This window comes from Vigna umbellata, chromosome 3 (assembly GCF_029865625.1).
Source record: "Vigna umbellata cultivar VRB3 chromosome 3, Vumbellata_1.0, whole genome shotgun sequence".
In the NCBI taxonomy this organism is placed as follows: domain Eukaryota; kingdom Viridiplantae; phylum Streptophyta; class Magnoliopsida; order Fabales; family Fabaceae; genus Vigna; species Vigna umbellata.
Window position 1 is genome coordinate 14,301,145 of NC_142167.1, and position 122,995 is coordinate 14,424,139.

At 32.8% G+C, this 122,995-nt stretch overlaps 9 protein-coding genes and 2 pseudogenes across 15 annotated transcripts; 4 read left to right on the plus strand and 7 right to left on the minus strand.

The window, feature by feature from the left end:
• Window positions 1-8,178: 8,178 nt before the first annotated feature.
• On the minus strand, window positions 8,179-10,510 carry LOC124839672 (pheophorbide a oxygenase, chloroplastic-like). Its single transcript, XM_047315567.2, has 4 exons — window positions 10,424-10,510; window positions 9,887-10,046; window positions 8,892-9,167; window positions 8,179-8,706 (listed from the first exon to the last, which is right to left on the minus strand). The coding sequence occupies exons 1-4, from the start codon at window positions 10,429-10,431 to the stop codon at window positions 8,452-8,454; spliced, it is 699 nt and encodes a 232-aa protein (XP_047171523.2). The 5' UTR covers window positions 10,432-10,510; the 3' UTR covers window positions 8,179-8,451.
• A 17,785-nt stretch (window positions 10,511-28,295) lies between these two features.
• On the plus strand, window positions 28,296-38,797 carry LOC124828008 (sec23/sec24 transport family protein). The gene is made up of 14 exons (XM_047301206.2): window positions 28,296-28,761; window positions 28,866-28,931; window positions 29,720-29,773; window positions 29,861-30,033; window positions 30,152-30,338; window positions 30,458-30,603; window positions 30,677-30,831; window positions 31,284-31,365; window positions 31,452-31,567; window positions 34,466-34,564; window positions 36,746-36,869; window positions 37,128-37,405; window positions 38,068-38,282; window positions 38,370-38,797. Exons 1-14 carry the CDS (start codon window positions 28,431-28,433, stop codon window positions 38,579-38,581), a joined length of 2,238 nt encoding a protein of 745 aa, XP_047157162.1. The 5' UTR covers window positions 28,296-28,430; the 3' UTR covers window positions 38,582-38,797.
• A 1,600-nt stretch (window positions 38,798-40,397) lies between these two features.
• On the plus strand, window positions 40,398-45,792 carry LOC124828007 (heterogeneous nuclear ribonucleoprotein Q-like). Of its 4 annotated transcripts, none has more exons than XM_088108226.1 (10): window positions 40,398-40,620; window positions 40,817-41,815; window positions 41,897-42,013; window positions 42,166-42,306; window positions 42,533-42,706; window positions 44,416-44,623; window positions 44,698-44,876; window positions 45,181-45,266; window positions 45,398-45,559; window positions 45,605-45,792. In XM_088108226.1, exons 2-9 carry the CDS (start codon window positions 41,348-41,350, stop codon window positions 45,549-45,551), a joined length of 1,527 nt encoding a protein of 508 aa, XP_087964352.1. In that variant the 5' UTR covers window positions 40,398-40,620; window positions 40,817-41,347; the 3' UTR covers window positions 45,552-45,559; window positions 45,605-45,792. The 4 variants fall into 4 exon arrangements, with proteins under 4 accessions (XP_087964352.1, XP_047157161.1, XP_047157158.1 ...); XM_047301205.2 differs by having other exon boundaries at window positions 40,817-40,832; window positions 41,339-41,815; window positions 45,398-45,792; XM_047301202.2 differs by having other exon boundaries at window positions 41,282-41,815; window positions 45,398-45,792.
• An 831-nt stretch (window positions 45,793-46,623) lies between these two features.
• Window positions 46,624-48,453, minus strand: NF-YB11 (nuclear factor Y, subunit B11). Its single transcript, XM_047301200.2, has 3 exons — window positions 48,188-48,453; window positions 47,818-47,936; window positions 46,624-46,955 (listed from the first exon to the last, which is right to left on the minus strand). The coding sequence occupies exons 1-3, from the start codon at window positions 48,439-48,441 to the stop codon at window positions 46,774-46,776; spliced, it is 555 nt and encodes a 184-aa protein (XP_047157156.2). The 5' UTR covers window positions 48,442-48,453; the 3' UTR covers window positions 46,624-46,773.
• A 4,496-nt stretch (window positions 48,454-52,949) lies between these two features.
• On the minus strand, window positions 52,950-56,926 carry LOC124828004 (glucan endo-1,3-beta-glucosidase 14). 2 transcript variants are annotated; one of them, XM_088108227.1, is made up of 4 exons: window positions 56,563-56,926; window positions 55,125-56,152; window positions 54,852-54,994; window positions 52,950-53,194 (listed from the first exon to the last, which is right to left on the minus strand). In XM_088108227.1, exons 1-3 carry the CDS (start codon window positions 56,588-56,590, stop codon window positions 54,923-54,925), a joined length of 1,128 nt encoding a protein of 375 aa, XP_087964353.1. In that variant the 5' UTR covers window positions 56,591-56,926; the 3' UTR covers window positions 52,950-53,194; window positions 54,852-54,922. The 2 variants fall into 2 exon arrangements, with proteins under 2 accessions (XP_087964353.1, XP_047157155.2); XM_047301199.2 differs by having other exon boundaries at window positions 56,515-56,925.
• Window positions 56,927-63,256: 6,330 nt separating this feature from the next.
• On the minus strand, window positions 63,257-65,499 carry FD3 (ferredoxin 3). Its single transcript, XM_047301198.2, has 2 exons — window positions 65,372-65,499; window positions 63,257-63,919 (listed from the first exon to the last, which is right to left on the minus strand). Exon 2 carries the CDS (start codon window positions 63,910-63,912, stop codon window positions 63,448-63,450), a length of 465 nt encoding a protein of 154 aa, XP_047157154.1. The 5' UTR covers window positions 63,913-63,919; window positions 65,372-65,499; the 3' UTR covers window positions 63,257-63,447.
• Window positions 65,500-72,749: 7,250 nt separating this feature from the next.
• On the plus strand, window positions 72,750-73,397 carry LOC148201700 (uncharacterized). The gene has a single exon (XM_088109030.1). It carries the CDS (start codon window positions 72,750-72,752, stop codon window positions 73,395-73,397), a length of 648 nt encoding a protein of 215 aa, XP_087965156.1.
• A 5,185-nt stretch (window positions 73,398-78,582) lies between these two features.
• On the minus strand, window positions 78,583-81,070 carry LOC124828002 (myb-related protein 2-like). Of its 2 annotated transcripts, none has more exons than XM_088110959.1 (7): window positions 80,859-81,070; window positions 80,575-80,791; window positions 80,386-80,462; window positions 80,003-80,060; window positions 79,827-79,920; window positions 79,650-79,719; window positions 78,583-79,498 (listed from the first exon to the last, which is right to left on the minus strand). In XM_088110959.1, exons 2-7 carry the CDS (start codon window positions 80,732-80,734, stop codon window positions 78,827-78,829), a joined length of 1,131 nt encoding a protein of 376 aa, XP_087967085.1. In that variant the 5' UTR covers window positions 80,735-80,791; window positions 80,859-81,070; the 3' UTR covers window positions 78,583-78,826. The 2 variants fall into 2 exon arrangements, with proteins under 2 accessions (XP_087967085.1, XP_047157153.1); XM_047301197.2 differs by having other exon boundaries at window positions 80,875-81,069.
• Window positions 81,071-99,189: 18,119 nt separating this feature from the next.
• Window positions 99,190-100,685, minus strand: LOC148201701 (uncharacterized; annotated as a pseudogene).
• A 6,799-nt stretch (window positions 100,686-107,484) lies between these two features.
• LOC124828001 (uncharacterized) lies at window positions 107,485-110,509 on the plus strand (annotated as a pseudogene). Its single transcript, XR_015784799.1, has 6 exons — window positions 107,485-107,644; window positions 107,729-107,779; window positions 107,955-108,006; window positions 108,603-108,661; window positions 109,762-109,807; window positions 110,152-110,509. The product of XR_015784799.1 is annotated as an uncharacterized LOC124828001 (transcript).
• Window positions 110,510-111,660: 1,151 nt separating this feature from the next.
• LOC124828000 (Endomembrane protein 70 protein family) lies at window positions 111,661-114,895 on the minus strand. Its single transcript, XM_047301196.2, has 7 exons — window positions 114,651-114,895; window positions 114,529-114,569; window positions 113,812-114,400; window positions 113,577-113,705; window positions 113,076-113,232; window positions 112,485-112,969; window positions 111,661-112,148 (listed from the first exon to the last, which is right to left on the minus strand). Exons 1-7 carry the CDS (start codon window positions 114,791-114,793, stop codon window positions 111,932-111,934), a joined length of 1,761 nt encoding a protein of 586 aa, XP_047157152.1. The 5' UTR covers window positions 114,794-114,895; the 3' UTR covers window positions 111,661-111,931.
• Between the last annotated feature and the right edge of the window lie 8,100 nt (window positions 114,896-122,995).

Here is a 122,995-nt window from a genome sequence, read left to right on the forward strand (position 1 = left end):
AGAGAAATCAAGTTCTTACACAGTGGTTTAACATCTTTTCAAAAGTATATCAAGAAAGTTTTGTGGATCAAGATGAAAGAAGTTCAACATTCCTATGAAAGATTAGTGTTTTGCTTATGAAGGTTTACTCAGATGATATTCTAAACTTTTTCTTTTGCATGGTGGGTTTGTAAATCTTTCAGACGGGATGTGTTAAAGTGTATAACTCATGTTAGATTTTCATAAGTGAATTTGAAACTGTTCTTTTGGGGTTCAAGAAACTTTCGTGGTTAAACTTTCTATCTAAGTTTGCATGTGAAGTGTGTTTATAAACTTTTTCTTTACCCTTAATCAATTGATTGAAAGACTAGATGGGTTAAAAGTGAACCAGTATACAAATCTCGTTATGTTACTCTCTCTTTACCCCTTGAACTCATAAGTTTGGGGCATATGACATGTTTTCTAAAAAATGTGAAGATTTTTAAACCTGATACAGCAATAGCTGAAAGTGCGTATTGATTTGAAGACCTCGTCGTACCTTACAATCTTATAAAAGAGAAGTTCTTCGTTTATCATTGAAACCATTTGACTCAAAGCAAATAATTCTCAGTAAATTTCAAACCCAATTGAGTTCAACCCCCTCCTCCTCTTGCTGGACCATTTTTCTAACACTACTCAAATTGATATATTTGGAAACTTTGCACTAATCAAATTTTGCCCCAAAAGACATATTTCTTTATTCACTGATTAGGAAATCATTGATCAAGTGAAAATAGCAGTAGGCCTTTGTTTGGACAAGAACTTACATAGGATTAGATTTATAATTCAGTTTGGACATCATAATGAACTACGATAAGGCAATTTTTTATTCTTCACCCTGTAATTCTTCTCGAAGCTTGATTTCAAGAATGATGCTTACAAACATTATATGTTTCACATAAAATAATTGTACTGATTGCTGCAGACCAGAAAAATGAAATTTGAGAATCACTGGGAAACCAAAGAAATTTCATGTTAAAGAATAAGTGTACATCTGAAGAAGGTTAGACTAGATCCAAGCGCAGAAAAATCACAGAAACTTACCCACAAGAGACCACACTATCAGAAAGCATGCACCCAGTTGAACTGCCCTGCGGCTTCCCATTTTAGTCACAGCAATTTTGTGAACATTTTCAGTTAAAGTTATAGATCCGGTTCCAGTTCCCCACAGACCAGCCAAGACACTAGAAAGACCTTCAACGCCAATTCCTCGACTAAGAACTCTTGTAGTCGGCGGTCTGAATGCAACCAATAACGAAGATGCATGGTATGTGCCAACCTGCAAAGATTAAAGTAAACAAATATCAATGACACGGTACAATGATTTCTTATTATTTTAAAAGTCCTATTATCAAGGAGATATTTTAGTTTTTCGGTTTAGGGGCTGATTTTAATTTTTTATTTGAAGTTCTGTAAGTGGCTATTTAATAGCCTTTATCTCAATCAATGAAGTAGCACATATTTTACACAGAAAATATATTTTTGTGCGTGAGGTTATTTTAACAACAAGGTGGTATCAAAACTTCATGCTCTGAGTATCAAGAGAAGAGAGGGAGAGAGTCAAACACCGTGAGGGAAAAAGTGAGTGTTTGTTTTTTTTTATGAGAGATGGCAAAGGTAGTCAACGGAATGAGTGTGCCACAATTGTCGGAGAAGATCAATTACGACAATTGATCTTTGCATATGAAGGTTTTTCTTGGATCCCAAGATGTCTGGGACATAGTGGAGGACGGGTACAATGAACCCGTGGATGATGAGCATCAGACAGTGAACCAGATTGGTGCATTGAAAAAGACACGAGTGAAAGACGGATCGACTTTGTACTTTCTGTATAATGCAGTGGATGAATATGGATTCGAGAAAATAGCTAATGCAAAGTCAGCAAAAGAAGCATGAGAAATTTTGAAGGTGGCATACAAAGGAGATACTCGCGTGAAGAAGGTTCGAGTTCAAGCCCTCAGAAGAGAGTTTGAACGTATGGAGATGGATGAAAAGGAAGGAGTTGTCGAGTTTATAGCTCGAGTGCAGAAGATGGCCAGCCAACTCGGAATGAACGAAGAAGAGGTGCCTCCTAACCGGGTTGCGGAAAAGATCTTGAGAAATCTGACAGATGATTTTGAAAGTATCGTGGTCACTATTGAAGAGACAAAACATTTGTCAACTCTCACTGTGGAGGAGTTAGTTGGGTCATTAAAGGCCCACGAATTGAGGAAGAAGAAAAAAAAGAAGGAACCCGATGATCAAGCACTACAAGCAAAGTTTGACTCGAATGGAGCTCGGAATACTCAAAGCGAAGGTCCTGGAGGCAGAGAACGAGGAGGCCGAGGACAAGGACGAGGTGGACGTGGTAGAGACAATGAAGAGAGAACCGGTCAACAGTATTGGCATTACCGAGGAGATCGGTCAGAAGTGGAATGTTTTAAGTGTGGCAAGCATGGCCATTATGGATATGAATGTAGATCAATGAAGTGCTACAATTGTGGTAAGCTCGGTCACATTGTTAAATATCGTCGAGCCGAGAAGAAAAGTGAGAGAAACCTTCTTACAAAAGAAGATGACGAAGAAGAGATGGGGGTTCTGTTAAGCGCCGAATTTTCAAAGAACTCGACAATGTTGATGAAGTGCTCAGAAACGAAGTTGGAGAACTCGGATTTGGACCATGCTTGAAATCAAAGTCTGAGGAGATTTCTACCAACTCGGTATGATATTTAGATACTAGAGCAAGTAACCACATGTGTGGAAACGAGAGTTTCTTTGATAAACTCACCAAGGCGGAGGCCGAATTTGTGTCTTTCGGAGATGACTCCAAGGTGGCCGTGAAGGGGCGTGGAACAATCCGACATATGCAGAAGGATGGACGAGTTGGAGAGATTAGGAACGTTTACTATGTTCCCGAGTTAAAGACCAATATTTTAAGCATGGGTCAGATAATTGAAAAAGGTAGTTCTATTTTTATTAAAGACCAGGTATTGTATTTAAAGGATAAGCATGGTCGTCTAGCAGCCAAAGTAAAAGCAAAGAAAAATTGGTTGTATGAACTGCAACTGAAGATCTTGCAGAAAAGGTGTTTGAAGCAAGATATGACTAGCAAGAGCTCAGATAACTCCACTGAAAAGGTAAATATAACATGTTTGTTAACAGGTTCAGAAGATATAAAATTTGAAGAAGCTATGCTAGATGAAAGATAGAAGAAAGTTGTGGATGAGGAGATCAACTCAATTGAAAAAAATGAAACGTGGGAGCTGACAGATTTACCCACAGGTGTTCGGCCAATTGGTGTAAAGTGGGTATATAAAAAGAAAATTAAAGCAGAAGGAAAGGTGGAGCGCTATAAAGCCCGACTTGTGGTGAAGGGCTACAAACAACATAAGGGGATTGACTATGATGAAGTATTCGCTCCACTGACAAGGATGGAAACAATCTGGCTACTATTTTCACTAGCCGCTCAACAAGGATGGAAGATTAAGCAGATGGACGTGAAGTCTACATTTTTAAATGATTTTCTTGAAGAGGAGGTATATGTAGAGCAACCTCTCGGTTACATGAGAAGGGGTGAAGAAAAGAAGGTGTTAAAGCTGAAGAAGGCGTTGTATGGTCTGAAGCAAGCTCCTCGAGCATGGAATGAAAGATTTGATACATATTTCAAGAAGAATGGTTATGAGCAATGTCCGCATGAACATGCTCTATACCTAAAGAAGCACAAAACATGTATGTTGATTGTTGCTCTCTATGTAGATGATTTGATTTTCATGGGAAGTAAAACTGAGTTGGTTGAAGAATTTAAAGAAGTGATGAAGAGGGAGTTCGAAATGAAAGATCTAGGCATGATGAAATATTTTTTGGGTCTAGAGGTCAATCAAAGCTCAACGGCGATTTTTGTGTCTCTGAAAAGGTATGTTGAAGATATACTGAAAAAGGCAAAGATGATCAAGTGCAATTCGGTTTCTACTCCAATGGAACCTGGCACTAAGTTATCAAAAAATGGAGAAGGGGATTGTGTTGATGCAAGTAGATATCAAAGCTTGATTGGGAGTCTCAGGTACTTAACAATCACAAGGCCAGACCTTATGTTGAGTGTGGGAGTCACAAGTCGTTTTATGGAAGAGCCAAGATATTCTCATTGAAAAGCATTGAAGTGGATATTAAGGTATGTAAAGGGAACTATGTCTTTCGAATTATGGTATACTAAGTCAGATAATTACCGACTTAGTAGGTATTCAGATAGTGACTGGTGCGGAGATGTGGATGACCGAAAGAGTACAGCTGGCTATGTCTTCTTTATGGGAGATACAACATTTACTTGGCTTTCAAAGAAACAACCTATTGTTACACTATCAACGTGTGAGGCTGAATATGTTGCAGCATCTTGGAGTGTACGACACGCAATCTGGCTAAGAAACCTGTTGAAGAATTTGGAAATAATGCAAGAAGAAAAAGTGTTGATCCGAGTAGATAATAGATCAGCAATTGAATTGGCAAAGAATCCAGTCAATCACGAGAAGAGCAAACATATTGATGTTCGTTTTCATTTCATCTGGGAAAAGGTGAAGGAAGGGAGCGTGGAACTTGAACACGTTGAAAGCAAAAAGAAAATAGTTGATATATTCACAAAGCCATTACCTATAGCGTCATTTCAGGAATTAAGAAAGTTGATCAGGATGGAAGAAGAAAAAAATTTAAGTTTATGAGGGGGTTTTGTTAAATAAACTTAAATTAAAAAAATGGTTTTATTTGTTTAGGTTCGGTTGTAGTATTAACCAGGTAGCAGATTTATTATTTTAAAAGTCCTATTATTAGGGAGATATTTTAGTTTTTCGGTTTAGGGGCTGATTTTAATTTAGGTTTAATGTCACTTTAGGTCCTTATTTTTGTCCCAGAATTTCAAATAGGTCCATTTCTTTTTCGACGTCTCAATTGGGTCCTTATTTTTGTAAAATTGAATCAAATAAAGACTTTCCGTCAAATTTATCAAACGCCGTTAAGGAGGGTGTTAAGTGGCATGCTGACATTATACATGTGTAAGGGAACTTGACATGCTGGCGTGGCATGCTGACAGCCTGGTGGTCGGCCACTCGGTCTGGTGGTCGGCCTGGTGCATATGACCGTTCGGCCTGTAAAGGAAGTGCTCATGGCCGTTCGGATTGTGAAGGAATGGCTTATGACCATTCGGCTTATGAAGGAATGACTCATGACCGTTCGGCTTGTGAAGGAATGGTGGTCGGCCTGGTGGTCGGCCACTCAGTCTGGTGGTCGCCCTGATGGCTTGTTCCTTAACAAGACATTGATGACCGTTCGACTTGTTTAAAAGACTGTTCGGTTTGTTCCTAGCAAGACATTGATGACATTGACATCGTTCGACTTGTGTTAAAGACCGTTCGGTTTCTGTTCGATCAGTCCCAATACCACTAGGCTGAGTGGCTGACCACCAGACCACCAAGCCGACCACCAGGCCGACCACCGGGCCGAGTGGCCAACCATCAGGCCGACCACCAAACCGAGTGACCGACCACCAGGCCGACCACTAGAGTGTCAGCATGCCACGTCAGCATGCCAAAACTCGTTTTTAATGCCACGTGTGATTAATAAGTACACTGACCATGCCAGGTAACCCAAACTTAAACGACCGTTTGTCCAATTTGACGGAAAACCTTTATTTGATTCAATTTTACAAAAATAAGGATCCAATTGAGATGCCGAAAAAGAAAGAAACCTATTTGAGATTCTGGACGAAAATAAAAACCTAAAGAGAAATTAAATCTTTAATTTTTTATTTGACGCGTGGCTATTTAATAGCCTTTATCTCAATCAATGAAGTAACACATTTTACAGAGAAAATATATTTTGGTGCGTGAGGTTATATTAACAATTACAAGAGCCATTTTCCAATGGAAGACAGGGGTACCCCATTGTAATGGATAAGGAAACCTAAACCATGGAGAGGATAACAATGCTTGAGATGTATCAACCCGACAACACCTCATCCTTGAAAAATGTTTTCTGCAATGCTCTGAAACCATATTTGAGGCAGGTATATTTATATCGCACCCTTTGTAGCTGTAAGCTCCGGCTTCAGTCAGCAAGAAAGCAAATGCCCATGTAATTGCCAGTCCCAGAGGAACCTGGCATGTCAGTGTAGTGTCTGGTCTAAATTAAATCATATAACTAATAACCAGTCAAATAAAAAAAAAAAAAACTGGTCAAAACTCCGAAAGATTGATTTATAGTGGGTTATTGAAAATGCTTGATCTGAGGCTATTTTTATTTTAGTTTTTCATTAAAAGGTGGGGAGAAAAACAAAAGAAAAAAAATTGTATTTCCCTTTTTATTTTACACGTAAACCTGCTATTTGTTAATGAACATTGTTGTGTACTTGTGTTTGTTAAAACTTAAATCTAAGTACGACTTTATACTTTTGAATGTTATTAAACTATAGAATGATATTTTCTTTGTATTTTTGGTGTTATAAGTTGTGATATTATATTTCTTTAATACTATTTTACATATTACTTTGTTAATAGTGGTTCGATTATGAGTGAACAATTGAACCTTGAACTAGTGTCATGAGCAATTCAATGAATGGCCCACTTTTAAAAACATTCATACAGTCATAAATATTCATGTATGAAGTCCATATGTAATATGGTCAATTGGAATTTCTTCTATATGTTTTTAACCCATTAAATATAATTAGGAGTGACAAACTTGATAAATCAGATAAAACTAAATTATTAACTTATTTTTAATTTATTTAAAAAAATCTAATTCATTCCTTAGCAATTTTCTCATGAATGGATATCCAATTCATCCACACAAATAATGGTTTATATAAGAAACAAATACTTATTTCATTATATCAGACAAACAAAAGTAGTTAAAGTGGTTAGTTTTAAGGGTTAAATATGTTTTTAGTCCCTAAACTATTAAGCGATTTTGTTTTTAGTACTTCTTTCAAACTAAGGTACTTTTTGGTACTTCACCTTTAGGAAAACATAATTTTTCGTCCTCAAAAACCAATGGCGTTAAAAAGAAGCTGAGTTGGCTAACGGTGGAGTGTCATGTCATCTTTTTTCTAACACTGAGTCAATCTGACCCTCACCGTTCGGTCACCATCACCATTCGGTCACCATCACCATTCGGTCACCATCATCATTCAGTCATCATAACCATTCGGCCACCATCAATATCGTTCGATCACCACCAATATTGTTCGGTCATTTAGTCATCATAACCATTTGACCAGTACCAATACCGTTCGGTCACCACCAATATCGTTCAGTCATTCAGTCATCATAAACATTCGGTCATTACCAATACCGTTCGGCCATTAACAATAACGTTCGGTCATTTCCGTACGGTCAGAGACAGATTGACTCAGTGTCAGAAAAAAAATGATGTGGCACTCCCTGTTAGCCAGCTCAGCTTCTTTTTAACGTCGTTGGTTTTTGAGGACGAAAATTTATGGTTTCCTAAAGGTGAAGGACCAAAAAGTACCTTAGTTTAAAAGAGGGACTAAACACAAAATCGCGTGATAGTTTAGAAATTAAAAACATATTTAATCCTAGTTTTAATTAATAATAATGTCACGATTTTAATTTTATTTCAGAAATATTCATAAAATTAAAAGTTTTAAGGGGTGATTGATCTAACTACTCATACTCAACTCAATGAACTCAATGAATTGTTTTTCAAAATGACTTATGTTATTCATGATCAATAATGCATTTGTTTTCATTAAAGGGAATGGGTGGATGTCCCATTGATATAGTTCACAATAAATTGAGTATAAATGGTCCATTATATTTTGAAAAATAATAGATGAATCATTAGCCATTCATAAAATTAAATGGATCCATCCATTTTTTTTATTTTCATATTGTATATTGTATTGATTGAATTTACCTATGAATGAATTGGATGGATAAATGAATTGATTTGTCACCCTTAAACATAATTAAAAAAAAAAACTAAGAAATGAAATCTTATGCGATAATATTTTTGATCCTCCATAACTATACTTTTGTCTAAATTCCACTGCAACTTTTACGATTCGGGTAACGTGAATTTCTCAACTTTTAGCACACCACTTGCATTAATGCACAATTATTCAGTTTGGTAAAAAGTTTAATTGTGTATATGTAAAATCAAATAAAAGCAACCCAGTAAAGAAAATCTCAAAATCATACTTTACTATAAGTGACATAAGTCCAGTATATCCAAGTAAAGCTTGAAAAGCTGAACCAATAATTACTATAAGTGACATAAGTCCAGTATATCCAAGTTAAGATCTTGTTACCTATTCACAAGACCACGCTCAAGATCCGGATATAAACAGGGTAAACCAAGGTTGTGTAGATTTTAGCTCCTTCATCAAAATAGTATGAATACATGTAATCTTTCTTCAGCTCTATTTACAATTAACGTGGACATCAGTGTTTATTCGATTTCTGCATGCACGTAATCGACAAATTCAAAATTCTTTTGGAGCTGGTTTAGGGTAAAAGCTAAGGCAGCGCTGACAATTGCAAGTCCTGCCAAAAGAACACGAAAATGGACATCTGCTGGAATCCCTGATGTTGCACAAAACATAACCGTTGCACCAATTAGGACTTTCTGCCATATTTGGAATCCCTCATAAGCTCCTTTACATGATGAACACTTCAGAGTATGCTGTTCAAATCTATCCAACATCTGCACAACCAAAAAGAAAATGATTCATTTAGTCTGTGTGATTAACAACACACTGAATGCAGGTCTTATTCCTGATTTTGTAGTTGTAGTGAATTTTATAGGAGTGTTAAAATGAGTGTTGTAATAGTGTTTTCTTAACATTTCTCATTGTTGAAACTGAAAATCTTGGATCATGTTTATTGTACCTCACGTTTGGATAAAACTGTTGATGGCAATGGCAGGTTGCTGATGTTGGCAAACCATTCTGGTTGGCCATTGCCATGTCGCCTCAGCCAGTCTCGAAATGCCAAGACAAAGCGATCTGCCTGTGTTGGTGTGAAGGTGACGCTGGTGTACTGTTTGTTAATGTCGCCTCCTTCCTTCGTTTGTGAAAGGAAGATTTTCTCTTGCCCTTGAAGGACTATCATGTCCCCATCATATACCTTGTTCGAAGTCCAATGCTCATACCATCTAGGAACTACCTGAGACATTGTAAAGCCAAAACTCAGACCTAAGTTACATTAAGCATTCATGAAATTGAATGCAGAAACCATGATTACTCAGAAGAGAACTATAGAGATACAGAAACAACATGGTAGGGTAAGTCAGAGTATTGTGTTCAGAAATATTCCAATGAATACTTCACTCACAAATGACATGATATAAAAAAATATATACTATTGGTTTTGTAAAAAGGAATGATACTAGCTAATGTATTAAAGTCACAATGATTTTAAATTCTCAACATTTTCCGTGTCAACATAAAAAGTAAAATTATTCATCTTCTACTGTTCACCTTTGGCACAATTTCAGAGGTAAGAAAAAGTAAACCATTTCCCACACTATTGAGATCAATCTCAGTTGTCACAATAAACCAACATTGTTATGTCAACTTCTAATGTATCTGAAGCATGTAATAATATTGTGGGTCCTAAGAGGAAAGCTTAGGGTGTTTTTTCAGACACTGGAACCTTTTGCCTAACAAAGAAATGTTCAATAGTGTTCTTAGTTCGGGCATACTTCAAAATAGACAAATTCTTTCACCTTTCCTCGATGATTTAGAATTTGCTACAACAAAAACATCAGGGCAGAACATGTTCTCCAGATAAACTAGTAAAAGATCATTGAATTTAAGCGAACTGGAACATTTATTTTTAATTAAACAGAACAAAAATGACAGCATAGGCCATAGAAATCTTACTTGCCACCAGGCAGGCCCTGGCACTGTGAACTGGAAGAAGTTTCGAGCACTGCAAACTATGGAGCGAGTCTTACCAGGTGCCATGGGGACATTGAAGGAACATATCCATACAACCCATTTCTGGTTACCAACTACAGCGAGTTTGGTATCAATCTCAATCCTGCAATAATAATAATGCCAAGTGTATTGGGCTTCAGTAGCAACAATTGATGAAGAGAGCAACAGTGCCTAGGATGAAAAGTAATAGTTATCTGAAATGCATCTTTAATATGCATATAAACACTTAAAAAAAATGCAGTAAGGCATACATACCACCACCATCATTCACTCTTATATCAAATTGACTATCCTCAACAAGAACCTCACATACTACATAGTGAAGGTACGGGTATGCCTCACCTTAAACAGCAGATGATGTGTTAAGATTTAATAAGAAAGTTATACATTTTGGCCCTAAACACTAAAAATTCTTATAGTTTCCAGTGTTAATACTGGAACTAAATGCACACGAGAACAACGCAAAAGTCATTGGCTTACTTGTTCATATAATAACAAGGTGCAACAAATTTAGCACTGATTTTAGGGTTCCTTCATTCACCCAGAAAAGCCTCACAAACCACGAGCTTGTTAGGATAAACTTAAATTTTAGAGATTTATTAAAATCTTATAACTTAAATTTTATAAATTCATTAAAATCTTATTTTATTAGTTTTGGATTTAGTAATATTTGGTTTGATTTTGATAGAGATAAATTAAATATAGATAGTTTTAATTTTAAGTTAGTTGATATTTTATTGTCAGATTTTATTATTTATATTTGGTTCAAGACCCTATTTGCATCTGTTTAAAGGTTGTGAAGGTTTAATATTGAACCTGGCTGAGGTTCTATGTTCCAATCTCCTCTTTCTCCATATTTGCTTTTTTCGTGCAGCCTTTACCTACATGTTCGTAACAATGAACAATTTTTGACTTATAAGGTAAGGTTGGACATTATATAATAGTTTGATCATATATATAGCCAATGTGTGATCTTCAAAGCACTCTCTCATGCCGGATTAGACATATCAAGCATGAGCAAGATATTTGTGAGTTGTCTCTTAGTGAGTGACGTAACAAGATCAATAAATCTTACTAGAATATACTTTGATATCATCTCAGAAAATGAATTTCGGCCTCATTGATTTGTAACGTGAGATTTGTACTTATAATTTAACATTATTTCTAATTGAGGTGATATCACAACAATCTGTGGCTTCCTTGACTCAATTTTGCAATTCGGCTCAAATCACGCTCTGCAACATAGTGATATCAGTTTGACCCAACTTTCCTAAACATGAGCCTCGCCTGTGGCTTTCTCATGGAAATCAGTTTGGTCTCTCAGCTTTACTAAAAGTGGATTTGGTCTCCTGACTTTGCTAGAGACATCAACCTGCCTTTGTTTTCCATAAGATGCTCTTGGCCGCTTATATCCCAGAGAATCTTTTTAATCCCTTTATTCCACTGACTCAACTCTTAAATTATATGTTTTATTTTTCATGTTACCATAACTTAGGTTATCATATAGAATTAATGTCTCTAGTACATTAAACGCCTATACATTGTAATACATCTCACTTGATACCAGTTCAGCATTTCATTATATTTTATCTTTCTTCCTCTCTTTATACTTATAATCCCTTAATTCCAACAATCAGAATGACAAAATTGTTAATAAGGTTATATGATGCACAAATATGGTATGTGTATTGAATACAATGATATGCTCTTTTTGAAAATAACATGATACAATTCGTGATAAATGTACATTTAAATTGTATAAAAATTCTTAAAACATAATAAATATATAATTGCAATTGTGCGGATTCAAATTAAAATCACATTTGTTAGGCATTGTCAAAATAAAAAATTATAAATTATTGTCATTCTAAAAGTATTAGTATTTCATAGATCGGATGCTTCATCCTACACATGACACAAATTGAAGTATCAATGCGTAAAGAGATTTACTTTAGTTTTCTCTTAAACAAGTAAATCCTAGAGTATGATAGGCATGCAAAAGCCAGAAGGAGGAAAAGACTAAACCTCCAGATATTTGGCCTAGGACTACGGTGAATTGCCTTAAATATCTAAATAAGCTTTACTCTACATACAAAACGAATGCTTCATCTTTGATTACGTGGTTTAGTTTAGACAGGACAAATATATATCGTTGTTAGGTTGAGTATGAATGCAAAACACAATTTTTGAAGCTAAGAGTAGCTGAATTAATTTTTATATTAAATAATATAGCTTCTATAACTTGGTATTATTTCTGTCACAAGGTAGTTGTGCCTTTTGTCCGATGCATTTCCTGTTTTGATAATCTGATTAAGGTTTACTGTTGCTTCTTCATTTTGGCAGAACTAAATCAGATGTTCCTACGATTCAGATTGCATTTCAGTACTCAGTTGTAGTTCCTCCTCAGGAACTTTCTAATTCAGGAGGGGTTTCTACAAATAGGTATGGTAATAAGCAGAATTAGATTGACTGTACGCATGTTCTTCTGTTGTTGATGTATGTATGGATGTTTTCAATATTTCTATGTCAGGTGAAGTCCAATTCATTAATTTGAACAGGTTGACTATTATTTTTATTTAGTTTTACCTATTTTTTATGAACGGGCATAAAGTATGTCTCTTCCAAATTTGATAGCTTGTTCTTTGACCCTGGTTTTTCTTGTGCCACTGGAGTTTCTGTTTATTCTCTGATTTCAAATTCTAAGACTATATCCATGCTGGTTTCTAAAATATTCCAAGACAATTAGTGCATGGGAGATGTGTCCTGATGTCTAGCATCTCCAACAGCCCAACAGAAATTATTGATGAGTTTTGTACCACTTTTTTCTGTCAGCTAGTATAAGTGGCATTATCTGTTGGTTTTACCAGTCATGGAACTTTGTTCATTATTTCTTGGTTTTATTGAGAATATATCCTCATTTTAGTCTCCAATATTGTAATTTGTAACTTGTAAGCATCAATTGCTTTGGTAATTATTTTACAAAATTCTCAATTTAGTCATTGATTTTACAAATGATATTCTCTTTAAAGCTTTTCGTGCAAAACTAGTGGAAAAGCATTACAATGAATGATTTTTTGACAAAGCCAGGGACTAAAGTAAATATTTTGTGAATATTTCTTACCTTTGCCTGCTACTCTTTGCTTAGGACTCCTTCCATACTGATCTTTATCAATTATGTGATATCTTTAGAGGTTGCATTGGTGCATAAAGAAATTTATATCTTGAATAAAGAGTATCAGTGTTTCAGTGGTAGAATATCGAGGGTTTATAGAAGGAGAAAGAAGAATTTGTAGGGAGGTTCGACACACACATATACATATAGATCTCCACACTGGTAAGATATTGTCCACTTTGGGCAAGCCCTCACGGATTTGCTTTTGGTACCACTCCAAAAGGCCTCTTACCAATGGAGGTATCTTATTTTATCTGATGTGAAACTTTTTTTGTACCCAACAATCCTCCCTCAAACAAAGGACTATGGTTTTCCACCTATGCTCTCCACCTCTCATGATTCATCTGGCTATTTGCCACTGACCACCTATCAGGCTTCACCTGATCATGGAGGGACGTACTCGTCTGAGCCCCGTTCACCAGACCTAAACCATGGGCTCTGATACCATGTTAGAAGTGGACTTTAAGCCTAACTCAACCCCATAAAGAGACACCAACAATTTTTAACATGGAAAACCCTTCCATGCAAGAGTAAAAACCACGAGTCGTCCAGACCAAAGAAAAAATCCATTATGATCAATAATAGGATACAGAAGAGTCTCCAATAATAACACCAAATGGTGTTTTCAATAAGCCAATTTAATTAAGTACAAATGCTTACAAATGAGAACAAAGAAGATGAAAATTCTCCAAAACAAGGCTACTGGTTCGGGACTGATTTCTCCCAAACTAGACCTCCAATTGACGATCCAAACAATCAGAATGAAGAACCATATGTCTGGAACCCACTGTCCAAAAACCAGCTCGATCCAACGGTGAAGGACTTCACAGCGACGAAAACACCAGTGCAGGGTCAGGGTTATGCAGGAATGGCTTTCTCTCTTTCTTTTTCTCTCACTTAGCTTTTGCCTCTCTTCAAATGACTCTCATGTGTCCTACTAATCTGACCCATCTCAATTTAACCTAGTGAGACATAATGGTCCATATTATTTGGGCCTATTCTCCACATAGGAAGGGAGTCCAACAACCCAACAAATCTCCCCCTCACGACTATGTGGAGATATCCGCCAAACCTGCGATCTCACGACGAACTTCAAACTTTCCTCTTGGCAATGCCTTGGTCATCATATCAGCACCCTTATCATCTGTATGAACTTTAGCCAATTCCAACAACTTAGCATCTAGGGATGGCAAAAAAATTCGAGCTCGTGCATATCTGCGGATAAAATCCGCAATGGATAGTTGGTACCCACGGATATTTACTACTCGCGGGTAGCGGGTATTTTAATACCCGCTTATAAACGGGTCGGGTACGGATATTATACTATCCGTACCCGCTACCCGCAAAAAATAAAAATAAATATTTAATTTATATTTTATTAAATTAAATTTAAATAAAATTAACATTAATTTATATTTTATAAGGTTAAATTTAATTAAAATTAAATATTAATTCATATTTAATAATTTATAAAAATATATTTTTTTAGATATTTGTGGGTATCCAATGGGTATCCGTGGGTTTTAAAATATTCACGGATATTTTTTAAGCAAGTATCAGTGCGGGTAGCGGGTCGGGTAGCAGGTGGATTTTTTTTATCGAATCGGGTTGCGGGTAGGCACTATCCATACCCGACCCGACCCGTTGTCATCCCTATTAGCATCCAAAACATCACGTATCCAATGATACCTCACATCAATATGTTTGGATTTAGAATGAAAAGTTGGATTCTTACCAAGATGAATCACATTTTGACTGTCACAATACAACAAGTATTTACCTTGCACAAAACCAAGCTCCTCCATGAATTTCTTCACCCATAACAACTCCTTACATGCTTCAGTAAGTGCAATGAATTCTTCCTCAGTAGTAGACAACGCTACACACTTTTGCAACTTTGATTGCCAAGCCAAGGCTCCCCTGCAATTGAATCAAATAGCTTGAAGTGGACTTTCTAGAATCAATGTGTCCAGCCATATCTGAATCTGAGTAACCCACCAAAGTAGGCTTATCACCTCCAAAACAAAGTCTCAAACCACTAGTACCACGAAGATACCTCAAAATCCATTTCACAACATTTCAATGCTTTCTACCTGGAATTGAAGAAATCTACTAACTATACCAACAGCATGTGCAATATCAGGCCTTGTACATACCATTACATACATCAAACTACCCACCATAGAAGCATAAGGAACTTTGCTCATATCTATCTTCTCAAATTCATTTGAAGGACTTTGTTTAACACTCTACTTAAAATGAGTAGCAAGAGGAATACTTACAACTTTAGCATTTTCCATTTGGAATTTTTGCAACACCTTCTGAATGTAGTGCTCTTGTGATAGTCAAAGTTTCTTCTCTTTTTTATCACGAGTGATACTTATACCAAGAATCTTCTTAGCTGCTCCCATGTCTTTCATGGAAAATGACTTGCCTAGTTGCTTCTTCAACCTGTCAATTTTGGAAACATCTTTCCCAACAATAAGCATGTCATCAACATATAACAATAGTATAATGAAATCATTCTCAAATTTTTTTTTGACAAAAACACAATGGTCAGAAGTAGTCTTCTTGTAGCCTTGCTCACACATAACAGACTCAAACTTCTTATATCACTGCCTCGGAGCTTGTTTCAAACCATATAGGCTTTTTCGTAGCCTACACACATAGTCTTCCTTGCCTTCAACAAGAAAACCATCTGGTTACTTCATGTAAATATCTTCCTCCAAATCACCGTGAAGGAAAGTTATATCTGCTCAACCTCTAAATCTAGAGTAGTAGCTAAACTTAACACAATTCTGATGGATGTAATCCTCACCACTGGTGAGAAAATCTCATTGAAGTCAACACCCTTTCTTTGTCTGAAGCCTTTCACCACTAACCTGGCTTTGTATCTGGTAGATGTAGAATTGCTCTCTTGCTTCACCCTGAAAATCCACCTATTCTCTAAGGCTCTCTTACCCTTAGACAACTTCACCAAGTCATAAGTGTGATTATCATGCAAAGATTTCATCTCATCCTGCATTGCATTCAACCACTTTTGCTTTCAATGGCCTCCTCATAACATTCAGGTTCTCCCTCATCAGTCAACATCACATACTCATTGGTAGAGTACTTCTTAGAAGGTTGTTTTGGCCTGTCAGATCTTCTGGGTTGAGCTTCAGGTAGCTCACGTACATCACCAAGACTCTCATCTTGTGACACATCATGTTCCTCTTCATCAACATTATCAATAGGAACATCCAAGTTATCTCCAACCTATTGATTATCAATATCGCCATGTTGTTCATCATCATGAACATCAATATCCAAATCATTAATAGACAACCGAATTGGGTCAACATCAGCCACATTACCATCTTCCTTAGGTGTAGAATTCTCCACCTTATCAATATCTTCAATGATCTGATCTTTCATGAATTGCACATCATGGCTTCTAACAACTTTATTTTCAACGGTGTTATACAACTTGTAGTCAAATTCGTCCTTACCAAAATCAATGAAGATGCATTGTCTTGTCTTCACATCCAACTTGAATTTTTCATCCTTTGGAACATGAACAAAAGCTTTACAACCGAAAACACGCAAATGATCATAAGTAACATTCTTGCCAAACCAAATGTCTGGCACCTCATAGTTTAAAGATTAATAACATGATTACTATAAATAACGTTTCACCCCAGAAATGCTTAAACAATATTGCTTCAGAAAGCATACACCTAATTCTTTGAAAAATAATAGATGAATCATTAGCCATTCATAAAATTATGGATCCATCCATTTTTTTATTTGTCAGTAGACTTTCTGGGAGACGGCGTACGATTATATCAGGGGATGCATTTATTTTCGGAGGTGCATTCTTTCTCTCGGGTGCGTTCTTTTTCCCAAGTGCTAAATTAAATGGTTTTGCAAAACCTGTTTGGGTGCTAATTCTCAGCCACGTCTTATTTGGTTTAGGAATTGGATCTACTCATCAGGTAACACTATCTATATATTTTTATATAAACTTTTATTCAGTTTTTCATATATTATAATTAATGACATACTATGATTATTAAAAACTGGTTTAAGATTTTTTTCTTATAATTAAATATTGTTTAATAATGTTTTAGAATTCAAATAATTTAAAATAAATATTGACACTATATTTTTAAAATTACTAAACTTAATAGAAAAAATAAGTGTTGAGGTCATTACATACCCTTTATAAAAAAACAAATTAATTGTAACTTTTATATACCGAGTTCTTATATTTTCTTCATAAAACATATTACTTAAATAAAATAGGTTTAATGTCTCCGTAGGTCCCTATTTTGGTCATGAATTTCAAATAGGTCCTCTTCATTTTCGGCGTATCAATTGAGTCCTTGTTTTTGTAAAATTGAATCAAATACAGGCCTGCCGTTAAATTGGACAAACGGCCGTTACAGTATTGGTTACGTGGCATTTAAAACGATTTTTGTATTAAATAATTGGTGTGCAGAGCTGTATATTCAGTTTTGGGTAAGGACAAAGTAGGAAATTTGAACATCAAATTGAATCCCAACTACACCTCAATCTTCATCCATTTCCTCTTCGACATCTAACGCCCACGGCCTCCAACACCCATCATCTTCATTCGCTCATTTTTTTTTCCAAGCCTCTGCCCACTATAACCAACAAAAACCCTCAACCTTTGACTACTCTCCACCCCTCGTAATTCCTCACCAAACCAGACTCAACCTCCAGAATCACTGCCCATTCAAATTTATCTGCATCGACTGCCTTCATTCCAGGGGAATCAGCAGCCACTTCTTCATCAACAGAAAAACCCGACTCTAAAGGGCAAGCATGGTGTAGCCGTCACCTGCAAAGGAGGGAGGCTTCGATGGGGGCGGCGGCCGTGAGCATAAACTAGCAGAAGCAAACCCCTCCCTGGGTTACCATTTTCGAAGCAAGAAGAGGGAGAAAGGGTAGTGACGCCGTGGCCGGTGGTGGCTCTGACGGAGGAGGCGGCGACCGGTCTGGCAGGGGAGATTTGATTGTGTTTGTGGGAGATGGAAGAATGAAGAGAAGGCTGGCAGAACCCCTAATCTTTCTGCTAAAAAACATGGTGAAATGGAAGTGTAGTTGGGATTCAATTTGATGTTCAAATTTCCTACTTTGCCCTTACCCAAAACTGAATATACAGCTCTGCACACCAATTATTTAATACAAAAATCGTTTTAAATGCCACGTAACCAATACTGTAACGGCCGTTTGTCCAATTTAACGGCAGGCCTGTATTTGATTCAATTTTACAAAAACAAGGACTCAATTGATACGCCGAAAATGAAGAGGACCTATTTGAAATTCATGACCAAAATAGGGACCTAGGGAGACATTAAACCAATAAAATATTATGATTTGATGTAGTATTTTCTTCTCCAAACATAATGAACAGATTACATATTTTTTAAATTGACAAACTTAGAAGGTAAATTATATGTTAAAAAGTGATTTTTAATTAGTTAGCTTACATATGAAAAAAAGAAATATTTTAATTTTCATTATATTAAATATTACTTAATTTTTAATTATTACTTTTAAAATTTAAATTATATATATATATATATATATATATATATATATATATATATGAGGTTGTTCCATATCAACATAAAAGAGTTCTTAATATGATGTTCCAATTGGCAATTACTACTGACATTTGTAATGCCTCAATTTAGGGTGTCACAAATCATATTTAGAAGAAAATGTTGAAAAACCTCTTAAAGCGGAAAACAATACTAATTAAAAATTTCAATATTTAAGCCTTGTGGAATTTAAAACCAAGTACTAACCTTAACAACAATATAATCCAATTACAAACTTATGAAACTGCTAAAATAACCAAGAAATAAATTCAGTCCATTTACAGTATTTCTAAAATGCTTAACTCAAAAATCTAAAATAACCCAAAGTTGATCTCCACTCGCATCTCTATCAGACCTTTGGAGCATCTGCAACATCCTATGCTCCCGTATAATCAAGGATCATACGATCATCGCAAGACATACACAAATCACAAACACAAACAAATATGGGTAAGCTACCATAGCATAACCAATAACCATATAACAATATACATGGCAAGTAAGCACAATTCACTAACAATCATTCATCTAAGGTGTTACCCTTACTCACCTAATCATTTTTATACCATGATCATCGTCAACATTCTCATTAACTAATCATTTCCAAACACTATAACCACGAATCAGCAAACACTCAGATACAACTCCAACACTCACTCATTCCACTCATCAGTCAAAGTTCATCATATACCTAAGTACAACAACCAATCTCATTCTTTGTCTAACACTATTCATTCATCATTATCTAAAGTTCATTCAAAACTCAATATATTCAATAGTGCTGTCAAAATGGGTTACAACCCACGGGCCAACCCGACTCACCATGGGTTCGGGTCGGGTTGGGTTTGAAAAAAATGTACTTTTTTATGCGGATCAATTTTCAACCTAGCTCATTCGGTTTGAACCCGTGGTGAGTCGGACTGAGTCACCAACCCTCCTAATTTTATTTTATTAATTTGTTATCTTATGAAACACTGAAAAATACTATCTGACTAATTATACGTGGATTGCATTGTACTTTTTTTATTATTATTTTGAATTGTCTTGAGTTTAACCTCATTTTGGGAGTAAAATTTATTTAGATTTAAATTACAAAAAGTTTGTAATTTTTTTTTTAAATTGTAATTAAGTGAGTTAGTGAGCAATCTCGTTTAACCCACCAGCGCACCCAGCAGCTCACCCAGCAGCGCACCCAGAAGCGCACAGTGAAGCGCACCCAGAAGCTCACCCGGAAGTGCACCCAGAAGCGCACCTTGAAACGCACCAAGAAGCTCACCCAGAAGCGCACCCAGAACCTCACCCGGAAGATCACCCAGAAGCTCACCTAGAAGAGCACCCAGATGCGCACCCAGAAGCTCACCCAGAAGCGCACCCAGAAGCGCACCCAAAAGCGCACAGTGAAGCGCACCTAGAAGCGCACCCAGAAGCTCACCCCGAAGCGCACCCAGAAGCATACCCAGAAGCGCACGCAGAACCTCACCCTGAAGCGCATCCAGAAACGTATCTAGAAGCGTACCCAGATGCTCACCCAGCAGCTCACTCAGCAGCGTACCCAGCAGCGCACGTAGAAGCGCATCTAGAAGTGCACACAGAAGCTCACCCAAAAGCACACCCAAAAGAGCACCCAAAAGCGCACGCAGAAGCGCACCCTGAAGCGCACCCAGAAGCGTACCCAGAAGCGCACCCAGAAGCGTACCCAGAAGCGCACCCAGATGCTCACCCCGAAGCTCACCCGGAAGCGTACCCAGAAGCGTACCCAGAAGCGCACCCTGAAGCGCACCCTGAAACGCACGCAGAAGCGCACCTAGAAGCCCACCCAGTAGCGTACCCAGAAGCGCACCCATAAGCAAACCCAGAAGCTCACCTAGAAACGCACCCAGAAGCGCACCAAGAAGTGCACCCAGAAGCGCAAATTATTCCAATTCAAGGATTTGAAATACAGAGTGCAACACCTCCAGAAACCCCCATCGCATTGATGTTCCACCCGAAAATGATGTTTCAACCGACCACAACCTCCAGCACTTTGCATCATACTATGGCAAGAATTTTTTAGAAATTTTGTTGTCGGATATACATTGATAGTTTTCAATTTTATGATTAATGTTAGAGTTGAAAAGTTGATTAAACCATCTTTGAGTAATATATTTATTGGGAGAATACTTGTCCCAGTAAATGGATTCATTCTTTATAGGATTAGATTGACGGAAAGGGAAAAAATTACATTACTAATCATAGTATCAACAGTGGGATACTTCTGCGGTGGTGGATTGGCTTTTGCGTATGCTTGTGTAATAAAAAACCCTGTAGCTAGTGTTAGATGTTAAGTTGTGTGTTTATGTTAATTAGGCTCAACTGATTCTATATTTAGGGTTTAACCCTTATCTTACATTATAAATAAACTACCCTATGTGTCTGGTAAATACATAAGGGAGATTTCTCCTAATCTTCTCTCATTTCTTCTTAAGCTTCCATTTCTTTCTTAATGGGTAATTTTCTAACCTATTATCAGTTTGTAGTAATTGAAGCCGATCAAGAAGATAGAAATCCACTACTTCATCCACTACTCCATGGAGCAGAAGCAGCGCAACAAAATGAAGCAGCAGCCCAACAAAATGAAACAACAGCACAAGCAGCAGCACAAGCAGCAGCTCAAGCAGCAGCGCACCCAGTAGCGAACCCAGAAGCGCATAGTGAAGCGCACACAGAAGCTAACCCAGAAGCTCACCCAGAAGCTCACGCAGAAGCTCATCTAAAAGCTCACCTGGAAGCGCACCCTGAAACGCACCCAGAATCTCACCCAGAAGCGCACCAAGAAGCGCACTTAGAAGCACACCCAAAAGGTCACCCAGAAGAGCACCCAGAAACGCACCCAGAAGCTCACCTAGAAGCGCACCAAGAAGCTCACCCCAGAAGCGCACCTAGAAGCGCACCCCGAAGCTCTCCCAGAAGCGCACCCAGAAGGGCACCAAGGAGCGCAAATTATTCCATTTCAAGGATTTGAAATATAGAGTGCAACACCTCCAGAAACCCCGCATCGCATTGATGTTCTACCCGAAAATGATGTTTCAACCCGACCACAACCTTTAGCACTTTGCATCATACTATGGCAAGAATTTTTTAGAAATTTTGTTGCCGGATATACACTGATAGTTTTCAGTTTTATGATTAATGTTATAGTTGAAAAGTTGATTAAACCAGCTTTGAGTAATATATTTATTGGGACAATTCTTGTCCCAGTAAATGGATTCATTCTTTATAGGCTTAGATTGACGGAAAGGGAAAAAATTACATTACTAATCATAGTATCAACAGCGCACCCAGCAGCTCACCTAGAAGCGCACCCAGAAGCGCACCCAGAAGCGCACCCAGAAGCTCACCCAGAAGCGCACCCAAAAGCGCTCCCAAAAGCGCAAAAGGAAGCGTCCCTAGAAGCTCACCCCGAAGCGCACCCAGAAGCTCACCCCGAAGCTCACCCTGAAGCGCACCCAGAATCATATCCAGAAGCTCACCCAGATGCTCACCCAGCAGCGCACCCAACAGCGCACCCAGCAGCACACCCAGAAGCGCACGTAGAAGCGCATCTAGAACTGCACCCAGAAGCTCACTCAAAAGCACACCCAAAAGAGTACCCAAAAGCGCACGCAGAAGCTCACCTTGAAGCGCATCCAGAAACGTACCCAAAATCGCACCCAGATGCTCACCCCGAAGTTCACCCAGAAGTGTACCCAGAAGCGCACCCTGAAGCGCACTCTGAAACGCACCCAGAAGCCCACCCAGTAGCGCACCCAGAAGCGCACCCAGAAGCGAACCCAGAACCTCACCTAGAAACGCACCTAGAAACGCACCCAGAAGCGCACCAAGAAGTGCACCCAGAAGCGCAACCAGAAGCGCAAATTATTCCAATTCAAGGATTTGAAATTCAGAGTGCAACACCTCCAGAAACCCTCATCCCATTGATGTTCCACCCGAAAATGATGTTTCAACCGACCACATCCTCCAGCACTTTGCATCATACTATGGCAAGAATTTTTTAGAAATTTTGTTGCCGGATATACATTGATAGTTTTCAATTTTATGATTAATGTTAGAGTTGAAAAGTTGATTAAACCATCTTTGAGTAATATATTTATTGGGACAATACTTGTCCCAGTAAATGGATTCATTCTTTATAGGCTTAGATTAACGCAAAGGAAAAAAATTACATTACTAATCATAGTATCAACAGTGGATACTTCTGCGCTGGTGGATTGGCTTTTGCGTATGCTTGTGTAATCAAAAACCCTATAGCTAGTGTTAGATGTTAAGTTGTGTGTTTATGTTAATTGGGCTCAGCTGATTCTATATTTAGGGTTTAACCCTTATCTTACATTATAAATAAACTACCCTATGTGTCTGGTAAATACATAAGGGAGATTTCTCCTAATCTTCTCCCATTTCTTCTTAACCTTTCATTTCTTTCTTAATGGGTAATTTTCTAACCTATTATCAGTTTGTAGTAATTGAAGCCGATCAAGAAGAAAGAAATCCACTACTCCATCCACTACTTCATGGAGGAGAAGCAGCGCAACAAAATGAAGCAGCAGCCCAACAAAATGAAACAACAGCACAAGCAGCAGCACAAGCAGCAGCGCACCCAGGAGCTCACCAGTAGCTCACCCAGCAGCGAACCCAGCAGCGCACCCAGAAGCGCATAGTGAAGCGCACCCAGAAGCTAACCCAGAAGCTCACCCAGAAGCTCACGCAGAAGCTCATCTAAAAGCTCACCCGGAAGCGCACCCTGAAACGCACTCAGAAGCTCACCCAGAAGCGCACCCAGAAGGTTGTGGACAACAAAGCTGATTCTGGTATTGTTTCTCCCACTTTTTTGTCTTTCAGGGTTTTATAATTGTCTCTGTTGCCTTTTAAACATTATCTTTTAAGAACACTATCTTTCATTTTTCAACAAAGTTATCTTTTAAGATTTTTCCTTTAATTTGCGTCTTCAGAGATACACCACTTACAAAAGAAAAATTATAGGCAATATTAATTCTGTTCTGCATAACACGTAACCAATAAAATTCAAACTGGTTTTACATTTGCTTATGCGAGTTTATTACTACTATTAATAAGAGACATGGATGGCTTTTATTTTAGTTATAGTGATTTCAGCGAATGGGCAATGCTACAAAAATCAGAGCTGTAAACCTATATTTATTCTCGTTCAAATTCACACCAACCTATTATATTCTTTTATATATATATATATATATTCTTTTATATATATATATATATATATATGATATTATTGATTTCGGTCTAATAATAGATGAATATTTATAACTTATTATCACATATAGATATTTAACATTTTAGGAAGAATTCCTTAAAGAAAATAAGTAATTGAATTTTTTTAGAGTTAAATATATTTTTAGTTTTTAATTTTATAAAAATTGAAATTTGTTTTTTTTGAAATTTTAGATCAATTTAATCCTTTATTTTTAAAATTTTGTGAATTTAATATTTTTAATTAAATTTTATTAAATTTATTTGATAAATAATATAAATAACTCAAAGACTATTATAAATATGTTTAAAATATTAGATAAATTTAATAAAATTTAGTTAAAAAAATTAAATTCACGTTAAGAGACTAAGTTAAATCAAAATTTTAAAGAAAGATTATTTTCACATTTTACCTTAAGAGATTTTTTAACCATTGAATATCCTAATTGAAAACATTATTTAAATTATTCATATATTTATCTATTTGGTAAGTAATTACTTTACTAGAATCTTCCACAATCTTTGGCTTTTATTTTAGGGTGTATTAAAGAGTGATTTGTCAAATTCATAGATCTGAATGATCCTAATTTATCACTGGAGAACTTAAGATTTCCTAAGTTCAACTCATAATATTGTTTTGAAGATCACTAAACTTAATTGTTAAGATACACCGTATATTATTTTAACTAATAATTTATATAAAAAATAAAAATAATAATTATATATTTAATTTAAATAAACGATTTAACAAAAATAATTTAAATAAAAAATAGACAGATATCACGAAAAAGAAATGAAGTAATAGACATATAAAAAAATAGAATAAAAGTGACCACATTTTATTTGTTATAAATTAAATAATAAAAAGTTACATAAATAAAGGATTATCGTATTAACAACTCAATTAGCAACTTTGCACTGCTAATTAAGTCGTTTAATAATTGATTATTAAAATCGATCAAAGAGCGCTGTTGAAATGTTGAAAGGAGCTTTACTAAGATATGGAACGAGGACAAATCGAAGTAGAACATGGAGGTAACTAAGATATTTGACATCAGCTAAACAATTTTAACACTGTTTCGGTAGGATTTAGAACCCTTATCCAAAACATTTAAATTTATTTGTTCCGAGGTCCAGTTATGCTGTCTTCTTTCTTTTTCTTGTCCAAGCTACGGGAGAGGGTGCCTGCAAAAGACACTCCGACGCTCAAGTTAGTGACTTTGCATAATAATCTTGTAATCAAGATCCAGTTATCAGAATTTAAAGTTCAGTCAAAAGTTACATGTTTTCTTTGTCACACAAATAGTTAACTGTCTTCTTTGTCACACAAATATTTATAAATTATAATAAGTTTACGGTTAGGTCTGACTCATTAATCATCCATAAATGAGATTATTAATTATCAATAAATGACAATTATTTTCATTAACTCCCCGACAGTTATTACTATTGATTACTCTTTTTATCGATCAGTTCACTGACCTGAGAGATATCATCGGTCAGCCACGAGCCCAAAATAACTTAGAGACTCTCTTGCACTTTTACCGTTCGGTCGGCTATAAGCCCATAGTAACAAACACAATTACTCTAATTTATATATTTTTCTTTTATTTTATTGTGTTAAGTGATTCTTAAAATAAAAAGAAAAATATAAATAAATAGATCAAATATAATGGGTCACAAACTATCGATACAATTTTAAACATTTTATGAAAATCGCGAATAGAAAGAAAGGAAAAATTAAATATTGATTGTAATAATTTGAGTAATGGCTTTTATTGATTTCTTTTATTAATTTTATTTTATCTTTGATAATTTATTTTAGTGTAATTTATATTCCTCTAAACCCTTCATCGCCATTCTCTTCTTCATATACCCTTCTTCTCCTTGGTTTTTTATTTTGATTCCTCCGTTGTCTCATCTTTAATAATAAAAATACCAAAAGAATATAAGTCTTGGAAAGAAATGCATGAATTGTTGATTCAGAGAGTCTAATAACTTAAAGATTTTGTGATTTTGGTCTACAATATAAGTGAATTATTTATAGAATTTATTATGAGAGGGGATGTATAACCACTCAAAGACTTAAAATTCAAATTTAAACATATTAAGTTCGTTAGTCCATTTTAAATAAAATCGTGTTAAGTAGACTGGATTTATTGAAATACATTGTGTAAATACCGAATTTTAATCTCCCAAAAACAAATTGACATACCTGATAGCACCACTTAGAATTACCATTCATAAAGGGTTAGAATTACCATTCATAAAGGGTTAGCTTTGAGAGAACAAGAGTATATGATAGTGTAGTGAAAATGGGCCACGTGTTTGAACCATGTTGAGTTTGAAACAAATATAATTTTTTTATGCGGGTTAGTTTTCAACCCGGCTTACTTAGAACGCGGCTCACCTTGGTTGAACCCGTGGTGAGTTGAGTTGGCTCATCAACCCACTTTATTTAATTTAATTATTTATTATTTTGTGTTTCAATATTATTAGTTAGCAGTTTTTTATTATATTGTAGATAAGGATAAAAAAAATATTTCAAGAGGGAAAAATATTATAGATTTATCTATTTAAGGCTCTAATATTATAAATGGATAAGTGATACAAAAATTATCAATATTAAAAACTTATTTGTTTGCTTTTGTGCTTGTTTTAGGATTACACTTGGATGATATGATATATTTTTTTATTTTGAATTATCTTTGGAGTTTAACATCATTTTATAGTGAAATTTATTTAGGAGCACGACCTTAAGGCTGTTGACAGGGTTCTGATGATGAACTTCTTGCCAATACCCTTCACCTGTTGTGCGGTCCGGTTGAACTGGTCCATGAAGTCCCTCAAGTCTTCATCTTTTCCCTGTTTGAGTTTAGTAAGTTCCATGTAGGTAAGGTCTTGTGTCTTACTAGAAGCGAACTGTCATTCAAACAGGCGTCTCAAAGTCGCAAAACTATCAATGGTTTTGGGACGGAGAGAGTGAAACCATTCCAAAGCTTCTCCTTTAACCGACAGGGGAAAAACCCTACACCAAACCCTTTCACTGGGTGAATAGATTGCCATGACGTCACAAATTTACCTCTTTGTTGTGCAAGTTTACCTACATGAGTCTCATTAAGCTAAAGGGGAATCGACTAAGTGAATCTGATATGGTTGAGTGGAAATACGAGGTTTCAATGGTTTTTATGATGTTTATTGAATGAAATATGATTTTAAAAGTTGGAATATAGTAAAATATAAAAGGATGATAATTCAAGGTAATGGTGAATGTTAAATTGCATAGAGATTAAGAGTTTTGTATTACATAACGTTGGATTCGAATGTGAAACAGAGAACCAGAAAAACGAGAGAGAAGAGAGAAAACACAGAGAGGAATTATCTAAATTTTACTTCACTGAAAAAATTACGGAAACCAAGACAAGCTACAATATATATATATATATATATATATATATATATATATATATATATATATATATATATATATATATATATATATATAGTCAATCCAAGAAAAGAACAGAAAGGCCGAATGCTAAAGAACAAACGCTAAAGTGGCCGATTGAGACCGAACAGTAAAAAAACAACCAGACGGTTAACAACAAGAAACCGAACGTTCAAGTAAAAGTTGAGTCTAACTAACACATAACCACGAGATTATTTGTGTTATTTTATGTTTGGACATCTGATATGGATGAAACGAGAAAAATGTGGTACCAATGGTGATAATGGTGATTTACTCATTCTAATTTGAGATTTGTGATTAAAAACTATAGTTAATTTGTATATTGTATGAATGTTGTTAATTCTAGAGAAAATTTTCAGTGTTGTTCAACTTAAGTATATAAATTTTATATTATATATATCTCTTTATTTAACAAAACTTTATATATATATCAAAATTTTAAAATATAATTCTAATAGGTTATAAATACATATTATATTCTTATAAACTTGTTTAATAATTAATTTGTAATATTTTAATTAATAAGATCATCTACTTAGTTTACATATCAATTTTGAATATTAAGTTAAGACTACAATATAATAACGTAAAAATGTAAAGAGAAGAAAAAAAGGAATTTGTTTTGTATTTAAAAGATTAATTATAAAGTAAAACTAAAACACTTAAAAATATGAATGCATTATTCAACTTCTTTCGCAATAAGATGTTTAACAAATTGAATGATCTTATTTAAATATTATTTTTAACTTATTTAATATAGTATATATATTCTAGGGAATTATAATTCACTGCTTTTCCCATATTTATTCTCCATTTCATAAATTTAACTAGTTTAGAGTTAAAATTCAAAGCACACCTGAGAAAAATAGAAGAGCAAACCAAAATCTTGAAACAAGTGCGGGAACGAGTCTAACTCGGTCTCCACACACTGATCTCAGAACACAACAGTGCGGCGAGGAAGAAGGAAGAAACATGGCGGTGCGGGCCACAGTGTCTCGTTTCCCAATGGACACGGATGCGCGCGAGGCCTCCGGCCTCCTCTGGGGAGTCGCCGTCACGCCTTTCGCCGCCGCCGACGAGAACAACCGCGCTCCGTCATACGGTTCCGGAGGAGACATCTTGCCGCGCTGCGAGAATTGCTGGGCCTACTTCAACACCTACTGCGAGCTCGAGCAGTGGGCCTGGTCCTGCTCCCTCTGCGGCAACCTCAACGGCCTCTCCTCCGACGCCATCGACCGCTACTCTCGTCCTCAGTCCTGCGCCGAGATGATGTCCTCCTTCGTAGATCTCGAATTGCCTACGCGTAATTATCGAATTTACCTATCGATTTTGTTTCCTCGCTGTTAAATTGGATTGCTCTTGTGTATTGTTTTCGGATTTGAATGTTTTGAATTGGAACTGTTGCAGAGGAATCGGCAGAGGAAGCCGCAATGCTGGCGTGTCCGGTATATGTTGCTGCTGTTGACTTGTCCTGTAAGGCTTTTCACATCTCATGGCTTATTGATGTGCTAATTGTGCTAATTGGAACTTGATTTTGACAATTGGATTGTTCGGTAAGGTAATTGATTAGGAGTTCGTGGTATGCTGCTGATTTATAGTTTTTGCGTTGGGTTCTCTGATTAGGACCTGGTTCCTGCCTAATAATTTTTTGTGCGAGAGCAGTGTGGCATTTTATTTATAATTCTGTGGGCTATGTTGCTTATGGCGATCATAACTTTTATATGTCTAGTTTCCATATGGTTCTAATATCCCTTATTTAAGAGTTGAGACCGTCCGTAAATATATATTTTCTATATTAATTTTATCTAATGAAACGCAAATTAGAAAAACGTAGACTTTTTTGTCTGGATATGGGTGAATGATTATTACATTATGTGGCCATATTTTTTCAGCTGTACTGGCCATGATTGCTGCAAGATAGACTGATATAGGATTCGAAACTGTTATGGAGGCTGTGTTATCTGGATTAACTTCTGTTTGAATGAGAAGACTGTGATTGCATAAATGACCTTTGGTTTTGGTATCCTATTAAGTCATTGTACCCATTTCTGCCAATTTCTGGTCTTTTTGAATCTGTATAGAAGGATGCAATGATTAAGGTGAAGATAGATATGCCTGGTTTGCATGTTTGTTATTCTACGCTGTCATTTGTTTCCTTCATTTGTCTTCTTCAAAACGTGATTTATTTCCTAAATATACAGATGTATCTTCCTTATCATTGTCATTTATGATCGAGAAAAATATTTTTGGTTGTACTGCAGCTTCTGAGGAGTTTCTAGAACTTATCAAAAGTGCACTGCTGGCTGCTCTGGAAGGTATTATATTGACCACACTATGTATTTCCTGCACAAGGGCGATATTTTGAATGTTGCTCTTATTTTTATCTTTGAATTCTATTGCAGCTCTTGCTCCTGGTTCACTTTTTGGGCTTGCTACCTTCAGCCACAAACTAGGATTGTATGATGTTCAAGGTCCAATACCTGTTGTGAAAAATGTTTTCATCCCTCCTGATGCAGATGGAACCTTGCCTATTGAGCTGGAAGATGTCATGCCTTTGTTACAATTTCTGGCTCCTGTATGTTCATCAGAAGCAGTGTTTTTAATATTTCAGAAATGTGTTTTCATGTTGAAGAACAGAGATCACATTATATGGAAAAATGTGTTATATCTAATTTTTGTATTTTTAATGGAAGGTGGACACTTGTAAGGACCGCATTGCATCTGCACTTGAAACACTTAGACCAACAACTTCATGGGAGAGAACCACGGCCGCAGGTCAAGGACTGGATGGAGTTCTGATAGGTGGACGTGGTTTTGGGATGGCAATGGAAGCTCTCTGCAATTACCTTGGATCTGAATATGGGAATACTTTTGCTTTAGGTTTGAATGGACAAATACAAGACTTGCCCTTTATGGCTTTTGTTAATGTGATTCTTTAATGTTTAATCTTCTATATTTAAAAAACTTTAAGAATATATTATTTCTGATGAGAACTGCAGCTAGAGTCTTTGCCTTCTTGTCTGGTCCCCCTGATTATGGAGCTGGACAATTGGACACAAGACGATATGGTGAGCAATATGCAAGCAAAGGAGAGGATGCTGATCGTGCTTTACTCCCAGAGCAGACACCCTTCTATAAAGATCTGGTATTTAACTTATGTTATTGTTACTCCTGTCTCCCATTTTTTAGAAATAGAAGAATTGACATATGTATTACAGGCTGCTGTTGCTGTTCAAGCAGGTGTATGTGTTGACATATTTGCTGTAACAAATGAGTACACTGATTTGGCATCCCTAAAGTTTCTGAGTATTGAAAGTGGGGGTTCCTTATTTTTGTACACAAGTACTGAGGATTCAACATTGCCACAGGACATGTAAGTCTTGTGTGTTTACATAATATGCCGAGACTTGCTTTACCAGTAAATATAGATTAGTAAGAGATAGTTGTTCGGTATTTGCTGATTGGTTGTGTGACTGTGTCTCCAAAATACAATCTCAACTTGAGTTGGTATTGTGTACCAGTTTTCTCCTTAATCTCATCAGATTTAAATTAGCCAAATGTGTTTTATGTTAACCATATCAAAATAATGCTTGTTATTTTGTTTAGCTTCTTATTACTTAAACTAATCCCTTGCAATTGAGTTTACCACATATTGTTTTATTAATCACTTAATTTAAGTGATAAGCATGAAACATAATCTGGTAACTGAATCCAAATGTAGTTGAAATCACAAGTGTTAACAATAGCACCTTACCTATCAATATTTGTGTACACACTTTCAAATATATCAGAATGGGTGACTATGGTAATGTGTCCTTTTTGCAGGTATCGAATGCTGAGTAGACCATATGCTTTTGGTTGTGTCCTGCGACTAAGAACCTCAACTGAATTTAAACCTGGCAATTCTGTATGTGCTGTTTGGAATGGATTTTTAATTCACAATTTTGCTTGTACTTATTATAGTATATAGAATAATTTGTTATTTTATTGCAGTATGGTCACTTCTTTCCAGATCCACAGTATGAAAATGTTCAACACGTGATATGCTGTGATTCTTATGCTACATACGCTTACGACTTTGTATTTGAGAACAACATTGGATTTTCAAGGTATAAACTGCTACTGTTTACAACCAAGTCTTTCAAGCTTTAATAGTTAACATTTTCTAATTTGTTTATTTAAGTGAAGTGAATTAAGATGTAAGTGTCATGTTAAGCTTTATACTTGTATTATATAGATTTGATACTTTTTATCATGACTAATCCCTTCTACTTCATTACTTCATCAATTGCCATGTCTGTCATTTGTCGTCTTGTTTATTGTAAACACGGAAACTCTTCATTCTTTGTGCTTAAAGCTTTAACTCCAGTTTTTGGTGTCTTTTTTTGGTGATTGGAGTTCTGGAGAAGTAGTTTATAACATATCAAACACAATTTGATCTAGGCAGTTGAAATCCTCTTGATATTAATCCATGCAGCCTTTGCCAGACAATTGTGATTTTCATTCCTTGTGATCTAAATTCCTAGAGTATCTTGTTGGCAAATGCTTAACTAATCGTCTGCTGCTTTAACTCTTCATGTGTTGAAGTGCTGAACTTGAATTACATAGTTCTTACCGGTGGAAAATAAATTGCTCTTGGTACTTTATCAAACAGAAATATAATAATATCTCTATTAGAATATACAAAAAATATTCAAAATTATCTAACTTATCTTCTATAATTAGTTTCCTTTTTTAATTACTATATTTCCTTATCATAATTTACTTCATCAATTAGTTCCGTTTGCACAGAGAGAAATAAGGATTAGTAGTTCAGGGTTTATGAATATATCAAACATATCAACACAATATAATACATTTAAATTAATATCATTTTATTATTTCATTCTGTTTTATCTCTCTATTCTCCTCTTCTGCTAAATGGTAAAATCCCATAAGCCCACTGATAGGAAGTGGATAGTTTATGAAAGAAAGAGAAAAGGAAATAAAGCGGGGGAGAAGTGCTAGGTAGTTATAACTGCTTTAGGATATTGGGCGGGAAATAAAGCTCCTATAAAAGAGCTGATGTATTCTGTTTTGGACACTTTTGGAATTGTTAGTGTAAAGACAAGATCACGTTTATCCTGTGGAGGGGAGAGTATTAGGCTCTCTGGGAGGTTGTGAGTGTGGAGATACGATATTGAAATACAGAAAATATACAGTTTATACTTACTTTTCTGTGTGTTTGTGTTCGATTGTGTGTTTAGATAGGGTTTCCTATTCAGAAACCTATCATCCACTCTGACACAACTTGCCTTGCCACTACTTCATTGCCAAGCTTCCTAAAATTTGAGCTTGTGCTATAATTTCCTAATTCACGCTTCAAATTAATCATCTTGTGTTGAGTCAACCTTTTGTCACCTTTTTATGTTTCACTCCCTTATGCTATACGTATCTCTTCTGAAGAATTGGGCCTTCTTCTGGCTGAGGTTCTTTTTTCTAGTCTCTTCTTTCTCCATATTAGCTTTTTGTCGTGCAGCTTTTACCGACATGTTCATAACAATTTTTGACTTATAAGGTAAGGTTTGAACTTATATGCTATAATTTGATTATATCTATAGTCAATGTGTGATCTTCAAAGCACTCTCTCATGCCGGTTAGACATATCGTGAAACTAGATATTTGTGAATTGTTTGATAGTGAGTGACATAACAAGATCAATAAATCTATCTAGAATATACTTTGATACCATCTTAGAAAATGGATTTCGGCCTCACTCAACCTTGTAAAAATTGATTTGTAATGTGAGATTTGTACTTATATATTAGAATTTACATTATTTCTAATTGACGTGATATAACAACAACCTGCGGATTCCTTGACTCAATTTTGCAATTTGGCTCAAATCACGCTATGCAACACAGTGACTTCAGTTTGACCCAACTTTCCTAAACATGACCCTCGCCTGCGGCTTTCTCATGGAAATCAGTTTGGTCTCTCAGCTTTACCGAAACTGGATTTGGTCTCGTGACTTTGCTAGAGACATCAACCTGCCTTTGCTTTCCATGATATGCTCTTGGCTGCTTATATCCCAGAGAATCTTTTTAATCCCTTTATTCCACTGACTCAACTCTTAAATTATATGTTTTATTTTTCATGTTACCATAACTTGGTTATGATATAGAATTAATGTCTCTAGTACATTAGGTTTATAAACGTCTATACATTATAATACATCTCACTTGATACCAGTTCAGCATTTCATTATATTTTATCTTTCTTCCTCTCTCTATATCTATAATCCCATAATTCCAACAATCAGAATGACAAAATTGTTAATAAGGTTATATGATGCACGAATAAGGTATGTGTATTGAATACGATGATATGCTCTTTTTGAAAATAATAGGATACAATTTGTGATTAATGTACATTTAAATTGTATAAAAATTCTTAAAACATAATAAATATATAATTGCAATTGTGCGGATTCAATTTAAAATCACATTTGTTAGGCATTGTCAAAATAAAAAGTTATAAATTATTGTCATTCTAAAAGTATTAGTGTTTCATAGATTGGATGCTTCATCCTACACATGACACAAATTGAAGTATCAGTGCGTAAAGAGATTTACTTTAGTTTTCTCTTAAACAAGTAAATCCTAGAGTATGATAGGCATGCAAAAGCCAGAAGGAGGAAAAGATTAAACCTCCAGATATTTTGCCTAGGACTACGGTGAATTGCCTCAAATATCTAAATAAGCTTTCCTCTACATACAAAACGAATGCTTCATCTTTGATTACGGGGTTTAGTTTAGACAGTATAAATCTATATCGTTGTTAGGTTGAGTATGAATGCAAAACACAATTTTTGAAGCTAAGAGTAGCTGAATTAATTTTTATATTTTATAACATAGCTTCTATAACTTGGTATTATTTCTGTCACAAGGTAGCTGTGCCTTTTGTCCGATGCATTTCCTGTTCTGATAATCTGATTAAGGTTTACTGTTGCTTCTTCGTTTTGGCAGAACTAAATCAGATGTTCCTACGATTCAGATTGCATTTCAGTACTCAGTTGGAGTTCCTCCTCAGGAACTTTCTAATTCAGGAGGGGTTTCTACAAATAGGTATGGTAATAAGCAGAACATTAGATTGACTGTACGCTTGTTCTTCTGTTGTTGATGTATGTATGGATGGATGTTTTCAATATTTTCTATGGCAGGTGAAGTCCAATTCATTAATTTGAACAAGTTGATTATTATTTTTATTTAGTTTTACCTATTTTTTATGAATGGGCAGAAAGTATGTCTCTTCCAAATTTGATAGCTTGTTCTTTGACCCTGGCTTTTCTTGTACCACTGGAGTTTCTGTTTATTCTCTGATTTCAAATTCTAAGACTATATCCATGCTGGTTTCTAAAATATTCCAAGACAATTAGTGCATGGGAGATGTGTCCTGATGTCTAGCATCTCCAACAGCCCAACAGAAATTATTGGAGTTTTGTACCACTTTTTTCTGTCATCTAGTATAATTAGCATTATCTGTTGGTTTTAACAGTCATGGAACATTGTTCATTATTTCTTGGTTTTATTGAGAATATATCCTCATTTTAGTCTCCAAAATTGTAACTTGTAACTTGTAAGCATCAATTGCTTTGGTAATTATTTTACAAAATTCTCAATTTAGTCACTGATTTTACAAATGATATTCTCTTTAAAGTTTTTGGTGCAAAACTAGTGGAAAAGTATTACAATGAATGATTTTTTGACAAAGCCAGGGACTAAAGTAAATATTTTGTGAAGTTAGGGACTTATTTGATTGATGCTTACAATGTCAGACTAGGATGGGAGTTTACTTCTTTTATTTAATATGAACAAAAATTATAACTTATCAATAAAAAGGTGAACATGAGCATGTGTATGATGGTTTTCAAAGCCGCTTATTCTCTTTGAACATTTGAAGCAAGTTTGAATCAATACGCCAGCTCATTTTGAACACACATCTTCAATGGAGTGTCCCTGTGTCATATACATATCACACATATTGACACATGTACGACACTTGAATAATATGTATCGTTGCAGTATCTTTAAATGAATATTTCTTACCTTCTACCTGCTACTCTTTGCTTAGGACTCCCTCCATACTGATCTTTATCAATTATGTGATATCTCTAGAGGCTGCATTGGTGCATAAGGAAATTTATAACTGGAGTACAGAGTATCAGTGTTTCAGTCTTAAAATTACTGTTGTTAATCTGAGAACGATATGTGATCATGAAGTTTACTCCTAATGCTCAATTTTGCAATAGTTACACTTGTTCTGTGATACGTACCCAGGTGTTAGGGAAATCAATGAACCATCGATTCAAGGAGGAGGAAATAATAAAAATAGGTGGGCCAGAGTTTATAAGAGGAGAGAAAAGGGTGATGTGGCTTTGTGAAGGAAATGTGTTAGTTACAAGAGAGAGAGAAAAAGAGTATAGGTTGTTATATATTCTGAGGTGTAGGATGTGAGGGGGGACACGTTTTGTTTTCGGTGGAGTGGGAGGAGAAGAATTATTATGATTCTTCTCAGGAGCTTGCTCTGGGCAGAGGGTTCTGGAACCTTCTGAGTTTCAGTTTTATCATAATAGTGAATATTCACCATTTTACTTTTCACACTTCGTATTTTCGATTATTTTGTTTATCCCTAAAACTCTCGTTTCTGTTATTCTGCATTCTAAATTTTGGTTTGGGTTTGTTTTGTTCTGTAAAAACTGCTTTTTGGAATAGTTTGTATTTCACTGTTAGATTTTTTAATGGATATAATCCTTAGTCCCTTGTTTTCTCGATGATTATACTTGGGTTAAATATGTTTTTGATCCCTTAACTTTCAGTGAAAATTGGAATTAGTCCCTCTTCAAAACTTTGGACTAATTTAGTCCTCAAACTTTAGAAATATGTGAATTTAGTCCTTTTAACCAAATTTTGTTAACTTTATTTGATGTTTCAAACGCATGTCTCAGTTAACATTGAAGCAAAAATGTGTCAAACGGTATAAACAAATCAAATGCTATCATGAAACGCACTTAAAACATCAAATAAACTTAACAAAATTTAGTTAAAATGACTAAATTCACACATTTCTAAAGTTTGGGGACTAAATTAGGCCAAAGTTTTGAAGAGGGACTAATTTCAATTTTCACTAAAAGTTAAGGGACCAAAAACATATTTAACCCAATTTATTATTTTCTTCTAATATCCAAAAATTACTTAATTATGGAATGAAGGATTTTTGGGCTTAGTTTGTGCTGACTATTGATACAGAACCAAGCATTCCCTTCAGCGTCGGCTAAGGATCCGAACATTGGAATTTGGTGTTGCTCAGAACATTCATGAACTTTATGATAGCTGTGATCCTGAAGTTGTTCTATCTCTGCTGGTTCACAAGGTGAATTATGAAATCAACCTATAACTTTGCTATTTGGATGATGTTTGTTTTCGATCCCATTCTTCAAACTTAATTCTATATGCGGTATGCTTGCTTCACTTTTGTTTTTTTTTAGTTTTCTAAATCTTCCTACTATTGTTACTTATGTAAAGGACCACAATAGTATTAATGTCTTACCTTTAACCCTTTTTTTTTAATGTATGAGTTCTCTGTTGTGTTTCTTCAACTTGTTTTTTATTAGTTTACTCTACTCTGCAGGTTATATTAGCTTCTTTGGAGGAAGGAGTTAGGGAGGGTAGAATTTTGCTTCAAGAATGGCTAGTGATCCTCACAGCTCAGTACAACGATGCATATAAGCTTATTCAGTATAGCAATGGAAGTTCCTTAAGATCTCAGATTGACGTTGCATTGTCTCAATGTCCTCAATTGCAGCCCCTACCACGCCTAATTTTTGCTCTCCTTCGGAATCCTCTTCTCCGCTTCCATGAAGAAGGGGTTCATCCTGACTACCGCATATATCTTCAATGCCTTTTCAGGTAATTACAGCTCTCAGGTTTATTTGCGCTAGTTGGAGTTTGCATATCCATCCCATCGGTGTCCAGTCGAAGGAATTAAACAGAATAAAGTAAGCTTTATGATTTATTTTTGACAGGGTAAAGCTTAATGAAATTGAAGCCAAGATTTTTTCCATAAATAATGGGCAATATATTTTAGAATTGCTAACATTGCCCGCGCCTTAGCATTAAAAGTAATGTAGTAGCATTTAATAAAGAAAAAAATAATATGGCAAATATTTTATTCCGGTTACATTTTGTTACAAGAAAGCACATATGACTTTGAATCATATTTAACATGGATTTTAGAAGCAATGGAATGTGTATTTGACATAAATAAAAGTTATATCTGGTATTTTTCCCTGTTTGTAAAGTATCATGCCCAATAAATCAACAGGTGTAGAATCTATTTCCTAGGTTAAGCTATGAACTTAGGATGGCCGAAATTAGAATACTTTTCACACAAAACTGACCGTGCAACACTTAGTACCTTCAATGAAGGATAAGGCAATGAGAATTGGGAGGGTAGTTGGGTAAGTGATTAATAAACATGTAAAGCTTCAGCAACATGGTCTGTATTGTATTTCTAGCTTTGAATTTATATTTTCAAGAATTGATTGTGTTCATTTTAATTTGTTTTGCAGCATGTTGGAACCCAGTTCTCTTCATCGTGCTGTGTATCCTGTGTTGACATCATATGCTACTCCAGATAAACAAGCATATCCTCGCCATTCATTGAGTCGCGCCGCACTGATTACCAGCGGCAGTCCGATATTTTTCCTTGATGCATTCACAATTCTTATTGTGTTTTACTCTTCCACTGCAGACCCGACCATTCCTTTTCCTCCACCCCATGATTGTAAGCCATCTTTTTGTATCTTCTGTCCTCACTGCATTAAATATAACGTTTTTCTGCCTAAATTGTATGCAAAAAATACCCTGTCAGGTTTGTTAAGGACTACAATCAACAAATTGAAGCAAGATAGATGCATCACTCCCAAACTCCTTTTTATTCGAGGAGGGCAGGACGATGCGTCAATTTTTGAGAACTTTCTGATCGAAGAGCAGGATGTTGATGGAAGTGGTCTAACCAGTGTGATGGGTTTTGTTTCTTTCCTAGAAGATGTTACACAAAAAGTTTTGGAGTTCGTGAAATAGGGATCCCTTTGGGGTTCAATGTCTATTATAGATACAGGAATTATATACATTGTAGGTGCTTCCATTTTGTAAGGATGGGTTCTAGTTCGTTAAGAACCAACCTTGGAATCAAGTAGGTGGTTGGTTGTCTTTGTTGTACCTGTTTTATATTATCATTTATACCCTTTTTTTAATTGCTAGTCAATGTACATTATAATGCTATATTTTCTTTTGAAACACCCTTTCTTCTGTCTTTATGGAGTTAACGCTGATTCAGCAAAAAAATAAAGTAGAGTTAGCGCTGATGTTAGTCTTTATTGGCATTAACTGATTTTCTAGATTTAAGTAAATAGAGAAATGGATTGATTATATTAATGACCTACCGTGTTGGAATTTGGATGACAAAGTTATGTGTCGAGAATTCAATCTCTGCGAGTAGTTCTTTCAGACTAGATCGCAGACAATTGTCCTTAGTTTGCAACTTATATTCGAGGTGACAATTTATTTGTCCTTAGTTTGCTACATTATACTAACTTTTAATTTATGTAAGAAATATTTGTTTGATTGTTTGAAAAATATTACTGCATGAAAGGGGATGTTATGAATATTAAAAGAAACAGTGGACGAAACATGACAGGATTATCCAACGGAGTTGTTTCGTTGTGCACTTTCAAAACTTCTTCTCATACTTCTATTTCAGTCTGGTGGAGATTGACTGTAAAAGAAGAAAGATTTATCCAAAGTTTTGGTAGAATAGTTGATCTCAAACATGATTTTTTGAATTTCAGATAAGGTAATAGCAATAGTGAAATGAACGTTATGAAATGTGTAACCCTGTATTGCTATGGATTACATATTTTTTAATGATTTTTGTCCATTATGTGTCATTCTTGAAAAGTTGTTTCGGAATGTGTAATAGGATTTTGGATTGTCTATTCCAGATGGCTCCAAAATTAATTCAGTTGTAGATTGCCTAATACATAAGACAAAAAATTAACCTTCTAGAAAAACAATTCCATAATATATTACCGAATAGATAATTTTTTGTGCCTATCTGAAACATGTAACCGGGAAGGAGGTGTTCGATGCGATAGAGATCCAACAACAGTGACATAGAGGAGATAAGATAAAATGGTTATATTTAATTCATGTTGTAAATTTGCATTATAAATAATTAATAACTAGTAAATAAACTGTTAACTACTGTTGAATGATTATTTTCGGGAAGGGAAAAATTACATTGAGAAAGGTTCATAAAATAAATAAAAGAGATACAGTTTTAAAGAACCGTAAATAAATAAATGGTAAAAATGAATTGAAAATGACTGAATATTTAGGCAACCACAAGATAGAAAAATGCTAACAATTTATACAATAAATCTCTACCTACCTAAAGAGAAAGACATTTTAATTTTAAGGAAATTTAAATTTTGATATATTTTAATTTCTAAATTTAAAAAATAATGAATATAATCACTTATAAAAAAAATTAAATGATAGTCTGAAATATTATTGACACATTAAAAATGATTTAATATGATTAAAATAATTATATTTATTTATTTTAAAATTTAATTATCAAATATATCAATGTATTAAACAAAAATAAATTTTAATTTTTTATCAAAATTTAAAAATTAAAAACAGAGATATAATTGTAATTGAAAAATATTATTATGGAATGAATTAATAATATTAAATAATACAAATCTTTTATTTTGTTGACCTTTAAAAATCTAAAGGTCCATTTACCACAATACCCTTAAACAAATGTACTCATACTTGTCCTCCGTTTCTCGAAGCCTTCAGACGGAAAATCGGAAACGGCTTGTAGCATACCGTTATTTCGCAAACAAGAAAAATCCAAAACTCTAATTAACGGCGCCATCACAGTTCCCGTTTTGCAAACTTCAGTGACAAAGCACTCTCTAGGGTTCGTAATTCGTATCTATCCAATTTAAAAGCTCTTCTCCGAAGTTTGCAATAAATTCGTTTTCGTACCCTAAATTTTCGATCCATTTGGACAACGTTGTACTCCAATTTCGGCAACTTACCTTAAGGTACTCTCCTTCCTCTCTCGCTCTGAAACTCTGCAGAGGCAAGTTGGACAGAGATTTTGTAAAATATTTGTTATTATATTTTATTAGGGATTTATGTGAAATTTGATGTGTTGTGGTTTAGGTTATAGTAGTGATAAGCTGGTAGAAGTGTATAATTGAAACCCTATCTTAGTACGTATCTGTAAATTTGTGGCAGGAAGGGGCACAGATTGGTACGTTTTGTTTGGAAACTGCTATTATTTTTCTGAGATTGGACACTTCATAATTCTCCTTTTTGTTCTGTTCTGCCTTCTCGTTCCTTTGATGCCTAATTGTTTGTTCATCACCTTGCATTTGAGTGGAAAATTTTCATATTTACATTTCATGTTGTTCCTGTAAATCTGGATTTTCATTGACCCTCGTTTGGCTTTGTGTAACATAAGAGCTTGTGCTCGCCAACATGCCTATTGTTCTCGTTTCCTTTCTCCGCCTTCGTTAGTCTCTTTTATTGTGATAATTATGTAGTCATTGACCCTTTAATAAAAGTCTATCGCGTTGCGGCCGTATAAGTCTTGTGACTCTTGTCTCATTGCACGGCTTCCACTGAGATTCATTCGCTGCGACCCCTTGTTTGGCCTTTCTTTTTGTTTCCTCCTTTCGATATGTGTATACTTCTTCCCAGGATTTCTTCTGGCCTCTGTGCCTTCTTCACAGTTGCCTCACGAGCTTGTTTCATTAGTTTCATAAGATGCCTCGGGGAAAAGCAAATTCTTCATCAGCTGCTAAGCCATCTGACTCTGAGAAGCCAGTTGAATCTGATGAGAAGGTTGATTTTGAGGAGGAAAATGATCCAGAGGAAACAATGGAAGAAGAAATTGAGTATGAAGAAGTAGAAGAAGAAGTGGAAGTAGAAGAGATAGAAGAGGAGGTAGAAGAAGAGGAGGAGGACCCAGAGGAGGTAGAGGTAGAAGAAGAGGAAGAGGAGGAGGAGGAGGAAGAAGAGGAAGAAGAGATTGAAGAAGTGGATGAAGAGGATGCCATGCAAAACCATAGCAGTGATGAAGCAAAGGTGGAAGACGAGGACGAGAAGAAAAAACATGCCGAACTCCTTGCTCTTCCTCCTCATGGGTCTGAAGTATACATTGGTGGCATTCCTCATGATGTCTCAAATGAGGATTTGAAATCTTTTTGCGAGCGTATTGGGGAAGTTGCAGAGGTAAGTCTGTGCCATTATTGCTGTATTGTGCTTATGCTTATATATAATGCCATCCCCTAACTTGAATTTTGAGGAAAATAGGTTCGAGTAATGAAGGGAAAGCATTCCAGCGAGAACAAGGGATTCGGTTTTGTGACATTTAGAAGTGTGGAGTTGGCTTCTAAAGCTATTGAAGAGCTGAATAATACTGAATTTAAGGTAATATGTTAATCTCAGTCATTAAGCATTCATAACTGATATTCCTTGTAAGTTTGTTGCTTTGTTATGGCTACACTAGTGTTACAAACACTGCAGATGCTTTATGCAGATACTTTCTTGTTCCTAACTGTTTTAATGAACAATTCTTTAAGGGTAAAAAAATAAAATGTTCTACATCTCAAGCCAAACACCGTCTTTTTATTGGCAATGTTCCTAGAAGCTGGGGTATGGAAGATCTGAGGAAGATTGTATCTGAGATTGGACCTGGAGTTACCGGTGTGGAACTAGTCAAGGTATGACTTTTCTGTTGTGCTGTGCTTTCCATTTCCACATTAAATTAGTGTCTAGGGATTTTTGTTCTAGTCATTCCTAAATCATCATGAAAGTCATGCTTTGCAAGCTTTGTTATACTGCTTTTGCATTATACCCAGCTGCATGTACACAAGAGTTAGGATTGTGTTTTTTTTTTTTTTAATTTAATTGCTCTTATACTTCTGTTTGTTCAATCCTTTGTTTCAGGATATGAAGAACACCAATAACAATCGTGGCTTTGCTTTTATTGACTATTATAATAATGCTTGTGCTGAGTATTCTAAGCTAAAGATGATGAGCCCAACATTTAAGCTAGGGGAGAATGCTCCAACAGTGAGCTGGGCTGATCCTAAAAATGCTGATTCCTCTGCTGCATCTCAGGTTTTGACTCACATGTCTTCCTTCTCTTAAGTTTGGTTGATAATTGATAGTTCTGGTTAAAGTCATGAGAAATTGTTTAGCTGACTTATCGGTACATTAGGATAAACCCTTGAAGGAAATTTGTTATATTATGAATTTCAGATTTCCATTTCTTTTTAGTGAAAACTAGTTTGTATTGCTGGAGAGATGGAAGTTAAGGTTTGCTTATTGGGAAAGAAATGGAGGATATAATGGTGTTCTTAAAGGTGACATCGATTGAGGACAACAACAACCTTTTAACCGGAACTGATAATAGTATGAGAAGTCATGTACTGACTTTTAGGTGCTAGTGTAATAATATCAGTCATGTTGGTAGTTATGGGTAGAAATTAAGGATTAATGGTGTATTATTAGAATATGTGCTAGAAAATAACTCACCTTGCGTCAGCAGTTCTTTATTAGAATTAGATACCACTGTGATGACAGTTATTCGTAGAGAATAACTGATGGCAGTTATTTAGTAGTAGTAGAGTGTGTAATTAGGCAAAGGGGGTTGTTATTTGCAGTTTGTTTGCTGAGAATAATACTCTGTAGGATGTCTTTCAGAAAGCAAGTCGTTGCTGCATTGTTTGTGATTTCATGTTCAGCATGTTGGTTCACCAATTGGTGTTCTATCACCTTTAGATTCCAAAGTTTTGAAGATCAAGAAGAGGAAGGTTGTTGGAATTCAAGAAACAACCATTACAGCCTGATAACAAAAATAAAGAATAAGGTTAAATGATCAAGATCCACAACCATTGTTGTGGGGAGAGGCAAAAATGAAGCAAAATTAGTGAGAGAAACAGATACTGAAATAGTCAAGATTCAAGATGTTGGTCAGCCAATGGAAAGAGTGGAAATTTTGGGTTAAAGAGACCATCTTCAACAGAAAATTTCCCTAGGACAGTGCAGTGGTTGTCCTTGTGGATAGCATGCAATGCTGAGTCAGACGGGATGGAACAAGTGACAGCCATGGAGGTTTGGGTTTCATGCTGTCTGGTCAACCCTCCACTGTCAACCCCTCAGATTGACTTGGATCATCAACGTTGGGTGATCTTTGGATCTCATGTATGCTGCTGAATCGTCCACTGCCAGATCAACCAAAATTGGTGCACTGCCAATAGGAAGAGAGTAATTGGACTGGGACATCATGGGAGATGAGTTTCAGGTTTTATGAACTTGGTAGCAGAATGGTGATAGATTACGGTCATGGAGGATCTTACTGCTTTGGTACTTTGATGAAAAAGAGTAATTTTTGTTTGGGGTAAAATAGTTGTTTTCTTTGGCTCAGTCCATCTTTCTTTATATCGTGGGTGCATTGAATAATACTACAAGAACTAGTCAAGGACAAATTAATTTATCTCTACTCACTACTTTTGAAACTATACTAATATCCTAACATGAGCTAATTATGGCAATGGATGTTGAAACAGTGTATTTAGCTTTACAGGAACTGCACATAGTCTATTATAACTTAGTACATTGAATGCAAGAGCTAATTAATAGTAATTAAGTATTAAATGCTTTAATGCATTCATTGTTATGACTTATGAGTGACTGATATTCTATCATACGATATATACTACTGAATCTAGACTATGTTGTTGAATATGGACTATATTTCAATCGTTTGTCCTAGATACATTGCTCTGTAAACAACGATTTGAGTACAGTTGCACATGGGTGAACAGGTGAAAGCAGTATATGTGAAGAACCTGCCGAAGAATGTGACTCAAGAACAGTTGAAGAAGCTTTTTGAACGTCATGGGAAGATAACAAAGGTGGTTCTTCCACCAGCAAAGTCTGGACAGGAAAAGAACAGAATTGGCTTTGTACATTTTGCAGAGAGGTCAAATGCTATGAAAGCACTGAAAAACACTGAAAGATATGAATTAGAAGGTAGCGTATATTCCAACCTTTTGTGATTGTTTTATAAATGTTTGTCAATATTCATTAGCTTTGTTCTGTTTCAGGTCAAGTTTTAGAGTGCTCTTTGGCAAAGCCACAGTCTGATCAAAAGTCTGGAGGGTCAAACACACAGAAGCCGGGACCAGGATTGCTTCCAAGCTATCCACAACATGTCGGTTATGGTTTGGTTGGGGGTGCCTATGGTGCACTTGGTGCGGGATATCCTGCTCCAGGTCTTACACAGGTGACATTTTTTTTCATTTGTTTTTTCCATTCTTTAGCTTCTTTCCAGATCTAACATCACTATATTATGATCTGCATATTTTTGTTAACAGACATCACTAAATCCTTATCGCATTGCATTTAAAGATGTTTAATATATTTTAAATTACATTTGAAATCATGCATGTTAATATCTAAGCAGCATATGCTACCCGAAGTGTATTTACATACAAGGTTATCTCTGTACTATATATGTGCCATTGATCCATTATCACATCTACTATCTATTAATGAGATTCTGATGGCTGGAATTGTATCTGCTGCAGCCCTTGCTTTATGGAGGAGGTCAAGCTCCCGCCGGAATGGCCATGATGCCCATGCTTTTGGCTGATGGACGAATTGGATATGTCTTGTAAGTAGAATTGTTGCTCTAAATGTATTTAGCTCGTTATATCATTATGATGTTTTGTATGAAATTCCAATGGAAGAATGCGACACCTAATTGTCTGAATCCAGGGCTTGAGAATTTATTTAATTACGCAGGCAACAACCAGGAATGCAACCACAAGCTCCATCCTCACATCATAGAGGTGGTCGGAGCGGTGGCAGTGGGGGTGGCAATAGGAATGCTGGCAGTTCTAGTAAGGGAAGGCACAATAATGATGGTGGTCAAGGGCGCAGATATCGCCCATATTAGCGGTTTTGATATAGATAGGAGCACTTCCTTCTCTCAAATGTACTTGGGGCTTTATAAAGCTCATTTATTGCATCAAAATGTGCTACATATATTTTAATTAAATATTTATTTAGTGTAGATTAAATCTTGATGTCAAGGCGTTTAATGTATAAGTTGAATGAATTTGGATTCTTCCTGTGTTGATAATTAAAGACTTTTTTGAACGAAACAAAAAAAAAACTGATGCAGTCCTTTCTGTGTATTTTTATCAAGAGTAAAAGTCAATGGTGTTCCTTCAACTGCCATAATCACTGGTAACAGTCCACTGATTTAATTTTTCATGGATTTATTCTTTGATATTCGCTTGTATGGACCCATTATATTTGAAATACAAAATTGTTACAATTAAAATTATATACACCGTCAAGTATATATATTAGAACTCTGGTCATGGCATCCCAATAACTCAATTAAAATTGTGGTAGTGATAATTTTCTTAATCCTTATATTCATATATTCATAATAACCAAATTCAGTCAACTTGCACAAACCCAGTAAATACATAATCTAGAAGAAAACAGCTAGTATCATTCTAAACCATATTATTTTAAATATTGTACCGTCCTTGTCGATGAAAAGGACTAGGTATTGATTTGGATGCTTAGTATTGGTGATAATGTTTTAAAAAAGTAATTCTGTTGTTAAAACCTAATAATTTATTTAACAAAATCAATTTTCTAACATTTCCTATCTTAACATATCCAAAGAGGTATGATTATTGCTTAGTCTGCACCCATAATACCTATAAATAGAAGATAGTACAAATATATACACTTAAAACTATCTGATTAACAAATATTATTGATTAAAATTTATTAAAGATCACAATTATACATCTTGTTTTTTTTAAAGATTCACATTTATGATTTAAGTTTCCAAAACATTGTAAATAATGATAAAATGTAAGCTTTTTTGATATCATCCTGCAATTTTGTGCAGTTTCCTCTGTTCAACTTCTTTGTTACACCGTAACTCATAAATATTTAGTATCCTTTCTTGCCTAAAGTGTTGCTGTCATCAAGCGAGGTGCGTGTTTTTACTAAATCAAAAAGCTATATTAATAATACCGATTAAGTAGCATCCAACTGATAAGGGGTCATGCACATTAACAACATACAAACTTTAATGCTCTTGTTCACTCAGAGCATAATGCAGTTGCCTTCATCTCACTAAATAATTGGTCTTATTCATCGTCCTCCTCGCCCTCACCTTTATCAGAACCCTCCGCTCTATCAGGTGTCTCATCGTTAATGGAAGCCTCACCTTTGTCAGATGACTCAGTTTCCAATTTCCTTTTCTTTCTCTGCTCATCTTCTTTTCCTCTTGACACTGCCGCTTTCTTTTCAACATTCTTCTTCCTAAACTCTGCTAACAACGAAGAAAAAGTATTAGGCTACAAATACAAAGGCACATAAAATTACCTTTTAAAACTAACTGTCTGTCAAGTGCAATCACTAGTAAAATCAATACAAATATAAAACTTCATATATCAGGTATTTCCAATATGAAAAATAAATGACATAATCTTATTAGAAATTACTCATGCAAAACATTACAAAGTATTGTCTTGAATGTTTCAAATGTATAATCCCTCATCTAGTCTCCCGCTGGTAAAAAAATTAAAACTATTTAGAGGAGCTTCAATTTGAAAGTGAATCATGTATCCACAGTTAACTAGACAATACACGACCAAACATGGACTAAAAGTAACTAATCCTCAGGCTCCACTTCATATCTTCGAACCTAGTACTTGCCAGTAGACTACCCAATCGTGCTTTTAGGACAATTGCAAAGAACAAACTAGTTAACAAGCCAGGATTATATGTTGAAGCTGATAAAATGAAAAATACTTAATTTCAATAAAAGAGTCAAACAAATTACAATAAGAAGAATGTCAAAGTTGGACATATAATTTAGATTAAGTGATATATCTCTCATATGGCTCATCTCTCCCCATAGAGAGAGAACATATCAAGTGAGAGGATTTTCATTATGAGTGACTGAAAGAAACGAATATTAGCCATGATTTTAAGTGGTCATACTATCTTCATACAACTTTTGGTCCAATTTGCTCCTCTCAGTATCTCGTTATGTCACAATGTTCTGACTTTTAAAACAAGGTAATTTCACAAGAATTTGACAAGTTCCAAAAAAGAATCACAGCAAATAGAACCTGATCTTTGGTGTTAACAAAACAAAACATTTTAAGAGACTAAAAGTAATCTACCTTCAAGGGAAGCTTTTAGAGGGCGAACAAACTCAGAGAACTCGGTTTCTTCAAGAGCTTTGAAAACATCTTCAGCACTGACAATCTGCCTCTTTGACTCCTTACATATGTCATTAGCCCTAAACCACACTCATCACATCAGCTAAGGTCACACACATTCATACCATATCATTCCATAAAAATTTCGATCACTGTTATGCTTTTTCTATCTTTTTTTTCTTCATTTTTACTTTGTTCCACTGTTCAAATAATCTATTTATCAATTATCTAATTCGAGTCCTAGGTTTTCTAAGTAGGGGAGAACGGATTCAAACATCAAAATTGAGAATTTTTATTGAAATTAATTAAGGGGAAGGGTTCGAGGGCTTACGTGGCGGAAAGGTAGTGGATGAAGATCCTACCGCTTTCTGAGAATGCGAGAAGACCATCTTTGCTGACAGAAATTTCTCCTTCCTCAGAGCATCGGGACAGTTTATCCTTCACAACACGGCGCACGATAGACCGGGGCAGCTCCTCCGCCTCAGCCATTCTGTTCTTCGAATAGGAATTGGGAACTGGGATGAATTTAGGGTTAGGGTTATCTAGTTCACCTCTTTTCCCGCCATTTTCAATTTCTTTTCCCATGCAATACGCGGCATGGTGATAAATTGTAATTATTAAAATTAAAATTTATATTTAATGCACACAAATAAGATAAAATATCAGAAAATCTATATTTGTAGATGAATATAAAATAAAACAATAATTAAAAGTTTTGAGGAAAGATATCTATGTATCACAGTTAAGTTTAGAAGAAAAAAAATATATCTACTTATAGACAAACAAAATTTCTTGTGTTTATATTTATAATTATATTTTTTTCCTTTTTTATTTTGTTGGTTTTGTTTAATTTCAATCTAAATTTTGTAATTTATGTTTAATTTAGTTTTTTTTGTTCATAACGACATTTAAATAGTTAATAACAAACTAGACACGTGGACCGTGTTTGAATGAGATGTTAGATTGTTGCTAATGTGGTCATTTTGCACACTTGCTTAGGTAGTCATGTGACATCATTCCTTCATTATAGTGAATGCAACCACCATTTGAGTTACCATCTTTTGTTCCTCTACCACATCTAATTTCACCACCATCGTGAGTGCATTATTAGTTAGGAGAAATCACAAATCATCTCGTGCCTTCAACGCAAAATGGGAATCCATCTTCTCGAAACCCTTAATTGCAAATCATACATAGTACAAATCCAGAATCACTCTCAACATTAAGATTTTCGTGATGGTGGTGTCACGATTTATGCTTATGATTTTTAAGTTTCTGTTTCGATTTAGGTGGCGCAATTTAAGGCTTTCATTGTGTGATATTGCCATTAGGGTTTGTTGGTTAATTCCTTGTTCTCGAGGTGATTGATCTTCACTATTTGCGGTGGACTTGCAGGTTTGTGGCCTCGTTGCATATTTGTGGTGTTTGATGGCATGAATTTGCATTTGTGGTTGATGGTTGTCGTGGTTTGTGGTAACTCACAATTTGGGGATTTCATTAATGCTGTCAAAACGGATCATCTGGCCCGACCCGGCTCGACCTACCATGGGTTGGCCACTTAGTGAGTCAACCCAACTCGACTCACTTATTGGTGAACCAAACAAATTTGAACTTGGTTCGACTTATCATAGGTTTGTGGGTTTAATGGGTTGTCTCACTAACTTACTTAATTACATGTTTTTTCTTTTCAATTTCAATAAAAATAACAATTTTTTTCTAATTCAAATCTAAATAAAGGAGAAAAGTCTTAAATGAAAAATACCACAAAATCTCTTCAACAAAGTTTTTAATGGCTTCATAAAGATTCAAATTTATTTTTGCATAAAAATTGAGTTACTAAGTATAGATTTGTGAATTTTTTATGTTGCGTAATTATTTCATACAAAAATAATTTCATGTAGACCGCTGTTTCAATATTTTGTAAAATGACTAGCACAAAAAAGGTACTTATTAGAAAAATTAGGTGGGTTGGTGAGCTAACTTGGCTCACCATGAGTTCAATCCGGGTGAATCGGGTTCTTAGTGAGCTAGACTCAAAATTGACCCGTATCGAAAGTTTAAATTTTTGTCAACCCAACCCAACTCGAACTCATGATGGACCGGGTTGGCTCGTGAGTTTCAACGCATTTTGATAGCACTAGTTTTCATGAAGGAAAAATGATTCAATGGATTCTGTTGATGTGGCATTGTGAACGAATATGATCTGTGGTGGTTGTCATCGTGAATGGGTGACAGTAGTGACACAACCAACAGTGGTGTCATGGTGACTAACAGCGTGGAGGAGGTCATGGTGGCTGCCTAGGGTTTTTGGGAATGTTAGGAAGAAAATAAGATGACGAGTTAACCACGTCAGAAAAAATGGAACATGTCATTCAACACACTACTCATATTAACGATTTAGACTGTACTATAAAAAAAGAATCAAATTGAACATAAATTACAAAAATTAAGATCACATTGAATACTAAAAAATGAGTTGCACATAGAATATTAAAAAATGAGGAGGGTTACTCCCTACACCACTCCACATTGCTCCCTACACCACCACATTTGAAAAAAATTCTAAAACTATCCTCTATATTTTAAAAAATCTTACACCCCCACTTCTTTTCTTCAACGGATATGCCACATCCGTTCAAGATTTATGTTTTTTTTTAGTTTATCAATTTCCTGTATTTTAAATTAATATATAGATATTATTTAATTTGTTATGTAATTCTATATTAATTAATTTTATTTTATTTAATAAAATAATAATTATTAATTTAATTAAATTGTATTATTTTTAATTAATTATGTTAAACGAATATGCCACATATGTACTCACATCCATTCAAGTTTTTTTAGTTTATTAAAATATTATATTTTAAATTAATTTATAGAGTATTTAATTTTTTTTGTTTTTTATAATATATTACGTAATTATATGTAAATTAATTTTATTTTATTTAATGAAATAATTATTATTAATTTAATTAAAATGACTTTTGTTTTACTTTAATTATGTTTATTTAATTGATTATTTAAATATTTTTTATTTGATTAGTTGAACAGATATGCCACGTTATGTGCCCACATCTTTTCGAGGCTTTTTTCTTATATATTTTTTTAGTTTTTAGTTTATTAATTTATTATATTTTAATTTAATTTATAGAGTATTTAAAATTTTTTGTTTTTTTATATATACAAATAAAAAAACATTATTAAAATAAAATCTAAAATAAAATAATAAACTAAAATAACGAAAAAGAAAGATACGGATATCAACATCCGTTGAAGGTGAAACGGATGTTGACATCCGTTTTACTAGAAGAACAAATTAGGCATGAGGTTGTGCATGGAGCATTTGGTCGTGGTGGGAGAGCAACTTTTGAATTACAAATACAACGAAAATAGAGGCCAAAAAGTATTTAAACCTTATATTTATTTTCCAGTTTTATTCTTTAAATATTTTTATAAAAATTAAAATAATTATTTTACTAATTTTAAATTTAATCGTCATCTTTTATTTGACTATTTTTTAAATTTAATTATTTTTTAATTATTAAAAAATCATTTATAAATAACAAAAACTATTTACAATATAATTATAAAAATTATTTATATTTAATTTTATAATTATAATAATAACAATAATAATATTTATTCTTTTTTATTATCATAAAAAAAATAAACACAAATAAATATAAATAGTATATATGTTTTCATTAGTAAATAATTATGAATTTTATTAATAACAGAATATATATATATTACTTTAAATGTCTTAAAAGCATAAACTTTTAACATATTCAATATTTAACTAAATAAATAATAAATAAAAATAAATATTGCGTGAGAAAACAAAAAAAAGTTAAGAGATAGTGTATCAGGACAAAATATTTATAAATATTTTTATTATTATTGTAAGGTTTTAAGGAAAATGATATGTTGATTATTAAGTTTTTGTAACTTTTTTTTACTCTCTAAACTATCATTCTAAGTGCACATTATAATATAACTTTTGAATTAATTTTTTTTTTGTCCAGTAGAAAGGAGAAAAGTGTTTTGGGTTTCAAATGTAATTTAGGTTTTTCTTTTCACTCTTCCCTTCTCTCATTTGTTCTTCAAAGTTTGTTAAGAGTGTTTGTCTTCTCTCCTTCGCTCCTCCCTTCTCCCATTTTCGATTCGCCGTTGTTGTTACTGGAATCACTGGTGAAAGGAGAACGTATTATATTAAAATAACATATTTCAAATATAAGTGCACATGTTTTAGTATTAGTGTGGGCACATCTTTCTTTCTGAATGACTATAAATTGAAGACTTTTTTATTACTGAAATTAATAGCATTAAATAATGTAATATTTAAAATAAAATACATTAATTAAATAATAATAACTTTATTATTAAAAATTCTTATTTTCAAGTAAATTATTTAGGATATCAAAAGTTTTAATAAAAATAAAATAAAGACAATAATGTTTAAAAGTGGTTGCAATGATAAAAAATAAAAATACAATTAAAAAATTGTTAGTATAATAAAATTAGTTAAAAATATTATTAAAATTGTAAAAACATAAAAGATGTTTATAACTTTTTATTAAATTTTATCATATTATAGTGATATGATAGAAATACTCATAACTTCTGGTCAAAATAAAGTAGAATTAAATACATATATTTTTATTTATCCAAAGCGTCTTTTAAGAAAAAAAAAATACACTAATATATTTTGAATATGATAATTGACTCTATTGGTGATGTATGCGGAAACTAATAAGATAGCTTATTTATTCTCCATAAATATATGGAAAGTGATTGGTAAAATTAAATTATCACTTCTAATAAAAAATAATTAATTATAAGAATGTACAAGATACTAAGTCTCAATAACTTTAACATCAATTTTAGAAAATTAATACAAATAACTAAAATTGAATGCTACTAATTAAATGAAAAAAACTTTTACTGAGTTAATTGGTTAAAAGATTTTTTTTCTAACAGGCTGTGTCCAGATTAGTTGAAACAAAAGAAGGAGCTGTTTTTGGTGATCATTGATAACAAAAAAATTAGTTTTTCTTTGTGTGTGTTGGGGGTTAACTTGTTGGTTTAAATGGCTACCAAAATCCAATATTTTATTCAATGGATCCAATATACATTACAGTCTCTTATTTTCTGAAAATTAACAAATAAACTAATAGTTGTTACAAAAATCACTATACTCTTTTTTACACCTCCAATTTCTGAGATTTATTTTGGTTTTTGATAAAAGTGTATGAATGATTTTAACAATGATGTATCTTCCATTTCCTTGGACAAATGAAAAGAAAGTTGAGATGATGATTTAGTTTCCTTCTCCCTGCAATAAAAACCAATAACATGTAACCAAATAATTTGACTTAGAGATAATATTCAACGCAGTAAAGAATCTGAAGAGGAAAAATAAAAAGCATAATGCTTTAACAATATTCAAGCACAGTTTTGAAAATCTCTCAGACTTATAATGCTTGAAAGGTACACAGATTTTTTATTTTCACTTTTTGTTTGAAACATGGTGCAACATTTTTTTTTGTTATCAATAATACTATATCAGAAAACATAGGTCTTGTTAATGCACCAGAAAGTTCTGGTACACATGGAATCAGTGTTTGAGCTGGAAATTTTCCAGTGGATGCTTTTTTTTTACCTGTCAATTATCTTATCAGGTTTGGAGCAATAAGGCTATAACAAATGCATGCAACAATTCACTTTAGGGACAGAAACATGTCATGTTCATGTCCAAAAGCTATTAGCAGCTAGTGTTGTGAAATATTCCTCATGGTTTTTGTCCAGAAAAGTAACAAGAATAATTCTTGATCAGGTTCCTTGATGGAAAATTTTAGCACTAAAATGCTTTTAGTTGTTTAGTCATATCTGATACTGAAGCACATAATTATCCAACACTGTCTTTTGACATTGAAACAATTGACACAACACATGAGCATGAACATGACTTCACCAGTAGATATAGGCAAAATTAACCCTTTTAATGTTTATTCCCACTTCAAGTCGGTTAGGTATTTTTCATTAGTCTAAACTCTTTTTCAAGAATATATATTTTAATCTTTGGTCAGTTAACATATCACTACATCCTGCATCTGAAATATTGAAAATGTAGACTTTTTCTCACTCTGAAACCACACTCTTCCACATTCACTGTTTGTTTCATACTAAGTGAACTAAATGGTTTAGATCTGATACATCAATCATTGAAAAGAGGTGCATGGCATGGGAAAAAATGGCAGGTATGATAAAGAAAAAATTATGGAAATTATTGGAATTTCAAACTTGTGGGGTTTGAAATTCTAACAAGAGGTTCTGAGGGCTTTTCTTTTTAATCTGATGCAACTGATTTGGACTTTTGTTCAGCTGAAGACAAGAAGAATTTCATTCACAGAAAAAATCATATGCATGATTGCAAGTGGGAGATAAGGAAGATGGAGACTCATTATCTTATTTTAATATTCAAAGAGTGATGAAGGTTTTCTTGGGGTGGTTAAGGTCGGCACAAGAGTCCACTTGTGACATGTATGAATTTGATAGCATTTGACAAGTTCTACTTTAATTGATATTTTGACAGAACCTTTCTATTATAATGTTCCAAAACTTCTCCATTAAATTATTTTGTTCTAATTTGTACGTAACTAGAAAGTGAAGACATCAACATAAATTTTCCTTTGAAGCCTTGGACTAAATTTTCTCACACAACCATATTTTTTTTCTTCTTCTGGCATTTTTAATTTGTTGACATGTTAGAATAAATGAATGAATCCATTAAATGTTCAGTAGCAATCTTCATATCTAGCATATGACGTATAAGGTTTGAGAAAATGTTTATATCATTTTAACTCACTTTTAGTTTCAGTATTCATGTATCCCACAAATACTGAAACAGTACCAATTACCTTGAAAATAAAATACAAGGAAAATTATTCAAATGGAAAAGAAAAATACATGAAAAATTAAATTTTTCTCACCTTAATAGCTTTGTATGACAAGATATGCCGTATGGAAATTCCTCTGTTTTCTTACGAGACTTCTCTTCTGATCACCATCTTGAAAGCTCCAAAGCTAAGACGAAGCTTACAACTATGCATACAAAAAAATTGACTGACAAAATCTGCAGATTAAAAAGATGGAGATACATTAGAACTATTCAATCAAAATATATAATCTACCAGCCAGATATTAAAAAAAAAAAGATGAAAATTTTCGGTAGTGAGTTAAAGTTCCATCATGTGTATACTTACACTGGATTTAGCTGCCATAGGCATTTGTGGAAGATAACCCTTCAATCCAATGTTGTAAACTGGAGTACCATTAGGATAGTAAAGGCCATAGTTTCTCTCTGAAGCTGGACCGGGTTTCAAATCCTCATTAAAAAGTGCAAAGACATAAATATCAATAGGAACAGATGGTTTTGCAGGAGTGCCTTGTTTCTGCTCTATTCTCTTGAGCAAGTTACTATTGTACAGTTCTGCATTCTGTGGAGTAGCTCCAACCTCTTCAGGGTCACCATTAGAAGGCCAACCAGTCTCAGAAATCCTCACTTGAATGTTATCATGCCCCATTTGTTTGATGGCAGCATAGACAGCATCAATTTGAGCATATAACATGTTGTCATAGTGCAAATTGGTATTTGGATCAACCGTGCCTTGATTTGGCTGAAAAAGAACATAGTTTAAGGGAACCACATCTGGGTTGTCTTTGTATGTAAAGAAAGGGTATGCATTAATTAGGAAAGGTGAGTTGATTTGAGCATGAAAATCAAGAAGGGGTTGTATATATTGTGCAAGATCTTCCCTAAAAGCCCCAGATGAAGGAGGGTAGGAATTGGATAATATGTTGAAGGAATGAGCAGTTGTGACAGTAACTTGCTGATCTAGTCCAAGATTAACAAGGGCATCGTGCACAGTTTGCATTGCTGGAAGGAGGTTCAACATTAGCTGAGTATCATTGCTATTGAACACCTCATTTCCCACAGTGATGCAAGTGATTTTGGTCTGGGAGAAGTAAGGTTGGACATGCTGTTGAATCCAAGTTTGAGCTTTAGAAGGGTCTGTCATGTTCTCTAGGTACTCATTTCCAAGTCCTATAACGAATTCCACATTGGATTCTGAGAAGGCAACCAAAACATTTGGATCAGCATCATACAGTTTGATCCTACTCACATTCAAAGATTTTATAAGAACAGCTACTTGAGATGGAAGAGGTAAATTGTTGGCTATCTGTCCGTAGTTGATTCCAAAACCAAGGCCATGGATTTTCACTAACAAATCTGTAAACACATTTGAAAGAGAGAGAAAATAAATCAGCTTAAAATTCTTAATGCAGTTTCACTTGCACAAATGATCAAACATTGAATCGACAAAGCTCTCTAAGTCAGATTAAATATTGAACAATGTGGAGAATAGACACTACTCCAAGTTAAGAGCATGAATTGGCTAAAACAATGGTTGATTCCTCATATAAAGCTATTATGAACTCAAGAAGAGTACATAGAATGTTCCATTTCCAATGTATGAATAGAATAAGACTATCTATATCAAAACTTTATTTTCTTTCCTTCTCTTTTCTTTTTCATCCACTTTTCTGGAATCAAATGGGATCAAGCACAAGTAGACAAAGCAGATAACAAACCCGAAATGGAGAGAAGAAACAAAATCGTTGATACAAAGAAGGAACAACTTTTTATTACTGATCTGATCATCATCATGGCCAAGGACCCCAGCTCAGAGCACCACAATTTTAGGCACAGAAACTGAGATAATGCAACACTTGGCCACCAATACAGGTTTTCATTACATGTGAGAATCAGAGCTTTTCATACAGTATACACACACACATATATACATATATATAAATATATGTATACACATACTAATCATTGTTAAATGAGAATCAGGGTTCTGTTTCCAAAAGCAATGCTATTATAGCTGGCAATTTTCTTACATCATTCTCAGAATACTGTTACTAAGATAGATAATAGAACAAAAAACAACATGCATTTTAATACAGTACTTGTTCTTTTTCTGTAAACAAGTAAGAATAGTGTAAAAAGGTAACAAAAAAAATTGATGTTAACAGATATGACGTGAAGAAAGATAAGAAATGCAAAACAACAAAAAGTGAATAAAATAAAACAAAAATACAGACTCTGTAGATGAAGCCTGCTTCTCATTGTGAGTGTAGGTCCCGCTCTTTGAAAGTGTGGACCAGTCATATATTAATTAATTGGGAAAAGAAATTTTGACATATATTTTTTTATATAATATTATCAAAAAAATTATGATAACTTATCATTGTCCAAATAATTTAATCAATCATTATTATTTTTATTCAAATAAAGCTTAATTCAATTTTACCCTTCTTTGATATAAAGTAACTAGTATCCTAAAGAATGACATCTTTTACCAATTACAAAAAGCTTGTATATTAAATTAACTTAGAAGGCTTTTATTTTTCTTCTTTATTTATAATATATCTTCTTTTTTTTTTTTTATATAGCGACTTGCATCATACAAAATAAATGCTTTCTCACATGGCTACAGCTATGATCAGAAAGTAACATGCATCACTCTATATAATCTATTCTCTCACAAACTGATAGCAATACAACCTTAATAGTCATTTATTTTTTCTTTTATGTATGGGATATGATGTTGTAACATTTTATGTAGAATTTATTCAATAATGAATTAGATTTTAAGATGAGTATTATCTCACTTATATAACATATTATTTTTATAGTTAATCAATATGAATGTTTAACACACTTTTCAGGCGTGAAAAATGCACATTTCGTACATGGAATAAATATCTGTGAATGATATAATATTATTACACAATAGATTCAAATAAATATAATAATATTATTTTAGTAATTTAATTTATATATAACTCAACTTTTAAAAAAAATGTGAGATTTTCTTCAATTATATAATATAAATTAATTTTATTTATAGGAAATCTATATAAATCAAGCATAGGGTCAACTTTTTAATTATTGAGGTTAATGATAACTTTGAAGACATTTCCCTCTATCAAAGTGTCACAGTGAAAACAAAAACTGGGAAGAGAAGCAAAGCCACAAGACTTTGAACGTTAAATCTGCCACTAAAATGGCCAGATGTTAATTAATTAATTAATTAATTAATTAATTAAGTAATATATGAAATAATGTTAATGGTTTTATATTAAAATGAAAATGTTTACATGGATCTTAGTGAAACGCACGTGTTGAGCAAAAGGTGCTGCATGAAAGCCGCTGATATATACCTTCGAAGTGGGACGTGTTTGGTGTTCTCTGAAAACCGATCTTTCGATCTACGTAATTGGATCTAATTCATTCGTTATACAAAACCTACAATTCTAAACAATAAGTTATTTTTTTACAAATTACTAACAATATAATTAATAATTCTTGGTTCTATTATATTTTCGGTAAAATATAAAATAATTAATTTTAATTAATTAAAGTTATATAAATTTATATAAAAGGTATTTTTAAAGATAAAAATACCTTTTCTATTTGTTTGTTTCAAAGCAAAAATATATCTATAAATATTTTTTTTTATTTCAAATATTAAAATATTGTTTGTTTATTTAATATAAGAGATTTTGTTAAGTTAACAAACATGTTACAAAAGGTTATTGAAAAGTTAGAGAAAAGAAACTTAATGAAGTCTCAATTTATATCTTAATTGCTTTTTATGTGTAAAATTTTTAGATGTTTAATACTTTATTATTATTTGATAGTTATATACTAATGTAGGAATAAGCAAAATAAAGTGTACTAATAGTTAAAAACTGTTAATGAATCAAAAAATACTTAGTCTATATCAGTTAAACTCAATTATTTTTTGTTTTATAAAATTATACTACACTAAATTCTACTTTGTTTAACAAATTATGCTGAATTTTTATAAAAACCTTGAAAGAAAAAGAAAAAATAACATTTATGGTTAAATTTGTTTGACTCGGCCGAATTTTTATTGGGGACGATTTGGTATAATTTTGACAAATTTTAGTCAGACTGACAAAATCTAATTAAGAAGAATTTAGTCAGATCGACTTGGTCAAATTTGATCGAACTTTGATCGTTGTCAACTCAATCAAATTTGGTAAAATTTTGACTAGGATTGACTTGGTTTAACCTTCTGGGCAAATTTTGCTGAATTCGACAAAATTTTAGTGATAACTGACTTGATCAAATTTGGCCAAATTTCAGTAGAGTTCAACTCAACCAAATTTAAGTCAAGTTCAACTTGACCAAATTCTGGTCATGACCGAATTAATCAAATTCTGGTAATGACCAAATTAATCAAATTCAGCCAAAATTTGGCTAAGACTGACTCAGTCAAACTTCAATGAAGTTGAATGGGTCAAATTTAGGCAAAATTTCGCGCGGCCAACTCGATTAAATTCGGCCAAATTTTGGTCACGATCAAATTTAGCCAAATTTTGATTGTGGCCCGACTTGATCTATCTCAACCTTTGGTCTGATTCGATCTATCTCAATCTTGGACTCAGACAGACCTGTCACTATCTTCGCCTTGGGTTGACCCCTTGACCTTTTACCTAGACCAATTCATCTCGATCTTCGATTCAGGACGATTTGTCTCAATCTTTGATTTGGATCGATATGTCTCGACCTTTTGCTCGTGCACCTATGTGTTACTATACATTTCATCAACAAGGTAGTTTTAAGTTAAAAAATAGTTAACTGAACTACAACTTTAAAAACTTTAGGTTTTTAAAATTAAAATATAAAGTGGTTTGATTCAATTTTTATATTAAATAGTTTAATATTAATATAATATAATATAGTTAGTTAATTTTGCTTATTTTTATATTTATGAATATATTTTTTTGCCTAAATAAAATAAAATTAATATTAATGATTATTAAAGTTAGAGTTAATATTAACTTTTGTAGAATTCTATGTTTATTTACTACTTGTGCTAATGGTGGTGTAATTGAATTTGAGTTTATTAGCCATTATAATGGATTATAGTTGTCAAAGACTTTATCAATAACACGATATTATTTAAATGTCATGATAATAACTGTGGACGAATCTTAAATTTTAAACTTGGGTATTATGTAACTTATTGAGTTTTAAGAAAAACAAATATTTAATTACAATAACTAAAATATTTTTTAAAATTATGCAAATTTAGAATGAGAAAAAAATTATTAAAGTGTGGGTCTAATAAGGTCTTACCATTAAGAAAACTTGTGTAAAAAATCTTAAAAATAATAGGGCATGATGTGACTCAGTTAAAATAATATAAGATGTAATAAGTTGTAAAATCTTTGAATCAGAAATGTTTTAAAGAAAGAGTGGGTGTGAACAATTACTTTTACTTTAATTAACTAGCTAAAAAATAAGTTTTTTTATACCTAAAAATATTTTGATAATTTTTAATTTAATCATTTAAGCTAGCTAATAAATTTTTATTATTACCCTCATGCATATTTACTTTATAAATCTCTTCTTTTTTTAACATTTTGGGTCTTACTAATGAGAAATAAGAAATAAATAAGAGAACAAAGTTCGTTAGCAAGAATTGATTTGAAGTGAAAGAAAAGTGAAGTAGTATGATTTAACGAAAAGATAATGTACTTAAGTAGAAAGTTTATTTGTATAAGCAATTGATTTGATTGAATTAATGAAGATTAATATTTTTTTAGTATAATGTTAAAATTATTCTTAGGTGAATTATATAAAATAAACCTTTTCAAATGGGTCATTAATTAATTAAAGACTAATCTAAATATTATTTCTTTTAATAATCAAAACTTTAATATTTCATGATAAAATTTAGTTTAAAATTTAATTTATAAAATAATTATAATTTTTTATTTATAATTAAAACTATTTTAAATACCAATAATTTTTAATTAATAAATTAAAATAAAATAATAATAATTATAGTGGGTAATTATTTTTATCTTCATAAATAGTTGTTATTTAAAACTTGTCTGAATAAAAAAAATGTCCATTATAACATCGTGGTAAAAATAAATCAATTATTAATATACATGATAAAATTACTTCTCTTTACTTAAAAGATTTGAAACCAATCTTCCAAATATGATATTATATAAGCCAAGATAACAATATAAAGTAAATGTTCGAATCAACTTTAACAATGACAAATGAATTGAATTTGTATCAAAGAAAATAGGTTTTTTTCATCACATTTTTAATTATTAAACCAACTTTACAGATTAAAAATGCATATACAGCATGCATACATCTTCAAAACATGTCTGTTTATGTGATTAGGGGGAAGAAAAAGAGAAAAAAGGTGATTTGGACTGCTTTCAACGTCCTCATGTTTTGTTTCCTTTTGAAAAGTTGGAAGATAACAAATTGTTTCACTTATGCTTTTATAAGAGATTCTTCCACGATCTACAATATATATTTTTTAATATAGGTATATTAAAAGTTTTATATATGAGTAAAAGTAAAAAATTATCTCATATATACTCATAAATACTTAACCTTAATGTTTTTAATTAAAAAATAATGTTATAATTTTTCAAGCTAAACATGATTTTAATTTTTAAATTTTGACATGAAATTAGAATTTTTTTTTTAAAATTTGTTTTTTAAACTTTAAAGATAAGTAGATATAATCCTTTTAACATAAGTGTATTACATTTTGTTGATATACTAAATGATATTTTACACCACATTCTAATTCAAATGACATATGGAAACGTCATTTAATAATGTAAAAAAATTTAAAGAAAATTTAACACGTTAGATTAAGAGAATTATATGTTTGAAAATTAAAGTGTATCAAAGAATAAGACATAATAAATTCTTACATCTAGAATAAGAATTATAGTATTTAACATTATCTTTTACTACGGTTCATTATTAAAATATGAAAAAAAATATAATTTGTTATATTATTGTTGAAGATTTCACTTTCACTATAAATAAGATAAATATAGGCAATATTATAAATAAGTATAAAATTTACCTTACAAATGAAATTTTTATAAACCTTGATTTAAGTTGTTTTTACTAATGTGTTTATAATTTTTATGATCATATTGTGTAATCTCACACTTAAAATTGATAAAAGCTGAAAATGAATTAAATTTAAAATTTACGGTGTATCATGGGCATACCAAACCTTGTATTTAAATCCCTCATTTTCATTTTGATTAGGAAGGGTTGGTGGAGGTAGAAACAACCACCATCAATCGCCGGAAAAACATCCACCAAACAGTTCCTACTTCTGATATTCATTGTACCAAACAGCTTTTGAAATTTTGAACTTGCCCTCACCTAATAGGACCATAGTAATAATACAAGGTAGAAACCAACTGAAAGCAATGGTTAAAGACTTAACAAGATAACCATGATTTCAATGTATGTCATCCAATTTATACTACTTATAATTCCTTTTATTTTTCTATATTATTTATACTTCTTCCCTTACAAACTATAGATGTTTTAGCTTACTGCATCTATTGAAAAACATTAACCATTATATTTTACACTTATTTAATGTTTTTGTTCTGTAAAATTTAATGCTTTGATCAATAAGGATGTAACTAGAAAAACATTACAAATGTTTGAACGAAACTAAATTACTAAAAAACTATCTTGTTTATAATCCATTTTTGGGGGAGATGGTCAAATCGTTGTACTCGGGCCTTTCCATGTTAGAACACAGTGAATTTCTTCACGCACCCTCTCAATTTTTCAAAATGACCATTTTATCCTTAGCAAAGGTGATTTCTGGATACTCTGGAACAAGATTTCTAGAACGAGATTAAAAGTGTACGAGTCTTTTGCGTTATAGTGAGGGGTGCAGTTAGTAATCACAGGGTGTATGATGGAATTTTATCTTTGTGAACACGTCATCATGCATGGGAACTTCTCCTTCGGGAAGACAGATATCCATTACTTATTATGTGCAATGTACCAAAGGCAGCTATGATATTGCGTCACTGCATTAGCTAACCAACATTTCACATAAAACTGACATGGAATATTTTCAGCTTGAAGTTTAATTCTTTTATATACTTAGATTTAGATTTTTATAAATGAATATATCCTGCCATATACATTAACTATTTCAAGAAAGGGAATAAATAGCTTTTAAGTTCTTGATTCGAAAAATCAAAGCCTTTTTTTTTTCAAATTATATTTGCTAAACACAGCCTATCGATCTAACAGAAACTGGAGAGCTTCATTTCTAGAACCATAATATATTAGACTTCTCGACCAATTTTCTTTGTTTTATTTGTTCTAAATTTTAGAACGCCCATACAGTCTTTAAATTTTAAAAACATTATCCGGGCACCTCTTAAGGATTAAGGATTACACATGCATACCCTTACTACATTACACTTATACATAAAACAATCTCATTGAAATGCCAAACAAAGTTATTTATAACGTTGCTTGCTTGCACAAACAAAAATTCATTATCCCAAATCACTAATGATCCCAGAAGAAATGTTGATTCTAAATCAGAACAAGAAAACTAGTTGCAAAGTCTACCTTGAATTCCCAGTTCCCAAATCTAAGGCCAGATTTGTTCAGTAGAGCTCTCCTTCCTTGTGAGTTTCAATTACACAGTCTGCAGTTGGATAGGAGACACAGGTAAGTAGAAAGCCTTCCTTCATTTGGTTGTCATCAAGGAATGAGCCATCAGACTGATCCACTGAACCAGAAACAATCTTCCCAGCACAGGTAGAGCAAGCTCCCGCACGGCACGAGTAAGGAAGTTCAACTCCAGCATCCTCTGCTGCATCTAGGATGTAAGTATCATCTGAGGCTTCAAATTCGTTCTCTTTTCCATCTGGGCCGATCAGCTTAATCTTGTAAGAAGCCATGGCAGTCACTCTAAATGAAGAGGATGACTTCAAGCCAAAAGTTCTCGAAACACTCTTTACAGACCCAAGAGAAGGACACTTCACTGTGGTGCCAAAAGTGAATTGATTTTTGCTTGGAATTTGAAACATGCAGTGGGAGGAAACCTTCACACTTGACAAGGTTGCCATGATTAGCCTGAAAAAAAGTGATTATCTATATTACAAAGGGCAGTGGCAGTAAAGAATTAGAGATAGGTAGAACATACTGATGAATACAAATTTAACACTTGAGATCCAATCCAATTGGATTAAGTTAAAGATCTACTTGCTTGGGAAATCCATTCATCATATATCAATCAATACCCTTCAGAAAAAACTAGAAGAAGAAAATTACTTTGATTATAACTGTACGTAGGCCAAAATTTTTACACGGGAATGATGTTTCACCTAACATGTAAATGGCATACACAATATCCTGCTCTACGTTGCACCGGTAGGGGGAATTGTATACGACATGGGTATGTCCAAAGTTTAACACTGCTCTTTGGGCATCTAGTGTAGTGCAGGTATGATTTGGGTATGTTATCAACAATGTTGATTGAAATGAAGTAAAATGTACTGAATACATCTTATATTCAAAGTAAACTTTTGATTTTTTTTTATATTCGCATGATTACATAGTTGTCTTAATATGTATTAGAGAAATAAAACCAATCTTATGTCTTCACTTCACTTATCAGCTAAAGTTTTTAGGAGACACCCCCCCTCGTCTCTTTCAGATTCCACTCAATACTCACCAACAAACATTGGAAATATCAGACAATTTATTGAGAAAAAGTGTTTCAATCCTACAGAAAATTGTAGAAGTAATTCCACACCTTGAATTTTGATCGAATTTATGCCATAATAGTTAGCAAATAATGGAATCAATGCCATTCATGCTCTATAAAAAAGGCTCTTGATTTATGGAGCAGTATGAGAAGAAGCAGGATGGTAACTCTGCTCTTCACTCGATGCTCCAATTTACAACAAAAGCAAGCCATTAAATGGCCTCATTCTCTCTCAACCCCAATATTCTTAAAAACCCATCGCACAAAAAGCATAAAAACTCATAAAATGCCAAAAGACAAGTCCAGAAACTCCAGAAACAAAACTCGAATGCATTACTGAACGTCAAAGAAACAAAGTTCACCCACAATAGAAAAGTTTGTGTCTTTGCATTAAAAACCTCCTTATTAGATTACCATCCCAATCCCCAACTAATCAACAATGCAAAACACAAAGAAAAAAAGAGCAAAGCAACACATGCACAATTATTCAACCAAATATCTAGTTACACTAAACCCATACTCTATCGAAGGTCTTTCAAGAAAAAAGGATGATTTTTTTCTTGTCCTCCTCAAAAAACAAGCAAGAGCCATGTTCCTAAGAATCCGACAAATAATGGAATATGCTTTAAATACAAAATCTATACAACTGGTAAGGGAGAAAAAAAAAACAAAACCCTTACTAAAGATTGATAAAAGAGAATATCTGATTCAAACAAATTGCAGCTTTTAAAAGAAAAACAACCAGTATTGCGGAAAACTAATGAATAAGAATTAAAAAATACAGAAACGAAGATTGAGATGAAAAAAAAAGGGCTTACAGAGTGGAGAAGATGGTGAATGATGAACGCGGAGAAATCAAAGTGGTTGGCGAGAGAAAAAGTGAAGGGGTCTTCGGGGTTTATGAAGAATGTTTCAAGTGAGTCAATTACTCTTTTGCCCCTTCCAGGTGCTACTCGCCCACGGTTTTACACACAGTAATTCCTCTTTTTAATTTATTTTTTTATATTACGATAGGGCTAATTAAAATTATTAAAACAAAAGCTGAGAAATTTATAATATGTTTTTAATCTGCATTTATATATGATATGCATTAAATATTTTAGCATATTCAAAGTGTTATTCACTTAAATATTTTCTCAAGTGATAAATTAGTCTAGGTCTATAGTTTAAATTAATATTTTATATAAAAAATTAATATTAAAATACAAGCACAAATGCAATTAAAAAAAGTCCATAAAATAAATTAAACTAGACTAAAAAATTATGATCTAAATTAAATTAGTTTTTTTAGTCAACCCATTCAATTTATATTTTAAATAGGTGTGCATAAGAATTAAAAATAGATTTATAGGATAACTCAGATATATGATGCAACAATCCATTTTATAAACTAATAATTATATTTTTAAAAATTAAATAATATTGTATATATATATATATATTGTATTATAATTTATATATCAAATTATTAAATTTAAAATTAAAATTCATTAATATTCCTTAAATTTTAAAAATATTTTTATATTTACTTTTATTTGTACTTGTAAAGGCCTAGAAAATTATAAGGCCATTGGGCCCAGTTGGAGGCAGCCAGGCCCAAACTAAGGGAACATGACCTTAGCAAGGGTCTTTCCCCAAAAGTCAGATTCTTCTTTCTATTTTCCTTTCTCACTCTAAAAAGAAACTTTTGCCCTAAAGGTTTTCTCTGCCTTCTCTCTAGATACTCTGAACTTGGAACCATAGAAAGTTGATTCTGGTGCTGCCTAAGTGTTTGTGGAGTGGGGGGTTTCGTTTCCAGGGAACAATTTCCTGTTCCAATCGGTAAGTTTCCTTTTCCCCTTCTCTTTCACTGTTCTAGAACATAGGGCATGTGAATTTGCTGGGTTCACGTACCTTGTACGTTTTCCTTCCATTCTCTGTCTATTTGGGCTCTAAGAGCTATGTTTTATCACCAATATGGTGATTTGTAGGTTCTGTCAAGTTCCGCTCTGTGTGGAGGGTACTGTTAGGGAACTCCAGTAGGATATACTGCTCATCTTCAAGGTAAGGGGAGCTAACTATGTTTTTATATATATTATTTGTATGATGTGTGTAGGATGGATGAATTTTTGAAGTAAGTATGTCAGTATGCTTGAGTTGGATTCCTATAAATTAAATTGAATGTGTTTGGGTACTGAGTTGGATGAACTATAATGTGATGTGTTGTCTTGTTCAGTATATTCATGGTTTTAATTCTCTTTGAAAAATATTGGTTACGTATGTGCTTTGTCTGGGGTGTTTATGGCCATGAATCTGGTTTTTGTGACGTTTGCGGGATCATAAAATCTTTAGAGAATCCATGGGTCTTATAGGTTGGGGTACATGAAGAGTAGAGTTGAGAAAGTACGTGGACGTGATCAAACTGTGGTGATGGAAGAAAAACTTGGATCACTGGAAAATGGGTTTGATGTTTTATGTAATGTAATGTGTTGTGTGCAGAGGTGAGAGAAACCAAATGGTTTCGCATACTGAACATAATCAAGTTCATGAAATAAATTGGTGAAAAGGATTTTTGGGGTTGGAGCGCCGTCCAGGTTCTTAATGAGTGAAAGTGGTGTGGGGCCTTTAAGGTTTACACAAAGTAGAAGTGAAGGAAAAATGTAAGTTGTTAAAAGAGAAGGGAGGGGCCATGTGTGATTAAATGAAATTAGAAATAAAATTGAATATGGAAAAGGTTGGAGTGTTACGTATGCTGTAGGAATTCCTTTGGGTTTAGTTCAGTTTTGTGATTTTGTATGCTATATAATAATATATTATATAAAGTTATCATAATTGTTATTTGATTGGTATTCTTATAATACTATTTTATGATATTCGTTATGGAGTTACAGTGATGTGATATTTTAAATATAAGGATTTTAGAGAAGTGCAATATCTGTTTTTATATATATAAATCTTTTGAAATATAATTAAATACTATATTATAGAAATTAAGGGAAATTAGGATAATATAATAAGAAGTTTGTTTTGGAGAATCTGTACAGAAACTGAATAAACTATAAAAGTATAAAATAAATAAAGTAAATCGTTTTAATGTTGGAAAACTTATTTATTTAGTGTTATTTAAATGGTGGTTTAGATTTTATGATGATATTATGTACTTAATTAAATTAATTTTATTTGTGGGGTTGTATTATTTTACAAGAAATTGTAGAGTTTTATGGTGTGATCGAGACAACATGACAGTATTGTCTATTTGAGATGGTTTTCGGTTTAGTGTTATGTTGTTTTATTGACAGAGTGTCATGTATGTCCATATATTTGAATTGTGTGGCTTGAAATAATATGATTGCAAATTGTAATGATGAAATTGAGTGTGAATTGGACATCTCAGGGTGAGATGATTGAAAGTGATGTGTGAGGTGTTAATGTTGTTCTGTATAACTGTATGGAGCTTTGAAATGGTATGTCTATCCCTACACTCAAAGCACTATTCATGCTCAAATAGAGAAGAACAGTGTGAGTGGTGAGAGTAGAGGGAGGTCCTCGTCTATAGTCTTAGAGTTTAGACATAGACAGATTGGGGGATTTACCTTGCATAGTGTTGGGGAGTGCCAGCTGAACTACGCAAGTGCAAAGACGACCAATAGTTCGACAGTTATACTAATCCGGATGAGTCGCGTGAGTGTTTGAGTCATGGTTTAAAGTGTTATGTATTAACTGTTTTATATGTACTAAGCATGATGATTATTAATTAATTGAACAATATGATTATTGCCTGTTTAGTTAGCTCACCCTTGCTTCTGTGTTGTGTGCTGCTTGTGTATGTTTTTCTTTGCGATGATCATCCTCTTGGATGGGAGCAGATGTTGTTGAGGAAATACCTCTGGAGCAAGAGCTGGAGGAGAATGATGCTGCTGCACAGTCTACTTAGGATTTACATATTTAAACCTTTGGATATTAAATACTTTAAACTGTCTAAGTATGAAACTCTGTATTATATTTTGGATGACTGTATTTTCGTATTTAATTTCAAGTCATACTCTAACTGTTCTCTTTATTGGGAATGTTGACTCCTAAATTATATGATGTGGTTATTATATTTTGGGATGTCACATTTATGGTATCAGAGCAGTTTCTGTCTTTAGAAAATCCTGTAGTGTATGTGTGTGCCTTGCTTATGCTTGTGTACTCTGAGAAATGTCTAAATCGTTGTCCTTATTTATTTGAGATGGGCTAATTTTTCCCCCTCTGTGTGAACAGAAGATGGCACCTAGGCATCCTCCTCCTCCTCCTCCTCCCCCACAGGCCGATCCATCTGACTCTAATCAGATGTTAAATGCGGTGCTTCAGGCGTTACAGCAACAAAATGCTTCTTTGGTGCAGCAAAACACCATTGCACTACAAAACCTGGAAGCCGCTAGGATATCGGCTGAGAATGCTAGAGTGTCATCTGAGAACACTCAAAGGCAGTTAATGGAATTGTTGACTAGTGGCAGGGCCACTCCAGGTGCTTCCTCCTCCGCTGTGCCTGTACAAGAGTGGAGTTTGGAAAATTTCCTCCAACATCACCCAGCCAGATTCACTGGGAAATGCAGCCCTGATGAAGCTGACCATTGGTTTAGGGACATGGAGAGAATCTATGAGGCTAAGGGGTGTCCTGATGAGAGGAAGCTGGCCTACACTCAATATCTGTTGACCGGGGAAGCTGGCCACTGGTGGAGCAGCATGAAGATGATATTGGAAGGGAGTGAGACTCCTATTACTTGGGAGCTGTTTAGGGTCAAGTTCTACACTGAGTACTTCCCTGACAGTGTCAGATTTGCTAAAGAGGTAGAATTCTTGGAGCTGGTACAGGGCAACAAAACAGTATCAGAATATGCTGACCGTTTCAAACATCTACTCCGCTTCAACACTATGGCGGTAGATGAGGTGTGGCAATGCAGGAAGTTTGAAAATGGCTTGAGGAGTGATATCAAGCTGCTTGTGAAGGGGTTACGCATCAGAGAGTTCCCGACTCTGGTGGAGATGGCCCGTGATCTAGAGAAGACGAAGAGGGAATCTGAGGGACAACAGAGTCAGCCTGCTAAGAGTGGGGGATCATCTGGGTCTCGTGGTGGACTTAGCACTAGGAAGACCCCTTACACTAGACCATCTCTTTCTTCTGGGTCTAGGGGTTCATCCTCTCAGTCATCAGTGCAGTCAGGACCAGTGAGGTCATCTAGTACCATTAAATGTTTCGGTTGTGGAGGGCCTCATTACCGGAACAACTGCCCTCTGACTAATGGTGCAAGGAAGTGTTTCAATTGCGGAAAAGAGGGACACATTGCTGCTAATTGTACCTCTACAGCAGGGTCAGGACCGCAGGCGCAGAGGACTCGCTTGCCTCCACCAAGGGGAGGTGGTAGACCTCAGGCAGTGGGCAGAGTATACGCCATGACAGGATCAGAGGCAGTCAGCTCAGGTAACCTCATCATCGGTGGTTGTTTGCTTCTTGGTGTACCTTGTGTAGTGCTTTTTGATTCGGGGGCAACACACTCCTTCATATCGGAGGCATGTGTTGAGAAATTGGGTATGTCGGTAGAAGAGTTAGACGTCGATCTAGTGGTGTCTACACCAGCATCAGGGTTAGTCAGGACGTCTTCTATGTGTGTCCGTTGTCCGATCGTCGTAGAGGGACGTCGATTCAAGGTAAACCTCATCTGTTTACCTTTGCAGGGGTTAGAGGTGATCTTGGGAATGGATTGGCTATCTGCTAATCGCATCCTCATCGACTGCGGTAATAAGGAGCTGATATTCCCCGATGAAGACGAGAACATGCCCCTGTCACTTGGGGTGTTGAGACAAGACCTTATAGAGGGTGCTTGTTGTTTCCTAATCATGTCTTACATGGACGGAGTTCAGGATCCAAACCTTTCAACTCCGGGAAATCAGAGTGTGGATCTTCGGGTTGTGGAGGATTTTATGGACGTATTCCCTGAAGAAGTTCCTGGCCTACCTCCTCCGAGAGAGGTAGAGTTTTCTATAGACTTGGTCTCCGGATCAGGACCAATTTCTATAGCCCCGTACCGAATGGCGCCAGCAGAGTTAGCAGAATTGAAGAAGCAGATTGAGGAGCTGCTAGAGAAGCAGTTCATTAGGCCTAGTGTCTCACCTTGGGGTGCACCAGTCTTGTTGGTGAAGAAGAAGGATGACAGCTCCAGATTATGTGTTGATTATAGGCAACTGAACAAACTCACGATCAAGAACAAGTATCCGTTGCCTAGGATTGATGATCTGTTGGATCAATTGCATGGAGCCACTGTGTTTTCCAAGATTGACTTGAGATCAGGCTACCATCAGATCTTGGTGAAGGCGGATGACGTACAAAAGACAGCCTTCAGATCCAGATATGGCCATTACGAGTATGTGGTCATGCCTTTTGGGGTGACTAATGCTCCCGCCATCTTCATGGATTACATGAACAGAATCTTCAGACCTTTCTTAGATAAATTCGTGGTTGTTTTCATAGATGACATCCTGGTTTATTCTAAGACTCGAGAAGAGCATGAAGATCACCTTAGAACAGTCCTGGGAATCTTGAGAGAAAGAAAGTTATATGCAAAGCTGTCTAAGTGTGAGTTCTGGATGGGTGAAGTGCCTTTCTTGGGGCATGTTATCTCGGCTGGCGGAATTGCTGTTGATCCAGCCAAGGTACGAGCAGTGATGGAGTGGGAGAGGCCTAAGACAGTTACAGAGGTCAGGAGCTTTGTGGGCTTAGCAGGCTATTATCGTCGCTTCATTGAGAACTTTGCTCGGATAGTAGCGCCGCTGACCCAATTGACCAGGAAGGATCAGCCCTTTGTTTGGACTGATAGGTGTGAGACTAATTTCCAAAAGCTAAAGCAGAAGTTGACGAGTGCACCGGTGTTGATTATTCCTGACACAGGGAAAACCTTTGAGGTTTACTGTGATGCCTCCTACCAGGGATTAGGGTGTGTATTGATGCAAGAGAAGAGAGTGGTCGCTTATGCCTCCAGACAACTCAAGGTACATGAGAAGAATTATCCCACTCATGACTTGGAGTTGGCTGCGGTTGTTTTTGCATTGAAGATCTGGAGACATTACTTGTATGGAGCTCAATTTCAGGTGTTCAGCGACCACAAGAGTTTGAAGTATCTGTTTGATCAGAAGGAACTGAATATGAGGCAAAGGAGATGGATGGAGTTCCTCAAAGACTATGAATTTGAACTCTTGTACCACCCGGGGAAAGCAAATGTAGTAGCTGACGCTCTGAGTCGGAAATTGGTGCACGTTTCTTGCTTGATGATTAGAGAGTTGGAATTAGTAGAGAGCTTCAGAAATTTGGGATTGCAGGTGGAGTTTGAAGCTGATAGTATTAGATGCGGTAATTTGGTGGTGTCCAATGACTTGTTGAAGAGCGTTCAAGAAGAGCAATTGAAAGATGTTGAGCTTCAAACGTCAGCCAGTTTGATTGGGACTGAACAAGGTAAAGATTTCGTTTTGGGGGCTGATGGCATTTTGAGGTTCAAAGGCAGAGTCTGTATCCCTAGCAATTCGGGATTAAAGAAGTTGATCATGGAGGAAGGTCATAAAAGTCGTTTTAGCATGCATCCTGGCATGACTAAAATGTATCAAGACCTAAAAGAATCTTTTTGGTGGTCTGGGATGAAGAGAGATGTAGCCCAATTTGTGGCTTCTTGCTTAACCTGTCAGAAAGCTAAGGTGGAGCATCAAAGACCTGGAGGTTTGTTACAGCCTTTGGAGATTCCGGAGTGGAAATGGGATAGCATAGCCATGGATTTTGTTACTCATTTACCACGCACAGTGAGAAGTCATGATGCGGTGTGGGTGATTGTAGACCGGTTGACCAAGAGCGCTCATTTCTTGGCAATCAACCTGAGGATGTCTATGGCAAAGCTGGCACAACTTTATGTTAAGGAGATTGTGAGGCTTCATGGAGTACCTTCCAGTATTGTGTCAGACCGAGACCCTAGGTTTACTTCCAGGTTTTGGCAAACACTGCAGAGTGAGATGGGAAGCAGACTACAGATGAGCTCGGCTTATCATCCCCAAACGGATGGACAGTCTGAGCGGACAATCCAATCGCTTGAAGACTTGTTGAGGACTTGTATTTTGGACCACCTAGGGGTATGGGATGAGGTATTGCCACTGGTCGAGTTCACTTATAATAACAGCTATCAGGCCAGTATTGGTATGGCTCCATTTGAAGCTTTGTATGGGAGGCGTTGTAGAACACCCCTTTGTTGGTTTCAGGATGGAGAAGCAGTGTTGACTGGGCCAGAACTTGTGCAGCAAACTACGGAGAAGGTGAAACTCATACAAGAGAGGATGCGGGCATCTCAGAGTAGGCAGAAGTCCTATTCTGATCGGAGGCGCAGGCCGCTGGAATTTATAGTTGGGGACCATGTGTTCCTACGAGTGACCCCTACCACTGGCGTGGGAAGGGCCATTCGTGCTAGGAAACTATCTCCTAGGTACCTTGGTCCTTACCAGATTCTGAGGCGTATAGGACCGGTTGCTTATGAGATAGCCATGCCACCCCGGCTAGCTAATCTTCATCCAGTATTTCACGTTTCTCAACTCAGGAAGTATGTGCCGGACCCTTCCCATGTATTAGAGGTTGAAGATGTTCAAGTTAGTGAAGACTTGTCTGTGAAGGTGCAGCCAGTTAGAGTTGAGGAAACCCAAACCAAACAGCCCAGGGGGAAGACGGTCAGACTCGTCAAGGTAATTTGGGATGCTAGGACAGGCGATTCTACCTGGGAGCTAGAAGACAAGATGAAGGAATCCTATCCCCACCTATTCTCTGGTAAGTCTAATTTTCGAGGACGAAAATTTTAAATTGTTGGGGAGAATGTAAAGGCCTAGAAAATTATAAGGCCATTGGGCCCAGTTGGAGGCAGCCAGGCCCAAACTAAGGGAACATGACCTTAGCAAGGGTCTTTCCCCAAAAGTCAGATTCTTCTTTCTATTTTCCTTTCTCACTCTAAAAAGAAACTTTTGCCCTAAAGGTTTTCTCTGCCTTCTCTCTAGATACTCTGAACTTGGAACCATAGAAAGTTGATTCTGGTGCTGCCTAAGTGTTTGTGGAGTGGGGGGTTTCGTTTCCAGGGAACAATTTCCTGTTCCAATCGGTAAGTTTCCTTTTCCCCTTCTCTTTCACTGTTCTAGAACATAGGGCATGTGAATTTGCTGGGTTCACGTACCTTGTACGTTTTCCTTCCATTCTCTGTCTATTTGGGCTCTAAGAGCTATGTTTTATCACCAATATGGTGATTTGTAGGTTCTGTCAAGTTCCGCTCTGTGTGGAGGGTACTGTTAGGGAACTCCAGTAGGATATACTGCTCATCTTCAAGGTAAGGGGAGCTAACTATGTTTTTATATATATTATTTGTATGATGTGTGTAGGATGGATGAATTTTTGAAGTAAGTATGTCAGTATGCTTGAGTTGGATTCCTATAAATTAAATTGAATGTGTTTGGGTACTGAGTTGGATGAACTATAATGTGATGTGTTGTCTTGTTCAGTATATTCATGGTTTTAATTCTCTTTGAAAAATATTGGTTACGTATGTGCTTTGTCTGGGGTGTTTATGGCCATGAATCTGGTTTTTGTGACGTTTGCGGGATCATAAAATCTTTAGAGAATCCATGGGTCTTATAGGTTGGGGTACATGAAGAGTAGAGTTGAGAAAGTACGTGGACGTGATCAAACTGTGGTGATGGAAGAAAAACTTGGATCACTGGAAAATGGGTTTGATGTTTTATGTAATGTAATGTGTTGTGTGCAGAGGTGAGAGAAACCAAATGGTTTCGCATACTGAACATAATCAAGTTCATGAAATAAATTGGTGAAAAGGATTTTTGGGGTTGGAGCGCCGTCCAGGTTCTTAATGAGTGAAAGTGGTGTGGGGCCTTTAAGGTTTACACAAAGTAGAAGTGAAGGAAAAATGTAAGTTGTTAAAAGAGAAGGGAGGGGCCATGTGTGATTAAATGAAATTAGAAATAAAATTGAATATGGAAAAGGTTGGAGTGTTACGTATGCTGTAGGAATTCCTTTGGGTTTAGTTCAGTTTTGTGATTTTGTATGCTATATAATAATATATTATATAAAGTTATCATAATTGTTATTTGATTGGTATTCTTATAATACTATTTTATGATATTCGTTATGGAGTTACAGTGATGTGATATTTTAAATATAAGGATTTTAGAGAAGTGCAATATCTGTTTTTATATATATAAATCTTTTGAAATATAATTAAATACTATATTATAGAAATTAAGGGAAATTAGGATAATATAATAAGAAGTTTGTTTTGGAGAATCTGTACAGAAACTGAATAAACTATAAAAGTATAAAATAAATAAAGTAAATCGTTTTAATGTTGGAAAACTTATTTATTTAGTGTTATTTAAATGGTGGTTTAGATTTTATGATGATATTATGTACTTAATTAAATTAATTTTATTTGTGGGGTTGTATTATTTTACAAGAAATTGTAGAGTTTTATGGTGTGATCGAGACAACATGACAGTATTGTCTATTTGAGATGGTTTTCGGTTTAGTGTTATGTTGTTTTATTGACAGAGTGTCATGTATGTCCATATATTTGAATTGTGTGGCTTGAAATAATATGATTGCAAATTGTAATGATGAAATTGAGTGTGAATTGGACATCTCAGGGTGAGATGATTGAAAGTGATGTGTGAGGTGTTAATGTTGTTCTGTATAACTGTATGGAGCTTTGAAATGGTATGTCTATCCCTACACTCAAAGCACTATTCATGCTCAAATAGAGAAGAACAGTGTGAGTGGTGAGAGTAGAGGGAGGTCCTCGTCTATAGTCTTAGAGTTTAGACATAGACAGATTGGGGGATTTACCTTGCATAGTGTTGGGGAGTGCCAGCTGAACTACGCAAGTGCAAAGACGACCAATAGTTCGACAGTTATACTAATCCGGATGAGTCGCGTGAGTGTTTGAGTCATGGTTTAAAGTGTTATGTATTAACTGTTTTATATGTACTAAGCATGATGATTATTAATTAATTGAACAATATGATTATTGCCTGTTTAGTTAGCTCACCCTTGCTTCTGTGTTGTGTGCTGCTTGTGTATGTTTTTCTTTGCGATGATCATCCTCTTGGATGGGAGCAGATGTTGTTGAGGAAATACCTCTGGAGCAAGAGCTGGAGGAGAATGATGCTGCTGCACAGTCTACTTAGGATTTACATATTTAAACCTTTGGATATTAAATACTTTAAACTGTCTAAGTATGAAACTCTGTATTATATTTTGGATGACTGTATTTTCGTATTTAATTTCAAGTCATACTCTAACTGTTCTCTTTATTGGGAATGTTGACTCCTAAATTATATGATGTGGTTATTATATTTTGGGATGTCACAGTACTTACTTTTTAAAATAGAATAAATTGACTTATAACTCAACATAAATTTAAGTTTAGTAAAAAAAATTACAACCCACTTAAAGAAAAAGAACAAGATTAAGTTGGTAGGAACTTTTCAAGTTAAGTGAAAGTGTATGTGTTTAACCTAGCCTATTTCTACTATTATGGTAAGGTGGAGTTTAAGGTGTCATATAATTTCAATTTCATTTTATGGGATTCTTCGGATAATTATGGATTATGATAAAAAAAATAGTAAATAATTAGTTTATAATAATAAAATTTAATATATTTTATTTTATTTCTAGTATAATAGGAAAGTTACTATCTTAAGTATAATAACTCTAATATTATTAATTAATATAATTAAATTAGTGTTTAGTTTTCTATAAGTGTTACACGTATTTATTAAAAAAATTAATATTAATATTAAACAAATTTATATCACTAAGTATTTTAAATTTGAAAGGAAAAAATAGAAGATAACAAATTTTAATTGTATATCAAAGTAACAATTATTAATTATCAAATACTTATTAAATTACCTTAAACAGTTAAAAAAGTTCCATTAACAAAACTAAAATTCGTATATTAACTATTATACGAATTATTTAAAAATAATAATTATTATGAATATAATAAACCATTATAAATATATTTTATTTTTAAATGATCAGATTTACTTAAGGATGACAATGACTAGTAGAGAGAGATTTTACTATCTCATCTTCATCATTGAAGTAAGAAATATATTCATCTTCTTTCCATACTTAATGGGCATAGAACATGGGCATATAACTTCTCTCCGGTACTCATCCCACTCATATTTTCTTACTGTTTCATTTTAATATCAATTTAACTCTTATAAAAAAACAAAAAAAAGTAATATTATCAAATATTTAATATAAAAATATATATTTAATGTCAAATATATAAAAAGAAATTATAATTATAAAATTTTTAATTCAGAATATTAAATAACAATTAGATAAAATGAAGTAATAATATAAAATATTACATAATTTATACCTATATATATATATATATATAAAGAGAATACATCTTTTTGTGTACATAATTTATACCTATATATATAAAGAGAATAATCTTTTTGTGTATATAATTTCTATTCCCACTTTACCCTTTATAATATAATGATTAACTGGATTTTTAAAAGAGATCTAATTTTTAGTTGATCATTTTAGAAGTAACTACTATTTTGAAATAGTTTGCATAAAATTGTTCCAGGTTTTTTTTTATCACTTCTGTTCGTTATTATATTTGTAGTTTCTATCACTAACATTTAATTACTTTTTATTACTCATTGTTTTTCTCATGTTAACTTAATTCATTTACATATAATTTTAACTTATAATATAATAAAAAATATTTAAAAATGTCAACACGCCACTATGACGACACATGTGTTTACACTACTTATACATAAATAAAATTTTATAACAATCAAAATAATTATTAATTTTTAAAAGAGTTAAATATGTTTTTCGTCTCCAGTAAAAATTAGAATTAGTCTATTTTTGAAACTTTGACTTATTTTAGTCTTCAAACTTTAGAAATACGTGTATTTAATCTTTTTAACTAAATTTTGTTAAGTTTCATGAAAGCATTTAAGTTATTTGTAACAATATTTACTTTTATGTTAATTTAGAAATGTTTTTGAAAGGTTAAATAAACTTAACATACTTTGTTTACCATAACTAAATTCATATATATTTTTTTAAAGATAAAGAACTAAATTTAACGCGTCCTCCATTAAAACTAACGACAATATTTCAATTAACTCAATTTTAAAAACATAGATCTAATTGAGATAAAAACATACAAAGACTTATTTAAGACGATTATGCCAGAAAATTCCGAAATAATTATATTTTTTTTAGTTATTCTCGTCATTTCTCTTTTATTGATTTTATTCATATGCAAATCGTTTAATCATTTAACATTTCTTATAAACACTTAGGCAAATATTGAGAGAGTTAAAAATATGTTTTAAATCATGAGAATATATTAAATCTCTAAAAAAAATTAATGAAAACAAAAATGTAATAAGTTTAATTCAACGTCATAATAGTATAAATTAGTTTAATTAGATAACGTTCTCCTTATTTTGGAAGTGTCTTTTAGATTAGTTCACCTTTTAAGAAAATAAAAAAGAGTATAAAGATGACAATTTTTCTAAGTTAATAGAAAATTTTGGTACGAAACTTCATCTTGAAAAATTTTCATTCACAATTTTATCTAAAATTTACTATCCTAATTTCACTTCTTAAATTCTAGTTTACAAATAATACTTATTTAACATTTTTCCTATTAAATCAAACATGAGTAAATTTGGTAATAATTATTATTTGGCTATGATTTTATACTTGCTATCTTCACGCACCATGAATATAATTATTTTTTTCTCGTTTTTACTCTCTTTATCTTTTTTTCTTTGTATTATTTATCATATTCACCATCTTTTTTCACTCCAAAAATCACATGGGACAATAAACTAACATTTTCCAAAATATTAATTAATGTCCTAGGAAAGAAAAAGGTGAAATATTACTACTATTCAATATCACTTGCATCAAATAAACATAGGGCTTGACGTCTAAAACTTTGAATAAGCTTATATAGAATAAAACCATACTTTATATGTCAATTACGATTACTGCTTACAAATTTATGCTAGATTTTTGTCAGATGCAAGTTTGCATTCTGCTAAAATTAATTCATATCCGGCCAATGACCCTTTAAACTGAAAGAAACATCAGCTGACAGATTAAATTGTTTACAGGATCTGTTACATTGTTCCTGCCAGAAATTGGAGTTTCCTTGCTTCCATTTTCCATTCTCTTAGTTCCAACTGAATCCATTCAAGTCCAGTTCTTTACAACTCCTATTGTTCTTGTCTTCAGTGGTTAGGTCCAGGTTTGGTGCAGCAAAGTATGAAGGCAGTCCATAATCTTGAGAAACTTTCTCAGCCACTGATTTAACTGATTCTTTCCTAATGGTGCTTCCATTCTCAGTTTCTCCTTCAAGTCCAATGCTCATAGACAAGTTGCTTGGACTTCTTCTGCTCAATGGGGTGAGGAAGGTGTTCTTCACTGGATCACACCATTTGAGGTCAGTGCTTGGTAGGTTGTTGAGATTAGGACCCTCTATGAGCTCCTTTCGTTCCATGAATGTGTGGACATTGAAGGGTCTTAGGCTCATCCCTCCGTTTTGTATCTCTTGCTCTTTCTGTGACACCTCACAGGATGTGAGGCAACTGTCCATAGAACAGTCGTTTGGCTGGTTGGTTTGTGTTTGGTGAGGGCTAAATCCTTGTAACTCCTTCAGCTCTAAAAATGCTGAGTTCAGACACTGAGAGGACACTTTTGACACTAGATCTGAAAGTTGAAGTTTTGCAGCTTCAAGTCCTACTACTCCCAGATTTTGTCTACCAAGTGTTTCCTGAGCCTTCTCCAGCACAGCTTGAAGGTATTTTCCTTGAGCCTCTATCCGGAGCTGCAGAAGTCTTTGCACCTAGATGAGTTCAGATGGGTTTTTGTTAATTAGAATTTATGAAGAAATAGTTAATCACACTTTATGTGAAAATTAATTGAAACCTTTTGATAATTATCAACTCTACAGCTTGAAAATACATGTATGGTAATGGTAAGTTGGTTTAACACACCTCAAGTTGCTCGTTTAGTCTTCTTTGAACCTCTATTTGCATCTGCAGTGCCTCACTGATGTGTAAATCTCTGCCACAAGGTCACTGAGTGTTAGCTTAAAACCTTTAGTGATAGAAGTTAGAATGTTCACACTACAAGAAATCATGTGTGGAAACTGAAAAGTGGAAGTTTCTTACTTGTTATTCGACTGAGGGGCAAGGTTTAAATTGTTCACATGAGTTCCATTGTTTTCTCTGAGTCTTTCATCTGTTGCTGCACCCGGGTTTATGGCTGAGAAACCAGTTTATTCTTCAGAAACAAAGTTTTGCGATTCATTATAGATTTAGAGATAATAAAGAAGATGTTGTCTTACAGATTTTGTGTGTCACGTTATTACTTTGTCCATGCAGACTCTTGCTCAATCTGTACTTCTGGTGGGGAAAAGAAACGGATCAGTAATTACACCATTGAAATCATGGTCAGAAAGTTATGCTTGGTTCTTAGTTGTGTATACATCAGCATATCTTTGCTTAAAAATTTAGCAGATCTATACGATGAATAAGAAACCAGAATTTATCAGTTATATATGGAATATAATTTAGCAGAAGTATATTATGTACGAAGCATGCAGACTAATATATGCTGGGTCCAACTCCTTTTCATTTTAGTAAACATATTTTGAGCATCAAAAACAAGATTTTTCTATAGTTGAGAGCAACACTCAAAAACATTATGCAGAAAACTAATGATTTTTACCTGAAGATGGCTCTTCAGATGATACAAAGTAAGCCCTGAAATCTCCATGAGTTTCATTACCGTTTTGGGTGTTGCCTCTGCAGAAAAAAGTTTGCTCTTGGAATCATTGAACTAATAAAAAAGAAGTAAAAAAGTTCTCTATCCTCTTCAAGATTTGATGATCAACAAATATATGTTTTAAATACTCACTGTCTGCTCCCCCTAACTGCTGCACAGCTTCTATAAACCTGGCATGAAGATCAGGTGTCCATTTCAATCTAGGCTTAGCATCAGTTGAGAGAACAAGACTAGAATCACCAGATCCATTTCCAGTGTGAAGGAACATGTGTCTCTCAGAAGGGATTGGCATTCTGGAAGAAGAATGAATGTTCTTTCCTTGATGTTGCAGATGAGGAGAGTATTCAACCTGCAAAAGGCACTTTATAAGCACCATGAGTTCACAACATATAGAAACAAACAATGTATATAATCACCTGATTGTGCCTTTACCTATCAGACTTCTGTTTCTGAATCACTTTGCTACCTCTGAAAGGTGAAAGTCGATAATGCTCTAATTGCAAGTAGTATAAGACTTGATACTAATATATATGTATATATATAAGTGAACCTCCTCTTTCTATCTCTCAGTCAACTTGTGGAGCTTTTGTAGCTTGTTTCTTCACTGCACATATCTCTTCAGTGCAAAGCCTCCTTAGAGAGGTAGTTATATATGAGAGCTGAGGTGAACAACACATGGAATCTTTGGTAGAACCAATGGAAAACAGAACTCAATCCTTTATGCATGGTTACCTGACAAATAGACTCCTTCCTTTTCCTACTTTTTCTCTTCACTTGTGTTATATATGCTTGTGGACCCCTTTAGTTTCACTTTCTATTCTAAGGCAGTGCAAAACATTCCATTTGAGTTCCTTGTTTTATTTTTGTTGTTGCACCCATTTGAGTCCCTCTTAATTAGTGCACACACACACACTTTATACTTATATATATAATCTTGTAAGTGAATTTTACCTGTATAACTAGAATGGATAAGTGAAATTAAAACTGATGAAAATACTATTAAAGGTCTGATTTTATGGCTTTTCTACCTCAGTTTTATAGATATGTTTCCAGCATACACACACAAACACTTAAAAATTTGTCAAATATCTGTATTGAAACTATAATGTTGAAAAATTAATATGTAAATATCTAGTTCCTAACTGCATTAGATTCTGGAATTGATCCTTCAAATTTTAACCAAATGTGCATTCATATTCGCTGGTCTGGCAAAAGTGGGAATCATATTCCCAAATTTGAAAATAGGATTTTATTTTTGTTTTATTTTTCCTGACTTGGTTCTGGGGAATCTTATATTCCTCTCTACTTGGAACTGCCAAAGCTCATCCATTATATACATTTTCCTGTAGTGGAAGATTCTTGCAAGCTAAAGGCCTAAACAATGCTCTTCTTGTGATCATTATAGCAGTCCTCAACGTGAAACAATATTTTTAACATGATGGATATGATTTTGTTGAATGCTATGCATGTTAAAGTACATACATATATATAAAAGACAAGGGGCTTCTCAATGAGTTGTACATGCATGAAGAAGTTATGAATAAGAAGGATTAACTCATTGACTAGAGCACCTTGAAATAGAAGAAAAGGTATATAAAAAAAACAGTTCAGATGCTTGCATGGGACTGTTTGGAGGTAAGGAATGGAATAAGAATACGTTCTGTTTTGTCTGCATCCATAAGTTTGGAACTTATTCAGCCCCCACAAGTCAGAAAAATTGAAATAGGAGGAAGGTGGACCCAAATTTTTTCATTCTTTCTTTGGCACTAAAATTCAATCGACTCCCATCCTCTAGAATCATAAAAGCGGGACCTAATTAAAAGTGAAAGCAAGTGTACTTGCTTCTATACTTACATTTGGTTAAATGCAGCATATTATATATATATATATATATATATATATAGAGAGAGAGAGAGAGAGAGAGAGAGAGAGAGGACCACTTAACTTTACCCTTGACTTGTATCTTGGTTAATGAAGCAGATTCTTGTGCCAGCTCTGTAATTTTCTGAATGGTTATAATTCTTATCCGTGTCGAACTTTCACTTATTCATTATGATCATGCTTGTGAAGAATCGTGTATCTAGACCTAAATGATGTACTATGAAAATGTTGTGGTAGAAAATGATTGATTGTTAGCTGCTAGTGAAGAGATTATAGGAAATAATCACATGCAGTTCACGTTCATGTTAAATGTATATATGTTTTCAATGTTGATATTTAGTATAGATATATCTAAACTTTCAACTTGAGATTATAGGTTAACTTAATCACACAACTTTTTATCGTGTTTTTTGTTCTCGACAACGTTTTTGTTAAAACCATATATAATGACATGTTTTTTGTCCCTTTCATGTAACTAGGTTAACTTCTTCCTGGCCTTCATTCTTCATGTGTAGTTGTAAAGTTTGAGTTACAAAACCAATGTAATTCCTCTTATGGTCGTGGTAGAGATCCAAATTTTTGTTACTGCACTGCAAACATTTTGTCTCCAAATTTGACAAACATTCAATCAACAAAATACTCTATTTGTCCAAATGTCGTTTCTATCTTCAATTTTCACAACATAATTTATTCAATCTTCACAACATAATCTATTGTTCACTAACTACATAGCTACAAAAGTGACATAATATTATTCGCCTACACATAAAATGCTACATAATGCGCCACTTCTCGTATAGGGATGATATAAGAGTTGGTCGAATACATGTAGTGTATATTCCACTACCTTTTCGATGGAGTATTCTTGAAAAAATATCATTGGGTTTTTTTTTATATCCGTGAATTTCATGAATACCAACAAAAGTTATTATATTTTATTTTTTAAAATTTTAAATTAAATTATTTTAAAAAATCTTCAAAATATAAATTTAGATAAAAAAACGAACTCAAATTATATTATTCAATAAAATATTAATGCAATTAAATTTGATTTTTCTAAGAAACAAATTTAAATGAGTTGCACCAAAATATACATTTTAAAAAATTAACCTTTTATAAAATAACTTTAATTTCATATATCTAAATAAAAAAAATAAAATTATATAATTCTTCACTAATAATTATTATTCGACAATTGGTATTCATATGTCCAATACTATTGTATCTATTTCATCAGTAAACGGATAATTAAATCGACAAATATATATTTATTTAATTTTTGCCTCGAATTTTACTTGCAAATATTTGTGGATCGATTTTTTTTTCTCATTCATAACCCGTGGTTAGTAATTGTAACAAATTTAAGAAAGAAAAAATTGACTCCTTTTAACATGAAGAGAAATACGAATAAAAAAAATTAAAAACTAATTTTAACTTGGAACTAAAAAGCCTAATTAATAAACTTAAATTTAATTTTCATAGAAAGTGTGGCTCAATATTGGTTTTAACTTTCCAAACTTGAATATTCTTGATGATTTAAAGTGAAATAATTAAATTTATACTTTTGTTTCATAGGTTTAGAGTGAAATAATTAAATTTATATGTTGTTTCATTTTTAATTATGAGATTTCTTCTATTAACTATTTTTTCAATTAAAAATACTCTCAATTCATTGATTATTTAATGATAATTTTTTTAATATAAATGTTATAGTATTCAAAAAATAATAATTTTTAAATAAAGTTTATAGTATAATATAAAATTCTCCTGAGAACACAACATACTTTGTTTTTCTTTCAGTTGTAGTCTGATGTATATTAAGAGCAAAAACAATTTACTCTGAAACACCAGACATCACATCTTCTTTTCTGGTTCAGTTGCCTCAAACTTCCCATTAAGACCTTGCATGCCTGTCAAACATAACCTAAATAAAGTATTCTGGAAATATACAGTACTTACTTTCTTAGACTTGTAAATTGCTTCATCCATGCATATGCATGATATATATATATATATATATATATATATATATATATATATATATATATATATATATATATATATATATATATATATATATATATATATATATAATGATTTGTGTCATTTTCCACTGAAGGTATTCTATTATATCTGTGTCATTGTTATAGAATGCATGGTAGATTTGGCCATATAGGAACTCTAACTGCATGGAAATGGCATATACCAGGCTAATCCACTAGGAAAAAAATTAAAGAATGTGATAGAATCTGATGCAGTTTTATTTAAAACCGGCCATTTTCACAGGCAATGCATGTGTCAAGTGCATGGAAATCTGCATTAATAATATTAATTTGAAAAGAGGAAATATAAGTAATTGTTAGTGATGAAATTAGAAAAATAAAGATATCATAGATTAAAGCTAATATGGAATATGTTTTATGCGTGATGGAAGAGCGAATAGTCCCTAAAACCAGTTGTGATGAGACAGAAATAGCAGAGATTATTTATAAACCGTATCAGTGATGATGCAAAATTAGACAAACATATTTGTGAGACAAGTTACAGAAACCATAAAAATAAATAGAACAAAGATTCCTTGAACAGTATCTTCACATCACTTCCCCTTGTTCTTGTTCTTGATTCTGATTTATGAGAATATTTAATAAGGGCAGGAGAATCTATGAGCGACTTTGTGGAAAGTTAAAGCTGAGTTCCTAAGTGGTTTGAAGCATGTGGATTGGAATAATTTTGGCATCAGGACTCATACTGATTCTGCTCCCTTAGATGGACTTAATATTACCACTTGGCAAATTCTTCAAATCATCATCTCTGTCTCAAACTTATCATTACATTAACATCTCAAACATTTCATTTTCTCACACTTCCTCCTTTTAAAAACACACAAAATTTAATTACACATAATTCTAACAAATATATACCATCAATCATCAAATTAAAGATTATATGGATTTTCTTTCTCATTTTATCTTAAAGTTTCATGTTTTAAATCAAATCTATCTTATTAATATGTTATTTCACTTACTATTATACCGTTATTTATCAAATAATTTATTAATGTCCAATCTTATATTTAAAATATATAAATATAATCAATTTATAAAATATAAAAAGATTCAAATATATATATATATTTTTTAAATCTTAATAATCATATAAAAGTTTCTTTCAAATTTTTCTATTAAAAGAAATTTGTAGTGAGTTTTGACAATGGCAAAATTTGAATAGGATGATGTCATGCTGACGGCTGAACATAGCCAAGTTAGAATCTTTGAATGGTAGTAATAGGTTGAAGGGTAAAATGTTTTTTAATTATTGTAAATAGTATAACTAAATTTAGAATTTTTTTTAATTTCATTATAAATTATTGATTTTTTATCTTTAAATGAATGAAAATTACAGTTTTGTAAGTTGATCTGTTTGAATATGATTTATATAGTGACAAAAATTTTGTTGAAGGACATGGAAACTTTAAAGCATGGCCATTGATTGATTTGTGAAAAATGAGAAGTGATAAAAACGAATAAGGAACAAATGAAATGAAAATATTTGAGTGAGATATGCGTATCAAAATTGTGTGTGTAAAAATATCAGCATTCATTAGTCATTATTACCCACTATTTGTTCATCTTAAGGCTAATATACTTAACATATGCATGGTTTTAAGTTAAGATTCATAGTATATAACACTTTTTGATATGGTTGTCACAATCCAACGAAAATCAGACGCATCTTTTGATGAAGTATTTAAATTATACATTATTTTTTTTTATTATACTTTTATCTAAAGTATTTTTAAATATGTTAAAAACGATAACTAGCATAATATTTTTGGGATTGGGACATTGTAATATTGCTATACTTTCCTTTTACATAAAATCCATAGAATAACTTCTCGTTATCTTTTAGGTTTTCATCATAAAACATTTATTTTAACCAGAAGTGTCAAAATAAGAATTGGTCTATCTTAAAATAAGTTAATTCAACTTAATTTTTTTTGGACGAGTCATAATCTGATTTGATTTGGAATGATAAGCTAGTAGATTAGTCATAAAATAATATTTTATTTTTTTTAATTTATTTTATATATTGATTGATGGATGGTAACTAAAGTGATTTTGACTAGTTTGTTAATAATACAATCAAAGAATTTACATATTTCATAAAACATTATTAAAAAAATAATAATTAAAAATATTATTGTTAATCCACATTATTTGATAAATAAATAAATTAAATATTTAAATTATTTAAATATTATTAATTTTTAATAAAAATCTATATATTTGATTAGAAGTAATAAATAATTATAATAAAAAAATTATAAAAAATTATAAAAATATAAAATAAAACTATTATTAGTTGATTATACCTCAACTCACCTTCAAACTTAAATATATTTAACCTGTACAGTTTAATCAAATTTTTAAAAAGTATTTTTTTCCAAACCAATATAACTTAGATCTGTAATAAGTCGGTGACTCACGTATTTAAACATGACGTCATTACTCTTAATTTTTGTAACTTTTACATGTAAAAACAAAAAGGTCAACTTTGTCGTCAAATCTATAAAATTTCCATTGTTTTCAATGTTTTTTTCCTTTGCTATATATAAATTTCCCTTAACAGCTGAGTGACTTTCGATAAATTTTATGATTTCTTATTTATAATTGATTTAAAATATAGATTTTGACAATGGTTTAAAAAATTAAAACAACAGGAAGCTATGTTTTTGGTTTCTGATTGGTGTATTGATTCATTCTTTTGCATGTATTATTTAAGCTCAAAGCTTTGGTGCTTTAACTTTCTAAAAGGGTTAGGACTTAGAGTACCTCGATCTTGTACTCTATTTCAATATATTTCTTAATATAAATATATATTTCTTTACTTGCAATAGGTAATTAACCTTCGATCTCGAAAATTAATATTTATTTCTTGTTATTTTAATTATATGGTTCCATCAAAACTGAGTTATTTCAACGATGTAGAATTACATTTTTTTTCTTAATAAAATGGATTCATCGTACGAAGTTTAAATATTGAAGTAATCCTAAGCTGATTTAGAAATCCAATAGTTTTCATTTATTTAATAGTTTTTTAAATTATATATGTATAGATAATAAAATGAGACAAATGTTAAGGATTGAGGATTTTGTACGTAGAACAAGTTGCATAGAGGCCAAATTCATATTCGAATTGCGACGTGGGACATACATTTTTATTCCTCATTGTACTTACATTTCCTTTTACTAATTTCCTTTTACAAATGTTATGTTAAGATACATAGAATTATGGATCCACTTTATAGTGTGTAGTAAGAAGCTTTTAAACGAGAAGCAACACATGTTCGAATAAACCACAATAGACTAGTGGTCAATCTTGTTATAAGCAAAACATATTTTGTTATAAAAAAAACGTTTGTTTAATTAAGATGGTAATTGGTTATAGTTATTATGATTTGGTCGAGGAAGAAAGATGATGGTGTTGAGTGAAATGCAAAGTGAGAAATGACCACGGAATGGTATTCCTCACGGGGAAAAGAAAAAGGGAAAAGAAAAGTTTGATGAAAGATTCTTTGCAATGGGAACATGGGAATATTATCTCGTACTAATGCCCATAAATCATATTCTCAAGCAAAGAATTTGGTCGGAAAGCCACCAAAAATGGATTCTCATTCCCCACCAACACACCCTTTTAGATAATCTAATAAGATGCCTTTTACCATTCATCATCACTATTATCTCCTCCTTAATGCCATTACTATCATTTTCATGGAATTCCCAACTTTGCTTATTCTTCTTCATGTTCGTCATGGTTTTTAGTACATATATAGCCCCTTCATCTTTTTCTCCTATAATTCTTCTTTCAATGTTTTTAACAATTTTATGATGGTCAAAACCACTGCAATGATCAACCGTGGTAGTGGTTGATCATGGAATCTGGTTAAGTTTTCTATTTAAATTTCCATAAAATAGTCTCTCAAAAATTTAAAAATCTAGTTTCTTTGGGTTATAGAAGACGTTTTACAAGTAAAAGTATTTTTATTTTATTTTATTACATCATTTAATATAAGAAAATAATTAAACTTTAAAGGAAAGTTCAATAAAAACTATATAGCAAAGTCATGATTCTCCTATATAAAAAAATTGTTTTTGTTACATTCCTAGAAAGAAAATTATAAATGATTTAATGTAACAAACAAATCTAAGTTTATAAATAATGAGAACATTACAATAAGATGTGTTTATGGTAATAAATTAAAATGTGAGACTAAAATAAATTAAAATCTATATACTAACAAAACTAAAATGACGTGTTTACCATAAAATAAATAAAAATGACGTTGTTGCAATTTGAAGGACGGGTGATAAACAAAAAAAACTTGCTCCCAAACAAGATGTGGTTGATAGCCGAGAGCATCAATACGATACAAAATTAAAACTCTAAACATAATTAATTTTATGATTAAACATGGAAAATATGATGTTCTTCAAAAGTTTTAGAAATTGTTCACGACTTTCACGGATTAAAAGACAAATGTCGTTATAAATAAATAAAATGGAAACAAATAAATAAACAAGAGTGTGACAAATATAAAAGTTTCTATAAATGTTATAAGATACTTAAACCACCAATCATAAAATAACATAACTAAAAAATAAATACAAATAAAAAATAATTTATAAGGCTAAACTGGAAATATTAGGCTAAACTGAAAAGAGAAGATGTTCTAATCAAAATAAAAAGTTATATTTTTGGTCTTTATTTGTTTTTGTTAGTTAATAGGAATTGTGAAATTCACTTTTAAGAACTTAATGAATCATAGTTTACCACTTCTAAATGGATATGAGATAACCATGATATGTATCTTATAATACTAAATATTTTTCAAATTTTCTTAATTAGATTATTTTTTTAGTGGATTAAACTATATTATTACAAAATTGTGAGCTTAGGCTTCCTATCATCTTATCTACTATTGATCATGCATCTTACTCTTGCCCAAAACCACGGTGGCAATCCTCCCAATGCATCCTTCAAGGAAAAAACAACAAACCTAAAACAATGTTCTAAATAAACATGGTTGGACCATTTCCTATATGTATTAATTAAATATGATTAATCGTTGATGAGATACAAAAGCTAAAATGAACTAAATCCTTTCAAAAATCAACATTATTTGTTTTTTTTGGTTAAGATCACTAAAATCCTTTGAGATTAGATCAACTTCTTATCATGAAAAGTAATTAGTAACCTACCATCGGTTATAGTAAGCATAAGCTCATTCACTGTGGGTATTTGTCACAAATAAAAATTAATACAACATTATCATACCATATAATCTATGCACATCTGACCAAATCATACAGTTCCGAATCCCCATACACCTGATATGCAACATCTCGGAAGACAATTTCCATCCTCCATATTTTTCTTTTACTTCATAACCTTTTGCTCTTCTAATATCAATTTCAAACGCTCCCTTTCTTGGATTACAAGTCAATACAAGTTTAATTTATTAATACATATCAAGTAAGGACGGTCACAAAACAAAACTGTTATATCAAGGTGGATCTCAGATTTCACATTGAGAGACTTAACAAAACAGATAGTATAAGAATACATCAAAACATGTAAAATTATTGTCTTGATTTTATATTTAAAGTTATTTTAATTTTTGAACATTTGACTTTTAAAAAGATATGTAAAGTTTGAATTGTTATGATGTATGGATGAATAAAAAATTAATGTACAATAAAAAATAAATACAACTAGTAACTTACAATAAAAAGTAACTTATAAGTTTGTTAATAAAGACAAATATTATGCTAAACTAATGCGGAAAGAAAAGATATCCCAATCAAATAAAAAGTTATATTTTTTGTTTTTATTAGCAAACTTATAAGTTACTCTTATTTTTACTTTACTTTTTTTGTTGTACGTTACCTTTTGTATTTCGTGTTAGAATACCATTATCACTTTAAGAAATTGTTTGTTTTTGTTAGTAATAAGAATTGTGAAATCAACTTTTAAGAACTTAATGAAACATAGTTTAACCGTTCTCGCAGGATATGAGATAACCATGATATGTACTTTTATATTACTAAATATATTTCATATTTTTTTAATTAGATTATTTTTTAGTGGATTAAATTATGTTATTACTGTTGAAAAAAAATGTTATATTTATAGATTCATTTAGTTAGATTATGTTGCAATTGGTGGTTTGACGACATTTGTAGAAATTATTTTACCCCTCACTTTCATTATGTGATCTATTGAATCCTTAATTTGAAAGAGCATCAACCATAATTGTAAAACATTCCATAAAAAATTGTGAGCTTAGGCTTCTTCTAATTTTATCTACTATTGATCATGTAACCATGGTCCATCTTACTTTTTCCCAAAACCATAGTGGCAATCCTCCCAATGCATTCTTCACAAAAAAACAACAAACCTAAAATAATGTTCTAATTAAACATGGGTGGACCATTTCCTAAATGTATTAATTAAGTATGATTAATCCTTGATGAGATACAAAAGTTAAAATGAACTAAATCCTTTCAAAATAACATTGTTTGTTTTTTTTGGTTTAGATCACTAAAACCCATTGAAATTAGATCAACTTCTTATCATAAAAAGTAATTAGTAACATACCATCGGTTATAGTGAATAGAAAATCATTCTGTGGGTTTTTGAAACAAATAAAAATTAATACAACATTATCATACCATATAATCTATGCACATCTGTCTGGCCAAATCATATAGTTTGAAATCCCCATACGCCTAATCTCCAAAAGCTCGGAAGAGACAATTTCCATCCTCCATCATTTTTTCTTTTACTTCATTTCCTTTTGCTTTTCCAATATCAATTTCAAACCAATATCAATTTCAAACTGTCGCTCCCTTTCTTGGAATACATGTCGATACAACTTCAATTTATCAATATATATGACCACATAGAGGATCAAGATAAGGGTTGTCACAAAACAAAACGGTCATATCAAGGTGGATGTCCGACTTCACATTGAGAAACTTAACAAAAATGATAGTATAAGAATACATCAAAACATGTAAAGTTAATGTTGGGATTTTATATTAAAGTTATTTTATTTTTCTAACATTTGACTTTTAAAAAGATATGTAAAGTTTGAATTGTTATAATGTATGGATGTTTGAAACAAACTTTTGTTTCGCGAGTTACGTTAAAAAATAAATACAAAATTAATGTACGATAAAAAAATACAACAGGTAATGTGCAACAAAAAGTAACTTATAAGTTTGATAATAAAAACAAATATGCTAAACTAATCCGGAAAGAGAAGGATGTTCCAATCAAATAAAATTTATATTGTTGGTCTTTATTAGCAAGCTTATAAGTTACTTTTTTTGTACATTACTTTGTATTTCATGTTAGAATACGATTATCACTTTGGGTAATTGTTTGTTTTTGTTAGTAATAAGAATTGTGAAATCCACTTTTAAGAATTTAATGAAGCATTGTTTAACCATGATATTAAAATACAATGATATGTACATTTTATATTACTAAATATTTTTCAGATTTTCTTAATTAGATTATTTTTTAGTGGATTAAACTATGTTATTATGTTTGCAAAAAAAATGTTATATATATATATATATATATATATATATATATATCATTTAGTTAGATTATGTTGTAATTGGTGGTTTAACAATATCATAACATTTGTATAAACTATTTTACCCCTTACTTTCATTATGTGACGAAACCTTAATTGAAAGAGCACCTACCACAATTGTAAAACATTCCATAAAAAATTGTGAGCTTAGGCTTCCCCTCATTTTATTTACTATTGATCATGTAACATGGTTCATCTTACTTTTTCCCAAAACCATAGTGACAATCCTTACAATGCATTCTTCATTAAAAAAACAACAAACCTAAAACAATGTTATAAATAAATATGGTTGGATCATTTCCTAGATGTGTTAATTAAATGTGATTAATCACTGATGAGATACAAAAGCTAAAATGAACTAAATCCGTTCAAAAATCAACATTGTTTGTTTTTTAGTTAAGATCGCTAAAACTCATTGAAATTAGGTCAACTTCTTATAATAAAGGGTAATTAGGAACATACCATCAGTTATAGTGAGCAGAAGCTCATTCAGAATGGGTATTTGTCACAAATAAAAATTAATACAACATTATCATGCCATATATTATGTGCACATCTGTTTCACCAAATCATATAGTTCGAAATCCATATACACCTGATATGCAACCGCTCGAAAAAGAAAATTTTCATCCTTAATCATTTTTTCTTTTACTTCATAACCTTTTACTCTTTGAATATCAATTTCAAACTACCCCTCCCGTTTGTAATAGATGTCAAAACAAGTTTAAGTTATTAATACATATGACCACATAGAATATCAGGATAAGGCGGTCACAAAACAAAACGGTCATATCAAGGTATTTTTTGAACATTTGACTTTTAAGAAGATATGTAAAGTTTGAATTGTTATGATGTATGAATGTTTCACACAATTAAAAAATGAATAAAAAATTAATGTACTATAAAAAATAAATACAACAAGTAATGTATAATAAATGTAACTTATAAGTTTGCTAATAAAGACAAATATTATGCTTAATTAATGCGTAAAGAGAAGGATGTCCCAATGAAATAAAAAGTTATATTTTTAGTTTTTATTGACAAACTTATAATTTACTTTTTTTGTACGTTACTTTTTTTATTGTACGTAATTTTTTGTATTTCGTGTTAGAATAACATTTTTACTTTGGGTAACTGTTTGTTTTTGTTAGCAATAAGAATTGTGAAATCCAATTTTAAGAACTTAATGAAGCATAGTTTAAAACTTCTAACAGGATATGAGATAACCATGATATGTACCTTTTATATTACTAAATATTTTTCAAATTTTTTTATTAGATTATTTTTTTAATGGATTAAACTATGTTATTGCATTTAATAAAAAAATGTTTTATTTATCGATTCATTTAGTTAGATTATGCTGTAATTGGTGGTTTAACGATGTCATAACATTTGTAGAAACTATTGTATCCCTCACTTCATTATGTGACCTACTGAATCCCTAATTTGAAAGAGCACCAACCACAATGGTAAAACATTTCATAAAAAATTGTGAGCTTAGGCTTCCTCTCATTTTATCTACTATTGATCATATGATCCATCTTATTTTTTTTCAAAACCATAGTGGTAATCCTCCCAATGCATTCTTCATTTAAAAACAACAAACCTAAAATAGTGTTCTAAATAAACATGGTTGGACAATTTTCTAAATGTATTAATTAAATATGATTAATCATTGATTAGATACAAAAGCTAAAATGAACTAAATCCTTTCAAAAATCAACGTTGTTTGATTTTTAGTTAAGATCACTAAAACCCATTGAAATTAAATCAACTTCTTACCATGAAGGGTAAGTAGGAACATACCATCGCTTATAGTGAGCAGAAGCTCGTATTTGTCACAAATAAAAATTAAAACAACATTATCATGTCATATAATCCATTTTGGAATCCGCATACACCCAATCTGCAACCGGAAAAGGCAATTTCCATGCTCCATCATTTTTTCTTTTACTTCATAACGTTTTGCTCTTCCAATATCAATTTCAAACCAGGGCTCCCTTTTGTAATAGATGTGAATACAAGTTTAATTTATTAATACATATGACCACACAGAATATCAGGGTAAGGGCTGTCACAAAACAAAACGGTCATATCAAGGTGGATCTCTATCGGGATTTTATATTTAAAGTTATTTTATTTTTTGAACATTTGACTTTTAAAAAGATATGTAAAGTTTGAATTGTTATGATGTATGAATGTTTGAAACCATTCAGGTTTTGTTTCGCGAGTTATATTAAAAAATGAATAAAAAATTAATGTACAATACAAAATAAATACAAGTAACGTACAATAAAAAAAAGTAACGCATAAGTTTGCTAATAAAGACAAATATTATGCGAAACTAATGCGTAAAGAGAAGGATGTCCCAATGCAATAAAAAGTTATATTTTTGGTTTTTATTAGCAAACTTATAATTTACTTTCTGTTGTATGTTACTTTTTATTGTACTTTTTGTATTTTGTGTTAGAACATCGTTTTCACTTTGGATAATTGTTTGTTTTTGTTAGTAATAACAATTGTGAAATCCAATTTTAAGAACTTAAAGAAGCATAGTTTAAAACTTCTAGCAGGATAAGAGATAACCATGAACTTAAGTTTTCATTTTTTCCCATTTCAGCTTCCATATCTTTCTTGATGGGTAATTTGCTAACCTATTACCAGTTTGTAAGAGATCGATTTAATCCCGTAGTTGAAGCCCATGAAGAAGAGAGAAGTCTACTACTTCATGGAGCAGAAGCGCAAGCAACATCAGCGCAAGCAGAAGCGCAAAGCAGCAGAAGCGCAAGCATTTGAAATACACAATGCAACACCTTCAGAAACCCCACCGCATTGATGTTCCACCCAAAAATGATGTTTCAACCCGACCACAACGTTCAGCAGCACAACGTTCAGCAACTCTTTGCATCTATCTATGGCAAGAATTCTTTAGAAATTTTGTTGCTGGATATACATTGATAGTTTTCAATTTTATGACTGATGTTAATGTTCAAAGTTTGATTAAACCAGCTTTCAGTAATATATGTATTGGGACAATACTTGTCACAATAAAATGATTCATTCTTTATAGGCTTAGATTGACGAAAAGGGAAAGAATTACATTACTAATCACAGTATCAACAGTGGGATACTTCTACGGTGGTGGATTGGCTTTTGCGTATGTTTATGCAATAAAAAACCCTATAGTTAGAATGCTATCAATGAGTATTGGTAATGTTCTTATTATGTTACTAGGTGCACACTTTGATGTTAATTTTGAAGATTTAAAGAGCATCCCCGAGTTATGAAACTAAACTTATAACCTGATACAGGTACCTCGAGGGTAGTTTCAATATTTGCTATCAATATCATAACAAAAGTGGTAACAGTAGCCATTTCGAAGATTCTAGTGGTATCTTTAGTCATCAAACCACAAAGGAAAATGGCGAGTGCACCAGCCACAACATACGACGCCATTGATACTACGGTTACTCTCCCGAATCTCATTAGTCCTCCTCCCATCTTGTGAAATTTGTAAAGGAGATATTCATTTACCGGAATCATGATAGTTCCGATCAATAAATTACCTATAGATGGCATGATTACTTTTTTAACGTCAGCATTCGTCATAAAGGTGAATACGAAGAGGGTATACGCTGCAAGAAAGTTTCTGCAAGACTCCTGTCTTAAGTAAATATGAAGAGGAAGCTGTGGTTCTGGTTCAAGTGCTCCTCTTGCTCTACTTGAATCTTTAGTTTCTGTTTGCACTCCTCCTCTTGAAACATCAACTTCCAGTGCTCTTCCAGAAACTTGAGCTCTTCCTGTTTGCACTCCTCCTCTTGAAACATCAACTTCCAGTGCTCTTTCAGAAACTTGAGCTCCTCCTGTTTGCACTCCTCTTGCTTCTCTTGTAACTTCAGATTCAGGTGAGGGAATTTGAATTTGAATTTGGATATTTTCTTCAGATCTTGGTTCATCTACATATCCTCCTTGAGCTCTATCTTGAGCTCATTCAAATACGGTATTTGTGGGATTGTCTTTGATGTTTGAGGGAATTGCTTTTTGTATTAATAAATATATTTTAAATATAGATTAGGTATATTTCAAAGGAGTGTACTACTGAAAGATGGTGTAATGAAAATTGATAAACATTTTGGCAAGTGTACCAATTTTTATTGTAGTAATAAAATAATTAATATTTTAAGGAATTGAAATTTACATTTCTTCTTAAGCTCCCGTCTTCTCCCATTTCTTCCTAAGTTTTCATCTTCTCCCATTTCAACTTCCATTCCTTTCTTGATGGGTAATTTGCTAACCTATTACCAGTTTGTAAGAGATCGAGGTGGATGTCCGACTTCATATTGAGAAACTTAACAAAAAGAATAGTATAAGAATACATCAAAACATGTAAAGTTATTCTCGGGATTTTATATTAAAGTTATTTTATTTTTCTAACATTTGAGTTTTAAAAAGATATGTAAAGTTTGAATTGTTATGATGTATGGATGTCTGAAACAATTAAAAAATGAATAAAAAATTAATGTACGATAAAAAAATAAATACAGCAAGTAATGTATAAGAAATGTAACTTATAAGTTTGCTAATAAAGAAAAATATTATGCTTAATTAATGCGTAAAGAGAAGGATGTCCCAATGAAATAAAAAATTATATTTTTAGTCTTTATTAGCAAACTTATAATTTAGTTTTTTTTGTACGTTACTTTTTATTGTACGTAATTTTTTGTATTTCGTGTTAGAATAACATTTTTACTTTGGATAATTGTTTGTTTTTGTTAGTAATAAGAATTGTGAAATCCAATTTTAAGAACTTAATGAAGCATACTTTAAAACTTCTAACAGGATATGAGATAACCATGATATGTACCTTTTATATTACTAAATATTTTTCAGATTTTTTTATTAGATTATTTTTTTAATGAATTAAACTATGTTATTGCATTTGCAAAAAAAAAATGTTATATTTATGGATTCATTTAGTTAGATTATGTTATAATCGGTGGTTTAACGATGTCTTAACATTTGTAGAAACTATTGTACCCCTCACTTCATTATGTGAACTACTGAATCCCTAATTTGAAAGAGCACAAACCATAATGGTAAAACATTTCATACAAAATTGTGAGCTTAGCTTCCTCTCATTTTATCTACTATTGATCATATGGTCCATCTTATTTTTTCCCAAAACCATAGTGGTAATCCTCCCCATGTATTCTTCGTTTAAAAACAACAAACCTAAAATAGTGTTCAAAATAAACATGGTTGGACAATTTTCTAAATGTATTAATTAAATATGATTAATCATTGATTAGATACAAAAGCTAAAATGAACTAAATCCTTTCAAAAATCAACATTGTTTGATTTTTAGTTAAGATCACTAAAACCCCTTGAAATTAAATAAACTTCTTATCATGAAGGGTAAGTAGGAACAGACCATCGCTTATAGTGAGCAGAAGCTCGTATTTGTCACAAATAAAAATGAAAACAACATTATCATGCCATATAATTTGTGCACATCTGTCTGACCAAATCATACATTTTGGAATCCCCATACACCCAATCTGCAATCGCTCGGAAAAGGCAATTTCCATCCTCCATCATTTTTTCTTTTACTTCATAACATTTTGCTCTTCCAATATCAATTTCAAATTAGGGCTCCCTTTTGTAATAGATGTGAATACAAGTTTAATTTATTAATACATATGACCACATAGAATATCAGGGTAAGGGCTGTCACAAAACAAAACCATATCAAGGTGGATCTCTATCGGGATTTTGTATTTAAAGTTATTTTATTTTTTGAACATTTGACTTTTAAAAAGATATGTAAAGTTTAAATTGTTATGATGTGATAGGTTCTTTATCAAGAACCTATGAGAAGCACGCCTCTGAACTCACACACACCCCACAGTGGAACTGAAACAATCTCCTTTATTCAGTATGCACGTAATGGTTACAGAAAGAAGAGAGTTTAACCTCCCCCTACCAGGACTAACAAGTTCCTGATCAAAACAAATGAATTCACTCCCTCCCCTCCACTTACAACTAATCTCCCTTATATACAAGGTATCCTCAACCAACTCCCTAACCCCTTAACTGCCTAGACAATTAAGTTATGTAACTGTCTTTCTCCTACTATACACAAGTAAAGGTCTAACAATACCACCCTCCTCCGAAACAACCTTGTCCCCAAGGTTGAAGTCAGGGTATTGTTCCTGAATAGTTGCTACATCTTCCCAAGTAGCTCCCTCTCGACCCCCTTCTTGCCCTCGATCAACACCTGTGGTATTGCCTCTTCCCCACTCTGCCTCTGCCTCCTATCCAACACCTTATTTTTCTATTTCCTCCTTCAAGAGATATGGGTATCTGTATGGCCTAACATTTATTGAGCTTTCTCCTTCTTTCAGCAGAATTTTGTGCTCCAAACTACGTCGGAAAGGCAGCCCTTTTCTCTCCAGGAACACACGTGAGTGGAACTGCAACACTGCTCTGAATTCCATTTTCTGCTACGTGGTCAAATCATCTATCACCTCACCGCTAGACCCTTGCTCCACTACCTCCAGCTCCCATATTAATATCCATGAGTCAGCATCCAGCATCTTCATCAAGGCCTTAGGTTCCACCAGCTGGCGGCATAAAGCTGGTTCCCCTTTTATCTCCACTTTATCACCCCCCACTAAATATCTCATGGACATCTCTCTCCAGTTCAACACGACCTCTCCCAATTTGGCCAACCAAGCAATACCCAAGATGACATCTACTCCTCCAAGCTCAAACACGTAAAAATCCTCCTCGACAGTGGTGTTCCCCAAACGTATCCTCACTCTCTCGCAACGCCCACTCGTCGTTCGGCGATGGCCATCACCTAGGCTCACGGTGTATGAAGAAGTCTCGGTCACCGGCAACTTCAATTCCTCCACCACGTTCTGGCTAATGAAATTGTGGTTGGCCCCACTGTCGATCAAGACTACCACTCTTCTCTCCCCTATCAATCCGGTAAACTTCAAGGTCTTGGAAGGCGTCAGCCCCTCCGCCGAACATGCCGACAGCTCCAGGGTTTTTGCTTCCAGGTTAACGTTTTCCTCCCATTCCTCCTCCTCGTCCTCCGCTAGTAACAGGACCCTTAAGTTCTTCTCCGCACATCGATGATCCGGAGCGAATGGTCCACCGCATCGGAAACACCTTCCTTCTTCCCGCCTCTTCAGAAACGCTGGATAAGGTAAGTTTCTGACCATTCTTTCCTTGTTATCGCCTCCCGATGTGGTAACATCCATCTTTCCCTCCTCATCCTTCATTCTAATGGTAAGGCCGTTCGACCAAGTACTGAGAGGTTGTTTGGACTGTAAGACCGTTCGGCCCTTGAATCTAATTGTAAGACCGTTCAGCCAATGACTAGGAGACCGTTTTGAGTGTAAAACCGAATGGCCTTTTACTGTAGCTATAAGACCGTTCAGTTCCTCCTGTCCTCTTCCATTATGTTCTGGCAGTCCCCTCACGTTTGGTTCCGGTCTTCTCACGTTCGGATCCAACAATCCTCTTCTACCGTTCGGCTCAATTCCCACTATCTTTATACCGTTCGGCTCTTTATCTATCGAACCATGCAGCTTCATCGCTTTTGGCTGAATAGGGCCACCAGCCGAGAGAGTGGACAACTCCGTCTGCTTCAGGTCTATTTCTATCTCGGACCGCTCGGCAACCTCACCTGGGATATTGCGCTTGACCTCATACCACTCGACAACCCTCTATCGGCATGTGTTGTAGCGATCGGCCTCGCACTGTATCCACTGACCGCTCGTTCGTCCCCAAGACGACTGGTCTTCTATGTCCTCGGACTGCTTGGCAATTCTCGATCGGCTTGAGTTATAGCGATCGGCCTCAGACTGTGTCCACTAACCGCTCGTTCGTCCCCAAGTCGACTGGTCTTCTATTTCGTCTGACTGCTCGACAGCTCTAGATCTGCTTGTGTTATAGCGATCGGCCTCGGACTGTTCGGCTAATCCCACTCGGTCTGGTCTACAGTACTTGGCCTCGTACCGCTCGGTAACCCCTTCTCACGTTCGTCCCCCAGATGACTCGTCTTCTATCCTGCTCCCTTTCCTTACCTTTTCGCCTCCCTACACATACTCTTCCCCTGTCGCCACCTGTTTTGATGCCTTTCGATGCCGCCAAACGCTCAACAATGGTTCCAAACCTTATCACTAGGGCCTCTTTCAAGCCATCCCAGGAACGGTTCTTGGCTTTCTCCTTCCAGGCTCTGAACCAGTAGCCCGCGCTGCCCTCCATGCTTATGTCCGCGAACTGCACTTTCTCCTCCTCCGCTACTCCTTGAAGCTCGAAAACCCTCTTCGCCCTATTGATCCAGTTTAACGGGTCTAACCCTTCGAAAGCGGTTAATTCAACCCTTTTCCGCCATTGATTTTGCACCTCCTGGTGATCGCCACAGTGATTGTGGGTTTGGGTCCCACCGTAATCGCCACCCACTCTCCCTCCAATATCCTCATCGCACCGTCGCTGGTTCCCTTTGACGTAAGCCTGACTTCCACCTGATTGTTCGTCGTTGTTGTGAGCCCGCGCCCCCATCATCCCAATTATTTCTTGCAAATCTTGGCGTATTGCAGCATAATTTTGGCGTATTGCTGGCATGTTCATTTTCAGTTCGCTGGTCCTCCTCTCCACGGTATCGTTTCTTCCTTCCATGCCTCCACCCTTTCTTGATTACTTGTTGATCTATCAGTCCCCTCCCAAGCGAGATCCGGTAGGTCGGACCAATTGATAGGTTCTTTATCAAGAACCTATGAGAAACACGCCTCTGAACTCACACACACCCCACAGTGGAACTGAAACAATCTCCTTTATTCAGTATGCACGTAATGGTTACATAAAGAAGAGAGCTTAACCTCCCCCTACCAGGACTAACAAGTTCCTGATCAAAACAAATGAATTCACTCCCTCCCCTCCACTTACAACTAATCTCCCTTATATACAAGGTATCCTCAACCAACTCCCTAACCCCTTAACTGCCTAGACAGTTAAGTTATGTAACTGTCTTTCTTCTACTATACACAAGTAAAGGTCTAACATGATGTATGAATGTTTGAAACCATTCAGGTTTTGTTTCGCGAGTTATGTTAAAAAATGAATAAAAAATTAATGTACAATACAAAATAAATACAAGTAACGTACAATAAAAAAAAATGTTTCGGTGTAGATATTTTCCGGTGTGTCTTTGTTGCTCCTGGCTGTCTGGGACGCTTGCTCTTCTCCAATTGTTGTTGTTCATATTCGCCAAAGGAGGGGGAGGTACCTGCAAAGATACTCCGACGCTCAAGTCAGATGTGAGTTATGGAGCCTCAGCTCTCAAGAGAGTGATTACTGCTCTGAAATATTATTTAGGGTCTCTAGACATAAAGAGAACGTACCTGGACTCTGGTCCTGTCATTGTATTTATAAGCAAAATAAAAATAACCACCTTACCTAAAAATGTGGTTAGTGGCTTGATAAATATCTTAACCGTTTAAGATATTTAAGATATTTTAATGAGTATCTTACTACATAACAAAAAGTAACGGTTAAGTTTGCTAATAAAGACAAATATTATGCGAAACTAATGCTTAAAAAGAAGGATGTCCCAATGCAATAAAAAGTTATATTTTTGGTATTTATTAGCAAACTTATAATTTACTTTTTGTTGTACGTTACTTTTTATTGTACTTTTTGTATTTTGTGTTAGAATATCGTTTTCACTTTGGATAATTGTTTGTTTTTGTTAGTAATAAGAATTGTGAAATCTGATTTTAAGAACTTAATGAAGCATAGTTTAAAACTTCTAGCGGGATAAGAGATAACCATGATATGTACCTTTTATATTACTAAATATTTTTCAGATTTTCTTAATTAGATTATTTTTTTAGTGAATTAAACTATGTTATTGCATTTGAAAAAATGTTATATTTATAGATTCATTTAGTTAGATTATGTTGTAATTGGTGGTTTAACTAAACATTTGTAGAAACTATTGTACCCCTCACTTTCATTATGTGACCTAGTGAATCTCTAATCTGAAATAGCACCAACCACAATGGTAAAATATTTCATAAAAAATTGTGAGTTTAGGCTTCTTCTCATTTTATCTACTATTGATCATGTAACCATGGTCCATTTACTTTTTCCCAAAACCATAGTTGCAATCCTCCCAATGCATTCTTCATTAAAAAATAACAAAACTAAAACAATGTTCTAAATAAATATGGTTGGACCATTTCCTAAATGTATTAATTAAATATGATTAATGCTTGATGAGATATAAAAGCTAAAATGAACTAAATCCTTTTAAAAATCAAAACATTGTTTGTTTTTTAGTTAAGATCACTAAAACTCATTGAAATTAGATCAACTTCTTATCATGAAGGGTAATTAGGAACATACCATTGGTTATAGTGAGCGGAAGCTCATTCACTATGGGTATTGGTCACAAATAAAAATTAATACAACATTATCCTGCCATATAATATGTGCACATCTGTCTGACCAAATTATACCGTTCGAAATCCCCATTCACCCGATCTGCAACAGCTTGGAAAAGAAAATTTCTATCCTCCATCATTTTTTTTTACTTCATAACCTTTTGTTGTTCTAATATCAATTTCAAACTACCGCTCCCTTTCTTGTAATAGATGTTAATACAAGTTTAATTTATTAATACATATGACCACATAAGTATCTATCCTGTGATCTTTCATCAACCCCGGCTCGGTATCGGTAGTCTCAGTCTTTCCCTGCCTGCCCTGGTATGAGTTGAGAGTTTAAGAGGGAGTCTTATTCTACTCTAGGCTCACTCCACCCCCTGTCTTGTCTTATTTCAGGAGGGACTCGATTGTTAAGAAATCCCTGACTCTGTCTTTGGGCTAAAGCCTATAGTTCTCTCCTCACTAACGGAAGTATCTTAGTCAGTAGCATCAGCTCTTCCGGGGGGAAAGCCTCAGTAAGGAGTTTTAGCGGGCTATCCACAAGCATTAGTTCTCCCCCTGACCCGCCTCCCAACCTCAAGATCATCAGCGGACGACGCCTTCTTCCGAAAGTCCTCCCTCTTTGCTTTGCCCCAGCGAAAGAGACTGAAAAAGATCTTTGTCACAAAACAAAACGGTCATATCAAGGTGGATCTCCAACTTCACATTGAGAAACTTAACAAAAAGATAGTGTAAGAATACATCAAAACATGTAAAGTTATTTTTGAGATTTTATATTTAAAGTTATTTTATTTTCGAACATTTGACTTTTAAAAAGATATGTAAAGTTTGAATTGTTATGATGTATGGATGTTTGAAACCATTTAGGTTTTGTTTCGCAAGTTACGTTACAAAATGAATAAAAAATTAAAGATTTTATATATTTTGTACATAATCTTTTTACATGTGGCATCTCAGGAGTAAGGTGTACACGAGATTTATTTGTTAAGTTTAGTGTTTCGATAGGTCCCCTTCTTTTTCAGCATCTCAATTGCGTCCTTATTTTTGTAAAATTGAATCATATAGAAGCTTGTCGTCAAATTGAGAAGACGCTGTTAAGGAGGGTGTTTCGTGGCATGCTGACAGTATACATGTGTAAGGGAACTTGACTTGCTGACGTGGCATGCTGACACCTTGGTGGTCGGCCTGGTTGTCGACCACTCGGTCTGGTGGTCGTCCACTCAGTCTTATGGTCGGCCTAGTGGTCAACCTGATGGTATTGAGACTGACCGAACACAAACCGAACGGTCCTTAACACAAGTCGAACAGTTATCAATGACATCAATGTCCTGTTATGGAACAAACTGAACGGTCTTTAACACCAGACCGTGTGGCTGACCACTAGGCTGAGTGGCCGACTACCAAACCGAGTGGCCGACCACCACACCGACCACCAGGGTGTCAACATGCCACATCAGCATGCTAAATTCCCTTACACATGTATACTGTCAGTATGCCACGTAACATCCTCCTTAAGCGTCTTTTCAATTTGAATACAATTTTTTATTTGATTCAATTTTACAAAAATAAAGACCCAATTGGAACGTAAAAAAAAAAAAGAAGACCTATCAAAGATTCTGGACAAAAATAGAGATCTACTGAAATATTAAACATATTTATTATTATCTTGTGTGTCTTTTTTTCTTAATTTTGAGTCAAAATACCTTTATAGCTTCGGGTAGTAATTTGTTTATGTTAGTAGTGGGAAATGTGTATAGGACGTGGAATAACCATGATATATACCTGTTGTATAAAAGCTGACATAATCACAAACAAAATTTCCTGAGGCGTGTAGATTCACTGTCCTTAAGGACTTATCCGCGGTGTATTGCGCAAGTCCCCCAGGATACAACAGGAACTTCTCAGAATATCTCTGAGGATCTCAGAACTAGTAAGGATAAACTCAATAAAACACAATAAAAGCTCGGAATAATTTTAAAAGAGGAAAAGAAGAAAGGAGAATGAGAGAAGAGTGCTTTTGGTGTGTTTTTGGAATGGGGGAAAAGCTCTCTATTTATAGAGCTAGGAAAGAATAAAATCAATAAAACACAATAAAAGCTATTAAATATTTTACCGTTGGAGCACTTAATAAAATTAATTTAAACGTTATTGGCAATTAAAGTTTTGACCGTTGCAATCCAATGTTTTCTTTTGCAATAATCTAACATTATTACAACAATACCTCTAATTTTACTGAACATTTTTTAGATTTGCTTAATTAGATTTATAGATTCCTTTAGTTAGGTTATTTTTTAATGGGTAGTTTAACTATGTTATAACTTTAGTGGAAACTGTTATATTTTTTGTCCTCTTCTTTTCCGTATCAATTTAGATAGTATTTATCTTTATTAACAAACTTATGAATTATTATTTATTGTAGGTTATTTTTGTACTTATATTTTAAACACATCAATACAAATAAGACAACTCAATACTTTTTCTATATCTGATCACTGTTAAGAACTTTTAAGAAAGTCAATACTAGGATTTACATTATTAATTTCTATATTTGTATCAGACGCTCATATTGATATTATACTTAAAGGAACATTAGTTAATTTAACAAAGTACTCTTCTTATACCTAGTTTATCATTTCTATGTTTAAGGAGAGGAGAGAATTATTCAAAAAGATTAATAAACACCATTTTAGCATCAAGATTTGGATTTTTTATAGGTGGTTATTTGTTATTATAGTGTGTATGTTTGTTTTTATTAGTAATAAGAAATATGGAATCCAATTTTAAGAATTTAAGAGGTTTGAAGCATAACATCACACATTGTGCATGATATATACATTTATCTTATTGAACATTTTTCAATTTTTTTAATTAGATTATTATGTAGTAAGTTTAATTATATGGTAACATTTGTAGAAACGGTTATATTTTTAACCATTCTTTTATTTATTTGTTTCTATTTTATTTGCTTGCAATGTCATTTTCTTTTAATTATATATATTTGTGAATAATTTTTAGAACTTTTGAAGAATATTTTGTTTTCTCGAATTTAATCATAAAATTAATTATGTTTAGAGTTTTGATTTTGTATGTATTGATGCTTGGTTTTAAACCACATCTACCACCTAAATTTGAGAGTGAGTTTTGTTTTTCGATTATATTTCACCAGTTTTTCATATTGCAACAACGTCATTTTTATCTTTTAAGGTAAACACATGATTTTAGTTTTATTAGTATATACATTTTAATTTATTTCAGCCTCACATTTTAATTTATTACGGTAATCACATCATCTTTGTAACCTATTGTCATCATTTATAAACTTGATTTGTTTGTTACATTAAATCATGTATAATTTTCTTTCTACAAATGTAATAGAAACAAATTTTTTATATGCGAGAATAATATATTAGCATAAACTATCGCGTATGTGTATGTATTTTCAAATATTTACAAATTTTTTAAATTTTTTAAATATAGTAATTAAAAAGATAAAAATGAAAACACAAAAAAAATATATGATTATAGATAAAATAAATTTTAATTATTGAAATAAAAAATATTGTATAAATGATTTTTTTTATTATGAGTAGTTATTTAAATTGGAAAAAATGGTAATAAATAAATAAATATATTCTTATAATAAGTAATTATTTGAATTAAGAAAAAATAGTTATTAAAATGATAAAATTGAAAAATAATAATTTATTATGAATTATTATTTAAATTTAAAAAGTAATCATTAAATAGATAAAATTTAAAAATAAAATAAGACACTAAATAAGTGATCTCTATATACATAGTTATAGATAATTATTATTATTTATTATAAGTACTATTATTTTTGTTCTTATTATTTGAATCAATAAATATATTTTATTTTAAATTATTCTACTAATTATTACTCAATAAATTTTGAATTGATATTTATTGAAAATTGGAAATATATATATTACACTTTATTACTTCCATTTACAAGGTCAGTTTCCATATTAATTTATTTTTATAATTAGAGTGAAGACAAATTGTTTTAATCATATTGGTTATATTAGACTTTGAATTGTTTACGGTCAATTGACATTCTCTTCCTCCACTATTAATATATTATCATTATTATTGTTGTTATAATTTTATTTAATAATTATATTTTCTTTAATTATTAATGATATTTTTATTATTATTAATAATAATAATATTATTAGCATATTCAGTATAGCTATCGCGCTGCTATGTATACGTATTTTTAAATATATATATATATATATATATATATATATATATATAAATTATTTAAATTTTAAAAGTAGTAATTAAAATAATAAAATTAGGAAAAAATGTGTATATAATTATAAATATAATTATATATAAAATAAATTTTAAACAAACATATATTTAAAACATCAGTTTTTTTTCTTAAATATTTGATTTTTTTCTTTTATATATATATTATTCTTAAAAAGAAGATACACTCTTTTGGTGTCATTTATTGTTTTTTAAATTTTATCTTCTTAATAATTATATTTTAAATTTAAATAATTACTCATAATAAAAATTTATTTTTCAGTTTTATTATTTTAGTAATTATTACTCTTTTTAATTCATTTCAAATATATAAAGATGATATAATGTTTGTTGTACTCTTTTGTTTTTCAAATTTTACTCTCTGAATAATTACTTTTTAAATTTAAATAATTATTCATAATAAAAAATAATTTTCCAATTTTATCATTTTAGTAACTATTTTTTAAAAATTCAATAATTATTCATTATAGAGAAATTCTTTACTATTTTATCATTTTTGTAATTTTCAAATTTAAATATTTATTCATAATAAATAAAAAAAATATTTACACAATATTACTTCTAATATTTTGTCTATAATTATGTACCTATAATTATATATATCTTTTGTTTTTTCAATTTTGCATTTTGTAAGTAAGAGCGAATATATATATATATATATATATATATATATATATATATATATATATATATATATATATATATATATATATATACATTAACCAATATGATAAAGCCAATGTTTCAACCGTTTCTAGTTTCTACAGCACTAACCGAACCGAACCATTGAGGTGACAAGAGCAGAGGAACATGACAGGCAAAAACCTCAGTCACGGTTCCAATGAAAATATTCGATGCCCTCACTGCGCAGGACCTCTTTCTAAGAACATGGTTTTTCCCAATTCATAATTTCAATATTTCCTTTAAATCAATTTTTTTTTTGAATTTATTGTTATTTTTTCTAATTTTGTGCAGGAAACCAGCAATTGGACAGTTTCCCCCCTTGTGCGGGACAGTTTTTCTATGGTCAGTTCTTCCCGCCCCACTTCCTGCTTGTTCTCAAAATTCAAACTTTTTCGCGCACTTTAATATTTATTGTTGAGTTTTGGATCTAGTATTGTGATGCAGTGAACTTTGTTTGATTTCTTAAAAGGGTTTCTGAGCTCTTGATTGTTAATCGACGGATTTTGGTTTTATGCAGATTGGTTCTGCCGTTGGTGGCACCACCAGTGCATTTTATGGATTCAACCATGGTATGTACTTTCTTACTTTTGTTTATGTATTTATATTTGAATAAGATTATATGGTTTTTAGCTCAATGTTGGTAGTTGTTATTCTGTTCTAATGGGTAGTTCATGATGGAAAAGATGTTCCTCTCGTACAGTAAAAATGAGGATCAAAGGATGTTAAACAGACTAACAGTAGAGGTTGCAGACGAACAATAACTTAATACGATTTGCATCTATGCGTCTCAATTAATATTCATCATCTTAATGGAAAAAAGGGCATGCATCGTGCACATAATTTTTTTGTGACCAGTTTTTTAATGTTCCACTCTCACGAGTCAACTAATCTTAGTTAGTGGGATTTGACGTAGCTCATTGTTTTTGTTTGCCAAAAAAACATAAAACACTGTCATTGAAACAGAAATGGTTTAATTCATTCAAACTTGAGGTGGGAGATTTAGAGCATGTAGTAATGAGATGAATAAGATTGTACAGCTTTTTCTTTTTGTAAATTGTAAATTGCAAACATAGTTGGCCTTCCAAACCAAAAGATGAAGCTTTAATGTTTGATATTAACAATCTCTGTTATTCAAGAAGTTTTCTTTTTTCCATTTGTAATGCAGTTATGCCTGTTGTTAGGAGATGCGTAAAAGGGCCCATGTGGATACATTTCCTCATTGGTGTAAGTTTCTGGTGCCTTTTGAACCATTTCTTTTTCGTTTCCTTCAGTTTTATTTTGTGTGCAGTTTCCAGCTTGATTATTTTGTTTACTATTGACTTCTTGCTCATTAATACTTTTCTTCATGTTTGCTTTTATGGAGGACGCATTTTTTACTAGTTTTAAATTGTTACATCTTTTTGTTTGTAAATTAAATGTAAGTCTGAGTGTGTCCTGTGGTGAATTTGCTTTTGTCTGTGACGTCCTTTTTACTGTTAAAGGGACACCAAAACAATTCCTATGAATTCAAGAGAACAACCACCATGGCCTGACACCTTTGCTTCCATTTATATATAAAGTTATCTAGTTTCTTTAACCCATTAACCTGACTGATGTATCCTTCTGTAATCTGTTAAGAGAATGATGATGCTATAATAGAACATTAAGTAGAAAGTCTTCTTGTGCTTATCAATTTATTTGCACCTTGATTGCTACATAGTTGCATCATCTATGATGGCTATCATGTATAGTCCTAGATATTTTGAATGTCACTTGACAAAAGGGAATTTGTCATATTCCTGAAGCTGTTAATCTATTAGCTGCATTTTGTCAATGACTCTTAGAAAAGTTTTCCTTGAGAAAATTTTAGTGCATTTTTTGAAACACTAAAGATGCTGTCTCCACAACCTTCAACCACCATATTTGTTTCCTCTTGGATCAGTCCTGTTTTGATGCATAAATCATTGATTGACCTCCCTGTAAACTATTGATACTTGTACACAACCTGTGAAATTGTGAATTTAGGCTCTCTCTCTATATGTATTCTTCTGGCTCCACTCAACTTGGTTTAATTGTGTAATACGTACATGAAGTTGGTTATATATTTTGTACAACAGATTGGACTTTAATATGCAGTTTCCTCCATACATTTTCTAGATTATTTTATATGAACATGTTCATGTTGGAGTATCTAAAATTGGTTTCATAGTATTCAAGCATAATAGAGCTTTCTCTCATATTGTGCCAGCAGAAACATTCAGCTAAACTTCCTGCTTTCTTATGTAAGCGAAAACTTGTTATTTTTGTTAACAACATACTTACTGAAACTGTTCTCTGATTTCCAGACACCGCCTGTGATAGTATTCTCTTCAGCCTGTGCAGGACTGGCAGGTGAATTTCTGATTGTGTTATTACATTGCCTGGCTTATATACTATTATATATGTGATTGTATGGTCTTTAATTTAAACTTGAGCAATGCTTAATTGGCTTACTTGGTGCATGTGCCCACAAACGTACAAGTGTAAAGATTGAGTTTTTCTAATATTTCTCTTTTACAAAAGTTTGGGTATGTTCAAAAGTTAAAATTTTCATGGTCAAGAAGCGTTTTTATCCTAATGATGTTTTCTGTTTTGACAAGTGTCAACCTTTTCATTGGTTTTATCCTTGTGTTGTGATATATATTTGCTGTGTATGACAATATAAGTTGATAAGAATATGATTGTAATAACTGTAGGTGGGGCTGTTCCTGCTCTTGCACAACTTGTTTCCTCGTCTTACCATGCAGCACTATCATCACCTCCTCCTTCAGAATAAGATTCAGAAGTCAAGAACTTCATCTACCCTTTAAAATTTACACTCATACGTAATATAATGGTTTTGTTCCACTATAGTCAGCATTCGTGCTACATGTGTGCTGAGAGTTTTGTTTTTCTCTTTTCCTCTGAACGATGCTTTTCAGATTTAGTGTTCACTATGTAAATTCAGCTCTAATGCACTGGTTCTACAGAGTTACATTAACCGTGATTTTGTTTCATCATTTGGTTTATTATGTTTTTTATTTTGTTAATGGATGGCATTCGTTTTACTAGTTAGGTTCCTTGTGCAATCTCCTCATGGTTTTTTTATCGTTAGTTTTGTTACTTTTATATCCTTTGATTGAATAAAACTTACTACTGAAAAATGGAAAGTACTTATATGTAGCAGTATACGGATATGGTATTCAATTTTTCCACACATGTATTAATATTATATTAAAACTTACCACTTAATAATAAATTTTATTTGTGAAAATTAGGCATGACAAGCAATTTTTAATATTTAATATACAACATTATATCATAATTTTAAGTTTAATTGGTTTTCATTTAAGTTATAGTCTTATATGAGGAAATAATAAGTTTTGGTCATAGTGTGAATCCATTTTAGCAATTTATACAAAAGAGATATTCAAAACAGTATCTTATATTATGGAAAAGTTTATTCTGCCTTTTGTTGATAGGGACAAAGACTTAACTTTTATGAGCATAAAAGACTATGATTTATAAGTTTCTCGTATATGAATTAAGACTCAAAAAGAACACACAAGTAAAAAGTGAACTGTTTTATTTTCATAACTAAATCACAATAATTAGTTTTAGTTTTTGCAAAATACTATAAATAGTTTTAACTATTTCTAGGGTCATAAGTCTATTAATCCATAAGCTCATTACGTTGTCTGAAATTTATTGATCTTTCGAATGAGACCCATTAGGGGTCACTGTGCTCTCTCTCCTCTTATTTTCTCTTCTCTTTACTGCTTCAGAAGCATGAAAGGATCCAATTTGACTCATTAATTTAAGAGCTATTTGATTTTTTTAATGAATATATACATACATATATATATATATATATATATATATATATATATAATTTAAATCTTTAATATGAAACAATCCTTTAACAATAATAATAAAATGAAACAAGAGTAAGGACTATCATCCATCAATGAAAAAATAAACTGTTAATATCAATGACAATTCCTCATTGACAGAGTCAGTACATCAGTACCACCCAAAAAAAGAAAGTTCATCAAACATCAGGGGACCTGTGACATGTTTGTCTTACATTAGAAATCTTTTCTTCACATTATACAAACATTTTTAAGTAAAATTGGTAACTGGAATTAATTTTGCACATTTTAATTATATTTAAGGATTCAAACTGAATTCTAATAAACTTCAACACAAAAATAGACACTTGATCCTCGTTAGAAATGTCATTTTACTCATCTTTTCCCAGGGTAAAATGTGCCACCAGGAAGTCTTTTCAAAATGTGCAGTCATGGAGCTGAGAAAAGTTAAATAAAGGATACATTGTCTGCACAAATGTTCTTGTAAAAAAAGAATTCAAGGGATACCCTTACATCATACTGTGTAGACTTAACCTTCTGAAGGGTAATTCATCAATTCAAGTTAGGGATACCCTTAAATCATACCTTAAAATCAACTTGGTTTTGTGCTTCTGATATTGGTGACTTACTCTCTTTTAACATTGTGGTATATAAAGCGAACAAAGAGAAATGAAACTCTGAAACTGATTGCACCAAATATTAGGAAGAAAGCATAGCATAGGCATGCATTATAGCCAATAAAGAAGGATAGCTGCAAGAATCCACTCATATTTGATCTCACATAGAAGTAGATAGAATACCCAAACATGAAAATGGCTGTTGAGCCACCACACAGCACTGACCTGCACCCACAGAAAAACAACATTAGTGATAAAGCCTCATACTAAATGGTGTGCTCAATTGTCACATTTTTTTCCCTCCCAAAATTCCTGTGAAAACATCATCTAGAATGTAAACATTATAACTTTTTCAACCTCCATTAATTAAATTTTAATATGAATCAAACCATTTCAATTTTTTTTTCAAACTTCTTGTGAAAACATCATCACTACATTGATTTCTCTTAGGATGTCATGGTTACCTAGGATCAAATATTTCAAGAGAGGAAGGAGTATAAAGGAGAAAAAAAAATTAAATTGAAGCAATCTGCAAGCATTGATATCAGCAACACAACATACCTCCACCACCATTCATGGTCTTCCACAGATAGTTGAATGTATGTCAAGCCAATACTGACAAGTGCAATGATCACAATGACAGGAATGAAGGTGACGAACAAAATGCTAGGAAGAGTGTATATTTTGTAGCCCCACATACTAGCATACACTTGGTGTAGTTGCAGAACAATTGCACTAAAAGGCACAAGACCCCCAATAAACATTAGAAATGGCGTTCTCCTGTACCAAGCAAGCTGTTGAATATCTCTTGGGTGTCTCTTTGTAGCAGAGGGGCTTTGAAATTTAGATTTAAATCGGTATCCGATCACTCCACCAAATGCAAGCAACGGGACGGCGAGAAATGTTAATAAAACAAGAATAACAATTATGGAGCCAAATGGGAGTCCAACTGTAGCCCTGTAAGAGATTGCAACTATGTTGAGGATAGAGGCTGCAACAAACACTGGTCCAGTGTAAAGAACCCCTGCCAGACCAACTGTCCTTTCCTGGAATTACAGCCAAATCACAATTTAGTTAGTTAAAAGTAACATCACAAGAGAAACATTTAACATTTTTTCTTTTGCTTTCTTGTGAAATTGCATATAGAATTACCCATCCATTCTCAGCATACTGGCCATGGAAGGATGCTGCAGTGTAGCCAGCAAATACAGAAAAAAGAGCATACAGCATGACAAGCCAATTTAACAGTCCTCCACGATTGTAGGGATAGAGGGTGCCAATAAGTGCTAGAAACAGCAATACACAAATCCTGATGGAAAAGGTAGCGTTATTTTATATAAAAAGGAGGAACAGAGTTAAAAGAGAACTGGTGGTAGTTATTCTTTTCCATCATTACATAAGAGATGACTAACAAGAGATGAAATCAAGAAAAGATGAAATCAAGTAGAAGGAGAATGCTTTGGTCTTTGCTATCACTAGATATTCTATATTAAGATTGCTAAAGGTTTTGAATTGTTCCTTGGTTGGTTGATGCATAGATGAAACCATACATCACAGATTTTCATATATTATAGCCATGATGAAATAGCTGAATGCATGGCTTTTGGGGAGAGGATCAGGGAATATGTATTTTTGACAACAAGAGTAGCTTACAAGATTAGCAATTGGGTACCAGTTCCAACAACAGCAAAAAGTAAGGATGAGTTAGGAGGAGGTCTGAATACATCGCCATGGAGGCACTTCCAACCAACCTCTCTATCTTCTTCATTTGCATCAGAGTACCTAAATTGTAAATGAAAAAAAAAAATGTTAGGTTAGGCTAAGAAATAAAGACAGCCTGCAGCTCATATTATGCTGTTGTAGAATTATGAACAAAGAAGAAAGTTACTTTTTCAAATCATTCCTCAGATGTCGCATATAAAGCAGGGCAAGCAAACCAGTCAAAAGCAAAATGATGACAATTGAGTTGATGAACGAGAACCAATGAACTTGCTGATGCACAGACATTAACGAAGCCCTTGAGTATCTATCCATCCTGTTCTCAAAACGTATTTTAGTGGCATTCCAGGTAACAGAATAAGTGAACTTAACATCAACACCAACATCTTTAGTGATATCTACAGCGCGATTTGGATCGCCAAATGCATTTACTTGTATGATTTGATTCCCATTGTAAAGAACATCAAACTGAACATGTGTAAAAAGGTAATAGTTTTGTCCTCCTCCACCAGGAGTCCACCTATCTTCTTCTAGTTTCCCAATGAACCCCCAGAATGGAAGATCATCCAGGTAAAATTGGAAGTAAAATTCACGGTCTATAGCGCGCTTAAAGAAGCCAATTTCATCAACTGTAAGCTTCTTTGGGCACAAGGTCGCATCAATCTTGTCCTCTCTGAACTTGAACTCATACAAAGCATTGCTCAAACGGTCACCATTGAGAACTTCCCCCAGGGACTCTCTCTTTTTGACAATTGGGACTGTGAAAAACACAACCTTTTTATAATCCAAGTTGTTCAAATTTCCAATCCAATGATCATTTGATCCCATTTTTCAACACCACGGGATTAAAAATTTAACCTTTAACCTAAGACCAAGAGTGACTAACCTGGGGCGCAGAATGGCAAATCATAGTATTCATAGGTCTCACTGCCACAGAAGAATCGTGTAAACAGAAATTCAGTGAACACAAACGTGGAAAAAAAAAAGTAATGAGGGAAAGAATGAAACCTGGGGTTGTTGAAGGGCCCCACTTTGTTGACAAACAATGTGACAAGTTCTCCAACATTGTAAAAGTGATCGGAGGGTGAAGATGAAGAGAATTGCAGAGTGGCGCAGAGAAGAAGGAGAATGAGGTGATGTTTTTCAGCCATAGATGCAGGTGGTGAAGGAGAAACTGAAGCCAGACGCAGAGTCAAATGCTTACATTATTCAGACACATGACACACAAGTTGTGAACAGAAAGTATTAATTGTAAGATCAAAACAAAACTAACCAAAACAAAAAATGAAAATGGATCTATGAACTAGAAACTTAATTTAAGATCAGTACAGTCTAGTTCAGTAATTTGTGAAGATCGTGTTAAATTTTCTGTATACAAGTTAAATTATCTTTTTTTTTTGTTAATTGTTTTGTTTAACATTTTTAAAAATTAGAATAAGAAATTATCTAAAAAACTATTTATAATAAAATTTCAAATTTTAATATAAAGAAATAAAAATACACATAAAATATGTGTTTTCACTATTTTATATATATATATATATATATATATATATATATATATATATATATATATATATATATGGGGTTTGCTAACGCGCGTACGCCTGTTTTTCAGTTGGTACATTTTAGCAATGTGTACCGGATTTTAGTAGACAAAAATACCCTTATATATTATGAATTCCAAGTTTTAAGGTTAAGGGTATTTTAATAATTTTCATTCTCAAAACTTAAAAAAAAAAAAAGAAACCCCCCAAACCCTTAGTCACCTCTCTCATTCCTCTCAATCCTTTCTCTTTCCCTTTCTCTTTCATCTCTCTCACTCCAACCTTTTCTATGTCATCCCTACTGTAGCTCCAATTCAAAAAAATCAGAAACACATGCCTTTAAAAAATTTTCCTTTGTAAAGACTTGAGTCATTGACATATTCACCTTCAAGGCAAAGGTTCAAGATCTCTTCAATTTCACCATCTTCACTAACCTCTCTAATTTCATCATCTGTATTTGTTGAATCATCATCTCTAAAAAAACCCTCCAGGCCAATTATCAATTCTTTCAGATGTCATTATGCTTGTGAAAATTAGATAAAATTATATACGACAAAAATTATAAAATGAAAACTCATTATAAAGTCATTTTTTGTAAGAAATTGTTTAACAACTGAGTGTTTCTGATTTTTTTTCAGGCCAATTACCAACTCCTTTGATGTCATTATGCTTCTGAAAATTACATAAAATTAGATAAGACAAAAATTATAAAATAAAAACTCATTATAAAATCATTTTTTGTAAGAAATTGTTTAATAGCGAGTATTTCTGATTTTTTCCAGGTCAATTACCAATTCCTTTATGCTTGTGAAAATTGGATAAAATTAGATAAGACAAAAATTATAAGATGAAAACTCATTATAAAATCATTTTTTTGTAAGATTGTTTAACAATGTTTCTGATTTTTTTCAATTGGGGCTACAGTAGGGATGACAGAGAAGAGAAAAGATTGGAGTGAGAAAGAGGAAACAGAAAGGGTTGAGAGGAATGGGAGAGGTGAATAAGGGTTTGGGGGTTTCTTTTTTTTCTTTTTTAGTTTTGAGAATGAAAATTATTAAAATACCCTTAACCTTTATTTTTGTCTACTAAAACCCGGTACACATTGCTAAAATGTACCAACTGAAAAACAGGCGTACGCGCGTTAGCAAACCCCTATATATATATATATATATATATATATATATATATATATATATATATATATATATATATATATATATATATATATATATATATATATATATATACTTTTAATAATTTAAGAATGAAAGATGTAACGTCCTAAAAACTCAATTATTCCTTAATTTAAATTAGGCATAATACAATGATTAAGTCGAATATTATATTTTAAATTTAATATTTTGTTTAAAGTATGTAATGAAAAGTAATTTAAAAGTATAAGTTTAACATCAAATTATATTAAAATTCTAAAAACTTATAGTATTTAAATAAAACTAAAAGCTAATTTCTATTTAGAAAAGTGACCATAAAATTGAGAAAGGAAAATATCATGAAGAGGTGTGGAGGAGAAAACCTAAAGTGTACGGTTGTTTCTCTCTCTTTTTCATTCCTCTTTTGATTGTAAGTACACTTTACAACTCTTTAATAAAAAATTTCATCCTTGAAAATTTATTTACTAAGAAAAGTGAGTACAAGACATCTTCATGTCGTCTTATAATTCTCATGTGTAATCACTCCTCCTATCATCTCATAGAACTCTGTTAAAACAACACATGTCCTCAACAAAACTTTTATTGATGAATAATCTCTTCTTACTATCCACTCTAACCAACACTATATCACAATTCTTCCCAGCCATAGCATCTTGGTTATGAAATACATCATTATATTACTCCATTTCTCTTTAGACACATTTAACTATTGTAACATATTACTTGATCTTTGATGTTCCATCACACTTCTACTATGCCACTTTGACTCCAACATGGTAACAAGTCAAACATACTGCCACTCATCTTTAAAATCAAACGAGTTTTGATTTTTCTTTCCAACTTAAAATCCCAACATTTTCTATCTTGTTCTACAAGCATGACCTTGCATGATGCGATTCTATTTCAGAACTTGGTACAAAGAAGTTGGTATCTGCAATTGTGTAAAACTTGTGTTGATGAGGACAAGTTTGAAGAATTCCTATAGAGTTTTATCACAATAATAGAGTCATGCATTCTCCATCACTCTCCAACTTGTTGAAAATGTTGAATGATGATCCAATGCATGACAAATCTATGGCCATTGAAGTAAAATATCTATAATAATCCTTATTTGTCTTGCTCTCATCATATCCCCTATTCACCACAAGCAAGAATTCACCAATTTCCTTTCTTCCATCATCCCAAGAAAATCTTGAAAGATAGTCAGTTGTCTACTCCAAATGGTATCAACATTCAACTACACGTTGCTTAAAGCATTTACCACAACATTTACCTACCCTAAATGGTACAAAAACTAAATCTTATAATCCTTCAGAAACTTCTTTCTTTGACCATACCTCTTATTCAACTCTTTATGATCAACAAATACTTTAGATTCTTATGGTCGCTGAAGCATGAAATTATGGACCACAAAGATATTACCTCCGTATAAGCAGACACCACCACTATCAAACCTAAGTCAAGGATAGGGTAATCTCTCTAATGAGTCTCCAATTTCCTTAAAGCATAAACTATTTCTCCCATTTTTTACAACAATACACAACCCATATCTAAAGAAAGCATCACATTAAACACTAAAATGTTTACTTGTCTCAAGGAAGTTATCATCCTAGTGAAGTCTTCTATGAATATACCATATTAACTCGTTTATCCTACAAATCCTAGTTTCCGCTATATTAATTGAACATTCTCACTCAATTATTTTTTCACCATTGTAGGATCCTTTCTAAAATCTCATAAGTTGTCATGATGATTCTAAGAATTGTGCTTCCCTCATCTAAGCCCATATTGGGACATTTGACACACAAAAGAGCATGTGGCTTTAGAATCATGCAACTAATTCAAACAACTTGTACTACCATTACTTGTCCGTTCAGGTTTAGGTTTTGATATACTTGATCATGTTTGATATGATCAAAGTTTCCTTATAAATTCTATACCATGCCATTTTCTCTAACTCCTTACTTTTCAATAGTCAACCACACCTTAAACCTTAGAGTCCTATTTGCTTTCATCATGACATTATTAGTCTAGTAAGTATTTGACACTCCATTATCTAAAGTTCTTGATAATTCCTTCTAACACTTAGACTATATTCTTACATAAGGCATCCTTAACAAGATTCACATTTTCTAGATGTCACGAATACTTGAAATTATAATAATTTAAAACTTCCTAAATATCTTGTCTTATTTCTATTTCTTCCATCCAAAATCTACAACCAAAACATTCAATGTAAACAAATATCAAACACTAAAAGCTAAACATAAGGTCATAATCAAATTAACCATAATATGGAGACAACCATCCAAAACATGTCCCATACAATAAATCATATGATTATCATCAACTCACTCACTAGTGAAAAAATTTAGAATTAAGGTAGAAAATAATCTTAGGTTTAGTTATGAGTGTGCACCCTCGTCACTAACTCCAGATTATTTCTTACTTGGTATTATTTTTTTCACTAACCAAATAAGTCGAACTGGACTTACAACATAATCGCTAAGACAAACACCCAACCAACGTAACACAAAATAGAACACCCCACTTCCCACAATTCATCTAAGGTTCGAACTGTTTTGATACCAAAATTCTTTTTGTTGGTAAGCATGTTTTCTTGAAGTTACACCATTAACCAGTGTGGGATCTTACATTTGGTGTTTTCACCTAAGAAATTGAGAAGAGGATAAATGAATTATATCTTAATCATTCCTTGCTAAACCAATTTTCAAGGACAAAAATTTTTCTTATGGGAAAGGATGTAAGAACCCCAAAATTCTTTTTTAAAAAAACCCTTTTCTTCTTTGTAAACCTTGCTCTCGACAAAAACCTTCCTTTCTCTTACAAAATTTAGAATTAACTTTCATTCCTTTTGAAGAATCAACACTATTAGAGTAATCTACTGATAATTAACATTATCTAATCTACTGATAATTAACATTATCATGTTTTTTTATTTTATTTATTTATTCTTTAATTTGTATTTTCATTATTATCTTTTTAAATAATTAAGGTTTATTAAATAAGTTTAGAAAAGATAAGTATTTGGTTCATAATTTTGTAGATAAGTGAAAATCACTAAAGATTAGATGATATATCAACAAAATCAGTTATTAATAGAGTTAGTTACTTCAAATGCAAAATCAAGTACAAATTTCTAGACCCAACCTAAGAGTTGTGAGTTTAGGAAAGTCTATAAATAGAAGGCCTTACACTATTTAAATTCTTCGATGGAAACTCATTTTGGAGGCTAGAGACATTTCTCATTATTCTTTTCTAGTGTTCAAAGTATATAGGAGTAACTAACACCCCCCTGCTCCCCTCTTATTCGCATGTAACACTGTTTAGGGGAGGTAAGCAAAGTTAGACAAGCTTTAACAAGTAAGGGAAGCAACTTTCATGTTTTAATTGCTTGTGTAATTGTTGTGTTTGCATGTTGCTTGCAAAAATGAAAATTTCTTAATAAAAGTATAAGTTTAATGCATAATTGATATCTTCCTTGGTCCAAAGAAAGTTAAGAATACGTGAGAGGAAGAAATTTTTGGGTTTGTAATGTGAAGTTCCCAAGTGGGAGTAAAGCTATCAGTTTGGATATGTTGAGTCATGATTGATGTTATTATGTTATGAAATTGGTATTAAAGTAGTGATGGAAGAGTTAGATGAGTAGAAACTTTATTGATTGAATGTGATTTTTGTGATTGCATGGATAAGTGTTTTTTTTTGTTTGGTTGTTTTAGTGTCTCTAATGTAGTGAGATGATTATACTTATGATTTTATTATTATATGAAGGGTAAGGGTGAAAGAGAGTAGAAGCATAGAAAAATCTAAATATAAAGATAAGAGGAATTGAATTATTAAGGAATATGAAGTTTATTTGGGTATATTGTTGAGAATTTATGAATTTATTGTGGCATTGTTTGATTTGTGTTAGATAAACATGTGATTTTGAAATTTTGTTTGATTGATGAATTAATTAGGAACATGGATACACCTGTTACCTTTTCTGATAATTACATGTTGAGTGTAATTGATTACAAACATGGGCTTTTAAAGATTTTATGGAATTTTAAAGATTTTATGTTAGAGAAACCTATGATACTTTCATACCTAAGTTTGAAATGATGATTAGATTGAGTTGTGTTTTTCGATGTATGCTTGTTTGAAACATTTTGGTTGTGATATAATAATTTAAATTAGTTATTTCCGAGAGAGAAATACTAATCTAGGGTCAATCAAAGTGTATTGAAAAAGATTTGTTATATGAGACTATCTTGACTCTACTACTCTCTAACTCACATAGAGGAAGATAAGTGGTGAGAGTCGAAAGAGGTTTCACTTGACAAATGGTATGATATGAAAAAAGATTATACTTAAGGAGCTAAGGAGGTTAACTATGTCATAACTAGACGAGATACATGAGTTCCATTTGATAACTAGTTGTAGAAAATAATGAGATGAGGGTAAGTATGATGGGTGCAGAGTCTTATGAGTCCACTCAATAAACTAGTCTTCTAGAAACATAGTCTATATTTATCTTTTTATTGAGCCATTTTGGAATTATGTTTGTTTGAGCCATGTGGATTGATCTAGGTATTTGAATTGATGAATGCGAACTATTTGTGTTTTAAGTTGGTTCATGTAATAAAATGTATTATTGAATGAATTATTTGGTTGAAGTAGTGGAGCAGTATAAATGGGAAAATGTGAAGGACCAAGTTAAGGATTGATTTCTAATAAAGATTTGTTTTTTATTATAGGTTATTATTGCTTTCATATTAAGCTTTTTCTTTTAAATACATGTGAATTTTTATTTTGTTCTTTAAAGAAAATGTTCATTGAGTGGGTATTTGATATTTTATATGCTGAAATGAGACAGAATGATTCAAGAGCTTACTTTCTATAATATATTTTGATATTATTCATAATTAGTTTGATATTTTACTATTTCTAATATATTATTTTTCATCATTTTTTTCATTAGCTTATTTTTACGTTTATGTGTCTCTTTTTTTCTTTTCTAACGTGATAATCATATATTTTTATATACGAAAGCAACTATAAGAGCTTAGGGTGACAGTAGCACACGAGTTGGAAAAAAAAACTGAAAGATGAGTATAGAAATATTTTAGAAAATTTGTTTAACTTTTTAACATATTTTATTAAGTTCCTATTTTATGTTTTGAAATACTTATTTTAAATGTATTTTGAATGTAATAATTTTATGATGTTAAAACATAATAAATTTTAAATGTTCTCATTATTTAGAATATATAAAATTTTTATATGATACTTGAATTGAAATTTTAAGAATATATATAAATATTTATTGTTAATAAGTATATGTAGAATAAACATAAAAAATATTAAGATTTTAATGCATTATTTATTTTCGATGAACAGTTTGATCAATTTTGACCAGTTCAACATTGATTTTTCTAGTTTTATGTAGATCAATTTTACTCCTTAATTGAATCAGATAGGATATATTCTTCTTAACAATCATTTGTGCATTAAAAAAATATTGTATCAACAATTTCAGACATATTACATCGTTTTTGAAATCAATATTATATACATTAATGTGGTATATGAAACACATATTACATCAATTAAACAATTAATGTAATGTAAGAGATGTAATATCACATCAATTAAACCAAAATCGATTTAATAGTGAATTTTTCTTTAAAGTTGGAAAAATAATATTACATTTAGTTATGAACTTAACTAATGTAATAAGTGTTGCTGAATTAAAAAAAAAACAACAACAAATATTAGATAAGTGTGGACTTATCCAATACCATAGATAATAGATAGTATATAACATGGTTAAGTGCACAACCTATGTAAAATCTATTATTTTTTTTTGTTAAAAAAGTATAACAATTTTTCTAACATCTATACTATAATAACTATAATATGTAAATTTACACAAATTTCATATTACAAAAATTTAAAATATTTAATGTTTTGAAGTAGTAAAGTGATACTTAAATATCAAAACTTCTCCTAAAGTACAATAAAATATTAAAGACTGTGAAAATTATTATGGTACTATGAAAACTATACAATACTTAAACATCCAAATAAAATATTGGTAAAGGTTATAAAACTAGTTTTTATACTGCAAAAAATATCTTACTCATTCCATACAAATACAAAATTTGTAATGAAAAGTATATATATATATATATATATATATATATATATATATATATATAATATAATATAATATAATATAGCATATATGAAAAACACAAATTTATTATGGTGACATTAGCACAAACACAATAGTCTATCCATTGCCTATTGAAACAGACACATGCACTTATGATGATGACAAACCAGTTTAATATTAAAAAACATGGTATAGAACCCTAAATCCAAAATATTTTCCCTTTTTCAAATGTTCTTAATTACAATAGATCTATTTTAACAATTTTACTTTATTACTATGGTTTCTAATTTATGAAAAAATCAATTTATTTTCTTTATACAAGTTCGTACAAAAATGTCCAACAAATTAATTGTCATTTCATCATTCTACCTTCATATCTACTCATAATTATAATATTCTCCCACTTTCCTAACTACTTGTTGAAAATATATCATAACTGAATTTAATTTTTAT

What these genes read in the sequence shown, in the direction of transcription:
- LOC124839672 (XM_047315567.2), bottom strand. An exon ending in CAGGGCCTGCCTGGTGGCAA is followed by an intron (nt 9,168 to 9,886) that starts GTAAGATTTCTA and finishes ACAATGTCTCAG; the next exon opens with GTAGTTCCTAGATGGTATGA. An exon ending in CAGTTTTATCCAAACGTGAG is followed by an intron (nt 8,707 to 8,891) that starts GTACAATAAACA and finishes TTGGTTGTGCAG; the next exon opens with ATGTTGGATAGATTTGAACA.
- LOC124828008 (XM_047301206.2), top strand. Translation starts at nt 28,431, where the DNA reads ATGGCGGTGCGGGCCACAGTGTCTCGTTTCCCAATGGACACGGATGCG. An exon ending in AGATCTCGAATTGCCTACGC is followed by an intron (nt 28,762 to 28,865) that starts GTAATTATCGAA and finishes GAACTGTTGCAG; the next exon opens with AGGAATCGGCAGAGGAAGCC. An exon ending in GGAGGGGTTTCTACAAATAG is followed by an intron (nt 34,565 to 36,745) that starts GTATGGTAATAA and finishes CTATTGATACAG; the next exon opens with AACCAAGCATTCCCTTCAGC.
- LOC124828007 (XM_088108226.1), top strand. Translation starts at nt 41,348, where the DNA reads ATGCCTCGGGGAAAAGCAAATTCTTCATCAGCTGCTAAGCCATCTGAC. An exon ending in GTATTGGGGAAGTTGCAGAG is followed by an intron (nt 41,816 to 41,896) that starts GTAAGTCTGTGC and finishes TGAGGAAAATAG; the next exon opens with GTTCGAGTAATGAAGGGAAA. An exon ending in GGACGAATTGGATATGTCTT is followed by an intron (nt 45,267 to 45,397) that starts GTAAGTAGAATT and finishes TTAATTACGCAG; the next exon opens with GCAACAACCAGGAATGCAAC.
- NF-YB11 (XM_047301200.2), bottom strand. Translation starts at nt 48,441, where the DNA reads ATGGGAAAAGAAATTGAAAATGGCGGGAAAAGAGGTGAACTAGATAAC. An exon ending in ATCCACTACCTTTCCGCCAC is followed by an intron (nt 47,937 to 48,187) that starts GTAAGCCCTCGA and finishes AGTGTGGTTTAG; the next exon opens with GGCTAATGACATATGTAAGG. An exon ending in TCTAAAAGCTTCCCTTGAAG is followed by an intron (nt 46,956 to 47,817) that starts GTAGATTACTTT and finishes CGTTGTTAGCAG; the next exon opens with AGTTTAGGAAGAAGAATGTT.
- LOC124828004 (XM_047301199.2), bottom strand. Translation starts at nt 56,590, where the DNA reads ATGATGATGATCAGATCAGTAATAAAAAGTTGTTCCTTCTTTGTATCA. An exon ending in GTTTCTTCTCTCCATTTCGG is followed by an intron (nt 56,153 to 56,514) that starts GTTTGTTATCTG and finishes ATGTGTTTACAG; the next exon opens with ATTTGTTAGTGAAAATCCAT. An exon ending in CTATGGCAGCTAAATCCAGT is followed by an intron (nt 54,995 to 55,124) that starts GTAAGTATACAC and finishes TTTAATCTGCAG; the next exon opens with ATTTTGTCAGTCAATTTTTT.
- FD3 (XM_047301198.2), bottom strand. Translation starts at nt 63,912, where the DNA reads ATGGCAACCTTGTCAAGTGTGAAGGTTTCCTCCCACTGCATGTTTCAA.
- LOC148201700 (XM_088109030.1), top strand. Translation starts at nt 72,750, where the DNA reads ATGGCTCCATTTGAAGCTTTGTATGGGAGGCGTTGTAGAACACCCCTT.
- LOC124828002 (XM_088110959.1), bottom strand. Translation starts at nt 80,734, where the DNA reads ATGCCAATCCCTTCTGAGAGACACATGTTCCTTCACACTGGAAATGGA. An exon ending in GCAGTTAGGGGGAGCAGACA is followed by an intron (nt 80,463 to 80,574) that starts GTGAGTATTTAA and finishes TTTTTTCTGCAG; the next exon opens with AGGCAACACCCAAAACGGTA. An exon ending in GCCCCTCAGTCGAATAACAA is followed by an intron (nt 79,720 to 79,826) that starts GTAAGAAACTTC and finishes ACCTTGTGGCAG; the next exon opens with AGATTTACACATCAGTGAGG.
- LOC124828000 (XM_047301196.2), bottom strand. Translation starts at nt 114,793, where the DNA reads ATGGCTGAAAAACATCACCTCATTCTCCTTCTTCTCTGCGCCACTCTG. An exon ending in TTTGCCATTCTGCGCCCCAG is followed by an intron (nt 114,401 to 114,528) that starts GTTAGTCACTCT and finishes TGTTTTTCACAG; the next exon opens with TCCCAATTGTCAAAAAGAGA. An exon ending in AGTATGCTGAGAATGGATGG is followed by an intron (nt 112,970 to 113,075) that starts GTAATTCTATAT and finishes CTGTAATTCCAG; the next exon opens with GAAAGGACAGTTGGTCTGGC.